The sequence below is a fragment of the Xyrauchen texanus genome, chromosome 34 (genome assembly GCF_025860055.1).
Source record: "Xyrauchen texanus isolate HMW12.3.18 chromosome 34, RBS_HiC_50CHRs, whole genome shotgun sequence".
In the NCBI taxonomy this organism is placed as follows: Eukaryota; Metazoa; Chordata; class Actinopteri; order Cypriniformes; family Catostomidae; genus Xyrauchen; species Xyrauchen texanus.
This window is the reverse complement of record NC_068309.1, coordinates 7725747-7869925: the sequence shown is the minus strand read 5'-3', so window position 1 is coordinate 7869925 and position 144179 is coordinate 7725747. Positions and strand designations below refer to the sequence as shown.

The following is a 144179-nucleotide window of genomic DNA, read 5'->3' as shown; positions in this document are numbered from 1 at the left end:
CTAATTAATACTACTTGTTTTGGCCAACAACAAAAAAAAATATTTTTCATGCATGTTTAAATTCATATTGTCCATAGAGCATTTCAGAGTCACTTAATAATATGAACCCAGTCCCAGTGTTATTTAGAAAAGCATTTTGAAAATGTGAAGACCAGATGGCGATATTTACTGGAAACATTACTTTTCTCTTTTTCTCTTTGTTATTTAGAGTAACTTTGTTTATGTGTACTCTGTACTGTCCAATACTGTTCTGGTAGGCTAACACTTTGTTATTTCTCTAATCCAGAGATTCCAGTTCCAACTCTTCCTTATTTCTCTACATCTGTATTTTGATTGCAGACAGTGAGGAGATGAACATCTCCAGTGAGATCTACCCTGCTGATAAATCAAATGGCACTGTGGTGAAAACTGATTTTGACATGTCTTCAATTGTACATATCATCAGCATTCTGTTGAGTTTTCATTCCAACTCCTATGTGATATGGCGTATTATAACAGGAACAGGGAATGGACTTGCAGCAGAGTTCTTCGGTCTCAACATCGCTGTCTGTGAGATCGTCTTATGTGTGAAAACTCTCCTGATTTTTCTTAGCTATAAAATTCAAAATCTCTGGAATACTGCTATGTTCATTGATGGACTAGGCGTCACTGGTCGTCCTCTGTTTCAGTGTCTGATCTGTGTTGAGCGTTATCTGGCAGTGGTTCATCCTGTAACATTTCTGAAGTTCAAACCCCTCAGATACAGATTGAAATGTTGTGTTGTTGTCTGGGTAGCAGGTTTTGTATCTGGTGGGGTCAATACACTGTTTATGTTTTTGACCCGTTATGAATTGTACTTTATTTTCTCGATTGCACAGTTCTTCCTCTTCTTCTCTATTCAGTTGTTCTGCTGTTTGGCTGTTCTAAGAGCTCTGAAGCAGTCAGGACCAGGAGAGAGAGGGAGAGAGAGAGAGGAAAACCACATGAAAAAAAGGGCATTTTATCTCATTCTAATAAGCTATGTGACCATGAATATCATGTATGCTCAATATATTGTTTTAATGTTTCTTTTTCAGATTTCAACACTAAATCCGAATTTGATCATGTGTTTTGGAACTTTATTTTTTACTTTGGCTGGTTTGGTGCAGCCTTTTCTCTTTCTCTACCGAGTGGAAAAACTGTCCTTTATCAAATGTCAATAATTCCTCTTCAATTATCAAAATCTCTAAAATCCATCTTCTATCATTCCGCTGCAAAATACAAATAGAAAGTTATAGAAAGAGTCACATGACTGCTGTATTTAGTGTAACTCTTATTATGTAATGAAAAAACATTTAAAAAATACATATTCTACAGTTCCTTTTATAATGTAGTATTTTACTGAGGTTTTTATGTTCCTTCACCAATAAAAACACTCTTACATCTGAAGAAATCAATGATCACTTTTTGCATTAAAAGTTGTTATTGTTGGGGTTTGGTCTAGATTTAAATGTAATGCATAAAATATTTCACAGTCCTTCAGTTTATGAATTTCTTTGCTTACAAAGTACAACCATTTTTTCTCTAATCTTGTCCAGAGGTTCGGCTGTGCAATAAAATGTTTGTTTTGCATGTGTTATAGAAGCTATCCTGCGAAATTACATAGAATTGAAGAGTAGTTAAACTATAAACTAGCCTAGAGCAATAACGAAGCATTATATGTATTTTTTGTTTATTTTAAATCAAAGCAGTGTACACTGATAAGCCAAAACATAATGACCACCTGCCTAATATGATGGTGGTCCTCCGCGTGCCGCCAAAACAGCGCCGACCCACTGAGGCATGGACTCTACAAGACCCCTGAAGGTGTCCTGTTGTATATGGCACCAAGACATTAGCAGCAGATCCTTCAAGTCCTGTAAGTTGCGAGGTGGAGCCGACTTGTTGGTCCATCACATCCCACATTTGGAGGCCAGGGCAAAACCTTGAACTCTTCCATCATGTTCCTCAAACCATTCCCGAACAATGTGTGCAGTGTGACAAGGCGCATTATCCTGCTGAAAGACGTCACTACCATCAGGGAATACCATTGCCATGAAGGGGTGTACCTGGTCTGCAACAATGTTAAGGTAGGTGGCATGTGTCAAATTGAAGTCCACATGAATGGCTGGACCCAGGGTTTCCCAGCAGAACATTTCCTAGAGCATAGTTTCCCTCCACTGGCTTGTCGTCTTCCCACAGTGCATCCTGGTGCCATCAGTTCTCCCGGTAAACGGCACACACATACACGGTCGTCCACATGATGTTAAAGAAAACAGGACTCATCCGACCAAGCCTTGTCCTTCCACTGCTCCAAGGTCAGTTCCGATGCTTGCGTGCCCATTGTAGGCACTTTTGACAGTGGACAGGGGTCATCATGGGCACTCTGACCGGTCTGCAGTGATGCTGCCCCATACACAGCTAGGTGTGATGCACTTTGTGTTGTGGCACATTCCTCCCGTTACCATCATTGAAATTTTCTGTGGCACAGACTGTCGGTTTGTACCAGATGGGATAGCCTTCGTTGCCCTCAGGCGTCGATGAACCTTAGGTGCCCAACACCCTGTCGCCGTTTAGTGGTTTGTCCCTCCTCAGACCACTGTCAATGGGTTCTCACCACTGCTGATCGGGAGTACCCCACAAGCGTTGCCGTTTCAGAGATCTTCTGACCCATTCGATCAGCCATAACAATTTGGCCCTTGTCAAAGTTGCCTATTTCTCCTGCATTCAACATGTTGACTATGAGAACTGATTGTTCGTTTAACATCTAATGTACCCAGACATGACATGTGGCCTTGTTAGGAGATGATCAATTTTATTCACTTCACCTGTCATGATGTTTTGTCTCATCAGTATATATTTGGCACATACAGTAAATAAAAATCTCCAATATCTCATTTGAACACATAAAAGTACATTGAATGCAACTAATGAAATGTTAAACAACCTTCTTTATGTTACTCAATCAAAAGCATGATAACTTTGTATAAAAATGAAAACACAAGTAATAAAATGTTACTTCCTGAAACTGTTCCTTTTTGATGTGTGTTTTAGATAATTATTTGCATTTAAATCCACAGTTGACAGCAACAAAAAAAAAGATTGTCTTAATGTGTGGAATGATTTGCATCTGTGGATTTGGTTTGATTTCATTGTCATTGATATTGTTTTTGCTTATTGACACTGGCTGGTGGTTATTATTTTGGGAGGGCGTGACTTTTTAGTGGCATAAATACAATCCAATAATTGATTTTATCAATACAAATTTGATAGCAGTTTTTATTTATTAATTTGTTATTTTATAAAATTCCACTTATTACAACAAACATCATGTTTCTTTTGTTAATGTCTGTTATCTTATATCTTATACCTTTTTTATTTTATTTAATAAAAAAAAATTTTGCCCATATACTGAGATTAACAAATTTGATTGATGCTTGAAGACATATTTTACACATCATCCACCTTGTGTTAACACTAGAGCAGTCTATGATGTCACTTAGTGTATTTGCATATCACAGTTCATGACCCATCCCAGAAAAAAGAAAATGCATGTTGCATCTCCTTACACATCAGCTTGGAAGGCGGACAGTCCAGAGAACACAAGGTGACAAAATTTCCATAAAAGTGAATGAATTGTAGACTACAGGACAGAGGTAATGAGCTTATTAAATAAGTATTTGCTTTATTTTTCATTCATTTAAACGCGTGTGAGTAGCTTTGTTAATATGTACTCTTTACAGTCCCAGAATGTTCTAGTTCAAACACTTCCTCTCATTCACAGATTCTAGTTTTGGATTCTGTACAGTGAATAGATGAACATCTCCAGTGAGATCTCCCCCGCTGATTATTCAAATTCTCCTGATTATTATTATTATTATTATTTATTTTTTGGACTGGTGGAAAAGGCAGAGAAGATAGAGATTAATTTGGAAAATAGGCATGTACTAATACTGTAACTCTAAAAGGCACTATTGATAAATATAGAAGATACAGTGTATATTCATTCAGTATACAGACCAACATACAGAACCATACAACTACATGCCTGCACATATGTACACACATACCTACACAGAATGGAAATTAATCAAACCAGTCATGATGACACATCCATTTTTAGGAAAACATGGAGGTAACTAAAGAATTTAAACTAATATGTTCTGAAAAAAGGTAAGAGAAGGATCCCAAGTCTCAAAAATATACCAGTGTTACCCTTTATAATATACCTAATCTTTTCCAAATGAATGAAACTCATAACATCTCGTCATCGAATGAGAGAGACATTCTGTTTCCATAGCAGGAGTATGCATCTCCAGCTAATAATATCAAGAAAGCAAACCTGTCTGTTATGCGACCAGGGAAGCCAATAACATTTGGGGGAAGTCTGATATGTGCAACCAGAGGGCAAGGTACAATCTGCTTTATTGTAACTAATGAGAAGCAATTAAAAAATTGATAGCCAAAAAGAAGCTCTGGATGGGCAAAATCAAAACATATGTATTAAGTCTGCAGGGGTCTGATGGTAATGATCACAGAGAAAATCAATGGCAAGTTTGATTTTTGCCAGTCTAACTTTCATCCAGTAAATACAATAAATATATTTGAATTGGATAAGACTGTGGATACGTGACAGGATCTGTTTCCAAGTCTCATCTTCAAATATGAGCTTGAGGTCTGACTGCCACTGTTGTCTGATAAAGGAGAGAGGGGGAGTGGAAATGGAGGAAATTAGCCTGTATAGAGTATATATTGTAACCCTACCTCAAGGATTTGATCTAGATGGAATTTTGTGGGACGGTTCGGAGAGTTAGGGAATGTGTTTTTGACAAGGTTCAGAAATTGCAAATACCCCCTTTAGAAAGGAAAAACTGGGGAAAGCATTGTCAATATAAATATCATTGACAGCTGATATCCCTGCTCTCTGCCAAGTACTAAATGCTTTTTCATTTAGTGAGGGAGGGAATTAAGGGTTTTGAGTTATGGGTGAAACCACTAGCAAATTTTGAAGGCTGAAATGGGTCCAGAATTGAGACCAGATTCATAACAATTGCCAGACAATGGGATTGATGCAAGATCAGTGAGAAACGGCAGTGAGAGGACCACGTAGTAACGCGGTAAGTGAGGCTTGAGTGCAGGAACTCTCTTCAATACTGACTCATGCCAGAACCCTGTCGCTAAGCCCAAAATGTATCTGGAACTATTATGAAGTGCAGTGTATATTTGCTGCCCAATAATAAAATAGGATATTAGAAAGCGCAAGTCCACCTGAAAGCTTTGGTTTCTGGAGTATTTCCCTGTGGATTCTAACTGGTTCTTTTATTCCAAATTAAAGAGGAGATGTGTTGATTCAGGGTCTTGAAGAAAGATTTGGGAATAAAAGTTGGGATACCTTGAAATAAATAAAAACATTTGGGTAAAAACATTAATTTTTTCCGAAATTACATGTCCAGCCAATGAAAGTGGGAAGGCCGACCAGCAAGCAAAATCTTTCAGGACCGTTGCAGAACTGGGGTGAAATTTTATTTGAAGAGATCTGAGCACCTATGTGTAATTGTTACTCCCAAATATTTAAAGCTTGGAGTCATGAGGTCGAATCCAGGGTGTGCTGACTCCAGCCAGGTTTCCTAAGCAACCAAATTGGTCTAGTTGCTAGGGAGGGTAGAGTCACATAGGGTAACCTCCTTGTGGTCACGATTAGTTGTTCTTGCTCTCAGTGGGGGCGTGGTAAGTTGTGCGTGGATCATGGAGAGTTTCACGAGCCCCCACATGCGGAGTCTCAGCGGTGTAATGCACAACGACCCGCGTGATAAGTTGCGCGGATTGAGACTGAGAACTGAGACTTGTCCTCTGCCACCCAGATTAAGTAGTACTAAGTAGTGGGTATTGGGCATTTCAAATTGGGAGAAAAGGGGAAAAAAAGAGCTGGACTTAATCCCGAAGTAGCCGCTGTCATGTTGCCGACCTCATCAGCTTCATCGGGAGCAGGAGAAGCACACTAGGATTTAGTCAAATAGCAATATTAAACAAACATCCAAATGGTGTTTAACATTTTAGATGGTGTAAGGAAGTGCTAAAAGTGCTAATTTTTTCAAATAAGTACGATAAAGTATGATTTTACAGAGCAGCATCCAGACGCTTCTTACTTCTTCACCTGCATACAGTAGTCCCAGTAGTCCCCGATAACTGATTTTTTAATGGCACTGTGGTGAAAAATTATGAGGACATGTCGTCAGTTATATGCATAATCAGCTTTCTGTTGAGTGTTCCCATCAACTCCTATGTGATATGGCTTTTTGTAACAGGAACAGGGAATGGACTTGCAGTAGAGTTCTTCAGTCTCAACATTTCCTCTTATGTCTGGAATATCTCTTCATTTTCCTCAACTATAAATTAAAAGTTTTTGACGTTGCTTGTTTTTTTCTGCATGGACCAGGCACCACCGGTCATCTTCTGTTTCAGTGATGGATGTGCATTGAGCATTATCTGGCAGTGGTTTGTCCTGTAACATTTCTGAAGTTCAAACCCCTTAGATACAGTCTGCTCTGGTGGGGTCAATACACTGTTTTTGTCCCTCTTTGAGCTGTATTTTAGTCTCTTATTTTGCACAGTTCTTTATCTACTTTGCCATTAAGTTCTTCTGCCGTTTGGCTGTTCTCTGAGCATTGAAGAAGTCAGAAACAGAGAGAGAGAGTGAGAGAAAGAGAGAGAGGGGAATCAAATGAAGAGAAAAGCATTTTATCTTATTCTAATAAGCAATGTTACCATGGTTATCATATATGCTCTCTATCTCTCGCTATATATTAATGTTTCTATATCAGATTTCAACAAAAAAACTGGATATACTCTTGTGTTTTAGTTCTATTTGTTTCATTTTGGCTAGTTTGGTGCAGCTGCTTCTCTTTCTCTAAACTGCTTCATGAAATGCCAGTGATTCTAATTTAATAGCTAAGTCTCTATAATTCTTCATCTCCCATCCAGCTGCAAGTTACAATATTGTTTCTTTTAAGTAAAGTAGTTTTTTTTTAACAAATTTATTTTGTGAATTGCAAATAAAAAAATCCAACATACAACAACAAAAAATTAAGTATAAATGCTGTGCAGAGACTTCTGTGAACGTTTTTGATAAATAACTCAAGTGAAACTTTGAGTAGGTTCCTCCCTGAAACTTTGTGAAGTCCATGATGTTTTAGAGATTTCTTTGAAACTGGCAGCAGACATACTGTAGGAAACATGCAACATTGCCTAAATGCCAGGAAAATCATTCACATCTGTTGTTTTGTTTTGAATTTTGAGTTAATTTTGTTCTTAATATAAACCCATGTGAATGGTATCCAGCTGGTAGGTAGCTGTGCAGTGTGTAAACCCCACTCCTCTGGCCTCAAGAGTTGCACTACCAACAAATACTACAAGCTGTTACTAGAGGCTGTAGCCTTTAGCCTCTTCGTTAGTGCGCCCGCCTCCCATACCAGAGGTGCTGGTTCGAATCCTGCTCAGAGCAAGTTAAGCCGGGCCACATGGATTATAGTATCTGTTTTCAGTATTTTGAATAAGTTAGTTTGTGCTCAGGTGGTTAAAGAAAGCAAGTGGTTAATATTTTGGCAAGTGGGGAGATTATTACAACACCCTGTCCTGTCGCTTTTATCTCAGTTTATACTGAATGACATTTGCCAACATAACTTTGTCTTTGTTGCTATGTTGAAGTTTTTGTTTGTTTGTCTTATATTCAAGGTTCTTCAAGTAGAAACTCTTTACCTAGATAACTCTCTCAACCAATGTCATTAGAATAATCGATTATCAAAATATGCGTTAGTTGCAGCCCTATTTACAATGTGTAGCTTTGATTAGGTTTACTCAGTAAATTTGATTAGTTTTCTCATAATGTTGTGGACTAACACTTGCTTTACCTCTTTTCCATAGATCACAGTTACATTTTTGGATTGCACACAGTGAAGACAAGAACATACTTCCCACTGATCAATCAAATTCTTCAGATTACTCATTTTTCGATGGTACTGAGGTGGCAAATAATTTTGGCGTGTCCTTAGCTGTATATATCATCAGCATTATGTTGGGTTTTCCTGCTAACGCATATGTGAAATGGCTTATTGTAACAGGAACAGGGAATTGACTTGCAGGAGTGATCTTCAGTCTCAACTTCTCTGCGAGATCCTCTTATATGTGGAATGTCTTTTGGCTATCCATGCTATAAATGTAAATTTCTCAAGAAAGTTTGTTATTTTCTGGATGGACTAGGTACTGGTCACCCTCTGTTGCAATGTCTGATCTGTATTTAGCATTATCTTGCAGTGGTTCTTCCTGTCAAATTTCTAAAGTACAAGCGTCTCAGATACAGTGTGATGTGTTGTGTTATTTTCAGAATAACAACTTTTGGCTCTGCTGGGGTCAATGAAATGGCTTTGTTTTTGTCCCACTATGAATTATACTTTAGTCTCTTGTTTGCACAGTTCTTCATCTTCCTCTCTATTCAGTTGTTCTGCTGTGTGGCTGTTCTCAGAGCTCTGAAGCAGTGAGGACAAGGAGAGAGAGGATGAGAGAGAGAGAGAGAGAGAGAGAGAGAGAGAGAGAGGAGGAAAACCACATGAAGAGAAGAGCATTTAATGTCATTCTAATAACTCACTCGCTGCTCCCAATAACGTAGATGATGAGAAGCGAAATAAACATATTTAGATATAACAGAAATATAATCCCTCAAAAGGCAATAATAACTTTTTGAAATATTTTATTTAAAATAGTAAAGGTAAATATGCTGTTTTGTGATCTATAAAGAACAAAGTGTCTGAAACGTTTTTGTTAGTAACGTCGCTACATGTAGTTAACTACTCCCCAACACTGGTTTTAGATGTAAACCCATGGATTAGATGAGTATCTGTTTTCTAAAAGATCAATGAGTTAGTTTGTATGCAGGTGTTTATTGAAAGAAGGTGGTTATTATTTTACATGGTGGGGAGATTAGTATGGCACCATGTCCTATTGCTTTCATCTCAGCTGATATTAAATGTCGCTTGTAAATATATAGATTTGTCTTCTCTCAAACTTTGTTTTTAAGGTCAAGTGGAACATTCATTCAGTTTGCCTGGTATTGCGCTTATTGTCCCTTTTTTTAAATGAAGCATCTGGAAACTCTCTAAGAAATCACTAGCTGTCTTCTTTAGAAAAATATGTCACTTTATGTATTTGCATAGCAGTGCTTCGTGACCCATCCTGGATAAATAGTGCATTGGAAAAGCTGACAGTCGAGCTATAAGACTTTATAGATATAATAACTCTATGAAATTGCATGACACGTGGCATCTTTGTAGACTTCAATACAGAGGTAATGGCCTAAATAAATGATTATTTGCTTTCTTTAATTTGTGTGTATTTAAAATAATAATGTTAAGATTTCAGTGGCATAGTATAGTGCTATTTAAAACCACATTTGAAAATGTGAAGTCTAGATGACTTTCTATTACCGCATGTGTTATTAAAAGTATCTTTTATTAAGTTTACTTTGCACAGTCCTAGAATGTTCTGTTCTGGTGGAGTAACACTTTATTGTTTCTCACATACATAGATCACAGTTCCATTTTATAATTTTTGTATTTATTTTAAATGTTCGTCCTGTAACCTTTCTGAAGTTCAAACCTCTCAGATACAGAGTGAAATGTTGTGTTACTCTCTGGGTGGCTGGTTTCAGCTCAGGTGGATTCAATGCTATGACTTTGTTGTTGAATCAGATTACTCATTTTTCGATGGTACTGAGGTGGCAAATAATTTTTGTGTCCTTAGCTGCAGAGAGAGAGTGTAGGAAAACCACATGAAGAGAAGAGCGTTTTATCTCATTCTAATATCTACTGTGACCATGAGAATCATATATGCTCCGTATATTATTTCAATTGTTCTTTTTAGGACCTCAAGGCAAAATCCAAAACTTCTCACATGTATTGGTTATGCATTTCTTACATTTGCTGGTTTGGTGCAGCCTCTTCTTTTTCTCTACCGGGTGGGAAAACTGTCCATCAAATGTCGACTGTAATTGAATTATTAAAGTCTTTATCATCTTCTGCCATCCAGTTGCAATATAATGTCATGGAAATGGTCACCAGACTGTTCAACTATACTGTATTCATTTATTGATGCAACTAAAATGAAAGATATATGTGATAACAAGATTTTGTTATGTAGTCTATTATTTTTCTATTTTGTAAAATGCAAATGTAAGTGTTCATATATTTTTTACATTACTATTAAAGATATTATATTTGGGGCGTGGTCTTGGTTAAGTATACTAAAATGGCATAATAAGCTTGCTCGCTTATATCACAAAATAAACTGTAACCTTACAAATGTTTGTCCATACATTAAATATTTTTTAAAAAGTACAACTTTGCACTAGGCAACAGATTGTTATGCAGTGTTGAAGCTAACTTTCCAAACTACTATGTACAAGCTGCTCTGAAGTTATAGTAGTAGGTAAACTGATTGATGTATTTATTTGCCATGAAAATTATTTCACTTATGGTGAACGCATCACACGAGAACACATTTATACTAAATACATTTAATAAAGTGTAATTATGGTAATTATGAAACTGTAGCTGAATGATTTATCCAAGCAGATCAAATTGCAAATAAGTCTTGCTGATGCTACTTTACAGCTTGCTTTCAAAGAAGCTTGTTAAATAAAAAAATAAACAGTTTAGTCTTTGTCACACTACTAAACAGCTCAGTTTTTGCCAACATGTTCTCACAGTTCACATACCTTTATCCAATATGATTTTTGCGTGCATCTTTGGATGTATTGCAGCAGTTTCATGGTGAAATGTACACTAGAGGCTCTATAACAAAGACTTTTTATCAGTTTAGAAACACTTACTTTTCCTCACACAATGCTATCATATGACTTCAAAGCTGTTTTACTATACTTCATTTTATTGTTTGCATTAAATAACCAACTACATTTACAAGCTTGTTTGAATGTGATCAAATTGCACTGTAGCTTAATGGAGCACACTGAAAAAATGATGTGCTGGATTTGCTTAAAATTATAGTGCATCATTTTTGCGTCCCACTTTTTAAGCAAATTCCACTGGGAATTTTAAGCAACGTTACCTAAAAAAAAAACGTTGCTGGCTATGGCCAGATTAATGAGCTTCCATTCAAAAAGGTTTACTTAAAATACTGTGCCATGCCAGCTACTACATTTTTTTTAACCCTAAGAGTCTCTGTGCATTTTAAGCTCATTTAGCTCAATTGTAAGTGCTATTAGCAGCTTCAAATTCTAGGTTCTGTTGATTTACTTTCAATAAACTTTAAAATAAAATTACCTGAAGAAATAACAGACAACGGGTGAATGTCAAAGGTTTTTATTGTTGTTTACAAATTTACAATCTAACATAGATATTCATGCTGTCGTAGAACCAAAATACATTTTCAAATACATAAATAGTAACAAAATCATGATGACGAACAAAAAACATAAAAACAATTGGGTTATGCAATGACTAAATAAATGCAATTAAAAATGCATTTTAACAGTCTGCACACTGCAGAAATATATGCAGGTAGGAGAAAACTCTCTGAACTAATACTGTAAAAAACACCAGAAACAGCTTGTGTTTACAAATGAAACTATTCATTCAAAAGATCTTTTCAACTTGGCCAGACATTGCCATAATCAAGATGCATCAACATTTACTATATGACATCAAAAAAAGAAAGAAAAACAATGGGTAGCTGATATGAAGGGCATAAAGAAGCCCAAAAAGTCAGTGTATTGACCCAACTCTTTTTCAAGTAATAATACATTCAGTGGGTTGAAAGGCAACTTTCGCTCTTCCTGCTCCAAAGCATTGATCGCACCTGCTCCTTTCTGTGCTTGGTCAAGCTCCTCTTCATAAATGCATAGAAATAATCTTTGTCAAAATGTATATTAACAGTTTCCATTGAATTTATTTGCACAATGAAATATCCTCAAAATCAATAATTACAGAGTAAAAATAAAAGTGATGCTTAAAGGGATAGTTCACCCAAAAATACAAATTATCTAATTTACTCACCCTCTTGCCATCCCAGATGTGTATGACTTTCTTCTGTTGAACACAAAGATATTTAGAAGAATATCTCAGCTCTGTTAATACATTCAATGCAAGTGTATGGTGGTCAAAAAGAAAATTAAGGTGGCATAAAGTAATCCATATGACTCCAGTGGTTGAATCCATGTCTTCAGAAGTGATATTGATAAGTATGATTGAGAAACAGATCAATATTTAAGCACTTTTTACTAGCAATCTCTACTTTCACTTTCATATTTGTTTTCTCTTGTTCTTGGGGATTCACATTCTTTGTGCATTTCACCACCTACTGGGCAGGGAGGAAAACACATATTTAAAATGACTTAAATATGGATCTGTTTCTCACCCACACTTATAATTTTGTTTCTGAAGACATGAATTGAACCACTGGAGTCATATTCATATATTTAATGCTACCTATATGTGCCTTTTTGTACTTAAGTTCTGGTCACCATTCACTTGCATTGTGAGTGAAATCTTAATTTGTGTTCAGCAGAAGAAAAAAGTTACACACATCTGGGATGGCATGAGGGTGAGTAAACGATGAGAGAATTTTAATTTGAAGCACAAAGCTAATCAACCACTGTACTAAATGCATACATTTATATGAATGTCAGCGGATATGTTAAAATTGTGCTTTATAGAGATGAATAATGTCATCCAAATGTGTTTCCTACCTTTTTTTTTTTCTTTTTTTGCATTAAAAACCTCTGATGACTCTTCATTCAGTTATAGTTGTAGACCTACCAGGACTACACTTTTAATGACCCTATCCAGTTAGATAAACAAATAAATAAAAAAAAACAAGATAAGCAACATGTATGGCTTGTTTGCATTTAAGATTCATGACGAGACCATTTTCAACCGCTGCAAACCCTGCTACATATTGCAACAGTATTATACTTATAATGCAACTATTTTTTACAAACCAATTTACACGTGTTGATATCAGGGCGTCTCCTTGAGGCAAACCAAAAATTTTGCAGTCTTATGCCATGTCAAACTCATTTGACTTTCTTCAGGGGAACACAAACAAATATTTTTGATGGTTATATGATGTGTTTTTGTCCATACAATGGAAGTCAGTGAGGTTGAAAACTTTCAAGATCCATACAGGAGGCCTCAGTGTAATCCAAGTTTGTGTTCCACAGAAGAGAGAAAGTCAAAGGAGTTTGAGAAGGCATAAGGGGTGAGAAGGCCAAATGACAAGAGAAATAGCATTTTTGGGTGAACTACTAAAATCATATGATTAAGCTGAAAAGTGAACATAAACCAACACTCAGCTAATGTAAGCTGGTTTCCCTTTAAAACCGATTTACTTGTTGGAATTACGTACCTGTTGCCTGCTGAGTTTCTGCCACGTGAGTGATGCCTGAGCAGCAGATGACTGTCTCTCTGGTGAAAAATCCACGGGAATTCTCCACCACTGTCCGACAATGAGAAAGCACAGTATTTTCCCATGAGAAAAGTATGGTGCAAGTACCACATACAAAATATTGCTTTTTGTCATTGACAACCTCAATGTCATTCATGGCAAGCGGCAACCACAACAGTGAAACTCAATACAGAGACCGAGTGCTTCACATGTTATTGATGTATGTATTTATCTATGTAATCTCAAACACTAACTGAGGCGCAACTTAAAAGCATAACCTGAAAGCTCAGACGGTTCATAATGCAGCTTTAGGGAGAGAGAACATTTAGCATTAAAACTCCAGATGCAATTGATGAAGCTGAATATAAACTAAAAGTCAGAAAATATTTGCATCTTTCAAGATGTACAATTTTAAGATTGCATTAAATATTTTAAATGGGTGTAGAAATGCGATTAACTTACTGAATTACCTGTTCTTTGCTGGGTTTGAGGAGTTGTAGGTGAAGGTCCTGAGCAGCGGTTTGAAGATGAAGAGTATCTGCCTGGTGAAAAAATGCGCTGGCTCCTTTGTGTTTGTTCGACTGAGAACATGTACACATCTAATTAGCCTCATGCAGACAAATTTTTAATATACTGTAGATTTGCAAACGAAGTGTAACGTAAGTTAACATAACGTCTTTAAGCGAATAGAAACTTGACTGCACAGAAAATTGATAGCAAAAAAAAAAACATTTAAAAATCTTATTTCACACTGTTTAAAGTAATTTACCTTTGAAGTTTTTGGCAAAGACTTTGTGTTGCCCATCATGAGCTTTCCTCATCCAAAATGGCAGCCAGCCCCAAATAAACTTGCTTAAACTTTAATCACATTCTGCATCGCATGGTTTCCCATGGCATCTTAAAAAATTAGGCTGGGTTTACTAAACGTCTAGGTTACTGTTGTAACCTCCGTTCCCTAAAGGAGGGAACGAGACGTTGTGTCGAATGAAGGACATTAGGGGTCTTTCTTGAAGGCCTCAGTTACCTCTGAACTTGATGTGCCAACCCAGCCGGGGCCCCGTCCACTAATGTCACTTCATTTGACACAACGTCGAGTGAGCGACAGACGGGGAACTTCAGATTATTGTCGCTTCACTCACAATTATTAGCAAAGTTTCTTTATTATTATGAGTACAGCATAATCTCAATATCTTGTGTCACACATATAGCATATAATTAAGGAAAGTTGACAGCATTATGTTTTCAGTTAAATCAGTTTATTTTAATGAGCAATATTTGCCGATGCAAGGAATCATTGTTTCAGTGCGCTTCGATGCACCAGGGTACAAGTCCAGGAGTCGACACATGAGCCGCAAGTGTCATAGAAGAACCACGAAATTGAAAATGCAGCATTACATATAACAAACTACATATTATGATTTTGCAAAACTGTCACTACATTGGCAGAGTCACACATTTTTCAGAATCAATTTTACAATTCATCTTAGTTTTTCACTAGTTAGTTACTGACCAAAGCTGGTGCTTTGCAAATTTCGATGATTGTATATTATATGATAACATAGCGGACACCACAATATAAGTCATTTATGAAGTCATACTGTACTTAACAGCAGGTATTGCATAGGTTTTTCAGACTTTTACAGGTTCTGCTAGCAGAGAAAAAAAAGTTACCTTAAGGCTATTGCATACGTATTTGGCCAAATGGTAGTCAAACCTCATCTGTCACGCTGCTTAATAACCCAAGAGCATACTATACTCACTCCTGTCATTCAAACAAAACCAATAATTAGCAGTGGCCTCAACAGTGCAGGTTTTGAATTATATTTATATTCAAAACTGTCAAGTCCTTGACTGCAACTATATACAGTGATAAAGCTGTGTTGTTTTTAGCCAATTTGCCTGTCTATGTAATCGAGAGGGGTCATATCTTGATTCATTGTATTTGCATGTTCAAAAAAAGGCTTAAAGATTAATTCCCATGACATCTAAATTATGAATCCATGCAAGGCATCTCAGCAAGTGCATGTCAACATTTTGCAACATTAAATATAATCTCCTTTGTGGTAGTGCGTGCTTAAAATCTAGTCTGTCTTGCTTAAGTCAATGTCATATGAAATTAGAAATGTGTCATATGAAATTTGAGTTAGAATTATATGATTCAGGAACAAACTCTATGATGAACAATGTTAAATTTCCCTCATTAAACAATAATTTGTCTTTGGGGCAACATCATTTACATATTGTGGTCTACAGGCTTTTGGCAAGTTATTTCTGGAATTTTATTTATTTATTTATTTTAATATAAAGCTGTAAAGAGTAGCTATGTTTACCATGTTTTCAGTATGTCTTTACCTGTGATGTTTTAATTCAGAAAATATCCATTTATTTGCAGATGCTGTTTAATGTTTTCTTCGTCATTTTGTCATTGTGACATTTCACAAGTTCATCCATGTCATAAAGTATACTGGAATATCACATTCTTCTTCTTTATTTATTTATTTATGTATTTGTTATTAATTTGTTTATTTATATTTATTACACATACAGATTTATGTCATAGCTTGCAGGTGTTTAATAATATCAACACTGTACAGTGTAAACCAAGCCACTACTTTTTTAACTGTATAATTAAAAATGATGAACACTTTGTTGTAGGTCTGTTTTTTGGTTCTGCTTTATTATGAATACTTGACATGTACTCAGTTGCAAATCTGTGAAGCAATAGCAAAGATAATTCACACTGTAATATGCAACAGACTGTACTTTTCCACATATAGATTATTCCATATATTACATTTTCAGTCAAAAGTTTGGACACATGATTGCCTAAATTTGTATCTCATGATTTTAAAAACATTTCATGCATAGGTGTATTCTTAAATGCATGAAAACATTTGTTTGCAAAAAGAAAAAATGATGTCTATGACATGATAGTGAAGGAAAAAAAGACAACATAAATGGAAAGCATTTCAGGATGCACCTCATGAAGTTAGTTGCTCCTAAATCTTCCGTCTGTTGCGTGATTACATAGACAAATGTAAATAGTTTAGAGGAAAGTAGGGCAGTAATAGGGTTTTGTTCAATTATATGAAACTTTCTGTTTTTTTAATTGTAATATGTAAATACTTTACTTGTCTGCTGCGAATGTTTGAATACTGAAATCTGTTTTGAATTATATTTATACGTGAGCAAAATTTTGGCCATAATGGCCATCGTTATGTTTGGAGGAAAACGGTTGAGGCTTGCAAGCCGAAGAACTCCATCCCAACTGTTAAGCATGAGGGTGGCTGCATCATGTTGTAGCAGTGCTTTGCTGCTGGTGGAACTGTTGCACTCCTCGTGGAGCGTTACCTGCTATGAGTGCATCCGCTGCATGGTTGAATACACCCAGAAGTGAGTGGCTCGCAGAGACTCAGGACTCGAGTCTATAGCCAGTTCTGTAGCGGTCTCATATGCATCATCCCGATGTGTTGTTTCACTGGCACTGCTACCTTCTGCCTGAAAGTCTTCGAGTTGCGAGTGCACTGGCCCAGGGAAGGAGGAAACTGCTCTTTTATTGACCATATGGGTGCCAAGGCCCAGAGGGCACTCATATACAGTATGTATACATATACAACATATTATTTAAAATGTTACCACTCTTCATACCCCTTGGGGAGGTGCACTCCACAATTTGAAAACCCCTGCAGTATGTCATAGCTGTCCAAATGTGATCTGCCAGGTCCAATATACCTCCACGGGTGTCGAAAAAACTAACGTTTACTGTGAAAGCAAAACACCTCACTAGCTTTTTCACAAAGTAAAAGGGTGGCGTAGACTCATACTATCAACTCTTGGTGAAAAATACTTTATATGCTGCCACACATAATTCATTTTGATTGACACTTCAGTCTCTTCAATACAAACAGGAAGTTAGATGACAAAATGCGGAAGAGCGGAGCGCACAAAAGGGGCGGGGCTGAATACGATTATATAGCTTTGGGTAAAAGTGTCTGCTAAATGGGTAAATGCAAATTAGATCCAAACTCACAATACCCATAAAGGTTGATGAAAATAGGAAAACTGTAGCCTTAATGATTGTTTATTTATTTATTTGTTTTTAAGTATTAATTCATTAAATGCTACAAAAACATTCTCTATTCTGAGGGAAATGCAATATGACCCAAAGGATACAGCTTGCCTGATATTCTTGGAACGTTATTAGGTTTCTAAACCGAAACAAAAACACTTGTCCACTGTATGCAACAGACTGTTAGCAAATAACAAATTAAAAATATTGTTTCTTGACTGGCATTTGAAGGTAAAAATCCTTGGTAAGTCTGGAGGCTAAACACGGCATTTGTTTCTTCCTATCTGTTTGTAGTTCTGTGGTGTATGACTGGAAGTTATTGGCCACACGGTGGTTTACTCTCGTCAGAATCTGAATAATCTCTAGATGACAGTCCATAAACATCTTGCAAAGCTCACGGATAAATACTGAACCCGTATCTGGATTTCTCCATGAGTAATACCCTACACAGGAAAAAAAATATCTGTTTTAATATATGTGGAGAACAAACTTGATCATGCCACTGCCGATGCAATGCAAACCTTCCACTGTGGAATAACAGCAGAGAAAATCCAGCTCAGGAACATCTGACATTCCTATAAATTCCTCCAGTTCTTCTGAAGCATCTGTCTCAACACCAGGGTCATATTTGCTCCCCCTGCAGGCCTGAATACAAGATGAGACCACAAAATAATAGGCTACAATTGAATGTGTAATCTATATCATGTAAAGCATCATTAAATGCATGTGTTCTCTCAGACCCCTATAAGTGAGAAGGTAGCATTTACTGTACCTGTAGGAAGAAGAGTTTCGGTTTGCCCTGCAGACAAGGGCAGAGGTCAGAGGTCATCGTAGAAGTCAGAGTTTTGATAGGGATCCAACGCTGATCAGATCCAAGAATTTGACCTTCCTCTCCATGGCTCATCAGTACACACACAAAGCAAGACATGTCTTCATGGTTATCCTTGGACACTGGAACAAACATTTACCATTTATATATTTACGCAGGCGAAAGAACACATGCTATGCAGAATACTGAAAATGACCAGACCTGATACCTTTCGTAAGTGCGGCAACCATTTGATTAGCTGTCAGGTTTTTTTCCAACTGTACATGAAAGCCCAATGATTGGAACGTTCTGGACAATAGATATTCATCTACTGAACAGCCCGCTCTACGCAAATCTTGGTGCTCCTGGAAAGGCAAGACACAATTAAACTGCATTGAATTTATATATATATATATATATATATATATATATATATATATATATATATATATATGTGTGTGTGTGTGTGTGTGTGTGTGTGTATATATGTATATAGAATCCCAATCAGGCCTGGTGTAATTTTTTTCCACTAGTTTCATGTATCTTGTACCACTTTGGGGTCTTTCTCTTGTCACATGAAATAATAATTTCAACTTGAAATCAATATTTCATGTGCATATCTGTATTTATAATGAAGCTGCTGCGTAATAAGCGGAATGACGTACAGTCCGCCGGTCATTATTGCAAAATAACGTTTTGTTAAGAAACTTGGTTCACATAAAGCTGACTTGAAAGCGATTTTTAGGGATATTTTTTAAGGAACAGATACTTTGTGAAACAAACCACAAGGGGGACTAGCATGCTGCAAATCACACAAGACTGTAAGCTGCTGTGCTTTTAGAATTCAAACCACAATACAGAAACGGAGTCAGCAAGAATCAAGATTATATATAGCAGGGTTCCCACTGTCATGGACCACCAGGAAATATCAGTTAATTTAAAAATTCCCACATTTAAAAATTGTGATTTCCAATTCTATGAATTGTGAGTCATAGAAAATTCATAATATCACAAAAGTCATGGAAACTTCAGTAACACTTTGCAATATAATAAGGTTCCATTTGATAACATTAGTTAACAACATCAGTTAACATGAACTAAAAATGAACAATACTTTTACATCATTTATTAATGTTTCTTAACCCTTAATTTCAACATACAGTATAGTGATACATTTTAAAAATCAAAAGTTGTAAATGTTAACATTACTAAACTAACATATACTAATAATGAACAATTGTATTATTATTAACAACATTAACAAAGAATAATAAATGCTGTAAAAAATATATTGTTCATTGTTAGTTCGTGAAACCTAATGTATTAACTAATGTTAATGAATGGAACCTTATTATTAAGTGTTACCGAAATGTATGGAGTATATTTTCTATACAGTATCTTTTCTTATTTTATACTGTATATTTTCTTATTTTTCTCTTCTCTGTAATATTAAATGAGCTAAATATTGCACTTGCATAGAGTAAAACTTGCTCGCAAGGCGTAGCCATGTCTAATTTGTCAGTAAACCATATTTTTTAGTCAGTTATTTTCAGATTCTTTTAGTTCTAGTTGAAATGGTTCACAAATTGGTCAGTAAAAAATTCAATACAATATGTATTTAATCAGTAAAGGGCATGGAGAAGCCATGGAAATCAGTTGGTCAAAAAGATTGGAAAGAAAGAATTAAAATAAACATTAGCATAAGGTTTAAAGTTAATTTAGTCCATTTTAACATGTGAGTCCTTTTTAAGGATTGATACTAACAAAGAACATTTCAACCATTCTACATAAGCAGCTCAGAGATTTGTATTTTACAATATGAAAACAAGCTCATGCTTTAGTGGTTATACGTATATCCAATATTCTGATACTCACCGGAAAAGTGCTCATTACTGATGATTAGACATTTGCCAATGTTTTTATGCTTCTTATAGGGCTCAAACACACATGGCTTCTTGACATCACTGTGAATGCAAGCATAATAGTCAAGACACCGTCACATTTCTCTTAAGAAAAAGTAATAAGACTTAGAACGAGAGTCTTACCTGTGATCTTCAGAAGGATGGGAGCTCATTTTAGCACTTGATTTATTACACCACTGTGCTCTGTGTTAGAATACTAAATAGAGTAGCTTCCTAAACTCTCACTTCTCCAATTCAAAAACGTCTCAAAGTCTCCTTTTGCTTTCATTTTACATCTAATGGCTTCAAAGTCCACAGTGCTGCCTTAAAATGATGACAGTTAATATTTTACAGACGGTTTTGCATGATCCTGATATCAAGCTACTTCCACAAACAGATATTCTGGACCATGGATTACAAATATTAAGGTACAACGTGACTAAAGGCACACCTTAAAGGATTATTCACCCAAAAAATTTAAATTCAGCCATTTCTTCTTCTGTTTTATAACCCTATATGATGTTCTTTCTTTATCTTAACACAAAGAGAAAAATTGTGAAAACAAATTTGTTCAATGATGTCATACAATGGCAGTTTATTTTGACCACCTCTTCAAGCTTCAAATATATAATTCAGAACTCTAATAAATTATTCCATGAGACTCAAACCAAAATTGAATGTATTATTTAGTGAAAATGTTCACTGACCGTTGATCTCCTGTGCACATTCATGAGTCTGTACGAGAGAAACAATTACGCATTTCCCTTGTGACATTTTCAAGGAAAACAAATTTTGTTTATCTAAAACAAAGCAATAGTGACAACAGGACACAACGCAGCTGCACACAAAACAGATAACAGAACTTACTAAACATGTCTGAAGACTTCGCTGTCGAACAAGTTATGTATTTATATGTCCAGCCTTATTTTTTTTAACAGAGTACTCGAAAATCAAACAGAAACGTAGAGGAGGCTACAGGCAGCCATAGTCACACTGTGTCCTAACCTGATGGCAAATGTCATTAACATATATTTTCTATGTTGATCAGAGTTTTTGTCCAATCCAGCAGTGATGAGCGACGGCACATTCTATGAATCACTTTTTTCTATTTTTGGCATCACAGGGGTAACTCCTTCCACTGTAAACTGGCACCGGTCCAAAAACTCTCAAAAAAATAAGGCTGGACATAGAAATGCATCAGTTGCAGTTACACTTGTTAGTAAATTCTGTTTTGCATTCAGCCGTGTTGTGTTCTGTTGCTGTTATCGCTGTATAGGACATGTTTTCAGATAACAATTTATAGAAAACAAGATTTACTTGAACGCCCTAATGTTGCGTGGTGGCTGCGTGAACTGTTGTTCTCGTGCCCTATCATGAACATGCACTGGAGATCAATGGTGTGAAAGTTTTCACTGAATAATACATTAGATTTTGGTTTGTTTCTCACCAAACCTTATCGTATGCTTTCATAACAATCATGAGTCTCATGGAATAATTTATTAGACTTCGTAATTATACTTTTGAATTCTTTTGAAGCTTGAAGAGGTAGTTACCATAAACTGCCATTTTATGACATCACTGAGCACAAGTGAGCTTTAGCCCCTACAACAGGAGGCTTTTTACCCCAAATACTATCCTTTCACTTATTGGACAGTTATTAAACAACTTTTATTTTAATTAACATGAACAAAATTGAAAAAGATAAATATTTTATAATCGTATAATTTATGGGATTCTCATTAGCTACATACATTTTCAACATTTAAAAAATTATTAAATATTAGATCAAATTACCTCAAAATCAAACTTCAGACATTGCACACAATGATCTCATGGATCTGGAAAATAATGCAGTGTATAGTGACAAACAGGCGTTAAGGAAAGTACTGTGGTATTTTTTGTTGCTATTTAGAGTTTTGGGAGAAAATAAAATCAAATGTGCCTTTTACCCCAGTCGCCTTTAGCCCCATTTTACCATATTTCCTCTGTTCTGCCCAATCTTTCTACAATGAGTATTGTGAATGGTTTTATGAGAAGAGATTATAATCTTTAACTATTTAAGGTCATTCTGGAGGAAAATTCTTATATATGTTATGTGCAAAACAGTGTCCACAAAACATTTCTTCTCATCTTATTAATGGTAAGATTTAAAAAATTTCAAAAGAGGCTTTATTATTTTAGGCAGTTTTTAAGTAATTAAAATATAGTTGTGCCCTCTGCTGGGAATTTGCAGTTACAGAAAATACTGTAATTCTCCAAATGGCCACATAGAGTAATTCAATTAAGAAGATGCTCATGAAAGAGAGAGAGAGAGAGAGAGAGAGAGAGAGAGAGAGAGAGACTGAAGGCCATTTTATACAAACAGATGGTATAGTGATCATATTATCCAGCACATATCTCTATATATTTGAATGTGCCACTAGAGCCATTTTACTTACTAATTCTGTATTGGAACATTTCTTCCATGCATTTTTATTTATCTTAAATACAACTTTAAATTAATTTGGAGCCATGCAAAACTGAATATGCAGTCAAAAAATACAGCAGAAACAGTCAACGTCCATCTATTAAGACTATCTCTTCTTATTATAACTATGAGCAGAGTTAATGTGTAAAGGGTTCTTTCAGGTCATATTTTTGACAGTGCAGTTAAGTGTATGTGTTGTCAGCCATTCTTCTGTGTTAAGCCTTGCAGTTACTGTATGTGTATGGAGTGCATATGTTGATGTTATGCAGACGGGTGCAGATTATTCTTTATTAGGGTACTTATGGCTACGTTTTGAGAGTCTGCCCACATCAATGAGGGTCGAGCCATCTGCACCCATTTCTGGTGACCCTTAGGATGTTTGCGTAGGTGGGTGGGTGGGGGAATGCATGTGTGTTAATTAGTTTTTAGCTGGTGAATGTAGGTCTGACTGGCATTGTCATTTCAGTGCATCTTAATCTTATTAAAGTTCCATATGGGGATGCAAAATACTGCATCTGAGCTCCTGAGAAACCCAAATTTAACAAACAAGAGAGGCATTCATTATGGAACCTACATCGTGTCTGTAGACTGGAGAGAAATTTGATTTTGTGATTTTCCAATATATTATGCAAATAGATAGAATGTATTAAAATGTTATTACATTTTAAAACTGATTTTTTTATTATTATTTTTATTGAGAAAAACACTGTCTACTTTGCAATATTCCACTTGTCTATCTTAACAGTATTGTTTTAAATTGTTTTTTGCTCATTTAGAAAGTAAACCTTAAAATGGCAAAATCTCAAAATCATTACACAGCCAGAGGCTCAGTGACAATGTATGACACGGCAAACTGCAATCCTGTTTTCTCAAACCTGCTGATATAATGATCCAATTTGCTATGCCACTTAAATCCCATTCATGTACATACCTATATAGCTGCTAACCAATCAGATACCTGCACCCTTTACCATTTCATCCACTTAAATGAATACGCATTAGTATGACATCATTCATTAGATCACACTTTGTATTTCAGGGACTAAAGATGATGCAAGCCGGACTTGAACTCAGGTCCGAGGTCGCCTACATCCACTGTCTGCATCTGTATTCTCTAGAACATTTTTAGAATATCTACATCTGCCAAACCACGTCTCCAGTGCTAATGCATTTTAAATAGAAAATTAACAAATGTATCAAACTACAGCTATGATGTGTTTTGCCAAAATTATCAAATTACAGTTGTGAGATGTTTTGCCAAATTTGAATAGACTCAGCAGTTTGAAACACCTGCAGTGCTGTAGACCTGATATAGTTTGCACTCTACAAAATACAGAAGAGAGAAACTGACTGTATTAGATTGAACAAAGAAACACACATACACACACACACAATCTGCTGAGTAGTACAGAACTGGACTGAGAACATAGAATGGCTTGAATATACAAAAGAGTTGCACAGTACTGCAAGAAACAAGAAAGAATATTTAGACTCAGAATATTGAGTTATAGGGATAGTTCACCCAAAAATGAAAATTCTCTCACCATTTACTCACCCTCATGCCATTCCAGATGTATATGACTTCATTTCGTCAGCAGAACACATTTGAAGAAAAATAGAAAAATATCTCAGCTCAGTAGGTCCTTATAATGGAGGTGGATGGTAACACGATTTTTGATGCTTCAAAAAGCACAGACAATCATCATTAATGTCATCTATACAACTCTAGTGGTTAAATGAATGTCATTATAAAGTGATACAATTGCTTTTGGTGTGAAAAATATAAATATTTAAGGACTTTTTAACTATAAATCATTGCATCTGGTAAGCAGCAGTATATGTGTTCATGAGAGGGCTGAGGTCACGTGGTCTTTCCAGCTGTGGCATGCTTTCCAGCAATGGCACACTCTCTACCTCTGTTGGCATTGCCTGGCATTGCCTACATGTGCACCACCCCGTCTCCTGAGCTCTCTCTAAGGCTTGTTGTTGTGTTGCTGTTTGTCTAGCCTCCTCCATCTCCCTGTGCTCCTGGTCAAATTAATATGGCTGTGCAAAACTTGTATCTCCTCTTCTCTTAAATCAAAAACTTCTGACATCTTTAAATTTGCTTCAATTTGTTTATGGTTATGTTCTGTACAGTGAACATGCCAACAGCAATGCGTCACATGAGAGACCGCATGACTTCAGCTCTATCATGAACACACGCTTCTTAACAGAAGTGATTATTTACAGTTAAAAAGTACTTTAATATTGATCTTTTCAACACCATAAGCGATTGTATCACTTTATAAGACATTAATTTAACCACTGGAGTCGCATGGGTGACATAAATACTGATTGTCTGTGCTTTTTGGAGCATCAAACATTGTGATACCATATACTTTCATTATAAGGACCTACTGAGCTGAGATATTTTTCAATTTTGTTCTTCAGATGTGTTCTACTGAAGAAAGGAAGTCATATACATCTGGGATGGCATGAGGGTGCTTAAATTATGGGAGAATTGTCATTTTTGGGTGAACTATCCCTTTAAGGATAGAGTAAATTTGGTTTTACCAGCTTAGGTGTAGGGGTCAGAATTGAGATAATAAATCATCATGAGGCTAAATATGTTTGCACTGACTAAGGATTTGTCATGACAATCATCTTGTATGGGATGATGATGTTCTAAGCTTATGATACTGTATTGAAACATTGTAAAGGACAAACAGCTTTTAGACAAAGAGAATGAGTCAGTTTATGTGATTCTGTGAGAAATCTCTATCTCAAGGCCAGTAGAGATAGAGATTGTCACATGTTCCTAAGCAAAAGTCAGCATTTTAAGAAATGTCTGCACACATAGTCACATAATAGGACAACTTATGCTTTTCCTGGGTCAGAGAACAAAAGAGTGTGAATATTGATTCCTCTTTTAGAAACAAAGAGGTTGATGAGTCATGGATACACAAAATGAATGCACGAGGAATGATGGGGGAGGGGGTGGGGGTTCTCTGATTAGGCATTTTTGGGTGTACTCAAAAAAAGTATTTTTTTCTGCTTGTTCAATTTACTTAATTAAACTAAAGCAAAACAATTCTAATTTTTTTATAAACTTGATTTCATTGCATTCTATCCATTTGAATTTGTACAATGGAAGTTTACCTAATCCATTTGAGTTGGGAGTATATAAATGTCAATGTGGATTTTAATTTTCCAGTATGCTATATATGGAACTCTATAGGGAGTAAATGTTAAAATTAGAGCTGTCAAAGTTAACATGTTAACGCATGCGATTAATCTAACAAGTTCAACTCATTCATTTTTCTTAATTGCGATTAGCGCATACCATTAATAAAAGCACAAACCAGCATATACACTGGCCGGAGTAGAGCGGAACTTTTGCGATGTGTCCACCCAGAATCATTACACTGACGTACACACCATAAAACAGGCATACAACAGCTGTGTCAATTCTCAAATTATGGGGAAAGGACCTCGCCCAGATAGTACTTGTGACAGAAATCAAGTCCTTTGTAGCCTGTGTAAGGCACAATTTAATTACCACAGAAGCACATCAAGTTTTATCTATCACAAAATTGCTGAATGACAAGTTTTTTGCAAGCGCTTTTCATGTGGAGTATAAAGCGGCACTTGACACTGACATTGATGCCCTGATACAAATCATGAATACAGCTTCACGATTGTTGTAGCAAAGCAGATAGCCACAGTCTGTGGAAGATGAGAATTTAAGAGATGTAATGTGTTTTGAAAAAAATATTTTCATTAGAATAGAATGAGAAATTATTCAGATGTCGATTGTATGATCGACAGCCAACATAGTTCATAAACAGGAAATTATTGTTTTTTAAGTTTAAAGAAATGCAACCTTGAATGACTAATGAAAATTGACTTAACCCAAGCTCAGCAGGATGGCGGATTTCACCAACTCATTTCAAAACAGCAGGGAATCACTTAGGAGAGTTTTTTTATTGTCTTGATTTGTGAAAATAAACATCCAGCTGGGCTTAGTGTTTTTTAACCAAACAAAGCCTGGATTACCAAAGTCACCTTACTGTAGTTAGTGTAGTGTGTTCACAAAACCTCATCTGACCCTTCAAAATCCATGGTCCACTTTCAACAGAATGTAAATTTAGACCGAATTTCCTAGGCGTAAAGGCAGTTAAACATTCATTCTTAAAACATTTTCATGTGAATGTGAATTGCAAAATACATTACAAGCACTTAACACCTCAGAGCACAGAAACATTGAAGGTGATTTTATTTTGTTGATTTTGATTTCTATATATATATATATATATATAGTGATGAATACATAGTGGATGTTTTGACAATGTTTTAGTCCTTCATATGTATGTAGTTTTATGCTGAGAAAGGCTGACTTAATGTTAATTGTACTTGGTAATCTCTGTCAAGAGTCGAGAGCAACGGGTTGAATTGTTGTGTTTGATTCTATTGTCTGTCTTTGGCATTTTTACAGTTCCAAGATGCTTTATGATGCACTTCCATACAAAATTGGACCCATTTTGCAGAATCTGTTTAAAAAAAATGTTTAAAAAATTAAAACAAATATATATATTTAGAGAGAGAGAGAGAGAGATAATTTTTTTATTATTATTTTATTATTATATATTTATTTTTTATATAGCCAAGTAAACCTACACTTACACACTAGTCCTGGTGCTGAAGTCCACTACAGGTTTTCCTGCCCCTCCTCTCTCTGGGTGATTAGTTTGTTAAGCTGCAGTGGGATTGGGTGAGTTAGTCTCATTACTGCATGTACAATGAGTCAGTGCCCTCAGCCTTTACCGTTCTGATGCTGGACCGAGGAACTTTATGAACTGCACAATCTGATACTTACAGGAATTAAGAGACCAACTGAACAGATTTTTAACCTTGGGGTCATAAGGAAACTCATGGTTGATGTTTTTCCAAAAAGGTTTAATCTAAAGTTTTTTCCACTATGAAGGACTCAAAAATACCTTAAGCTGAAAGGACATCTGTTTTGGTACATTTGGAGTGTCTCGCATCACCATGGAGATCAGGAAAGTCCATCTGAATTGCCAGAGGACAGTTTTACTGACAATGATGATGTTCAAATGGGGTGAGTTCTTTCTCTCTCTTCTCTCTCTAAATGTAGAGTTGATCAAAAAGACAACATCTATGAAAATCAATGCATACTCATAGAACACATGATGGATATCTATTAAACTGGATGTTTTGACAATGTTTCTGTCCTTGAGATGTGTGTAGCTTTATTCTGAGAAAGGCTGACTATTTTGGTCACTACTGCCTTTGCATTGTTTTGATGACAGAACTGTTATTGCATTTATTTGCTACATTGATCAAGCATTTTTTTTAAGTAAAGAGTTGTGTAATGTCTTAAAAGCCTTAAATACTTATTTGCAAGAAATCATATTTCCTTAAGATGACGTTTGGCAAAGTGTAATGTTTTGCCAAGCTATTTTACTTTTGTTCTTTCGGTTGTCTAGGACTCACAAAGATGCACTGGAGTGTACTTGTACCCAGGGACGTAGCTAGTGGGGTGAAAGGTGGTAAAGATTCTAGGGGCCCACAGGTCCAATGGGGTCCCACATCAAATTCTAAACTGAATTTTTTAATAGGAAAGGGACCCAGAGCAATATACAGTAAGGAGGCCTGGAATACTTTGCTACGGCCCTGCTTGTGCCCCTTCCAACCGTCTGATCTGTGGTGGATATGACTGGTGCATGGTACGGACAGAAGTGTGGGGGAGGTTATTCTTTTCTCCCTCTATTTTCCTTCCTTCCATCCATCCAGTCGGATTCTGCCCCACTCCCAGGTCACTGTCTGAAACATAAAAAGTTTGGGGGTGGGTGCCATTGTTTCCCATTGTCATGACAACGCCGATGAGTCATTTGGAAGCTGTGTGAGGGAGGAATTTGTGTTAAGCACTTCTAACGTGCTCTGTTTGCTTTGCGTCGCGTAGGCTTAGCGCCCTTTCATCTGTTTGCATGGTTAAGCTGTTTCAGAGATGGTCATATCCAGTGAAAATGTCATTAGAGATAAGCAAATCTAAATTCCATCATATTTGTGGTGTCAAAGAATAGATTCTAAGTGGAGTTTTAAAGGGTGGTTGTGTTCAAGGATGTGTAAAAGATAACAGTGCATGTAAATGTGTAAACATTATTGTTAGGGTTCTGCATGCGGCACGGTTACTGTACGTTGGGATGCTCTTTCTGTTGTGTAGCAGTATTGTTGTGGTTTATGTTTTATCTGCATTGCAATTAAGTTAGTGTTGTCGTTTAATTTTTAGTATAATGTTATTTGTTTTGAGGGTTCCATATGCGTTGTAATGATGCTATTGCTGCCATTCTTTCAGTAATGCATTAGAATTTATGTACAATTTTTGTATATTTTTTATGTTTGTAATATACATAAAAAAATATAACTTGGCCAACAGATTGGTTAGAGAGCAGCACAGCTTTTCAAAACATTATTTTACAAACAATCAAAATAGGAAGTACTTTCCAAATGCATTTAGGTTATTAATTTGAATCTGTATCACTGTGTATCATGCAAATATCACTATGCTTCATTGTGTCTCAAGGGTTGCCTATGGAGAGCTAAGTGTTTTGGAAAATGGAAACTTTGTTGGCACTTACATTGTAACTTATGTTATAACTTGCAGATGTTGGCGCCAAGGTCAGATAAAACATTGCATCTGTATTTGCACATAATAACAGCAGTAAATAGGGGAATTCAATGAGGGGAAGAGTAGGAGAAATTGTGGTGAGATGTCCTGACTGAGCTCAGTTCATATCAAATCACGCATACAAATGTGACATCAGGTGCTAAGGGAAATGGTAGTGGGGGGAATCCTGGAATTCACATGACTTTTTCAATGAAAATTACAATGCTCCCTGCCCCCACACCCTAATCTCAACCCACATACAGGGAGAGAAGAATACTGTCACACTCCAGGCAAGAATAAATTCACACAACAAAGTCCATTCCACTTCTAGTAATTAGTCTTCATAGCTCTACTAGCTAATAACAAAAGGATTGCCAAGTTTGAGATTGTATTGAAGCTAATATTTAAGGTCATTGAGTGGATATGCGCTTAAAACGTCACTTATATTTAGTCTAGAAGTTTATAAATAGTTTGTCTAGATTTTAGATTCAAGTGGTAATGTTTGACAAGTGTCTAATGACAAGAGACACTATGTCAGACTTCATGTTGATGCTAACATCATCATTGATGCTCAGAATCTGATGAAAGTGTAGATCAAATGCATCACCTATATTTAGTCTAGTATGCCAATTTAGTCTTAAATTAAGGTTAAATGTGGAGGATGATTGTTGGCATGGAAATACTTTTGGGAAGTTGACATGTCCTGCAGTTACTACGCAGTATATGCTATACTCCATCTAAAGCCACATTTGACTAATTGTTTTATAATAAGCATGCAGTTTTTAAAACTGCATTAATTAAGAGACTATTTGAAATATTGTACTTTAAAATTAGTCAAAGTGCAGGACCATTTAAAAATAATCTAATTACAGCACCTACAATATAAACCTTCCCTTATACATACATACAAATTCTGACCTACTATCTTGATTTGGGTATGAAATAAGTCCATATACATGTTATGCTTCAGTTGTGGAATAAAGCTCATTGTGTCAGACTCTGGAGCTAAGAAGAATTTCATTCATGAAGCTCTTAACAACAAATGCTCTTATGTTGAGATCTTTTACATTTAGTCCAAAAGGTTAAATTCATATTCTCAAGATGCGTTTTCATTTTAGATAGAAGTATTAAGCATGCACACACCTCCCCTGCGCCTGTGACAATAAACAGATCACAGGTTATCTCAAAGCCCTGTCACACATCACACACACCTCTCAGCTGTCCTCTTACTCACACTCTCCCATTCGTTCCCACACATATCTCTGGAAAGACACATAATGGTATCTCATAGGGCCAATCTCCCCATCTCTGACCCCCTTGCCCTGATTAAACAGAGCAAGATTTCACAGCTAATCAGAGTCAATGTGTATGGGCAACGAACCTCATTCTTTATAAGCATACTTATACAGAATGGACACACACATACATTCAAATAAAACCCTCAAATAGCAAAACTAGCATATCATACTTACAGCAGGAAGTAAGATACAAACAGGGATGACTGACAGTGTGAAGTACACAGGGGGTTGTGATTTGGTTGATTGTCAGTTATCAATGACAGCCAGAGACATTATAAGGAGGAGACGGACCACTTGTAAAAGGAAGGGGAAAAAAGGAACTCAATATGGCAGATATAGAAATAAAAGTGCCTTTCTGTTTTTATACTCTAAAACTTGCCAATTATGTTTAAGGGAATATTCAGGGTTCAATGCAAGTTAGCATTTGTGGCATAATGGTTACAGTGAGGCACTTACAATAATGAATGGGCCAATTTTGGAGGGTTGTATAAAGGCAAAAATGTGTTATAATTTTGTAGTTGTTTAAATCGTTTTTACGATCGTTGTTGTTGAATTCTTTCCGCTGTGTTGACATGTTGTTGGGCTCCATCCAATGAGGTTTGTTATCCGGTCTGTTCCACGCATGCACACTCTTCAAACACCCATCAGAACACCGTTTATTCATTTACATGGCCACATTAATCCACGTTATCCAGGAGAAACCTGGGTGTGTTAAACCGATTTCTCTTACTCGCTTAAACGGTATAAAGAAATATGCATTTTAGTTTAAGTGAAGTTTCAGATCGCTGCTTTCTGTAAAAACCCAGGAATAAGCAGTTTCCTTTATCAGGGCAAGGACATAAACAGTTTAAACAAAATGACACAGGTACATTTTTGCCCATTTCTGATGTTGTGTTGCATGTTAACGCCTTTACTGGCTTTCTTACCAGTTTAACCAATGTGCACAAATATTGTGCGCATGCCTGTTTATGTTTTTTCATGAAAAGCAGAGAATATTCTGGTCATTTCACATGTAAACGCTGTTTTCTTGCCTTGTCTGATTTTTTGAATAAGGCCATTTTTGGTAGTTATCAGCATATCGGTGTGCATGTAGATGTACTCATGATTGAAACATAATCTTGCCAAACAGATTGAGATTTTGGTCACAGAGTGAACAGATTTACATTAAAGGGGTTTTGGCAGCATGTTGGCATTTGAGGTAAGAGCAGCAGTTTCAGCTCTTAAAACAGAACCTGCATGGCTAACATTCTTTCAGCGGTCTCACACAGATAACATGAAACACACACAGAGTAAGACATAGTGCTCAAGACAGCCATGTCAGGAGAATGTCTCTGTCAGCTGTAGGATTCAATAAAGTCTGTGAAACTCCTGTTAAAACCTAGATAATCAGAACCCCTCCAGCTGAAATCTAAACACGTCAATCTAGACGCGTCATGTATCAGGGTGTTGTCCACATTCCAGATCGCATTTGAGAGTATGAATATGTAAAACGGTATGTACACAATATTTCTAAAGTTAAACGAACACTTATTTTATACAATATTTACTCAAATTTGCATTAAATTGAAAAGAAAAAACCTTCAAAACAGAAAGTGTTGACTATCCATTGACAAGTCTATTTGTAGAGTTTAGAACTGACAAGGGAATTTTAACATTTCTGATAGTCCTCCTATTATATTGAAAAATGTTACCTCCCTTTGGTATTCGTGGCCATTTTTGACCGGAAGGATTAGATGTGTAACCCTTTATTTATGATGATAATGATACCATTTGTTCTTCCCTGAAGTAAGAACAATACAATTATGCATTTCTTTTGGGATTTTATGCTATTTTTATCTTATTTACATTTCTACATTTTACCATTAATTTGCATATACATTTAAGTAATAAAAAAATCTGAAACTACACTTCTTTAAGTTTAAAAATGAAGAAAACATAAATTGTTGGCAGATTGGTGAACAAAATATAAATGACATGACTTGAAATCCATGTCATGCCAGTAACAGCCAGTAGATGGCTGTGGACGACTACTGTTTAGTCTGATGGCTTAACCTAATTTTATATTTTATAACAAGATATGCATTTGTATATATATTTAGACATTATAAAACTATTATTTACCAAATTTTTGCATTTTAGCATTGTTTTGAAGTGTCAGTGTTTGCAGTTACTGTCATTATGCTTGCAATCAAACCTGACCATGGTGTTACAAAGAAGACACAGAATAAGCATTTTTCTACCAATCATTTATTTAAAACTTAATAATGTTAAGACAATGAACATCAATGAACAGAAATTAAATGCAAAATTGTGAAAAATTCAATTAGAGTATAAAACAGAAGAATCAGAGTAAACATTTTGTAATTTAAAAGTTTCTATGCTAAACAGTTATTTTGCTAACGTGTGTGTGTGTGTGTGTGTGTGTGTGTGTATGTGTGTCTCACCCCTTTTTTTTTTTTTTTGACAAATGTAAATAAAAGCTGTGTTGTAGTCTCACCAGTTCATTTGTATGCAAGTGTGTTTCCGCGTATGCTAGTGGGTGAGTCTCACCTTGCAATTTCTGTCCATTTTTTTCTGCATTGTGGCTGATTTATTGATTGTATTTTATTTTCATTTTCTATTTGTTTTGTTTTGTTTTTTTACAATCATTTAGATTTGTTTTTTTTCAGATGGCAGATAGAGGAAATGTCGGCAAGTCTTGTAACGACAAAAAAAAAAAAAAATTCAGTTCAAAAATGACCGTACCATAGGTCTGTTAATCGACTAAGAAAACGTAGTTATCGGCCGATGCGATAATAACAAATATATCGGTCAATTAATTGGCCTGGCTGGTATATCGGTCTATCAATAGTTATGGCTTTGTTCTTTTAGCTTTCATATGCAATTCAAGATAAATGTGTCATTGCAGTTCATATCACAATATTTGTACAAATTACAGTAAAATGTTGGGCAAATCGCACAGCCCTATACTGCAGTAGTCAAGTCAAGTCGTTTTTATTTGTATAGTGCTTTTCACAACACACATTGTTTCAAAGAGGCTTTACAGGAAATAACCTTGGGAGAAACCAGACTCACTGTGGGGGACTAGTTCTCCTCTGGTTAAACAACATGAATATAATGCCAATATTGGTTATTTATTGTGCGGTGCAAGCCATGGTGTTAAATTTGTAAAAAGCCCATCCTGGATTAATTGCAGAAGTTCACATAGATGCGTTGTCCTTTGTTAGTTGGCTGATGAAGGCTTTTGTTGGCAATTAAATGAAAGTCTATGTATTCCATTTCAAGAGTGTAGTCCATCAATAGACAAAGTAGATGCAGGTAGAGGTCCATCGCAGTTCAACTTGCAGGTAATTTCAGTGGAGTACATCCTAAGTCCAAGGTTCAGGCAGTGGCATATGAAGTATCCTATGTCTTACAGTTGGAGTTATAGATTATGAGAAATGTTTCTGGTTCCGGCAGACCTAACTATAGCAGCCTAATTGTGAGTTTAAGGACCAATTAGGTGTATGTCAGGCTAAATGGATGAGTCTTTAATCTAGATTTAAACTGAGTGAGTGTGTCTACATCCCAAACAGTGTTAGGGAGACTAAGGGAGTACTTCTAATGTTACTGATTCATTAGGATTAATTACGGTTGTTGAAGCGTTTCTTCTCAGTCTGGATAAATTGTCAACTAAAATTAATAAAAAGTTACATTTGGATCAGGGGAAACCTCAAGGAGCAGTATGTGGATATGTATCAGCTTGTGTAAAGAAACCATGCTTTTGGCATTTGAACATGTGCTGCTCCTTTTGGCTTAAAAGACACTTTAATCCAGCAGGCACAGTAAAGGACAGGAACATCATGTGACTTGACATCCACAACTTGCTGAAATGTGCATCTTTATTGTGTGGAATGATGCTGAGGGTATCCATTATGCTTCCTGTTGTGCTAACACAATTGTTGACATTTTAAGCCAGGTAGAGGTCACCTCAGAACAAGATCATCAAAAACAGTACAGAAACAGATCTACTACCACTATATTCTACTATAGGGCACTTTGCCAATGTTGGGAACTAGCACTTAGCTAATGATTTGCTGTTTAAGTTGCTCTGTGCAAAGTGTTGACAAGCAGTTCATCGGTATCATGTGCATGTTCTTTAAACAACACAAATTGCAGATAAATAAGGAGGCAGATAACCGCAACCTGTCACAAATCTGTCTGGCTCCGTAGTGAGACTAAACCTAAAGCCGTCCTGTTTTACACCCCACTTTGAGAGGATTACATTCAGCTTAATATGTGAAGACAAAGGCCTACTCGTTCTGTCTTATGGTACTCACCATTAAATATTTCAATAAAGTCTAATATAGCACACTACTGTCTGTATATAGATAAAAGCAATCCTTTTTATTTTAGCTTTAGACAGTGTTAACATTATGTCAAATATCTACTGTAAAACGCTCAATATACTGTATGACTGCACTTTCTAGTAAGGCCTACTTCACAAGCCACTAGTAACTTTGAACTAGCAAACTAACATAAAGATTTAGTCTTTGAGAGTGTCTTAAGCATAAGTGTTTGTGAGAGAGTACAGACACTAAAATAAGGCAGAAAGAGTTTAATCCACTTTAATTTTCTGTAAATAGGCATCCTGATACACAAGTAAGCAGAGGCCTGAGAGAAAGCAGATAATCAAGCGTCCTGCAGTTACAGGAAGAGACAGCTTGAGAAACAGAGAGAACAAGAACTATGGAGTCAATCCATGTCACATTACATTTACACCTCTTGGAAACAGTATGTCATACATCAATATTGGGATAGTTTTCCATTGCATTTACAGTGACTAAATTAATGTAATGAACATTTTAGTGCAGTTTATTGGATTTATTCACCTGTTTTATCATCTATTTGGCAAACATTCTTAAATTGCGTAAGGAATATATGTATAGCACACCTCTCCTCAACAAGCCACATGATTTGAGTTAGCCTGCAGCAGAACAAACAGTGCAGGATGAGTTTCACAGCAAAGTTTAACTTCCTGAGACCCGAGTATGACCGTTGTGTGCATTTTCCATTCCCCTTTTTGATTTGTAACTAGCAGCCCATAAGAAACATGCAAAAAAAAAATAAAAAAAATGTTTTTTTAACCAAATAGTGTTCCTAAAAATGTATGTCCACATATGTGGACAGTGAGACTATATTGTGACATTTTAAATAATTAAAATGAAAATGTAAACATTTTTAATCCTCAAATTTTTTTTATTATGTTTCCAGGAGTGTTGGTTAGTCATATTTTTGAGACAATACAGTCATTACACCAGAAATTAGCATAAATAATTCTGATTCAAAGTATTGGCCAGCATCATCAAATCATGGCCAACTATGTTAAAATAAAATGATGCATTATTATTATGAATAAAGTTGGCTGAATGACGTTTCAAGAACTATCAGAACTATTTGTCCAATGCGGAGTTCACTTTCAGAAAACCAGCTTTTGAACATTTTAAAATGTTTAAATATTTAATAATAGGTATAAGTTTTTTCAGTAAAATGCCTTTCTTACTTTATTTATTTTTTTATTATTTTATATATCTTTAATTATTTTTTACCCTTGACAAGTATGGTTATAAGTACTCTTGTATGTAAATAATTTTTGTTCTTGTTAAAATGCAATAAAAAAATAATAAAATATATATATATATATATATATATATATATATATATATATATATATATATATTATTATTATTATTATTATTATTATTATTATTTTTTTTTTTTTTTTATTATTATTATTATTTGTGGTTGATAGATAAGCTGCTTGTCTGCTGGCACCAGATAAGACCCTTTTGGATATAACACATTTTTGTAATTGAGTGCAATTTGTTCCTCAAACCTTTTTCAGTAACTGTTTACAGTTTATAAATTTGATGTATCTTTGTGTAAATGTAATAGGCCACTCTTGTTTGGGTAAGGCACAAAGAGTCTGCAAAGCAACATACAAACAAGTATTTCTTGACTTATGGTAAAAATAAAAAATCTAAAAGGTGTGCATTAGCCCTATTACCGACACCGACATGCACACTTTGGAGTCGGTTGTATGACTTAAGTAATTTGCTTCAGATGTTATTAAAGTTGTATACTCCGTTATGGAAATTGTTTGTGTATGCTCCAATGTTGCCTGAATGTATCTTTAGAGATGGACCCTAAATGTGCGACTATTTATGAATAAAGAACATCCAACGTCAAGCCAACTTTATTGCATTATTTATTGAAGCTTGGTCAGTAGTTTCTGATTTCGCTGCAATATCGTGGAAAAATAAACTACATGTAGCCTAGCCGTACACATTGTTTCATGGAGCTGGCAGAAAATACTTAAAACAGACACAAGCAGTGTATCTATCAATTACAAATAATATAGTTCAATTCAAGTATCTGTGATTTGCCAAATAACGGTTATCCATCTTCATCTACCATCTTACGATTGAGCAGCAGCGTGTGAATGAGTCCATTGGAGTGACGTCACCAAACACTTCCGATGACTGGCTAGAGGAGGAGCTGTCGATCAAGAACTAGTGGACCAATGGGGACACAAAACGCCCCCTGATTTACATGAAACTCTACTCACAAGTTTTGGAAGCAAAGAAAAATACAGTGCAAGCGTAAATACAGTAAAAAAAAAAATAAAACGAGCAAAATAATATAATCAAGGAAAACATGAATTTGTTTGCAATTCTGATGACTTTCCTTGAAATTGTTTTTTTTTTTTTTTTTTTGCAGCATGTTTTAAATGCGTTTATACATTTTTGATTCATATAGTTATTTTTTTTATCTGCGCTAATTATATTTATCTGCGCTATTAATTTATTTTTGCGCATATTTTTTCATCTGCACTTGCGAGTACTTGATTCACGCTTATTTTGATATCCTTATTATTTTTGGATCTGAAAATACATTTTCACAATTGTTTTGTTGTTCTAGACAGTCACAAGAAAGGAAAACAAACGAGAAAACTAGAAATGTTCGTCAAGACAAACTCTGAATGTTGGCTTGATAAAGTCTTGCCTGAAAGTTAAAAACAGCATTGAAAGTCTTGACATTTGAAGGTCATTTAGGCCTTCAGGATTGTCTGCTACAGAAAAACTTATCAGTTAAATCCTTAAAAACACACTATACTGTAGACTATAGCACACAAGTCAGAACAGCCTGTAGTTATGTGCTAAATTTGCTGGTTGTAACCTTAAAGTCAGAATTTGTGGTCTCCGATTAAAAGGAAAAAAGAGTTTGTGCACAATTGCCGCTTTTCCACAATCAGCTCTGTACAAGGCAGGGCTATCAACTGGCCATTCAGGGCCAATAGCCTCAGAGATCAACCCGCGAGACCAAAATCTATCGGACCAATAGCCCTGCAGTGTTAGCATAAAACCCACATTTAACATGCCACCCATGTGTCAACGTCACACACCTCACCCATTTCACAAGCAAGATTTAATCTTAAGCTGAGGTATCTTTCCATCTAGTTATCAAGAATATTGAGTTTATTTCATTTGTAAATATATATATAGGTTAGTTTGCAAGATAATTTAGCATTGACAACTTACCGACTGTAACTGCCACAGTGTCCTGAGTGGTCTCTCCACTAACAGCGGGACAATGTATCAGCACACCATCCATGATCTCGAACCATGGACATTTCTTTCTTTGGGCACCACTTTATCCATTGTGCATTTTAACAGATTTGTACTGTTCCAGCATTTTTTTTTTTTTACTTTTCCCCGAACCTCTACCATTGTACGCTGGATACACAAACTGGCAATTTCGCCAAAATTCAGCCTTTGACATTGACCCTGCCTCACTTCTCAGTTGGCCTTGTTTAGCCCAAAAGTAATTGGCAGGCAAAAGGCCATAGGTCGTTGGTCCCAAGAAAGCCCAGAGAAAGGCATGTGCAGAGTGGACATACATTTGACATACATTTACTTCATTAACTTTTTTATTTAACATCAATATTTTAGTTTAAAATGTGTGTGTTTGCGTGCATGCATACGTGGCTTTTTTCATTCAATACTTCATCTTAAAGGGATAGTTTTAGTATGACAAATGATGCAATGAAAGTGAATAAGTGACTGAAATTCTGCCTGTGTGTGTGTGTGTGTTTAGATTCAGTGCTGTCCCATGGTCTTAAGTCTTGGGATCTTGCACATGTTTTCTGCTCAGAGTGTGTGTGTCTCTCTCTCAGGTAATCAGCTGTAAAAAGCTTAAACTAAAGCTATTTGAGGGACAGCAATTACATATTAAATCTGCTTTGGCAGTGTAAAGCTTCTTTTTTTTCTACCATGGCAATAAAGCTATTTGAATCTATTAACCTACTCTGATTGCTCTCTCTCTCTCTCTCTCTCTCTTTCTTTTTTACTCAATATTAAGCTTATTAATGTTGCTTGTTAAGACAAGCATCACTATTATTATTGCTAATACTGAGGTTTAGGGATTTGATCAAACCCCCTAACCCTAAACATAACACTTGGCATGTAGTTTGTCTGTTTGTGGTGCATACATGATTGATGCCTCAGATTGTGAGGCTTTATGAGGAGATGTGTGTTATTACTTTGACTGGACTTATGATTTAATACAGGCAAACAAATCCCATAGACTTACATTAAAGGAGGGACCTGAGCCATATCTAGGGACCAGAATATTATAGAGACATTGGGCAATTGAGACGTTAGTCTTTTTAATTTTGGCTATTAAACAGTTACACAGAACACCCTATTAACTGCATGGCAACAGCTTGGCAACCACCCACAACACTGCATCATGGCCTCGACGTTTAGATGGACAAGCACCATTCAACATTTCTTGAGAAAATATAAACATCTAGTTATAATAATGATAGACAAGCCCAACCCCTAAACTTTTGGCATTTAAGTTTTTTGTACATGCAAAAAAAATTGTGTTTAAGTAATTTAATGGTACTACTTGGAGAGCTAAGAGAAGTAGGCTGTGAACTATACACACCCCATCAATGCTTCACCAGTTGCTCTATCGCATTTTAACAAAACGCTCCTCCATATCTGCTACGTTGCCCTGCTACACTCGCACGCATCCCTGAACAACTGCATACACACGGACAGACACACTCGCACAGCACCTCATTCCTTATGCTCATTCATTAATATTTTCCGCCTGTATGAATATTTGGGATAAAGGCCTGATCAAAGGGGCCAGGGCAGCACAGTTGAGAAGAGAAGGTGGGGGTGTGTAGTTTAAGGGGACAAGGGGCCCCACAGGGGTTAAGGATGTGTGGGCCAATCTAATGGATCCAAGTTGGACATACAGTGGGGGTAGAGGTTTGAGGTCAGGCAGATAATAGGAATTTGAAATGACTCAAAGAGCTCTAATACGATTGGTCTGTTTGTACCAGAAAATCCCCATGACTATGCTGTGTCTCATTCAGTTCACAAAACGATACACACACCAAAATATGCAATTCACTCAAAACATATCAACAAACTCAAACATGCTAGGTTAAAACTTTCATGAACTGACTAGTCAATCAATGGTGTTGACTACTGACATTAATATTTTTACTGGTGGTGGTTTTAAAGGGAGATGCATTTTTCAAATTAATTAAGAGATGCAACTTCTTGGAGAGCATTTTTGCACAATGTTAGCTTGCTGTGCTTAACCGTGAATAACAGTCAGCATGGTAAAACACTCTGCAAGATGGTTAGTCTCTTTATTGCTTTAGGTTTAGTCATTTTATGTGCTGCTGTTAGAGCAATCAACTGACAAAGCTCAACGATATCAACAATACATTTCAAGCCAATCACTATCAGACGTTAATCCTTCTAATGCGAGTAATGTTATCATATGATGTGGAAAGATTAAAGTCTTTTGCTGATTCTGTCTGACACTGCTTGAATAAATAGTTGCAGTAAAAAAGTTTTAAACTGCTTGATGTTGTGAACTAAATGTGTGCCCGCAATATTGTCTTGCAGTTCTGCAATTTTGAATGAGCAGCGAGTATTGCCCTTAAGCACTCCAGGTATATTGAAGTGCGTCATTCTGCACATCCATTATCCATTCATTACCATGTTGAAGTGCAACTCTTAGCGTCTGTATATCCCTATGAAACACGTCTGATTGGGGTCATGTTAACATAGCAGAGCCTAATTATACTTTACACTCAACACAGACTAGGCATTCAAACAACTGACCGACTAGTTGATTATGAAAATTGGTAGTTTTGCACAACTTTTTTAGAGGCTCGTTATAATCACAGATGGGCCTGTTTTTCTAAGGCTGACTTTGGAGAGATTCTCTCTTTTCATTCCTCTGCATCAGTCTGTCTCTCCTAGGATTAAGGCTGAGGGTCAACAGTCTGTTATTAACCGATTTTAGTCTTACACTCATATACAGTAATGCATTTGTAGGCCTATGTTTGTGTGTGTGTTTATTGATGGGAAAGGATAAACACTACACTGAAATATGCCTTAACTTTTTCTGATCCTGTGCCCTCTTTCATTTTGTCAGTAAAGACAGTTTTAAAACTAATCTTATTACGAAAATGAGTTGTGCTTTCCTGTGCAAAACTTGCCGTCATGCTAATAGGGTGTTGTGGGTTGTTCCCAGAGCAATCCTAAAGTGTTCTGAGTCACATTGCTATGCGGTTGCTAGGGTATTCTGGGTGGTTGCTAAGGCATTGGTAAGGGGCTTCTTACCAAGCTAAATGAAAAATGCCAACTCCTAAATCTCTATGATATTCTAATCGAATGGCTCGGGTTCCTCCCTCAATGTAAATCTATGGTAATATTTATAGTATTATGGTAATTCTGATCACTTGGAAAGGTAATAGTGCACTTTTCTCAACAAGCTGCAGGATTTGAAGTAGTAGTCATGTACGTAGCATATATGGTGCAGGAAGAGTTAAGAACCAAATACTTAGGGTTAGGGATTTGTTAAAATCCCTAACATTAAGTATGAGCAATAGTAATAGGGATGCTTGTCTTAGTAAACAGCACTAATAATGAAATCATAATAATGACACTGAAAATGAAATTTTAGTCATTGTAATTAACATTGTGTGTCCTGTTAGAGAAAAGCATCACTAAGAGACACAATATTGAATCTAACCCATCTCTCTTTCTGCAGGGATATTCTGTTCAGGATCATCTGAATTGTGTGCATCATCTCCTTGCCAAAATGGGGCGACTTGTGTGGATACGATGGACGACTATGTGTGTCTGTGTTCAAGGGAGGGTGTTCGGTACAAGGGAAAGGACTGCGAAGAGCTATATGATGCATGTGTGTTTGTTAATTGTGAAGGGTGTGTGAGTGAACTGGGCACTGAGCACCACACCTGCCCAGGGGACATCAACGAGTGTGAAAATGGGCCATGTGAAGGTGCGCTCTCCGAGTGTGTGGATGAACTTGATGGCTACAGGTGCCTGTGCCCACCTGGTTTTGGAGGAGAGGACTGCAGTCATCAAATCACAGACTGCATCGATGATCCCTGCCTCAACAATGGCACCTGCAAGCGGGTAGTGGATGGATTTGAGTGTACTTGTTCAAGTGGTTTTAGTGGTGAGATCTGCGAAGAAGATCTGGATGAGTGTGCTTCACACCCCTGTCAGAATGGCGCCATCTGTCTGGACGGGGCCAACATGTATCACTGCTTCTGTGTACCGGGATACCAAGGACACAACTGTGAGATTGACATCAACGAGTGTGCATCCCGACCTTGCTGGAACAATGGGACCTGTATTAATGAGAAAGACCGGTACATTTGTGAATGTGTTCTGGGATATACAGGTAATCTTTTAATGTGTATTAATATTATCTTTAAGTGTTTAATTTCTGATGTGTAAATGTGTAAATCTTAAAAAAAAAAAAAAAAATGTTTTATGTGTATAAATTGCAGTGTCCAACTTTTTTAGAGGGTGGATCATGTGAGCTTCATGGTCTTCAATCTTATAGGTAGTCACTGCTCAATTGCATAATGTTGAAATCTGCTCAAAGTTGTCGCATCGTCAGCAGTCACTGTAACTCATTTCACCTATAATCGCCACGTCTTATTGAAAATATTTTACTTTGATTTCTTTGTTGCTGCAAAATAATGTCAGTGTGAACGCTCCTTGATAGTCCCTGATTGGTGTTTGTTTTGTTATGGTATAATCTGGGGAACTATTTTCTATTTTCGGTGATGTGGCTGAGTGGTTAAAGATCTGAATTGGTAACCCAAAGCTTGCAGGTTCAAACCCCAATGTGGTTCGGCCACTGCCTTTGTGCCCTTGAATGGAACTTGTTGCTGGGATTGCCCCTGTATTAAAGCTACTTAAAGTTGCTTTGGCAACTTAACAGTAAATAACAAAATGTTTCAGTGGCAGTGTGTTAATTAGCATGTGATATATGAGTCATGTATTGTGCTCTGAATTCCTGTAGGGGTGAACTGTGAGCTGGAGATTGATGAATGTGAGTCAAACCCCTGTCAAAATGGGGCCTCTTGCCACGACCTAGTGAGGCTGTACACCTGTGACTGTGTGCAAGGATTTGAAGGTCCCGAATGTGAGATCAATATTGATGATTGTGAGGGTGATCCATGTCAGAATGGAGGAGTCTGCCATGACCTCATCAACAGGTAAGGATACTCTCACTGCATAAATGAGTTCTTAAAGGGATAGGTGCCACAAAAATGGCCATTCTACCATTAACATGTTCACAGCCTGTGTGACTTGCTTCAGCGAAACATAAAAGCAGAATGTCACCCTCAGTCATCTTTCACTTTCATGGCAGGTATTTTTTATTTTGTCTTTCTGCACCAGCAGTTTTTTAAACTTGATTTTAGTATATAAGTGGAAAAACAAGTGAAGAAATCTGCTAGTTCATTACGACAAAATACACATTTTCTAAATATCTTATACAGTGTTGCTTCTCAGGTCATTTCATCTTGTTTTAAGGATTTTTAGATATTTTTATTAGAAAACAGGACTAAAATATTCATTAAGAATATGATTTTTGCAGTACAGATATTAAAGGAGTGCACTTGCATACTGTCCACTCTGATTCAGTATGTGTTTGTTTGTGTGCAGTTATGAGTGTCAATGTGAAGGCACTGGATTTATGGGAGACCACTGTGAGGAGGATATTCCTGAATGTGCATCAGATCCATGCCAACACGGAGCAACCTGTCTGGAGGGCATTAATCTCTACAACTGTACCTGTTGGCCAGGTAGCAATTGTTAAGGAGTATCCTTTGTCCAGATAATACATTCTTTATTTACATTTTTAATCTAACTTTGCATAAAATTACTTTGTGTAATACAGTGTTATTATCGTTAACAAGACTAAATAAAAAAAGTTGGTAAAACTATACAATAAGGTTCCATTTGGTAAAGTTAATTAATGCATAAGGTATCATGAATTAACAATGAACAATATTATACAGCATTTATTAATCTTTGTTAATGCTTGTTAACAAAAATACAATGGTTCATAGTTAGTTCATATAAGTTCATAGCGCATTAACTAATGTTAACATATACTACTTTTGATTTCAAAAATGTATTACTATATGAAGAAATGAGCATTAACCAGGATTGTATTGTTCATTGTTAGTTCATGTATACTAATGTTGTTAACAAATGGAAACTTATTGTAAAATGTTACAAAAATGTTCGTTACTGATATAACAATGCATTTGGAAAACAGAAGCTAAAAAAAAAACTACATTAAAATCTAAATTACCAAAATGTATGTCTAGCAAGAACACTAGACAGCCCTTGTCAGGGTTCAGAAAGAAGAGGATTCAATTTGCAGGGTAAACCGCGGTTTATTGGGAAACAAACAAGCACGAGCCGGACAGGATAAGGTCCACAGACAATAACGGTCTCAGAAAGTGTAAACTAGGTCCATGGAATGGTAACTCCCAGCCAAGAGCAGTTCGCACAAGAGGTCAAGGATGGTGGCGAATGAGATGGGGGGGAGCAACGGGCAGTGGTGGCAGGTGAGGTGCGGCGAAGGGGAAGAGGAAGGGAGATGACTGCTGGGAGGCCGGAGGTGGCTGGGGAATAAGCTCTGTCCAGCAGCTTGGGAGATGGGGGGACTGGAGAGAGGGACAAAAAACGAAAAAGGGAAAAAAGACTAAACTGCTCGGAATGCAAGCCACAGGATATTGGGAAAAAATAAAACAAACATATTAACTATGCTAAGTTAACGTATAGAAAAATAATAAATAAAGATGAAATTCAAAATCAAATCAAAGCTGATAACAAGCTGGGATCAAGACACAGCAAAAGATAGAAAAATAGAAGAAAAAAAAACTTGGAATCCAAATAAAATCAACCTGAAGAAACTAGATAACTAGACTACCAAAAACAGCAAGATGAAAAGCAAGACGTGAATAACAACATGCAAAAACCCGATCTGGCAGAGGACAAAAAAACACGAAGGGAATATAAAGAGAGGCTAATGAGGGGTAACACGTGAGTGTAATGTTGAACTAACAAGGTAACAAGAGGGCGGGGCAACAACTGACAGTTGAACACATGGTGAACGAACACAAACACCAAACGCCGAAGCACGCGGGCGGACAAACAAGACAGCCATGAGCTCCGGACAAACAACGACACAAACACAACTAGGCTGATCAAATCATCCTGACAGCCCTGAGAAATTAAACAGTGTTTAACATAATCCAGTTGTATTAGTTAATGCAGCACTGAAATAGATACTACAATTAAATACAAAAGAAATATAAGAAATACTAAAACTAAATTGAAAAAACTAAGAAATACTGAAAAAACTAAGACTAACAGTCATAAAGTGAAAACTAACGAAAACAAAACTAAATAGAAAGGACAAATTAAAAATGAATTCACAAATCAAATAAAATGACAATTAAATATACAAAACTATAATAACCCTGATGTGTGTTTGTAGGTTTTGAGGGCAACAACTGTGAAGTGGATATAGATGAATGTGCTGATGCTCCCTGTGAGAACGATGGCGAATGTTTTGAGAAGTCAAATCCAGATCAATGGGTAACAGACTGGGAGTTCACCTATGCAACAATCGCTGGTTTCATCTGCCAGTGCCAACCAGGATATACAGGTACCGCTAACATACACAAACAGAGATGTACACGTAAAAAATACAACACAACCATGCTACTCTGCAAAAAGTGGTACTTACACATTTTGTCACAGTTATGGCCTAAATTGAGTCTCTTAGCTATGATCTCACCTGTTTCAGATGAGGTTTGTCACAACTGTGTTTAGCAAAATGGATGCAAAATCTGAAAGTGAATAGGTTCTGGAGTGTGTTTTTGAATAGGGCTTTTTCATGCTGTTTGCTTATTTGTTTTCCCCAGGAGAGAACTGTTCAGTAGACATAAACGAGTGTGAGTCTAAGCCGTGTCACAACGGAGGAAGCTGTGAGGACATGGTAAATGGATACATGTGTGTGTGCGCGGAGGGGTTCTCAGGTTAGATTAATAAAATAATGCTTCTGTTTTATATTCAATTAAAAAATAGTATTTTTTAGTTGTAAGTTACTATTTAGTACATAGTCTTTGTATGTTATGTTCACTTTGGTTTTTCTTTCTCAGGTTTGGAGTGTGAGGTCAATGTAGACGAGTGTGAGAGCGACCCCTGCCTGAACGGAGGTGAATGTGAAGATGGAATTGCTAAATTCAAGTGCCACTGTGCAGAAGCCGAAGAAGGACTCCTGCCCTGGGGTGGACCCCAGTGCAGTGTGCAACTGCTTGGTTGCATTGAGCATGTGTGCCAAAATGGCGCCACCTGCCAGCCATGGTTTGACGGAGAGACACATGGACACACCTGTCTTTGCCCACCTGGTTTCTACAATGACGTCTGCTCTACACCCACCACATTCTCTTTCTCCTCACCAAGATTCTTCTTGTTTGAGGTGCCACCACTTCGCAGAAGGAGAGACACAGAACATTGGCGCACCCTGGAGGTCAGTCTGCGCTTTCGCACCACACTGCCTGATATGCTGCTGTTCTTTCGTGGAAGTACCGAACTCTTCATTTGCCTGGAGATTGTTGGGGGTGAGCTGCATACCAGGGCAGTGTTAGGGGTTGGGGAATTACTGGAGGAACAATTGCCAGGCCTTGTAAGTGACGGGGATTGGCATGAGGTTACTGTGAGCATTGATGAACAGGCTAAAAAGCTTGTGCTACAAGTTAAAGGTCCAGGATGTGACAATCAAGCATGCAGAGTTGAAGACAAGCTACCAGATGACCATGGAACATTCCTGCTCCATGAAGGCCTTACAAAGGTATATGTGGGTGGAGTACCAGAGGAGTATCTGGAGTTTACCTTGAGCGGCCATGGATTTTTGGGCTGTATGGAGGACCTACAGGTGGATGGTCATCATGTCCTGCCCCAAGATCTGGGTGATGATAAAGTGAGTGTAGAGGTGGGCTGTATGAAGACGGAATGGTGCCAGGTGGACCAACACCCCTGTTCTCAACGCGGGCACTGCATCGACCTCTGGACAAACTACCAATGTGACTGCTACAGACCACATCATGGACAAGACTGCAGCCAAGGTCTGCATGTACATGCTCATACACTTACACTAATGATTTTAGTTGTACTTTGCCAAATATAACTTGTTCCTAGATCAAAATCTTTTGTTGGTTCTGGAACAACATTCCTGTGAAAGAAACATAGTGCTAACTCTACCCCTACCAAGTGATTATCTTGTCAATGGAATTACTGATGAAAACTTTTAAATTGAGGCAAAATGTATGCATCAAGACATTAATTAACAATTGTACTGTTGACAAAAATATGACGAGAAAAAAACATTGCTATATTTTTTACAATGTTTTTAGAGGAAGGAAAATCTAAAATGAATATGGGTGATTCAAATAATCCAATCAGAGTAAATTGGGGATCGACCTGCTTGAGATAAAATAGTTGCATTGGTGCATTGTTAAACATTGGTAACTGATCATTAAAACCCCAGTCAAATGCATCCTGTATATCAGATTAATCAGCACTATTCACAACATAAATATAATGTTACAAAATACATTGCGCAGACTGTTAACCTAATTCAATAGTTCACTCTTACCAAATATTTAAACTTTTAGCTAAGCATTTGAATTGTATGACAAATTTACATCAAACTGAATTGAGTAATTTTTAAACAATCTAATTATTATAGTGGCAGACTCTGCCAGGAAGCGAGAACTGGAGTCAACAATCAACAGAACTTTAATTTGACATACAACGCTGAACTGAAACATAAAAACACACACACAGGCATGTGCGTCTTTCTCTCTCTCTCTCTCACTGGAGTCGCCGGCTCCTCTTACCTCTCCCGGCTAATTGGGCTGATTCAGCGCCGGGCGCAGCCACGCCCTCCTCCTCATCACACTCCTCCACCACCGATTTAGGCCGGGGAAACCTCCGGTACTCCACTATATTCCTGGAGGGGAGGTGTTGCTTTTCCGGCCTGCCTCTCTGGAGCCCTGGGAGAGATGAGGGAGGGAGAGGGGAGAGGGAAAGAGTGAGGGGAGAGATAGAGAGAAAGAGAGAGAGATAAAAAACACTTTGGTCCCCAACCATGCCGCCATTCAGTCCTCGGCCATCTGGGCAGTGTGTCCTCCGCGAGGCCGGGCAATGGCACTGGAACTTGCCTCCTGGCAGATGGCAGTGAGCTCTTCCACCTCCCCGCAGATGTCAGTGGCTGCTCCTCCACCCTCTGGCGACCAGCAGCGAGCTCCTCCACCCCCTGGCGGACGGCAGCGGCTCCTTCGTCTCCTCTAACCCCTAACCTTAGTCCAAAATGGACTATAAATTATAAACTATAAAGATATGACTAAGAAAAGGATGGGTTAATGTTAGGTTATCCCTAACCCTAGACCAAAATTGACTAAAAATGTATGAATATGACATGGTGAGATATGAACTAAATTAAAATTTTAGCAAAAGACAAAAGCTATGAGACAAAAAATATCTATAAAAGTTTGAATTGTGCCTACCCTTAACATAAACCTACCCCTCAAATTTGACAGCAATATTAGGTTTTTAAGAATAGACTCTTATTCTAAACACTAACCCTAAAACCTGATTGGTTGTTGTGAATGATATTCCAGTACCAACAATGTTGTTAATCCAGCAACATTTGCTACTTGCCAAAATCACAGTCACCAGTTGAGTTGCTCCTTTGATACTGTAATGAGTAAGCCCAACATAAATATATATGGCCCATTTTCTCGATACTAAATCAAATATGTAATGCCTTATTTCTCTTTCTCTTTTTCCTTTTCTCTCAGAGTACCCCTCTTATACATTCAGTCACAGGGACTCCTCAAGCTTTCTTGCATTTGAGCTGCTAACAGATCTCGGCAAGAACTTCACTGTGTCATTCTTCCTGCGATCACTCAAGACGAGTGGAATGTTACTTCAGTTACGTAGGGCAGGGCTTCAGGGCACAGAAAGGGAGGATCCTTACTTTACCATCTTCCTGAAAATGGGACGAGTGCAGGTGACCTCTGTGGCTGAGGCACCTGTTTTATCATCACCAGTTTTTGTCTGTAATGGAGAAAAACTACTGCTGCAGGTAGAAGTACAAGAAGGCCAGGTGTTCTTCAGTCACGGAGGGTTACGCTATGGACTTGGCTTGCTGCCTGAACTGGAAGTTTTGGGTGGAGACCTGGTGTATGTGGGTGGGGTCCCAGGTGAAGAGGATGTAACTGAGTTGGGGGGTCATTTTAAGGGCTGCTTGCAGGATCTGAGACTAGATGATGTGCATCTGGATGGGGAAACATGGAATGAAAACCTTAGAGAGACTGTTTATATCTCCAGTGATGCAGAAAATGTACAACCTGGATGTATCAGTGATGATACATGCAAGGTATGTAGACATACACAAATACATCCATTCCATTCAATCCATATAGTGGCCCAAAAATGTATTTTAACACTTAAAGGGGAAGTGCCCCCAAAAATGTACATTCTATCATCATATACTCACACTCATATTGTACCAAACTCAAATGACTTTCTTTCCTCCATTGAACACAAAAAGAGATGTCAGGTAGAATGTTAGGGACCTATATGTATATGAAGTTCATACATTTTAATGTGTGTCTTAAGTGTCGAATACATTTTGGGACTATTTTATATTAATAATTATAAGAAAAGGCTGTGTGGTTTCTGTAAATGTGTTTTATTTGTTTTCAGGTGCAGCCTTGCTTGAATGGTGGTAAATGTACAGTCACATGGAATGACTTTACATGTTCCTGTCCACGAGATTTCACTGGAAAAACATGTGAAACCAGAGTTTGGTGTGTGAGCGACCCATGTGTGAACGGCGGGCACTGCGTGGATCTATTCGATGGTTTTGAGTGTATGCTTATTTGAATTTTATCTCTGCTGGAAAAACATCTGAAACCATCCTAAGATGATTTGCTGAGCTCGGTTGCAAAAAATCTCGTAAGCTAAGAAAACACTTAGTGACAATAACCTCACAATTAAAACTAAGGGTATTCTTAATTGAAGGAGTTTCTTGCAACCTTCTTGGTCTTATCTGGTTAACACTGGTTTAATGTGGTCTCTCAACCTGGCTAAACTGTTGCTCAGCTAGTTTATGTGGGGCCAGATGGTCTCAGAAACCAAATCCCTCTAAAAACAGCAAATAGACCAACTAAGACCATCCAACTATTTTGGTCTGGTTTTTGCTGCTTTTTCAACAGGGATCCTACCAAACACCCGTCACATACACACATGCAGACCAATTTATAAAATGTATATGATTCATTGTTGCTTTCACACACATGCATACTCTTTAAAAACAAAGTCACTCCAGCAAAACACTGTGCTTTTGACAGTTTTTTCGTCACTTTTATACGACATTGTTTTAGTACAATATTTCGAGAATAAAGTCGTAATATTATGGCATTATAAAGTCGTAATGTTTTTAGAATAATACAAGAATAAAGTGAAAGTTGAGGTTAAAGTCGCAATGTAATGAGAATAAATTCCTAAAATTAGGAAATTGTTACGACCTTATTTTCGGAATGTTCGATATTAACTAGAAACTCCTGTAGGCAGATTATGAAATTTAGAATTATTAATAATGTATGAATGTTGACAATCCACTATTAAATGCATCAACTGCTAACCCTAGTTGCATAAATTGCAATAATGCTTTATTGTAAAATGTTGTATCTTTTTCTCTTTCCAGGTATTGCTAATGCAACTTTCGACAACACTCCACTTTACTACAGTGCAAAAGGATCTCTAGTTGCCCCAGTTGCCAATGTAACTATGGAACTGCGAACGAGGCAGGTAAACGGTGTTCTACTGCGCGCATGGAGAGGGGCGGATCTTCTCCTGATTGGCCTGTTGGATTCAAGCATTCTGGTGGAGCTTCATAACGAGAACATGGAACCAGTGATCTTCTCTGGGCAGACACACATTGCCGATGGCAACTGGCATCGCCTGCTGGTTGCCATGGCCCAGCCAGACAACGATACATCGGCGTGGGTCATTACGGTGGACGGCATCATTGATAGCAGCAGTGCCCCATTGCTAGCTGGAAGTCTGCATTTTCTTAAAGACAGATCAAGTGAGGTGGCATTGGCAGAGATGTATACAGGATGTCTAGGCACTGTGAGAGTGGGCGGGGTCAACATTCCATTTGTAGACAACGTCAAACCACCACAAACATCACAGTTTTGGCGCCGACAGGACGAGCATGTGCACATAGGGTGTTTTGGTGCTCCGGTATGCCGCTCTCATCAATGCAGGCATGGTGGCACCTGTGTAGACCTCTTCAATATTTTTGGATGCCAGTGCCCATCTGGCTGGGAAGGGGCCACCTGTGAGAAGGAAACAGATGAGTGTGCTTCAGAACCCTGTGTCCATGGCAAGTGCAAAGACAAGTTGAATGGGTTTGACTGCATGTGTCACGTAGGCTATGCTGGACCGACATGCTCAGAAAATGTAGACGACTGCAAAAGGTCACAATGTAAGAATGGAGGAACTTGCATGGACGGAGTTAATGACTACACGTGTTTCTGTCCACCAAATTACAGCGGAACACGTTGCCAGTGAGTGCTCACTGATTTTAATGACAAAACACTGAACCATTGAGATTCCATTCTAATCTGATTGGGACTGTCTTATTTCCAAGTGTTGGAGGTTTATGTATTTGTGTGTTTGTCTTCAGGTTTAACTACCCTCCTCTAAAGTGTGAGCTGGATGTACAGTGTGAAAATGATGGCGTTTGTCGTGACACTCAATGGGGAGCAAACTGCACCTGCTCTCCAGGATTCACAGGAGACAGGTATGATTAATACTAACGGACACATACACTACCGGTCAAACGTTTTTAAACACTTACTCATTCTTTATTATAATTTTTAACCATTTGCCTACAATTTGCAGACATGTACTCTTGACATTTTCTCAACCAACTTCTTGAGGTATCACCCTGGGATGCTTTTTAAACAGTATTGAAAGAGTTCCCATCTATGTTGGGCACTTAATGGCTGCTTTTCTTTATTATTTGGTCCAAGTCATCAATTTCAAAAACTTTTTTTGATATAAATTAATATGTTGGCACAGTTATGATTTTATCTACAAAACTAATTTCAAACATTTAAGCATATGCCTTCAGATCAAAATATTAAGATCATGAGAGTCAGTCAAGTGCTTCAAAACTTTTGACCGGTTCCATTTATTGTCAGTGAAGTTGCACCAGAATAGCTACTTGGCATCAAATGAATATTCCAGGTTCAATCCAAGTTAAACTCAATTGACAGCATTTGTGGCATAATGTTGATTTCCTCCATTTATTTGACTTGTCCCTCCTTTTCTTTAAGAACAGCAAAAATCAAGGTTACTGAGAGGCACTTACTATGAAAGTGAATGTGTCCAATATTTGCAAGGTTTAAAAGCAGAAATGTGAAGCTTATAATTTTATAAAAGCACTTACATTAATCCTTCAGTTAAAACTTGTGTATTATTTCAGCTATAGAGTTGTTTAAATCATCATTTTTGAGGGATAACAGTTTATGTTACGTCATCATGATTTATATTGAACCTGAAAAATTCCTTTAAATGTGAACATAAAAAGACTGTGCATGCATGTTTGGATGTTTTCATTCAGATGTGAGAGCAAAATTGACAAGTGTGCATCTAGTCCGTGTCTAAACGGTGGATCGTGTCTGGATCGGCTGAACCGGTTTCAGTGTTTGTGTCCAGCGGGATTCAGTGGCCAGTTCTGCGAAACAAATGTATGTAAAAATACAAATAATCACTTACAACAATGACAATTCTGGTTCAAGTTTGCTGTTGTGCACTCTTTTATACAGTACGGAATAATACTGAATTTGAATCTCTTTCTCTTTGCAGAAACAGGCTCAGAAAGATCGTATACCATGGCTGGTAATTGCAGTTCCGTTGGTGTGTGGCTGTGTGCTCTTGGCAGCGATCGGTCTAATATTTATGTTGATGACGGCACGCAGAAAGCGGCAGTCAGAAGGAGTGTATTCCCCAAGCCAACAGGAAGTTGCTGGTGCACGCCTGGAGATGGACAGTATGCTCAAAGTACCTCCTGAAGAGCGTCTAATCTAACAAGAACACACAAACAGATGCCTAGACCCTAGTATTATCTCTGTGTGACTTTGTGGAATGACATTGGAACTTTCCGAGACCATTAAGTATTATGGAGCCAAAGTGAGACACAAGTGCTACATCATATATACAAAAATACTACAGCAGCCTGAAGGTGCAAATATCATTGAAAGAAGAAATATTCAATGGTAAACTTGAAATCATTAAATAAGATGGATACTGCAAATTTACAAAGTTGATAAGGGCTTCCCATTTCTGTTTTACATCCTTAATGTAAATACAGTAGAACCCATATGCTCACACTTGGGAAAGAGTGAAGGATGTAGACCTATGTCTCTGGACTTGAACTGACAACTGTCTCAAGTCCAAACAGTTGAACTTGGGCTTGAAGTGATTCTTTACCTCATTGCTACAGAATGCATTAACTGCTTTGTCATGGCATTATCCGTAGGAAATTGGGGTAATCCTTACTTTAAAGTCGGCCTGGGGAATTATAAATCTTCACATATCTATGTTCTAGCATTTCCCTTTTTCAGAACACTGAACTTCAATACCTAGATTACAGTAACTCCAAACATTCAGCTCTCACTCTCAGCTCTTATGCTGTATTCCGTTCAACTTGGAAACTCAGAGCAATAACATCCCTCCTGAACTTGGACTTCCAACTTGGAAACTCATGTAGAAATCTATAACTCAGATTCCTCCAAGATGTGGATGTATGACATCACTTGAATATGGAGGTACAAGATACACCGATCAGCCACAACATTAAAACCACATCGCTAATATTGTGTAGCTCTCCTTCGTGCCGCCAAAACAGCGCCAATCCACATCTCTGAATAGCATTCTGAGAAGCTATTCTTCTCACCACAATTGTACAGAGTGGTTATCTGAGTTACCGTAGACTTCATCAACAAGGTATTTCGAACCAGTCTGGCCATTCTATAATTGAGATCACAATTTTTGCCCATTCTGATGGTTGATGTGAACACTAACTGAAGCTCCTGACCCGTATCTGGATTATTTTTTTTGCTCTGCACTGCTGCCACACGATTGACTGAATAGATAATCGCATGGATGATTGTTGGTGCCAGATGGGCTGGTTTGAGTATTTCTGTAACTGCTGATCTCCTGGGATTTTCACACACAACAGTCTCTAAAATGTATTCCAAATGGTGCCAAAAACCAAAAAACATCCAGTCAGGGGCAGTTCTGCAGATGGAAACGCCTAGTTGATGAGAGAGGTCAACAGAGACTAGTCAGACTGGTTCAAACTGACAAAGTCTACGGAAACTCAGGTACAAGGTACAATTGTGGTGAGAAGTTCATCATCTCAGAATGCTATTCTGAGGTGCATTGTTGGTGCTGTTTTGGATGCATGAAGGGACCTACACAATATTAGGCATATGGTTTTAATGTTGTGGCTGATCTGGGTATATGCAGTTAATGATAGACATTAAAGGGATTAAAATTGAAGAGTCAAAACAAACCAGATTTGTTTGAAGACATATGTATGTAAAACACTGTAAATGAGCGTTTCTTTTGATAATTTTACACCTGCAAAAAAATGCAAGCACTGCTAACACTAGCATTGTTATCCTCTGCAGTGTGGTTGGCGGAGCAAATCACAATTTGTCGCTTTATACACAATTTTCAGTGTGTCTGGGAAATTTATTATTTTCTGGTCAGAAGTATAAGATATGAAGTAGGAATATCTCACATCAGACTTTGGATGGAACATAGCATAAGACAAGCTCTAAAGAAGCACTAAAAAATGAGATGTGCTTAAAAAATAGCGCTAATGAAAAATAGCCGTAGCATTCTTACTAGTCTGTCTTTCACTAGTTTTTCATTGTAAAAAAATATCTTTGAATATCCATGTCCATAGGTTTTCATGATAGGTAACATCACACTAAAATATCATTGAATGATAAACAGGCAACTAAAAGGTGTCTAAAACAGGTGCTAATATTGAGATGAGTTCAGATCCAAAAACCTGCTCATAACAGGGATTCTGTAAAGATTCAAAGACAAGCACGTACTACTTCCACTGTTGCTCATCATTTCAAAAGTACTTTTCACAGCATTTGAATGTATGATAATACACTATCTGTAGCAAGACTGATGAACTAGCTAGCTACTTGCTATATAGGCTACACTGGATCTGATCATCAAAACTAATGCTGCATTCACATCATGTTGGAATTGCCGTAATTGGGTTGTAGTTACAAGTTGAAATCTCAGGGGCCAGATTCATTCAACGTTTTTTAAGAATAAAATTATTCTTAAATACAATTTTCCTCATATTTTCTGTTAAGAAAAAAAAAAAGCAAAGAACATTTTTAATTCCCAAAAAGACTTATTATAGAATGTTCTAATCTTTGTTTAAACGGACCCTTTGTGTAGATTCAGTAGTGGGGCAGTGTCACCAGTAAATAGCTATTCAGGAATCACTGTCAAAGTATTTAAAGGAATATTCCAGGTTCAATACAAGTTAAGCTTAATCAACAGCATGTGTGGAGTAATGTTGATTATCACAATACTTTATTTCAAATTGTCCCTCCTTTTCTTTAACAAAAAAGCAAAAAGCTTATTTACAATGAGGCACTTACAATAAAAATGGGGCCAATCCATAAAGGTAGGCTACTACTTTATCCACAAGCCGTAAACAATATGCATGTTAATGTGATTTTAGTGTGATAAAATCGCTTACCTTTTCTGTGTAATGTTATATCCAGTTTTTCAACTTCATTGCCATGACAGAAGAATGAATGTAAGTTATATAAAATTGTAAGCTTTTCTTTTCTGCCTTTACACCCTACATAAATTGGCCACATTCACATGCATTGTAAGTGCTTCACTGTAACCTTGATTTTTGCAGGGGTAAGTATTCAACATTATGCCACAAAAACATGTAAAATCTGCAAAAGTATATCGAGCAAAAGCTATTCATTATTTTGCAGTCACCAACAAATCTGCACATTAATCTATTTTGGTGCTACAAGTTTGTCCATAGAAATGAATACGTTCCGAGTCAGTTCGGAGTAAAATCTTACGGTATTTCCAACCAGATGTGAAGACTGCATGAAAGAAACATGAACATTTGCAATTATTAAAAAGTATTATGGGTAGAGAACCACTGAAACTGTAGTCAGTCTTTTAGAGTAACTACAGTAATGTATTTTATTTTCATACAAAAGTATTTTTTTTAAAAAAAGCTTGAAAAAAAAAAACCCCATTTAGACTAAGAAAAGAAATGGTTTTAGGCATTTTCTTGTCTTTGCCTACAGTAATTGCGGAGTCTGTCCGAGACCGTTATTGGTAAAGCTGTGAATATATTGTTTGACAATCACTGCACATTACCTTGTCTTTTCAGGCATGTGTGTTTACACTTACCAGCCTAAAGTTGCCAAGGAAAAGCAATAAACCGCATTACTGTTAACAGTCACGAGCAAACAGCTGTGCAGCTGTGCACCTCTACACACACACACACGCACACACAATTGTGAACAGCAAAGCAGTGAAACATTAAAAATTAAAAGTAAAAATTTAAATTTTTACTAAAAGCTAATTTTTAAATTTTAACTAAAAATTAAAAGTGCTTTTCTGTTTAAATATGGGACGTCCCAGTAATGGATCCGGAACACTTGGCAACCCTAGGAATGCACGTTTACGAAAATTAAAATAGGGATGAGAGATAAAGCAATAAAATGTGTGTGTATAAGGATGTTGTAGATGGCAGCTGTGCGTGTGTGTCTGTTTTCCTTCTTGAAAAGGTCACTAATAAACATAGGAATGTGATGTACCGGCAATATATTAAACAAAACAGTGTATTGTGTGAACACTTCTGCAACATCTTGGTTATATATTTTCGAATTTGTAAATGTGTAAAAACTGTTTGATAAATGTTTCTTTTTTTTGTGATGTTGAAAGCTTTTTTTCTTGTTAAAATAAATGCTTCTAACAAGGGATATTACACATTTTATGTGGTAAAATGTCACGTCTTTGTGGTCAAGGTGTTTCAGCTAAATTAATGTTAACGCAAGAATCATTTTTCAAGCACACCACTTTCTCAGGAATATACTGTGTTCTCTTTAATTATAACATACACAAAATCATAACATCCAAATCATACAAAATAAAAGTGCAGGATGATTAAAAAGAACAAACAAATTATAATTTAAAAAAAACAGGATACGTTCACATTAGGAAACATTCCAAGAGTGATATGTTACACATCAGAAATGTATTGATGCTTTGATAATTTCACTATGTCGAGAGCCATCACAGCATGCATTCTCCACCATCTTATTCCGAGACAAGTTTAGGTTTGTGTTATTCAAACCCCAAACAGGACACTGTCAATAGAGGTTCACTGTTCAACTCTTTCACCCATACAGAATACAATGAAATTAAAGTTTGACATTCTCAGACTTCCAAAGATTCACCCAGTCCAGAATTCACCACTAAATACGGTGTTCTAGTTTTGCAAATTAAACTCATTCAGAAAAAAATGTCACAGCTTGAGTTCATCCGACTATTTTGTTTAAGGAGAATATTACTAAGAATACTTCCAATAAAAAAGCAAGGTTGCTTTTTGCTTAGTTTCAACCATTTAATTTACACCGAGTATGCCCATTAAATTCTCCTATCACTGCATCAAGGGAGGTGGAGTATTCTGGTGTTTCCTGAAGTTTCCTTCAGTTTAAGGCATTATAAACGAAATAATATACAACCTTTAATCATCCAAGCAGCCATAGAGTACTCTGCAAAATCATTTAAGTAAAATAACTATTTGGCATCACCAGAAATACACTGTTCATAGCCAGAAATGACAATATTTGACATTTTGTTAACACTGCCATCATTTCTATGGTCAATCAAATGGATGCCACAATTGCTGGTGCCCAAAGTCAGTAAATACATTGCTGAAAACTCATTGCTCATATGCATTTCTTGAATAACTTTTCATAAGAATGGCATGGCTCTCAAATATCTGAGCACTCAGTACACTAGAACTCCATCAGAGTTCTCAAGTAATATGATGTAAATAATTGTATGTTTTGTATTAAAACTTTATCAAAGTCTTACTACTAGAAGCTCATGGCAATCCAATGCAGTGCCACTCAGTGTATTCTACATAACCTCATAAGTCACATACCTCGCCAATCTGTATTAGCTTCAATTTCCACTGAGCTTCTTTTGAAATATCGGTATGATTTATCAAAGACAGTGGTACAATGTTTGCTGTACCCCTAAATGTACAAACCTGAAATCCCATGTTAAACGTGGAAATTCTCTTTCAACATTTTTAAGAAACAAAATGCAAACATTAACCAGAATGTCTCAAAATCAAAACACTGTAAGACCAGAAATGCAAAACAAACATCTCACCATAAACAGCTCTCAGCTTTCATACTCCCAAACACAAAAACTCCAATTTAAGGCCAAATTAGACATGAGAACTAAACAGATAAACTAACAGAACATGTCTAACAGCTCTACAGGGTTGATACATATGTTGAAGAACACTTTTAATAATAATAATAATAATAACACAAATAACATTATTTCATATCTTTAAATACAACAATAAAACCAGAGAAGAAAAGACACCAATTCACTCCCTGATATTCCCTGACATGGACAAAAATAATGTGTTTCTTTTGGGTTTGAGCATTTGGTTGGACACACAGTTCAAAAAAATCCACCATGTCAAGTTTTGCACAAACAGTGTTCTCCTACTTGCAACGTATAGAAAGAAATTGCATGAAACAAGGTCTACTGACAAATTGTGTCTAGTGCTAAACTAAAACAAAGAAACAGGCACAGTCTTTGACAAGAAAAACAACTGTTAGAGAACGGATCAATTTTAACACTGTTTAGCCATATGCATATTTAAAAAAAAAAGAAGAAAAAAAAAGAAACAGCTCTATTAGAATAAATACCTATAATGCAGTGTGCATGGCAGTAGCAGATCACTGATTGGAAGGGGTAGCACTACAACGAATGAGGGATGATTGATCGCTTTATGAAAGCTATAATTCTAGAATATTGTTATGTTCAGAATAATAGAAACAGATTTCAAACTTTAACATCAAATCAAAGCAGGTAGCATTTAAATGTATGAAACTCAACAGAACTCTGATCAAGGAGACCTATTTTAAAACTTTCAGAACGACACACAGGCAAGCAGAACCAGAGGTAAAGCCGGTAACAGTTAGGGTATTCACCAAATATTTAATCTAAAAACGTCCAAATACATTTTATCTAGCTTGATGACACATTTGTAACAATTTCAATTTGTCAAGTGCTAATGCATCAAATACATGCAGCATTTTGACTTCTAAAAGTTGTATCCAGACCACTAGGGGCAGTGTTAAGCTCTACAGGGCTGTTAAAAGAATGTTTCTGGTTCGATACAAGTTAAGCACAATCGACAGCATTTGTTCCATAATGTTGATCAACACAAAAACATTTCGACTCATCCCTCGTTAATTATTATAATTTCTTTATTTAAAGGCAGAAATCTCAGTTTCTGTAAGGAATTTACAATGGAAGTGAATAGAGCCAGTTCGTTAGCATTAAAAAACACACTGTTTCAAAAGCATAGCCACAAGACATGAACATTATAAATGTTTGTTAACATGATTTTAGTTTGACAAAATCAGGGGTTTACCGGCAATTTACGGCATTTACCAGATTACAGGGTTTCGTGACGTCGTCCTGACAATGAAGTCTTAATATTGGATATAACTTTACACAGATAAATGATAGTATGCGATTTTATCACAATAAAATCTTGTTAGCACAAATACATTTTACGTCTTGTGGCTATTCTTTTGAAACAGTATGTATTTTAACATTGATGGACTGGCCTCATGGTCCATTGTAAGTGTCTGAGTTTAATCGGGATTCTTGCTTTTAATATTTATTTAAACGAGGGATGAGTCAAATATTTTTTGTGGAAATCAAAATTTATCAAAAAACGCTATTGATTGAGCTTAACTTGTACTGAACACAGAATATTACTACAACTCTGACATCTTTACTATGGCCAAGTTCGGAATAGCATACTACCGCACTACTATTTCTGCCATATCTATCTATATACAACAGAAAAGTAAAAGTAGTGTGGTAGCACGCTATTCAGAACACAGCATATATCACACACTATGCTCTACGCAGCAAGCAGTATATACTGTAGCATGTAATGTAGTGTGCAGTATGTATTTTAGTATGAGGTATGTAATGTAGAGCAAAATATGAAGTACACATATAAAGGAACTACAGTCAGACTTTGATGTATTCAATGTGAACTTTGTAGAGGAGAATGTAGTATGCTCTAGCAGGTAGTGTGCAATGTCCAGTATATCATCAATTAAGCAGGAATAACCAATATTTGTCATCAAGTATGTTAAGTAATGCCAATTGAATAATCTTTTTTGTCTTATTGTAGTGTTTAAGCACAAGTCTGCACACGACTGAAGGCCAGGTGTGTGTAGGGCTAAAAAAATAAGCTTCTAATTACTACAGTGCTGATTGTTAAGGAGATTGGCAGTTAATGCCATAACAGCAACAATGTCAGTGTAACTGAAATGGTCACAAGGATGTGGGTCAGTATTGTCTGGTGTATGTAGTGCTGTATCTGTAGTCTGGTCCCTATGGGTACTAAACTGCTAGCAAATACAGAAAATACAGTGTCATCCTGGTAACTATAGTATTTTCAGTGTTAAACTTGGTGCTATTTGCGCAACATGGTTCATTCTGTTACGACGGGAAATGCATTGTTAGCAACAGTGTGCACAAGGCTAAGAGTGCCAGCTACGTGCGAACGAAGCACAACACACTCTGGGAAGAAATGTCCGACAGTGCTTTCAGGCCACTAGGGGGCGCAATTTTAAATACCCACTGGATCTACATTTTTCCTTATTTACAGTCCCTAGCTGGTTGGTAGCAGCAGTCAACGAAAGATATGGGTGGCGCTAGTCAAAAGTCTCCCACCTCCTGCGCAAATCCTCCACCTTCTTTTTGGGTGGCGTGGCCATTACAGTTGGTGTGGTTGCCATGGTAAGAAGGTCACTGAATGGATCAGAGGGTGTGTCTACGAGGACTTTCGCAGGTTGGGCGGGAGTGGACGGCGCAGGTGAGTCTAAGAGGCTTGAAAGAGAGCCACTACTACTGGAGGATGGAAGGACATGTCCCATTGGCCATGCCCCGCCCATTGGGGCCACACCCAAAGCAGATGATTGACAAAATACTGAAAAGGGGCGAGGAGGTGTGGGGAAATAAGTGGGACCCTTGGGAGATATGTAGGCTGGAACAAAAGGATTGCTCGGGACAACGGGACTATAGTGCCTTTGAGGTGGGAATTGGGGTGGTTGGGTGAAGGGGTTGAGTGACCCTTGATGCGGGAAGGGGGGCAAAGTTGGTGGGTGGGGACGAGGAGGTAAGGGAGGTTTAGATGTGGGCGGGGTGGTCTCATTTTCGGTTGCTCCACACAGAGGGTCCAACAAGCTGAGCAAGTCAAGACCTTGCTCCTCGTTAAGCTCGCTAGGCTTCAGTAAGTCAGCCTGCGATTGTGAGAGTGGAGAAATGTTAAGAGCCTGCCGGAACTCTTGCCCACCGGTGGTAACTCCTCCCTCCTTTTCACTGGCCCGCAGCAGGGTCACAGCTGGTGCCAACACTGCACCAGGTTCGGGTGTTTTCCGACCTTGAGGGCGAGGGATTGTGATACAGGTTCCATCCGCCTTCTCTGTGGGATTTGAACTCTCTCTGCTAGGTGGACGTTGTTCCACAGGTTCCAGTGGTGGCACAGAGAGAGGCCTCTCCCAGGACATGGACTCACTGCCAAGCAGCGTTGATGGATCCTCCCTTTGGGACCATAGCTTGCTGTATGGATTGGTGGTTTTAAGACCAGGAAGAGTCCGTGTGCGCTCGCCAGAACTAAGATCCATCCGCTAGAGAACACACAACCAGAAAAGAGAAGCTAAAGGTCAAAGTATACTTCGGATTTCAGCAGGTTGGCATGTTTTGCATACAGTGCTGATGACTACATTTGCATTAAGCACACTAAGCAGCACAGTCTACGTATTTGTGCGTCATCTTCGCACGTATTTGTGCGTCACCTGCCATTGACTGAATTAAGAGAGTATCAAATAGCTGTCGTCGTGTGTATGGGTAAAACGCATCCATATTGGCTTGCGGTCAAAAGAGTATACTTCGAAAGGCTAAAGACTTAGTACATGTATACCCTAGCCTTAAGTACACATTAAAGGTAAATACAGTTGCTACTCCTCACATTCTGTACGAACAGAATTCACACCTTAAATATTCTGGTAGTGAAAACAGAATTTTTGTTCAATCCACGTAGTGTGATTAGTGTGAGCAAAGTTGTACTTATTTGAAAACTGTATACCAAACTTTGTCTCTCCACCATAATTCTCACTAGCCTTGTGGTATAGACGAACAGGCAATGGTAAAATTAGTTTTTCTGCATTTCTAAGTTCATGCTATGGTCATGCTTTGGCTACTGTCAACCATAGAACGTTTTTCTATATTCTGTACACACACCAAACATCAATTTAATTTAGGGGATTTTCCCACACATAAATGCAGTTGTTAAACCAAAAATCTTGTGTGCTTTCCTATACACAGAGCAAACACAGCCATCACTGTAGTAGTGTTCTCTAACCTGGTAGTTAAAGTTGACGTGTTGTGGGTCAGCTCGAAGCTCCTCCAAACTACGTGCAGAACTGAGGGTAGTGTGTGTGCTGTGACAGAAGTTTGTGGTATTTGTGTTGTTTGTACTCTCCGGCTTCCCCTTCTGACTATGGATGGCATCCTCCAACAGGCTCAGGTCAGAGAACTTGTCTAGCACAGGGCTGGAAGGAGCTGTGTTACCCTGGAAGCGCTCCCCTACCTCTTCGCCTTCTTCCACAAGCTCAGCCTCTTTAAGAGACCTATATGGCTGGGGCCTAAGTCACATGCACACACAGACCAACAAAACACATATGCACAAGTACACAACATCCATGCCACAAATACACACAAACAAGCACAACACATGCACAAACAAGCACAGACACATTATAATTTTCATGTTAGATGAGGAGCTATTGAAATCGTCAGCCATGATCAACATAATAATTGCAAAGATATAAGTTTGAGAATAAAATCTAGCGATGCAAAAAAATTTAAAAATCTTCTAGACAAATCTAGAAGTCCGGGACATCAAATAACAACATTGCGTGCAGTGGCCCCCAAAAGGGGGCTTAAAAATGTATGAGTGTCAGTACATCAGATAACAAAAAAATTAAACCAAGTAGTATCTGCAAACAACTTATTCTAGACGTTTTCTCATAATTAACTTTATGTTTCTGAGACATTTTTGCAATTAATTTTTACCAAGGTAATTTTTTATGATGTATGAAGTTTACCTAAAGTTCACACAGGTGTCCTAGAAGAGTAATCACAAGTGTAGTTCATTATACTAACTACATATCCATTTATCCATTTTGCAGATGCTTTAATTCTAAACTAATTACAAATTAGGAATACCAAAACTGAAGAAATTTATCAAGGATACAAATGCTTCCACATTCTGCATCATTTGCAGAGGTTAATACGTACATACAGGAAGGCAGATTAGAAAAGCACTGCAGTAGTCCGGTCTTGAGATGACAACAGCCTAGACAAGGAGTTGTACAACATGCTCAGACAGGAAGGGTCGGATCTTGATCTGATCTTACTTGCCCATGTTGTACAGGGCAAATGTGTTTATTGAGAACAGAAGGGGGGCCAATTACTGAACCCTGGGTTGCCCCATTGATAGCTGATACAGGACTACAGAAATGTTCCACTGAGTTTAACCAATACAAAAAGAGTTCAAATTATGTTTGCCTTTATTAAAAAAAAATACATAGTTTCATAATTTAAATACTAAAAAACAATTTTGTGGGATTAAGTGTGTCTTTCTTTAGAATAAATGACACTTTGTTTGATATTGTGTTATCTAATGCAATGACATTCATACATTAAGTGTGGTCATCATATTTTAAATACTAATGGACATTAGAGGCAAATAAGAGAACAGAGACCATTCAAAAGGAGCAGAGAGCAAGAAGTGTTCGGGAAAAGCAGCAATAGAATCGTCGTCATGAGACAGCTCATCACCCGAAGAGTCCTCGCACAGAAACACTGTATAGTGACGGGTTGGACGCACGTAACTGCAGTATTAACATGCCGTGATAGAGATACACAGAAGCAGAACAGCAACAAAAATAGCATAAACACAAATTTACAGAGACACAAAGCCAAGTACCAGGTGAAACCACACACACACAGACACACATAACAAAAATGACCACATCCCAGTTTGAGAGAGAGAGAACAGAGGTGAAGGAGAGAAGGAAAGAGTAAGTGAAACATGCAATCACACAATCAAGTGCTACAATACAAATGCTTATTTGTATTTGATTAAGATATAGGCTGATTTTATTTGACTGATTTTAACATTCTAAGTTATTGGACATTGAAACAAAACATTCTTTAAAAATATAATAATAATTATTTAAAAAAAACTATCAGTACATCTCTAATTGGATTGATTGAGGAATGCAAAGATCAGTGCCTAGAATGTGTTATAATGATGTCGTGTTTGCATTCGTGTATTTACAAGAGCTTGTGTGATAGAGGTTGAATCTTTAAGTCTTACTGTTCAGGACTTCCCTCGACGGCAATGTTACTGCGCGGTCTCTTCGCCACCAGAGGTCGAGGAGGTCGGGCCTAGACACACAAATGCATTCTAATGTCTTAAACTGTTAAGAGTTTTGGGTTTGTTAAATCCGTTTAAGGGTCACTGTATTCATTGTTAGTTCAGAGGTTAACCACTCCTCTTAGACAACAGGGATCAGGGGTCGAGGTTCTGTAGACTGTAAGCAAGAATGCAGTATCCAATAAGAGCTGAACAGTGGTCTGAGCACAAACCTGTTAGCATGTGTTACAATGTCTTTTATAATGCGTTTGCATCCTTTAAACCATCCTAAAGCCTCTGAGGTTTCTGCATTGATTGAGCTCATGGTTTCTATGTGGTATTGCAAAGTGTCAGTATGATCCACAACACATTTGCGGTAAAAATGACAAGCTTTAAACCTTCCATTCTACAATTTAGCATTTCCAATCTATCTTTCTAAGCTAAAATTGTTCATAATGTTTTCATTTTGAAAAGATTTTCACAGAGGTTTACTAACTAATTAGATCCACAACAGACTTAAAAGTGTAAATGGAAAAATCAAAGAAGCTTTAAGAAAGTAGCTTGCATGATTTCAGTGTGTTATTACAATTCTGAGTTAGCTTTGACTGAGTTAGACAAAATATATATTGAGGAAAACAATCAATTGACATTCTCCAAACTCTCTCTCTCTCTCTCTCTCTCCCCCCTCCCCCCCCATGTGGCATGCCCCTTCTCTTTCTTTGTTTTTCATTCTTCATCTAGATCTTTAGATCCAGAAGAACTTAAAATCAGAAGAAAAAAAAGTTTGTGCAGTAGGAAGGTAAGTGCATACAAACACACACATGCGTGTGAATGAGTGTTTCTCTGTACAGTAAGAAAAAAGTTAGATTCATACACACACACACACACACACACTTGTTCGGAGTGTCAGAATCAATGGCATACAAACTGTAGTGCAGCAACCAGGGCAGAGAAAAACATTTGAGTTTAGGGTGGGGTGAAAGGTCAAAGGGGAGAACGATGCACTGTACTCACTGGTCGTTTGTTGCGATGTAGTTTTGTGGGATGGGGGGGAGGGGGACGTTGTGGCCGAGGGGGCCGTGGGGGGGGCTCAGTCTGCTCCAAACACACACATGTACGCACACACACACAGTCAGTGAAAACATGGTTTGATGGGACACTCTCTCTCTCTCACTTCCACACTTTATAAAAAATCCTTGACATTCCAACATACACTAACTAGAATGAACCCTAATTCAAAGCTCCACAACTGAACACACATCCTAAAGCAACACGAATAAACTATATTTTCATTATATTTATGTTCTTAGCAGAAACTTTTATATGAACAACAAAGTGGGGCAAAGACCAGAACAGTTATAATCTCCCAAACCCACCTGTCCAAAGTGGACTGTGATTGGCCGTCTCTGGTCCCAGGTAAGGGAGTCCTTGCTGTGCGTGGAGGGAAAGTGGGTGGAGCCAGGCTCTTCTGAATAGCCGTTCTCAGTAAGTTCCTGCAAGTTTAAGAATGTGAATGGAACTCCATGTGCACTTGTTCCAAAAACAAAGACTAATAATTGTAATTTTGAGTTTGAGTGCGCTAGGCACCTTTTGTTTAAGTCGACTTTTAACTTCTTTGATGCCCATCTTGGCATGGTCTTTGGCCTGATGAGGAAACACAGAGCTACTGCACCATCAAGAACATCTACACAGAAGAATCTGAATGATATATTGATTAAAGTAGGGATGCACAGATGTATCGGTTGTCGATATTTATCAGCAAATTAATGAGCAATTTTTTTATTTATAATTCATTAGTAACACACTTTGTAAAAACTCTGTGAATTCAAATGCAGTCCAGAAACAATAATATCCAAAATATGTAGAAGGGTTGGCACTACTAAGAACATTTCTCGTTCTCATGTTAATGCGAAAAAAACACCATTAAATGGACGTGACAGCTGTGAATGAGGCACTTACCTATAGGCTACATGATGAGGGAAACTATCTAAAATGCTTTGAAACCAGCAGACATTGACTTCATTGAAATCTGTATGACATCCATTAATACTGCATGATTGGCTTTTGTACCTCTTTGTTCATTTTTTTTAAGCATTCCTAAGTAACATACAGTAGGTAGCCTAAGTTGCAAAATATTATTTTATGGTATCAGTTGATAGTTTTTGGTTAAAATTGGGATTGGACAAAAATATTCATTCTGGTGCATCCCTAGATTAAATTCTTAATGAGTAACAAGTATTTGCACAGGAGTATACATACAAATTTGTAAACAGTCTTCATTGCAGGATTTGCCTTTGTCTTGACTGTGTTTAAGATAGCCCCACTTCCTTTCTGTAAGAGAAAAGTTGAGTTAGCCGTTCACAGAGTGAAGAAAATCTCTTTTCAAATACATTGAATACCATTTTCACACATAAAAAGATCAGGAACATTCTTTCCCCACAAACAACAGGCAACCAGTACAGTATGTAGTACCAGTGCTAGACACTGAATGTTACTGTGTTCTGAGGTAACTGAAAACTAGGAATGACACAATAAAGCTTACAGAGATCATCACGTCTTCTCCATAATAATCAGAGATTTTGTCTTATCCAACCATGTGACCATCAACAACACTGTGTAAAGACGCTTGGTAGATATTTTATACATAATTTTTTAAAACATGTCAATGTCAGTATTTTGCTTACAGCAAGCACTAAAAAAGTACTTGAAATATGAACTGTTGTGCTTAGAAAAGACAGCCTGAAGCCTGACGCATTAGCCTTGTTTCCACTATCGGGCCAAATGGGGCGTCACAGGGCCAATAGCATTCCTGCTATCACTTATGAGGTTTCATCGTGCCTCCACGGGGCTTCCTCAGGGCCAATGGCCAAGCGCATTTACCCTTCGGCCCAAAAATGCCAAATGGGGATTGAGGTGGGGTCAATGTCAAAGGTGGGGTTTCGCTGAGTCAGGGCTCGCTTTCCACCACAATAAGCAAACAATTGGCAGATTCAGACTCAACCATGTTCATTTCAAGTGCTAGCTAGTCTCCAGAGTCTGATAGCTCAGTTTGAGCTTCCCTATTGCTTGTGAAATGGGCAAGGTGTGTGACGTTGGCACCAGAGTGGCATATTAAGGGCAGTACTGTGGGGCTATTTACCTGGTGGTGGGAATGCAGATAAATTTTGGTCTCGTGGCTCAAGGTCAGGGCTATTGGCCCAGACTGACCAGCTGATAGCCCTGGCTCGCATTGGCCTAATAGTGGAAATGTAGCTATTGATAACCTGTTTACAAGTTAATTTCTGTTTTGCTTTTTAAACATTGGCATAGCAAATATCCCCCCCCCCACAACATACACACACACAAAAAGAAAAATATAAAAGTTCACCTTTACTGTGAAAAGCCACTGATGATATGTCTTATCACTTCCTGAAACACCAATTTTAAAGAAACAACTAAATAAATTGAATGTAAAAACAATAAAACTCAACACTGAATTGATTAGCTTTACAGTAAACATACAAGCAAAATCGTACAGCTGTCACAGAGTAGTAATATTGCATGTACATCTTTTTTCACCTGCATATTCTCCGATATCGATCTCCTCCTCAAACTGATCACTAAACCCTTCACCAGCGTTCAACAACTCCAACCGGCCATCTATAAACTACAAACACAAATGCAATTCATTCCCTTCCAATCAAGTATTATTCAGATCAGAGAATGAGTTTGTTTGGGTTGTTTATTTACAGTCAAAATGCTTTACAAATCAGTTTGACCAAATCATTAAACAGAACTGACTTTGATGTTTACGAATCATACATCATTAACAAATGTAAACATACTCAAAAGCAGTGATCTGTTTGCAGGCCATAAAGATGTCACATGTATTGTCATTTCGCCTTTAAAAACATAAAATCTACATGTTCACTTTAAAAACAAGCAAAGGATGAACCTCAACTAATAGTAATAATTGTTATTTATAAGATTGAGAATATGCTTAGTATTTAGATATGTATTACATAGATATATGCATATTATACCTGTTTAAAGAACTGTAGTTGAATGGCGTTTTGTAGAAACTGTCTCATAGTGCTGGATCTGTGCGTGATGAACGCTTCCTCACTGAAGGTGATCGGCTCCTCCTGAACATAATATGTAAACATACACTTATATATTCAGAGAGACACAGTGTGCTAAACTCCACTAGAGGGTGCTAACTCACAGCTGGAAACAAAAAGCTCAGGGAGCCAAAATTAAAAACCTTTTTAATGAAAAAAAAAACCTCTCTCTCACCGGTTCAATTTGTAGTGCATTTCTATAACTGCCAAACAGAGCTGCCTGTGCTTTCAGAAAAGCTCTGGCCACCCCGTCCCCTGTTGTCGAGGAAACTTTCCGTAAACGGTTCTTTAAAGACGAAACCTGCGACACACAAACATCATTTACTTGACTACAATCATAATAAATACCTTCCTATATCAGAACAACTTGTCAATATTAAAATTAACAACATAAGTGATGTGTATCTCAAGAATGAAGTCTTTGTGGAGATCTGAGTAGGACTCATATGCTACTCATATGGTGTGTGTGTGTGTGTGTGTGTGTGTGTGTGTGTGTGTGTGTGTGTGTGTGTGTGTGTGTGTGCTTACCACATCATTGGGAAGGCTTTGCAGGTCATCAAATGGCGTTTCAAGAGTGTTTGTGTCCACATTGAGAAGTACCAGATCATCTAAAGCCATACCTCGCACCTTCTGTTAAAGCAACACACACACAACATAAGTGTGTTGTATACAAACTGTAACATGAGCTAGTACTACAACCAATTACTTGATTGTACAACAACAATGTGATTGAAATATTAACATATAACCCATCAAATAATATGTAGGAAAGGTGAAATGAAAGAAAGCATATATCACCTCCATAAGGCTGGCATGCACTCCAATGAGGAATGGCATTGGAGCACTAACAAACAGAGAAACATATTACATTATCAGTCGATTCAATCAGGTGCTGTGAGTTTATATCATAAATACCACACTATAGCTCTCATGTGCAATGTGTGTACTCACCAGCAGTAGTCTATTAAGTGCTGTGGCAGCACTGGAATGTACACATGCTGCCAGAACATGGGATACAACATGGCTGCAGCTCCATGAACACATGCAGTTAACTTGAGACAGAGAGAAATTAGCAAAACAGGTAGAGAACATGAAGACTAATTATTAAAAATTATTAATTATTAAAAAAATAATTCATAAATATTCTCTTTACTAGAATGGTGAATAGAGAATTTCAGTGGATACAAAAAAGCATACATAATTGCATATATGTGTCTGTGCTTATTATGTTTTCAAGTGTTTTATTTTCTCAAGGCAATTCTAAGATAATGGAATCTACTTCTTAAATATGATCAGACAAAAGGGATAATGATCACCCACAGGAAGTAGGAGACAGAAAAGGGTGGGAGAGATAGAGGTGCTGCTCACAGTGCTGAGCTTGCTGCAGCTGATGAGGATTCGTCTTTCGTACAGCATGCTTGCATAAAGATGAAGCATGTTATTTACGTCCACTGCTACAAAATACTCTGTCAAATTTCTCTGCAAACAACACAAAAATCAACAATCAGAGTGTTTTAAGGGGTCTGCATATGCGTAACATTTTCCCATGGCATGATTGCAACTTTTCTGGTGCATTTCCTAACTGAATTAAGTTCTAGTCATAATTAACATCCAAATGTTCTACATGACACATTTACACGTGGTTGAATATTTAGATATGTAATTTGCACTTTGGTACACTTTAAAGGAATATTCTGTGTTCAAAACAAGTTAAGCTCAATTGACAGCATTTGTGGTATAATACTGATTACCACATACATTAATTTTGTCTTGCCCCTTCTTTTCTTTAAAAAACAAAAACTGGGTTGCAGTGAGGCACTTACAATCGAAGTCAATGGGGCCAATCCATAAACATTAAAATACTCAACGTTTCAAAAGTATAGCCACAAGACATAAACAATACGCTTCAAATTTCTGCCATTAAACCCTCCAAAATTTGGCCCCATTCACTTCAATTGTAGGTGCCAGTGGCGTAACTACCGGCAGTGAAGGCGGGGCAGCTGCACTGAGGCCCATGGTCTAACTGTGATGACTGTGCCCCACCTTAAAATGTTAAATTGTCTGCACAGTTTAACTGAATATACCTTCATCAGCATACAACGCATGTAATTACCACAAGAATTCAGATGGAACTGCTTTGTATTTATAGTTATTTACACACTATGCATCTCATCCATGGTGATTTTATTATTTTTTTTTAAAAAAGAACTTCAAAATTCTAGTTTATTATTAACATAAAATCTTACTCCAACATTAATTTGAATATTTAAAAAGAAATTACAAATTTTAAGTGATACATTGAATGATTCTCTGAATTTTTGGTTCGACATCGTACGGATTCTTGGGAAATCTTACTGAGCCAGTGTGGGGCGTCATTACTCAGAGTGAACTGAGTGTGAGAACAACAAACCCCCACCCCAACCTTTGGGTGGAGGGGGGCCCTTGCAGATAATTGGCCCCAGGGCCTTTGCAAGTCATAATCCATCCCTGTATGTCTGTGATGTCAGGTAAACTTGAAGTGCCCTGTCGTTTTGTTCAGGAGAAAGCTGATAACATTGTCATAACGAAACTGATAGTATATTAATTTAGTCCCAAAAACATGGCTATGCTCAGCTGGATTACTGGTATAATTATTTTTATTTTTTTTTAGTAAAGTAAAATTCAGCCTTTCAGAATAAATAGCACAACTCATTTGTGGAATTCCATTTTTATAATTTAAGAAAGTAATTTTAAGATAAATAAGACATTTCTCTTTATTTCTAAACAGGTGCCTTGAGAGGATCAAATCTATTGAGATATTTAGAGACAATATAGCGTGAACCAAAAAATAACATTATAATGTCATATATTTTAAGTTAATACCAGTTGGCTATGAGTGGGTGGGGTGGCAAGGGACCCCATCAAGTATTTTTGCACTGGGGCCCACAAGATCCAAGTTACGCCATTGGTAATGTCTCACTTTAACTTCGATTTTTGCTTTTTTCAAAGAAAAGGAGGAACAAGTCGAAATTAATTTTAGTTGTAATCATCATTATGCCACAAATGCTGTTGATTGAGCTTAACTTGTATTGAACCCCAAATATTGCTTTAACTACCAGGGTCAAAGATAAAAGGTCAAACCTACATTTTCAGGTATACTAGGTAACTCTCTAGGATCAGGCACGGTGAAAAACAAATGCTAGAAACAGAGAGAGACAACTATGTAAATTACTTTTTTTTTTTTTTTTTTTTTTAAATAAAGATAAATGCCATGCACTGTATGTGAAGTGTCTGTATTCCATTACCACACTCAAATGCACAGGCACTCCAGGATCAGGGATGTTCAACACATGTAGACACTCTAATAACTCTCTCCACTGACTGTCCTGTAACACACAGGCATTAACATACATATACGCATGCAAGCCATATTAAAACAGCAGGCCCCTTACTGTATTTGATTAAATATAACTTGTGCATATGTGTGCATTTGTGTGTTTTGCTGTCATATGTCCACTCCTAACCTGTCCTTTGGTTGTGTAGTCTGACAAGATATTCAGTAACTTGTAAAAGACCTCAAACCAGGGAAGATAGCTGAACAAAGACAGATATACTATCATAAGGAAAGTAGAACACAAAATGATTCATCTGAGACAATCAACATTTTTAACTAAAACAAAAGGTTTTAACCTGGGAAACTTTCAACCTGTAGTCAATCAGAAGAAATACATTTTGGACACAGTATTTTACCTGAGGATACAGTGGCAGCTGTGAGCTCCCGATGAGAGCCGACAGAAACCAAAGCGCTGTTTACTCTCGATATCTGTTAATACAAATGTGAAGTTCTGCCCCACCTGACCCACTGCCATACTGAAAGACAGGACAGGGTTAGAGTCAGTGAAACACAGTGGATAGTGTAGCAGTACAGTGACTTTATGTGGTAGGCTCTTCATGGGAGGGTGTAAACATGGCGTTCCTCGATAATGATTGACAGATTTAAGAGCCAATGTGAATCACATCACAAACTGACATGGAGCAAAACAATATTTGAAAATTAGACAAAAAGAAAAGGTTCAAGACTGTGTACTTTACGTCTCTAATAAGGGCAAAAACTACAATCTCATGAAGTATTGCAAATGACGTAATCAAATTAAAATGATGAAAAAATATACAATTATTGATTTGACGTTTTAGATTAAATATATTTTATGTGTATTCCATCAGATTCAGATATACACAGATGAGCCAAAACATTATGACCATTCAAAGGTGAAGCGAATAACGATGATAATCTAACAAGGCCACTTGTTAAGGTCTGGGAACATTAGATGGTACAGTATGCAAACAATCAGTTCTCGTAGTCAATGTATTGAATGCAGGAGAAATGGGCAGGAGTAAAGACACGAGCGATTTTGACAAGGGTCATACCTACGTAAACAGCGAGGCAGCTCACTAGGGTTTAGAGAACAGAGCCATCATGTGTATCTCTTACCTGTCCACACTGAAGGGGAAACAAAACTTTGGGATAGTCTGTAACGTTTCCTGAAAACAGATTGAAAGAGGGTGAATTCAGAATATGAAAGATTTATTGACATTGTTCACACAAAAGACCACCATGTACAGATGAAGCTACATCTGTGTGCGTGTTAGGTATAACTGTCGCTCTGGTGCCCTTCCAAATGGACTACAGCCCCATGGGTGAGTACAGGTGAGTGTGTTTGTGTGTTTGTGTGTGTGTGTGTGTGTGTGTGTGTGTGTCCTCCCCTGATCTGTGTCAGGAGTTGGGGATTAACTCTAGAACAATAACATGACAGAGCAGAGGGAGGGGACAAGGCCCAGATTACAGAGATTCACCGCTGGGTAACGACACCCAGATCGCCCACTGGGAACACTGGGCCATACAATCAGGGCGAGAGGGGAGTTAAGATGAGTCTGTGCATGTGCCATCACTGAGAGATTGTGTGAAACTGAAAAGAACAGGTGTGTGAGGTTAATAGAGATGCACATCTGCTCCTAAATCACACACACTCTCTATGGGTTTAACTCCATCTGTCAGAACAGGTGCTCATTGCATTATCACACACGAACAACAATTATAAGATCTTCCTCCCCAACATCCTGAGAAACAGAGGAGCAAAAGAGAGTGCAAATAATGAACTGCAAACCTGGTCAGTGTATGTGTCAGGGAAACTCCTTCGCACCTCTGGTCCTGAAAATAACCCATAAATCATATTATTAAGATTAAACAGAAAACACACAGACAGATACAACAGCTTCAGTTATTTCAAAGAGCTGTACAGGCTACCACAGCAAGATAACCAACTAAAACAAAGGCATTGTCTGAGTGCATCAGAAAAGAATGACAAACAATTTTTAGAATATCCTAAAGAAATAAGAAAGTATAGTTTAACACAAAAGAGCATTTTAGGAATGCAAACCAGAAAATGTCTTAAGGTGTGGTAACAATGAATGGTATAAACTAAATAATTGACTCTGGCCAGATGAATTATTGAAAAATAATGCACACCGAAGGTGTCAACTATAAAAAGCTTAATTTGGTAAATAGCCTACTTAACTAGAGCATTGTAATTGTGCCAAGTCTCTGTCATTTCAAAATAAGCGTCCTCGGGGTGTTTCTGGGCTTGCACCAGATGTAATTTTTTTTGCAAACTATACGAATCGCTCAATATTTAACATGTATTACCGGCACTTCCTCAGCTGACATCCTTCCCTCAAATATTAAGTTATGCACTGTGTCATGTATACTTATACAGACAGAAGACTGTAGCTCAATGCAAAGGGATCAATGGAAAGGAGGCGGCGAGAACCGGCTTTTCAATATAAATAACAGTTTTAATGATAAACTTAAAAGACAGCATAAACACACACGACGGACATGTCCGCTAACGATCTCTCTCTCCCGCACGGTCCCCTGCAGTCAGCCTTTAACACTCACGGAGGCATAATTAGCCTAATACGGGACCGGGTGCGTAGGATCACGACCCGGCCCCGCCCTCCGCCCTGCCACACTCAACTATGCAAAAAAAACTGTAGTAGCACAATTAGAACCGTGCCTTTAAAACACAATGACTATTAGGGCTGGGTGTTGATACAGATTTTCCTATTTGATTTGACTCGTATTCACAAGCTCTTGCTTCGATTTTAATTCGATTCATTATCTTCATTTATCATTAAATACATTCTCTCCCATCTAATGTTGTTATTTATACAAGGGACCTTTTTACTAGGTAAATTATGAAAACATACATTTTACTAATATTTTGTAAGTATTTTGGTCACATTTTGGCATTATAAAAATGAACAAATCCATGTATTCAATCAATAAATTTGATATTAAATTTCATATATAATTTTTCATTACATGTTTAGTTTGCATCATTTTTAAGTTTTTAAGCATAATTTTACACTGAATTGTTGTCTCTTTAAAGGAATAGTTCACCTAAAAAAAAAAATCCTCTCATTATTTACTTACCCGGATACCATCCCAGATGTGTATGACTGTCTTTCTTCAGCAGAACACAAATGTAGATTTTTAGAAGAAGATAGAGCTCTGTCAGGTCCTTATAATGGAAGCCAGCAATTTGACTGTCCAAAAGTCATATTTAAGCAGCATAAAAGTAATTCACACAACTCCAGTCGATCACTGAATGTCTTCTGAACCAAATCAATACATTTGTGTAAAAAAAAGTTAATCATTATAAACTTTTAAAAAGCGCTTACTGCTGGTAGCTGACGCGAAGTGTGACGCGAGTGTGTCTGCGAGTTCACGTGAGAATTTGAAGCGCCGCTTATTTACAACAGAAGAACGAACGTCACGTGAGAGTTCGACCATATCAAACTGCATCTCAGCCCTGGATGGAAGCACCAATTTAAAGTTAAAAACTTTTTAATTATCTACTTGTTTCTTACATAAGCCTAGTGATTTGCTTCAGAAGACATTCAGTGATCGACAGGAGTAGCATGGATTACTTTATTGCTGCTTAAATATGACTTTTGGACCATCAAAGTGCTGGCACCTGTGTACTTCCATTATAAGGACCTGACAGAGCTCTATCTTCTTCTAAAAATCTACATTTCTGTTCTGCTGAAGAAAGACAGTCATACACATCTGGGATGTCATCAGGGTAAATGAATGATGAGAGAATTTTTATTTTTGGTGAACAAAAACCAGCATTACTGTAAATATTTAAGGTAGATGAATACAAGTTAACACGAGAGGACTCAAATAGCTTTAGCTCATCTGTGCCATGAATGATTAAAACTAAATGTTTATTTTTTGTTATGTTTTTGAGCAACAACTGATTGTAGGGAACAGAAAGTATTAAAAGAGTCATTATTCAATGACAAATGGATCGCATGAATCTCGTTTTTGGACACGCATTACACAGAACAACTTTTACTCAACACGCAGTGAAGGATGCTGATACTCCACCACTATCATATACAAATACTGTTGAGTGAAATGTAAACATTTACTAGCCAGTTGCCATATATACATTTTAGTTGCATAGTGTGAAATTTGGCAGCATATGCAAGTGATTTCCTCTCATTGTGGAGGGTTGCGCATAGAGTAAAAGATCGATCTTGGGATTTAAGAATCGATATAGAGATTGTTCAAATGAAGATCACAATGCATCGGAAAATCTATATTTTAACCCACCCCTCCTGGCTATGATCAAACTTTCAATACAAATTCTGAGTAGAAAAAGCTATTTCACATTGTTAATGGTCAAACATCATCAATCTCTGGCAGCATCACCCAATGGACAAACTGTACTGAGGGTTCAGATTATGGCTACTGACGCAACAGTCTGTGCACATGAAACCCGGTCGGGTCTGAAAGGGTTTCCTCTGATTTCAGTAGGATTTGAGACAGTGTGGATGTGAGCATGCATACTTTATGTCATGAGGGAACTCGTCTCTGGAGATGAAACCCAAGATGCTTTGCACCTGATGCCCTCATCAAACCATACAATCACTAGGCAACATTCGCCTAGTGCCAAGACTGCATTAGGAGAAGTCTCAGCTGTGTTTTTTCCTAAAGCTTGTACAAGCCTATATACCATTAATAGGACTGGGCAATTAAATCACGATATCAGTATGTGCAGTTTCTAAATCCCAGTAAGCTGCAATTTTATTTTTTTCTTTACTCTTACTGTTCTATAGTGTTAAATTTGTCCTTCTGATGGGTGCATATCTTGTGCACACTGAAAGATATTGCGAGATCAAAATGCAGTGCACAAAAAACGTATAAGTGAAATAACAGAACAGAAATTGGGAATGTCATTAAGCAATAAATAAAAAAACAAAAAAGCCCAAAAAATAACCAATTCTTATCTTTATTTTTGGTGTCAATATGCAATTAAAATCACATTGGCAACATCTAACATTTTCAAAATTATTTAGTTGTCCATTTTTGCACAGTCCTACTATATAATACATTACACAAAACTTAACTAACATCTAAAAGTTTTAGTTTAGCCTACTTACCTTCATTGCTTTCCAAACCCCTATTACTTTCCTTCTTCTGTGGTACATAAAAGATGTTAGGAAAAATGTCAAATAGAATGTTAGCCTCAGTTACCATTTACTTTCATTGTATGGAAAAAAGACTCAATGAAAATGAGGCTAACATTCTGTCTAACATATCCTTTTGTGTACCACGGAACAAAGAAATATCTTGTTGACTTGCTACTAGGGCAGTTGATTTAATGTTTTAAATCAGTGCAATTAATTACATAAATTATCTGTAAATAAGTAATATATGTGATTGTGATAATTGTAATAATTAAAAATGTTATCTTTTGATAGCCTTACTTGCTACAAAATGTCCTTGCAACTTTAGCTATTTCTTCCATGGAGGCACTCATTGTAGCAGCCCGATATCTCCTGGCAAACTGATAAAAGCATTTTCACCATGGCCCTGGAATTTGTGTAGAAGCCAGCCAATCAGATTGCAGCTTGTGATTTTGAGAAAACTCTTAACATTGCTGTCTGTAATATGCATCAGGTGTCCGTGGGTGGTCTGTCTGAGACTAAGGCCCTATGATTTCCACGATGTGGAAAACACGAACAGAATCGAAGAATACAGAAATTCCGCGGAAAGTGGATTGTCACGGAATTTGACAAAATTGTGATCAAATTTATGTATAAATGCACCATTAATCAAATTAAAATCGTGATATGTCCTAGTGTGATGATTAAACCACAAAAAGCTCAGATTTATTTAGATAAATATTAGGGATGTGCGAGACTAGTCGACTAAACGTCTCTGATGCTCCTAGTCGACATTAGAATTACTAGTCGTCAATATTTTCCTCATTAAACTTTTTTGCATTTTTACATAATTACGTTTGGCTTTATATTATTACAAAGGCTACGCATAAATTACTGTCATGTTAATGTTACACAATTTAAATATAATTAATAACACAAATATCATTAAAAAAGAGAATATCTGGAGCAGATATACAAAGTTTAATTTCACCACATGCTGCCCATGCTTCTTCCCTCTCTCACCCGCTGCGTGCACAGGAAAATGTCCTCTCGCCAGACCAGCAAAGTAGCTATGGAAATCAATTTGGTGATGGTCCGGGAAGCAAATTTCCGAAACACTGGCTTCCAAGTTGCTATGGATGTTTTCACATTTGAGTCGTTAAATCTGTGTGTGCTTGCAAGTTATTTTCCCGCCGAGCAGGCTTTTTCAAGTGCAGGATAATCGCCTCAGGTGCTTCAGGCCCAGTCTTTCACAGGATCATGTTGACATGTTAATTTTGTTAATCAAAAATGTACGATTTTGAGTAAGTAGCCTAGGTATGCAAATTATTTTGACACTGCTGATCAAGAAGGCTGTTTTCAACAATGTGCCGACTGCTTAGAAGTTTTATTGTACCTTTCTAACAGGCCTATTTTTTCAATCCTACGACTCTCTCGTAGATTCTTTAATTATTTAATAATTTAATATGTTAAGTAAATTTTACTTGGTGATCTCCATTTAGAACAGGCTATTAGGGTTGCTCTATTGGTCCAGCACTATTCATTCAATTGTTTTCAATAAATCTGCCTGTTATCGCTAACATTGATTCATTAAATGCATGTCATGTTCTATATTAAATGTGATGTTACAGTGATGATAATGCAAGACAAGCACATCACAGATACATGCTTTAACTGAATTTAGTGTAGGATTTGGCTACTGGAAGTATTTTAAATGGGTTGCATAAATACAATGTTTTTTGAGGGTTTCTTTTTTTTTTTTTTATTGACTAATCGACTCCAAAATTTTTGTTTAACTCTTTCCCCGCCAAACACGGAATTTTCCGGGTTTTATGAAAAAACGCTTCCCCGCCAAACACGGAATTTTCCGGGTATCCGTGTTTTAGGTGGTATCACGGTAAGGAAGACCATGGCGTGTTTTGAAAGAGTACGCAACTCTTTGATCAAAGAAACAGACTGCGATCGTCTCAAACGTGAAGAAGTGGAACACCATACTAATACTAAAGCACTTGTTTGATAAAAATGCCTTTTTCTCAGCTTTTTGTCCGAAATGTTGTTTTTGACAAAACCTACCTCTGTTCAAGTGGCAATAAAAAAAGTACAAATGAAGATAAAATAAAATCGTTTGTTTGCCTAAAAGCACAGATCTTTATTTTGATATATAGCATCTTCATATATTCATGGAAGAAAATATTCTGCGGGCCATTAAAATGTAGCGAAAATCATCAAAAACCCTGGCGGTGGCTGGCAACTTTTTTTAAAAACGCTGGCAGGGAAAGAGTTAATCGTCAGTGAAATTAGTCGTTACGCACATCCCTAATAAATATATAGTCTGAATGTGATGCATGCTCAGAGTGAATGTGTGAAGCCAGCTGTTCATACACTAAAAATTCCTCAACATCACGTGACCTCTGTGTGTGTGTGAGACCTTAAAAAGAGTGCAGCACATGCAGACTATAGATTTATATAATTAAATTGCAGCCTTTTGCGGGTTTAATAAGCACATTAAGCCATATAGTGAACTGCTTATCCGGAGATGAGAAAACACAAACTGAAAGTGCTTCATCCAGTTTTCCGCCAAAATAAAAGCTCAATATAACTAGATGCGTGAAATTGAAGAATATTGTGACATAAATATAGTACTACTGTATAGTAAATTGCAATTTTCAATGTAGTAATAACAATAAAATTAATAATAATAATTACTTTATATTTAAGCTATACTAAGCAAGACTGCTGTTGCACAAAATAAAAATGTTCATCAATGCATTCATTAATATTGTGATGTTGCTTCTTCGACACAACGTCTCGTTCCCTCCATCAGGGAACGGAGATTACATCCCTATATATATATTCAGATAATTAAAATGCATTACATTCTTGTGGCAGAAGAGTTAATAATTGATAAGACAACACAAAAAAGCAGCTTTAGAATAGATTGTATTGTTTACTACCATATTATTGATCATAAGTCAATCATTGGCATACAGTTCACAGCAATCCATTTCACAAGTGAATTTGTCAATCAGTTGGAGATTTATTATGAGGGCTTCTTTAAGGACCCGTCAATTTCAACAAGCGTCAGACATGCTTGTGTAGCGTCTTGGGTGCGTTGCGTCATAAACATTACATTTTTAGGTCACTGTGTCAAGATAGTTTAATACACAATCTATAAACACATCTTGAGATCCCTCAGTTCGAATTTGCGCTCCATCAAATGTTTTGAATGCAAGAACGTAAGGCATATCTGTTTTGTGCAGTCTGGTTGTTTTCTTCACTGTATAAACTGCACGTTGCCACACAGCTGAAATTTAAATTACTGCCCTCTGGAGTAAACAGGTGGTACTACAAGCTTGCATTCCTCAGGGATCTTCCTTATTATGGTCTGGGGGCATTGCGATTAATTGCGTAAATTTTTTAACGCGTTATTTTTAATAAAATTAATCGCACTGAATTAACGTGTTAAATCGACAGCCCTAATATATATGAATAAATAACGCCAATGATGTATTTTGGATTGTTCTGTGAGGATCTGTATAGCAGCACTTTACAATAATGTAATGGCATGTTGAAAAGTAATTGTTCTGTTTTCATTTGATTAAAGTTCTATGAATTCATTTGAGGTTTTTTTATAATAAAATTGCATTCAACTTTAAAACATGGAATACAGGGGGAAAAAAAACTGGGAAATAATAAATAAGGATTTCATGGGGCCCTATGAGACTGAGCCTAGATGAGAACAGATTAGGACCTGTTCAAGGATCTGACTTGCTTCAGGTCCACTTTAGTAGCATAGGTATGATAATTTAAGTGCTTGAACTCACACACTTACACCCAGCACCCTGAATCACTCAACAGTTAACAGCCTTTGACAGCATTCTTCTAGCTAGCACAAGTCAGATAATATCAGACAAACCAGGAAATTATCCAGCATACACGCACGCTTAAATAATTTTTTAGTCTTGAAGATCCACTAATTTTAAGGATTATAACTGAAATCACATTAGGCTAATGCCCCCTTATAGATAAAACATAAACATTCTCTATGTGACAACAATAAGTCATTTATAGCTACATTGACAAACCTGCTCCATCCCGACTAAATACTGGAAAAATTCAAACAGATATTCACTTTAAAAGGACGTCAGGCATGCGGCAGTCAATAAGTGGATTACTGCTTTCTGAGAAAGTGTGCGTGGGTGGGCAGCATGCATGAGTATTAATAGAAGTATATTCATTGTATTACTGATACATTAGCCTATTGTGAAAATGAGAGCACTCACCAGAGCCAGCCGTCCCAGAATGCGCCACTTCCATGTACACCTCAAAGGTTGACCCAGGGCTCTCCCTGAAATATAAATAACAGAGGGTCAGAGGTCAAATATGAGAGTACACTCTAAGGGACCCTTCACACATGGCACATTCTTGCATTACGTCACTCATCATACTGACATCTGTGGTCTTCATGTCATGTGTCTCTGGTTTAATTAGCATCTCGTGCTATTAACGCTGTTTTTCAGACAGTGTGTCAGGTTATATGTAGTTAAAATAAAAAATGCATCAAGGGACCCCGGAGTTCTGTTCCATTGCACTCCATATAACAGTTTTTGAATGCAGGAGTCTAAAACACAACATAAGATACAATAAAAGGACAACATTATCAACAGAGAATCAAAAATAAATAGTTTAATTTAGCCCTTACAAAGATTGTCTTGTGTATTACAACAATAAGCACATTTAGGGTACATGCACTTTCTTACACAGATTATGCTTCATTAATAAGCTGACAACGTGTGGTCATGTAAACACATTAAAATGCTTTCCTGTCACTGTATGATCACAAACCCCTTTAGTATAAACCGATCAACACGGGTAGATTTTTGCACATTACCCCAAATTTGCATTGCATGTAAACACCTTTTTCCAATGAACATTAGTGGTGTGCACATGCAGCCTTCAGGAGTGGTTTTAAAAGCGGAGAATAACTCGATTATTTCAAATCTCGTGTTGTCAGAGTCTCGGTGAGCGGTCAGAAATGGGTATTTCCTAAAATGTTATCAATTTAGGCCACCTAAAAGAGAAGCATGGCTGACCTTAAAAAGGGTTGGGTTTGTTTCTTGGCCCTTTGAGGTTGTTGCCTGACATCAAATTCAAAAAATCAGTACTACAAATTCATGAAATAACACAAACAAATATTTGTTCTTAATATAGTATAAATAGAACAGACTAAATAAAATGTATAAAAATACAAAACAACTTAAAAATATACCCTATGCGGGGCCTGGGTAGCTCAGCGAGTATTGACGCTGACTACCACCCTTGGAGTCATGAGTTTGAATCCAGGGTGTGCTGAGCGACTCCAGCCAGGTCTCCTGAGCAACCAAATTGGCCTGGTTGCTAGGGAGGGTAGAGTTACATGGGTTAACCTACTCATAGTCGCTATTAGTGGTTCTTGCTCTAAATGGGGTGCATGGTAGGTTGTGCGTGGATCGCAGAGAGCAGCATGGGCCTCCATGTGCTGTGAGTCTCCGCGGTGTCATGCACAACAATCCACATGATAAGATGAGTGGACTGACAGTTTCAGAAGTGGATTGAGGTGAGTAACCATTCCACCATGAGGACCTAGTAAGTAATAGGAATTGTCTAAATAATGAGATTGCTTAATTGACCAAAAAAAAAATTTTTTTGTTTCCAGAGCTGTCGAACTGCCAAATCTGATCCAGGTACAGTACTTTGTTGTTTAATAACTACAGACAGATGTGTCTACTGTTGATGGTTAGTTAACTTAGTGGTCAAACTAGATGTTTGACAGGTTTAACCAAACTTTGTAATGAAGGAATGTTTTCACCAAACAGTTGAGCTGCTACCCTTCATGCAAAACAGTTTCATCATGGCCTAATTTTAAACCCTGAGAAACACTGTAACCACAGCAAAGCGCTTGCTTGAACTGCACCATGTCTTATTCATCAACTGCATTATATTACCAATGCAAGTAATGAGCATTGAGCTGGACACATCGTAGCAGACTCAAATACTTGCATTTACATTTGTATAGTAAATATATATAGGGCATGAAATGATCATTGTTTACATGTGTCTACACTTTACATTAGACAGTAGCCTACTAGGAGAACATAAACAACCCTCTAGACAACATAATACAAGCAAATATAATTAAAACACTCAATACTTATGTAAATGACTAAATAAACACCAACATAACCAACAAACTCAATTTAGTCTCTGTATGTCGCAACAAGTCCAAACAGGCCTTTCAGGGAGGTCAAAAATCGCATTAATAACAACACTGTGTGTAACACAGGAAAAGAGAGAGAGATTGACGCTTACTTGATACGAGAGCCCATTTTCTCCCTTATTTAAATCCAATCCGTTCCTCGCATTAATGTGACAATAACCCGCGGTCCGAGTTATATTTCCCTGTTATCCCCGTCACATAGGCTACTGCACAGGAACGCCATGGTCTCCACGCGCGTATCACGGTACTACGGCATTGAGGGATTTTGGGAGTTGTAGTTTTCTGGGTGCATCTGTGGCTGTCAGTCGATGGATCTGTGGACTACATTTCCATATGCAGCGAAAACGTAGTGGCCTGACACAGAAGGGAGTGTAATATTATGCCTGGGCATTGCAACAGTGAATTACACTAACAACTGCAACAACTGGAAGACAGATGGGCAGTGTGGATTGTATTGTTGTTGTTGTTGTTGTTGGGAGTACATGTAGGCCTATGAGTGTAAACTTAGTGTGTTATTCTTTCTCAAAGGGTAAAATACTGCAGTATTTTGCATATAGAGCCTGTTAATGTTTAAAAAATGCTGGATTGGGATGTCTTTCTTTCGTTCTTTCTTCCTTTTTTTTTCCATATGTATTTATATATATATATATATATATATATATATACGTTCTGATTATTACCTGACGTAATTCCATTTACTGATAATAAATCACAGATAAATAAAGACGTAGAGTAATAATACACTTAATATGATTACTGCCAGACTGTTATATGGCCAATCGTGTAAACATCAAATACAATTAAAAAAAATTTTTTATTTTTTTACTATGATTAATGAACAAAATATACGCATCTAGAATAAACTGAATAATGCAATTTTTTCTGAATGTGAAAAATATTACAGATACAAAATACATGTGTTTCGGACTCTTGCATAAATTTAAGATGGCACGAAACCAAACAGACAAAATACCCAATTTCTATTGATTTGAGACTTAAAAATATATTTATGTAACCCAGTAGTCGGGCTGACTCATTTATAATAATAAAAATAATAATACACAGTTCAGGTTAGCACTTAACTCTTCAGGACATCAGTAAGTTGGCACGCGGGCCAACAGCCAATACAAAAGCTCCTGATGTTGCCAAGCGCGCGCCGGAGTCTGACGCTTGACGATTCTGATTCAAAAGGCTTGTTACATTCACGCATCTGCATCTGTGTGCATGCAACTCCCGCCCACTGCACTCCCTTTAGAAGAGAAATTGGCAATTTAAGGCAAACACGATTATAGGTTCAGAGAAAAGACTTCAAGTGTAGGGGCAATTTGGATGCAGAGGGGCTCACTTGCGCACACCGTGTCAACCCGTTCGCAGGTCTATCTAGGATACACGCAACAACATCCTCTGATTTGCCTCATTGGATCCGGGATTATTTTTGATTGCAGTTTATTTAAACTTTTTTTATTTAGCGTTGGATAAAAAACTAAAATAACTGCTCAAAATGGAAGAGAATAAATTGGTAAGTGCATTTATAATGATCATGGATCAAAGAAAAGGGTTAAGGATATAGGGAAAAAAATCTATTTTAATCATTTACCGTTAGCTGTCAGAATAGGTTACACGTGATTTGACTTAAAAACATATCTATATATTTTTTTTGTTACTATTTGGTTACACTTTAAAAAAGGTTCCATTTGTTAACATTAGTAAACAATATTAGTTAACATTATTTAAAATGAACTAACAATGAACAATACTTTTACAGCATGTATTAATCTTTGTTAAAGTTTATTTATGTATACTAATACATTTATAAAATAAACAATCTAATTAACTACAATTATGTTTATTGTGCAAATTATTTTCCTTTAATGTTTTTATTATTATTATTTTAGGTAGGCTAACAAGTTGTACTGTGCATATAACTTGATAAGTACATGTTTATCGAGTTAGGTTGATAAACAAACAGTTAAAGGTCTGCTTAAAAAGTTTACTAGGCCTATTCATTATTGTAAATAAATAAAATATTGATAATTCGCCGATAATTCGGCTACTTCATGCCTTGTGCAAATTTTTGTATATGGATCATTTTGGGTAACGATGAAAATGTTTACCTGTCGTGTTTCAGAGCATGGCTTCACCTGTATGCGCTGGCTGTGACGGGCAGATCTCAGATCGGTTCTACCTGCTCGCGGCGGACAGACAGTGGCACGAGCGCTGTCTGAAATGCTGCGCGTGTCACGCTGACCTGGAGTCAGAGCTCACGTGCTTCTGTAAACACGGAGACATTTACTGCAAAGAGGACTATTACAGGTAAAAGAAAAATGCTGTAGCTAATGTAATGTTTAAAACTACAATATATAAAACACATATAGCAATTTGCCTCAATAGCATATGCATTTCACCACAAATTGACGAGATTTTAGCTATTTGAAACAAAATAGAAAACCACTAGAGAACACAAACATTGGATTTGCGATCAAAACATTTTAGTTTCTGAGATACAGCCCTTGAGATAACTTTCCCATGTGACAACTATAGCCCCCTTCTCCCCTAAATCAGTGCGAAATACCTTAATCTTAATACCTTAATACCTTATTAATACCTTAATAATTAATGGTCTATTTTTTTAACTGCCATCCACAAAGTAAAAATAGGCTAATAAAAAAAAAGGTGGTAAAAATTGAACATAACAGAAGTACATGCAAGTATTATTGATTATAGAAATGCAAATAATAATGAGTTCCTGCTACACAAAATAATTGAATATTAGGGTAGTTTACTTCGTAGTAGTTTAGTTCATCAATATAAATCAACAATTACGTATTTGATTAAACTACTGCACCTCTCTGTCCTGGGTGTCATTGTATCCACTCATTTTATATTTCCAGAAGGTTAGTATATTAACTTTATAATTTAATAATATAACTGTAACTGAGTGATATATACAGGCATCAAAATAACATCCCGTGAAGCCTGAAAAATGGCCACCTTATTTCTTACAGTAAATATCTGGAAACCACAGCTGCCGATATTTTACCATAAATTTTGCATAGTTATTTTTATGTATTATTTTAGAGTGTATATATACACATCGATATTCTAAATATAATAGAGTGCAATTCAAAAGATCTCTAAAATTGATGTGTTTTAAATGTTATCATTATAAAGATAACTTTTATTGCCCCCTGTCATCTCAGAAGAATATTTCTGGTTTTCATAGTCTTAATTCTTTTATTTTATTTCACTTTTTATCTTTAAAGTAGGAGTTTTCCTTTGCAAAGATGTGCACGGTGCCACCTTGGGATCTCAGCGGCAGATATTGTGATGCATGCCAGGGATCTTGTGTACCACCTGAACTGTTTCTCCTGCGCCACTTGTGACAAAGTTCTGTTCACTGGAGATCACTTCGGGATGAGAGATACCTCAGTGTACTGTCGGCTTCATTTTGAGATGATGCTACGGAGGGAATGTCACACAGATTTCTATTATTCAGACATGTCTCCAACAGAGCCGAACTCAGAAACGTACATACACATTAAAGGGACTCCTGTGAAAAGAGGACGACCCAGAAGGAGGAAAAACTTAGATGCAGCAGACCATGTTGATTATAATTCAGGTAATGTTTTCTGGATGATACTGAAAAACTCTAAAAGCCCATTATGCATGGCTTCACAATGCCCTGAACTGTGTAGTGTTTAGCCTTTAGTGTGTGTCAAATCAGGGTTGATTAACTGTGTGTTGCATGTACTCTAGATGTGAGCTATAGGGGTGTGGATCTGTTGGAGAAAGTGAGGCAGTTTAGTTGTCAGAAATCCAAACGCATGAGAACGTCTTTCATGCATCACCAACTGCTCAGCATGCAGGCCTTCTTCACCCACAACCACAATCCAGATGCCAAAGACCTCAAAGAGCTTGCGCAGAAAACAGGCCTCACCAAACGTGTGCTCCAGGTCAGACAATTCTGGATCTATTTTAATTCTATGTCTGTATATATATATGGATTCCCAATGTCATGGAAAATGTGTGTACATATGTATATATATATATACACGTTTCTAACCCCTTGGAGCAGAAGTGACAAAAACTAATTAAATTACATCCTGTACATTCATATACATCGTTGTATGTATATGTGTAATAAGTAAGACAACTAAAGAAATAGAGAGAGGAAGAAGGTAAAAGTTAACAATTGAAAAGAAAACATCTAGTTAGGAGGCAAGATTTTAAGAGGCTTCAAGTAAATTATAAAAGAAAAAACAGATGTTCTGAAGAATGTTCATGACACTCTCCTCCATACAATGAAAGAATAAAGGACAGAAAAGCATCAGAAAAGTAATCCATATGTCTTGTGTTCTATATCCCATGTATCGAGTGACAGACTGAAATTTAAGGAGCTATTCTCAGAAAATCTTGCCCCATGCCATGGCTATGTAATCTCATTTATGCTTGCCCATTACATATCATGTCAAACATCACTGGTTCCCACATGTACCATGACCACGTCTGAATTCACCAGGTTGAAATGTGCATATGCATAAATGAGATTTGAGAGCTACAGCGGAGGACAACATTTTCAGTGTCTGCTAAATGAACATATTTACTTGAAGGCATCTTTATTTTCTGCAGGTTTGGTTCCAGAATGCCCGTGCAAAGTACAGGAGAAAATGTCTGTATCAGGAGAGCATGGGATCAGACAATTATTTGGAATCTGACAATTTCACCATCACGTCACCATCTGTGCCATCACCCGAGCTTTCTCTAACATCCATGAGCCCATCCAGCCCCAACAGCATCTCTCCATCACAACACGGACACACAAACCACAACACCATGAGCCCATCACTGCTTTCTCCCCATTTTTTTCTGAGATCCTCTACCATTTGATATTTTTACTAAGCTGTTTTCCTCATGGGGACAGTTGCCTGGTCCCACAATGTCAGAAATATAGTTTTTACTCATTGTGGGGACATATGGGAAAACAAGCATCCACATTATGAAAAAATATGTGCTTGTTTATTCAGCACTGGTGTGTGTGGTTATATGCAAGTCTTATGTGCATAAAGTTTGTTTAGCTGTTCTATAATTACCCTTATCCCTACCGAGGTGATTGTGGTTTGCATTACGCAGTTACGAGCTGAGAGTGAGCTCTGCCAGCACTGGCGAGATTGTCGTACAGTCACAGCATGAAGCAGAGATTAGAGAGAGAAGAAGAGAGAGAAAGGGAGAGAAAGATATTTTGAACAGTGTTTGTTCCATGACCGCTCTGTTTTATTAGCTGCTAATGGAGTCAAAGTTTTGATGTATGGAATTTCTCTTCGTTATGGTGTATGTAAATTAACGCACTCTCATAACATAATTCTTTTCACTCAGAGAGAAAAAGGAAAAGGATCATGGAAATGATAAAATGATTTGTTTTTGCATGTATACTTGTGGTTGTGGTTACACCAAATGTTTACTTTACAATGAAAGTCTATGGGATTTTTTCACCAGTTTTATCATCCATCTGCAAAACTGTGAGTTTTATCACTTAGAAAAGAGATAGCACACTTTTGAAGCTGCAGAGCTCGAGGTATCAATTCATGTGCTTGCACAAATGGTGTTAGAGGAGTTCGTATACCAAAGATTAATTTTTAAGGTTTGTTCAAATCCCTAACTCTTTAAGTTTGAGAAATAGTAATAGTGATTCTTGCCTTAGCAAACACTACTAATCATACACTTTTTGGCTGCATTACTGAAGGAGTATGGGTTGGATCATTAACATTAATACCAAAACATTCCTGACCGGATTTATTAATAGGTAGAGTCGTATTTAACGTCGGATTATCTGTGAAATCCAGGGGGCGCTACTGACCTTCAAAAGACTGAAATGTCAGATGACTGCTTAACAAAGAATCTTAAAAATCCACAAACCATACCAGCATGATATCACACACACATACACACACACACACACACACACACACACACACACACACACACACACACACACACACACATATGGTAAAACCATAGCTTCTCTACATGCACACACACACACACACACACACACACACATATGGTACAAAGATAGCTTCTCTACATGCACACACACACACACACACACACACATGGTACCAACATAGCTTCTCTACATGCACACACACACACACACATATGGTACCAACATAGCTTCTCTACATGCACACACACACACACACACACACACACACGTACCAACATATCTTCTCTACATGCACACACAATAGTAATGAAAAAAGAGAAATTCTTCACATGCTCTTTATAATTTTATGGCATTTCTTTTTTTCATTTGCTACTAAATAGGGAACCTTGCAACTTCCCCTATTCTTGAAGTACTGTAGTGTCTGCAACAATAAAAACTTTGACATGGGGTTTGTGAGCGTGTATTTATCACTTTGTGGGGACCAAATGTCCCCATAAGGATAGTAAAACCTGAAATTTTTGACCTTGTGGGGACATTTTGTCGGTCCCCATGAGGAAAACAGCTTATAAATCAAACTAAATTATGTTTTTTGAAAATGTAAAAATGCAGAATGTTTTCTGTGAGGGTTAGGTTTAGGGGTAGGGTTAGGTTTAGGGGATAGAATATAAAGTTTGTACAGTATAAAAACCATTATGTCTATGGAAAGTCCCCATAAAACATGGAAACACAACGTGTGTGTGTGTGTGTGTGTGTGTGTGTGTGTGTGTGTGTGTGTGTGTGTGTGTGTGTGTGTGTGTGTGTTTTAAGGCACTTGTCCAAAAGGCATTCTTTCATAATTTCCCCTATGAATGACAACTATGCAGGCTGAAAATCTGTGTGCGTGCGAGATGGCAAAAACTACGGCGAACTCAAGAAAGATGTGGGTTCGCTTCACATAAACCAAAGCGGGCCACATGAAAGTTTGGGGGTGTTGCTATTGTTATTACACATGGGGTTATACCAAAACAATGTCGTCATTTGAGTGTCATGAAGTATCACTTTGTCTACTTGTGAATACCCATCTTAAAGCTCAGGTTTGGGACACTTTAAGCTTTATTAAACATGTAAAATCACATAAAATGACATGATCTGTGCTGTTTATACCAGAAATATGAATCCTAGACATTCAATACCCAGCATGAATACTGTACACTACAGTATGTGGAATCTTCCTGGGATCCAGCAATTAATTTTTGTCCAGAAAACCTACTTTTATTCATATATTCAAGACAACATCCTTTGCTTTCTGTGATACCATATGTTTGGAGTCACAAGGATAGTAACAATATAAGATAATACAGGTGCAGTATGTAAGATTCAGAAACCTTTGTTATTAATGACACCTGTGGCTGTTAAGTGAACTGCAGCCAGCTACTTGTTGCTCGTGCTCGCGCTGGTGCACACTCTCCATAGGGATGCGAGCATCGGACAAAACAATGACGTAACATTCAAAGAGACAATGTGATTCACCGGCATCATGATGACAGATGAGGTAGCATAATTAAAATTACACAGTTATGATTGTTTAACTACAAACTTTGAGACTGTGGGCCATTTACACGAACGGAAAATTAAACGGAAAACTTTTTATGTGTTTTGTGTTTGTTTACACTACAATGGCGTTTTGGGACCTGAAAATGAAAAACTTTTGAAAATGGGTTTCAAAGTGCAAGTTTTTGAAAATGATGCCATTATCATCTCTGTGTAATCATACAACAATACAAATTGTGAAAACGATGACATGCGTATTAGGGGTTCAGTTGAGAGCTTCGTCCTTACCTCCAGGGCGAACAGACCAACATGAGATCACAGTTGGAGTCCTTAAAAAGGTGGTGCGCTTTATAGACCATGGTCACTTGTAGTAATAAAGCAACCCCATCGTGTTAGGAATGCAGACGAGGGCAGACGAGCAGTGGGGATCTAATTGCGGGTTCTTTATTATTAATTCGAGTGAACACAAAACAAACAGGAACAAATGAAACATCCACGGTGGGAAAACAAAACCAAAACACGAAAAACATCAAAAGAATAAACAGGCTGGGGAAACGCGATGGGCAATGGTAACATAGAAACATCTACATTCATCAACATACAAAACATCTGAAACATTCACATTCAGTGAAACATACAACGATCGACCAGGAGTGGAGAAACAGTGGCGGGGCCCTGGAGGGCTCTGGAGGCATAGCCGTAGGAGGCTCTGGAGGCGGAGCCGAGGGAGGTGGTGCCGTAGGAGGCTCTAGAGGCGGAGCCCTGGAAGGCTCTGGAGGCGGAGCCGTAGGAGGCATGGGAGGTGGAGCCGTAGGAGGCTCGAGAGGCGGAGCCCTGGGAGGCACGGGTGGCTCAAGAGGCGGAGCCCTGGGAGGCTGGAGAGGCGGAGCCCTGGTTGGCTCGAGAGGCGGAGCCCTGGGTGGCTCAAGAGGTGGAGCTCTGGGAGGCTCGAGAGGCGGAGCCCTGGGAGGCTCGAGAGGCGGAGCCCTGGGAGGCTCGAGATGCGCTGGCTCTTGGACGGTCGAGGCTACAGGTGCTGGCTCTGGGACGGTCGAGGCTACAGGCGCTGGCTCTGGGACGGTCGAGGCTACAGGCGCTGGCTCTGGGACGGTCGAGGCTACTGGCGCTGGCTCTGGACCGGTCGAGGCTACTGGCGCTGGCTCACTAACGTTCGGGGCTGCAGGCATTGGCTGGTTGGCCTTGGTAGGCGGAGGCTGGAGAACAGGGGCCTTTCCTTTTCTCCTCCTCCTCTGGGCGGACAAGACCGGCAACACTGGATCGCTGACCGTGGCTGGCGTGGGCTCAGGCTCGCTGACCGTGGCTGGCGTGGGCTCAGGCTCACAGACCGTGGCTGGCGTGGGCTCTGGCTCGCAGACCGTGGCTGGTGTGGGCTCTGGCTCACAGACCGTGGCTGGCATGGGCTCTGGCTTGCAGACCGTGGCTGGCGTGGGCTCTGGCTCGCAGACCGTGGCAGGCGTGGGCTCTGGCTCTCAGACCGTGGCAGGCGTGAGCTGGGGAGTGGAAACCTTTCTTATCCTCCTCCTCCGGGCGGACGAAGTTGGCAGCGCTGGCTCGTTGACCAAGGCAGGTGTGGGGGTTGGCTTGCTGGCAGGTGAGGCAGGCGTGAAAGGACGAGCCATGGACGACTGGAGGGTCACCACTGTGGGAGGAGAGGCAGGATCCTCCTCAACAACGCCCACAGTGAACGGTCAGCCGCATGCTAGCAGAGTCTCCTCCACGAAATCACAGAGCGTCCAGCTGCGCGTCGCCGGAGTCAACCGCTCCTTGAGCGAACTGTTCAGGTTGCCCGGAAAAGACCACCAGGGAGGAGTCCGGGAAGTCCGCGACACTCGCCAGCTCGAGGAAATCGCGGATGTGGTCTTCCACCGGATGGTCCTCTTGTTTGAGGCAGAGGAGTTTGTAGTTCGCCTGTTGAACCGCTAGATCCATTTTTGGTCGATCGTTCTGTTAGGAATGCAGACGAGGACAGACGAGGAGTGGGGATCTAATTGCGGGTTCTTTATTATTAATTTGAGTGAACACAAAACAAACAGGAACAAATTAAACATCCACGGTGGGAAGGCACTGGAGGCGGAGCCGTAGGAGGCCTGGGAGGTGGAGCCGCAGGAGGCTCGAGAGGTGGAGCCCTGGGAGGCACGGGTGGCTCAAGAGGCGGAGCCCTGGGAGGCTCGAGAGGCAGAGCCCTGGTTGGCTCGAGAGGCAGAGCCCTGGGTGGCTCAAGAGGTGGAGCTCTGGGAGGCTCGAGAGGCGGAGCCCTGGGAGGCTCGAGAGGCGGAGCCCTGGGTGGCTCGAGAGGCGGAGCCCTGGGAGGCTCGAGATGCGCTGGCTCTTGGACGGTCGAGGCTACAGGTGCTGGCTCTGGGACGGTCGAGGCTACAGGCGCTGGCTCTGGGACGGTCGAGGCTACAGGCGCTGGCTCTGGGACGGTCAAGGCTACTGGCGCTGGCTCTGGGACGGTCGAGGGTACTGGCGCTGGCTCACTAATGCTCGGGGCTGCAGGCATTGGCTGGTTGGCCTTGGTAGGCGGAGGCTGGAGAGCAGGGGCCTTTCCTTTTCTCCTCCTCCTCTGGGCGGACGAGACCGGCAACGCTGGATCGCTGACCGTGGCTGGCGTGGGCTCAGGCTCGCTGACCGTGGCTGGCGTGGGCTCAGGCTCGCAGACCGTGGCTGGCGTGGGCTCTGGCTCGCAGACTGTGGCTGGCGTGGGCTCTGGCTCGCAGACCGTGGCAGGCGTGGGCTCTGGCTCTCAGACCATGGCAGGCGTGAGCTGGGGAGTGGAAACCTTTCTTATCCTCCTCCTCCGGGCGGACGAAGTTGGCAGCGCTGGCTCGTTGACCAAGGCAGGTGTGGGGGTTGGCTTGCTGGCAGGTGAGGCAGGCGTGAAAGGACGAGCCATGGACGACTGGAGGGTCACCACTGTGGGAGGAGAGGCAGGATCCTCCTCAACAACGCCCACAGTGAACGGCGAGCCGCATGCCAGCAGAGTCTCCTCCACGAAATCACGGAGCATCCAGCTGCGCGTCGCCGGAGTCAACCGCTCCTTGAGCGAACTGTTCAGGTTGCCCCGGAAAAAGACCACCAGGGAGGAGTCCGGGAAGGCCGCGACACTCGCCAGCTCGAGGAAATCGCGGATGTGGTCTTCCACCGGATGGTCCTCTTGTTTGAGGCAGAGGAGTTTGTAGTTCGCCTGTTGAACTGCTAGATCCATTTGTGGTCGATCGTTCTGTTAGGAATGCAGACGAGGGCAGACGAGGAGTAGGGATCTAATTGCGGGTTCTTTATTATTAATTTGAGTGAACACAAAACAAACAGGAACAAATGAAACATCCACGGTGGGAAAACAAAACCAAAACACGAAAAACATCAAAAGAATAAACAGGCTGGGGAAACGCGACAGGCAAAGGTAACATATAAACATCTACATTCATCAACATACAAAACATCTGAAATATTCACATTCAGTGAAACATACAACGATCGACCAGGAGAGGAGAAACAGCAGGGTTTAAATACACAGGAGACATGATGATAACAAACAACAATCAGGTGAGAACAATGACACGGGGCTGGCAGTGATGAGGGCCGGGAATTGTGGGAAGTGTAGTTTTTGACATAGACTAGTGAAACACAGGGCAGACAACAAGGGAATCGTGACACATCGTCCGTCCAGACAAAATTGCTCAATGCTTTTGCTATCTTCATTGTTTGTATTCACCGCTCTGTGGAAGAATGCTTATGTGTGCAGGAACGTAGTGTTTCTTTAAAAAGTGACATCGCCAACTACTGGCCTGGCATGCATAATACAGCGTTTTTAGTCATTTTCGAGGATCCGTGTAAACGGGCATATACTTTTCAAAAAAGCAAAGGAAAAACTTTTCCGCTTTTAGTACAGCGTTGTCGTGTAAACGTACCCTGCATATTATATTTGACTCTCCAGTGCTGGAACAGGGCTGACTATGCAAGACTGTAGTTTGAAGTAATACTTTTCTTTGTATGATACATTGACTGCATTTATACAATAGCCTATGTCGGCGTTGGCTAGCTAGCCAGCTTTATCAATAGCTGTTAGCTAACTTTGGTGGATGATGACAGTAGCTGTTTTTTAAAATAGACTGTGCATTATAAATATGTTGAAACAAATCAGTATTGATGCACTGTTGTTTTATAATAACAGAATGTATATATTTTCTGTATAACCAAGTTATGTTACACTAATGAATGGAGCTTTTTGCATTATCTTGAACATTGTCTAGCATTAATTTCATGTATTATTGCAGTTTACTTTGCTGAGTAATTACAGATTAACATTGACATTAACCTGACTTTTAGTATAAAGAGAAGATCGTTGAAAATATTTGAATTTTACGAAGCAAGGTAGCTTGCAATTCGTCTGCGTTAGAAGGCAAGATCAAGTGCACAGATCAGTCCTTATGGAACTATATTTCATATACTTTGCAGATATGTAAGGTTACCTGTCCTGTAAGAAGAACGCCAATTCAGGGCCGGTTTTGATCCCCAAAACCGAACAAAGGTCCCTCCAGGAATCAAATGCCCTGCCGATGTTCACTCTAGTCTTCACTCGACCAGGATCACGTTCCCGCTAAGCCAGGTGGGATTCAGTAGATACAAGTTTTTTGTTTGTTAGTTTGTTTGTTTGTTTTTTGTTGCTTACCCTGAGTTTTTATAGGAGTCGGTGTTGTAAGGGGAGCCGGACGTTTGCTGGATTCCATCTCTAAGATAACGTTACCTAGTGTTGCAGACTGTCTGTTGATGCTGTTGAATAGGAGAAGAGAAGCTACTGTCTGAAGCAAGGCGCATCCTTTGGATTTTCTCAGCAAAAGCGACCTGCTCCCTTTGCATGAAAATCAGTCTACAGGCTTTAATAGGAACATAGGAAGTCCGGGAAGGGCTCATTTTTTTAAGCTGTGTTACAAGCTGTTCACACATTGGGAAAAAAAGGCAAATATTACATGAAAGATTTTACATATTACACCTTTAAATAGTACTGATATTTATATTAATTAGTAATAATATTACTGTAAATATAAACTTAATAATAGTAATAATATGAATATATTAATATAATATTAATATATTAATATTTTTAAGAGAACATCCTTTACTTTTCTGTGATACCAAATGCGTGGAGTAATACAATAGCAACAACCCAATATATTATATAATATAAACACATTTAAATATTCAAATTATTGACATCATACTTTAAGTATAAAATTACGATTTTATGATTATTATTATTGTTGTTGTTACTGTATTTAAATAATGTATTATCATATATATGACTTATTATTATAGTTATCGTTATTAAAAATAATACACAATAATATTTAAAATTATAAATATATTCATAATTTAAAAAGTAACATGTAATATCATAGTAATATATTATTAATTTGTATTGTATTCCTTATGCACCAAAGCATGATCTCTAAATGCCAAAAACTTTTTTTGTTGAGTCTCATAACTAAAGGAAACACAAAATAAGATGCTTTGCTCTGGCCAGAGAGCACAGCCATGTGATGCAAGGGGTGTGACTCAAACTTGCGTGGACGGGACACGAGTGAATCGGGTGTCTGGATGATGATCGAAGGGGCTTCTCAAAAAAATTCTGCCCTGTAAATGTCTCAAGCACCGTGCTGGAGAGGTAAGTGGAACTACTGCGTGACTTTTAACCCAATTTGTTTAAAACTCGATGCTCGTGACATTTTGCGCACCCCTCGCGATACGGCGTATTAGTTGCAAAATGTTTGCACGAGGAAGATCGTGCCAAATTACGCGTGGGGTTGACTTGGCTTATGTGCAAATAATATTAGTGTAGCGCTCTAAAGAGAAAAGGAAAGAGTGAGAGGATCTAAATGAAGACATTGCGGGAAAACAACCATTCTTATGTAGTTATAGAAGATATGCTACGAAAAGTATTGCACATGGATTACGTCACGTCTTATGCTCATTGCAATGTATATTTGATCGTGTGTTTCAAATATGGAGCAGAGGAAAGTGTATTGAAAGTTCGTGCAACTGAACGTGTTTTCTTAACTCAAATACAGATAGGGCCTAATTATGCTTCATACGTCTATCCATATGCGCATTACAAAGCCTAAACAATCATATTGCATTTAAAAAATGCTACTACAAAGAGACAATAAGAAATATAAAGGAAACTTTAAAGCTTAGAAATGCTATTCGATACTCAGCACAACGGGAACACCCACATTCAGCCTGTGCAATGCGACAGTAACGCTTCGATAATATATGCAAATATACGACACAACTTTAAATAATCATTAGCATATGATAATGACTCATCTATGATATCAACTGATGTTATATCATAGTAACTTTTATTATAAAAATGATGTGTATGATAGTATTGTAGAGTGGTTGGGGGTTCATTTTATAAGGGGAACTGCTGCATTTTGACTCCGCCCACAGTGAGTGTTTGTTTGTATCTATTCACGTGTTTTGGTGCACAAAGTGTCTCTTTTGCCCGTGATAGCTACTCGTCTGTGACGTAGCCGCTCTAAATACAATTGCACCATGACGTATTAAGGTAAAGGGCCCCAAAAGAAATGGGCTAGTGTTCTTTTTTCTTAACAATAATATTTTAGGTGAAAATATATATGGAAGTACACTTAAAAAAATTGTTACATGAGGTTACATCAACAAAAGTAATTTTAAGGGTTCCCATACATACATCTAATTTAAATATACACTGCCTGATCAATATCCATCCATCCATCCATCGTCAACCGCTTATCCTGTGTACAGGGTCGCGGGCCTGATCAATATATAAATAAATAAATAAAAGCTTTAAATAAGCAGATACTTAAGAGCCTATGATTGGATCATTATTGCAGTGATTATTGTATTTCATCTGACAACAATTAATTTAACCCTAACTGTTGCCGTTAGTTAATAGTGAAAGTAAGAGCATTTCCACACGCACAATGCGACGAGAACTGTGGAGCAATGGAAAAAGTTAATGTGGTCCGACGAGTCCAGATTTACCCTATACCAAAGCGATGGGCGCGTCAGGATAAGAAGGGAAGCGCACTCATCATGCATAGTGTCCACTGTACAAGCCTTTGGATGTAGTGTGGTTGCTTCAGTTGGTCAGGTCTAGTCTCAGCAACTTTATGCGGCAAAAAAAAGAAGTCACCTGAATGTACTGAATGACCAGGTTATACCATCAATGCATTTTTTCTTCCCTGAAGGCATGGGCATATTCCAGGACAACAATGCCAAGATTCATTGGGCTCAAATTGTGAAAGAGTGGTTCAGGGAGCATGAGAAATAATTTTCACACATAAATTGGACACCACAGAGTCCTGACCTTAACCCCATTGAAAGTCTTTGGGATGTGCTGGAGAAGACTTTACGGAGTAGTTCGACTCTCCCATCTTCGATATAAGATCTCGGCCAAAACCTAATGCAACTCTTAAACGTAATGCGTGCCGTAATCAAAGCTAAAGGCAGTCCAATGAAATATTAGAGTATGCTAGTATGCCAGGCAGTGTATGTAGGCATATACGTACATGTATTTGGGAAGAATATATGAAATATATTGAAATATATGAAAACTACTATTTTTGTAGTATTTTGAAATATACGTCGCTTATATTTATGAGCATGTGACTTTTTATATTATATAAATGAAAACCAAATATGAACATATATTTTGTATGTGTGTTCTGCATATGTTGTCACATATAAGATTTCTGTATGGTGTAGACCAGGTAGAAATACCGCCTTATGTTAAAAATGTTTTAAAAGTTAAACGTTTTTTTTTGTTGTATTTTTGTATTTTTTTTTTTTTACGACATTTTAGCTTTTTTAAGTTCACTTGAATAGTCCTGCAGCATGAAAAAAAAAATAATAATAATAATTTAAGTACAAATATTTAATGCAGTCTTTCAATTAATAAGAAATCATAAATCCGCAACTATTATAGTTTAATTATCTAAAAGTTGTTTAAAAAGGTTTAGATGAAGTATGGCAAGTCACACCACATGACTCTGTTGTCAATTACCCAATTATCATATTTATATTTATCATATTTAGTTATAAATGAACTGTATGACTTATGTTGTTCATGGAGGGCAGAGGTGATCAGTGCCAAACAAATCTACGCATAGTCTTGAAGTCAAAATTTCTATGATAAAACATGATGCAGTTGTAATGTGGGCTTCTATCACCGAATCAAATGCAATCTCTATGCATGCGTGTGTGTGTGTGTGTGTGTGTGTGTGTGTGTTTCCGTGCGCACTTAGGGGGTTTTGGTGTAGAGATTGTGAAAAAGTGATGGGGGTTTTTGGTGTTCTGATTGTGGTTGGATCGGTAGTGTTTTATCGGGCGGAAACAAGCACATAAAACAGAAGTTAGAGGAACATAAAGAACTCAAATCTCTTGCAGGACACTTCCTCAAGACCACTGCTATTGTTTTCCTTAATCATAAATCACTTTTTTTATTGAATTGCAAAAGATGCACATGCGTTTCCAGATGAGAAGAATAATTCGTGCTTATGAAGCAATAACCCAAGATGTATATAATTTAACCTGCTTCGGGGACACGAAAGGGAAAAAACCCTGAAAATGTCAGCCGCCAAATTGGCTAGTAAGAGTGACGGATTTACCCGCCACTGATGATTTTTACCCGCATCTGGCAGGTGGGCGAGTGTTAATGTCAAGCCCTAATAACATAATATGCCCTTATTATGTCACTTTATTAATTCAGTGAGTAGTGCCCAGTTATCATTACAGTAATAAAAATACTTATATCGCATTTTAATAAATTTTCTTAACTGAGATGTGAAAAATCCTGACTTATATTTCCAGTTCACTCATCACAGTGGAAATGAATGAACACATTAGTGCAATTTTGGAAAACTGTGTGTGCACAGCATCCATACTGTATAAACTTCAAATGTAGTAAGTTGTAGACTAGCATGCTATGACTAACCTAACTAGCCATTTTGATGGAACTTCTGTGTAGATTATAATTAGAAATGCTAGAATTAGCTTTCGAAGTATTGGTGACATTCACACCTTCAAACCATTTACAGTTTAAGTTTTCACACTAAATGATGTAGTACATAATATACAGTTTTGTACATAATATACAGTTTTTTGTTCTTTATATAACTGATTGTATTAGATTTGCACTACGTGTGTGTATGTGGGTATGTATGAAGGTGAGTGTATGTACGTATATGTATAATTATTTATTTTGTGTTCTTTTTTGTTTTTAATTACCTATGTCTTGCTGCTGTTTTTGGTATTGTTTGTATTGTTGTTGACTTGTAGCTCCTGTCACCTAGACAACTTCCTTGTATGTGTAAGCATACTTGGCAATAAAGCTGATTCTGATTCTGATAGTGTGTCTAAGTGTGTTTGGTTTATGAAATGAATGCAGTGGTGTGTATTTGAATCATGTGTTGCATGTCTACATGCGTGTTTGTCAGAGTCTAATTTCTACGCCACTAGCATAACCAAATAGAATTGCAAAAAAGAGATTCTTCCATTAATTGTACAAACGGATAGTCCGGCCCCAAACTCACATGACTGGCTGAGCCAGTGTTGCTGTGTCGGGATATACAATTTGCTCAGCCAGACAGAAGATTTTTTTCATAGCGCCACACAGCCACAGTGTTAAACCTTTAGGTGAAATCAACCTACATATGGCTAACTTACAGTTACAGTTACAGTACTGCATATCAAGGTGGGATGCGAGAAATAATTTTTTACATATAAAAAATGACAGACATCAGCTTTAAAGTGGGACAGTGTTGCAGACAGTAGGATAGAATTCTTTCTCTGCATTTTTCTTCACATGAATGGAAGGAAACTGGTACAGAACCGCCCTCTCCTTCCCCTCCTCCTTTTTTTTCTGCAAACCTGACTTGTTTGTTTTTATATCATTTTACAGGAAAGATATGAGATATATGTGTCTGTTAGAGAGAGACAGAGTGAAATTGCATTTTCTGTTTATGGGGAATTCAGTTATGATTCCTGTAGTGTGATACATTTCAATATAATACTGTAGTATTCAGCAATACTACTCACATTTACTCATAACTTTATTTATGTTTCTCCTTTACTTCACATACATACACCACTCAATAATTTACTGTGTATAATGTATAGCTTGTAGAATACAGCTGTTTGCTGTGTTGTTGCATTTTTGAAAAAAAAAAGACAATGCAAATAAATGTACATAATAACCACCCAAAAATGGAAATGCTTCCATCATTTACTCAACCTCATGTTGTTCCCAGCCTGATCTCACATAAAATTCGGCAAGTGTGTGCCGATTTTTGTTTAGCCGAAATCGGTAAATGTTGACCGCTATATTACACTACCTATTTATATGCTCTGAAACACTTCTGAAGTGTTTCAGAGCATATAAACAAGTGTGAGATCCTTTTATATCCAGGAGAGGCCACCAGAAGCCAGTTATAAAAATAATTGTTTTCAGCTGAACAGGGTGTAAAATAATGAAGATAAATGCTTAATTTATTTAATCTACCCTCCAACCAAAACCTAAATCTAACCATAACCATTAGTAGAGACAAACGTGGCATCCCTAACGTGGCAGTTTTATCCCCTGCCACGTTAGGGATAAAAATGCAGCCTCCTTGTCAAGCTCGTGATTGTTTAAACAAACGTGACTACTTCCTTTTTGAATGGGGATTGAACTGTGCTGACTCAATGCACTAACAGTCATGCCATAAGGGAAATCTGTTGTTGTTGAGCCATTCCAAATATGTCCAATGGGAGATAGGGCATGCCAAAGGGCAAGCCCCCAAATGTCAAACATTCATTTTTTGTGTTCAGTAGAAGAAAGTCATATTGATTTGGAATGAAATGAGGGTGAGTAAATGATTACAGCGTTTTCATTTTTCGGTGCACTATCCCTTTAAGACCGAATTAGATTTGCACACTTAAAAACTTGCTCACTCTTTCGCTAACATAATCATTCCATTCGCTAATTACATTTTACTATGCCTTGAAGACATGGATTGTGACAGGAACAGGGCTGTGTACAGTCATTTGTGTTTGTGTGTGTACGAATGTGGGTCAATAGGTTTGTCTGGAGTTTTAAAAAAAAATAAAACAGGAGTTGTTCGTAGCCTACAGCGCGGAAGAGTACACATGATTTGAAGACAGCGCACATATGTAAACACTGACTCATGTTGGTTATTCTATCACGATAGAGACTTTCTATTGATTTAATTTTTTTTATACCGAGCTTATGATATTTTATATCACCTAACCCTTAGATAAACATTTAGCATTCTTTTTTTTAATTATTACAATATTATTTAGTATGTTTAAAAGGCCATTTTCCTCGTACTCCAGGTGATTTTTAGATTTTGCTATCCTTGTGGAGACATTTGGTCCCCATATTGTTGGCAAAACCTGACCCACACACGCACACACATAAATGTATTTTTTAAGAATTTCACAATTCACTTTTGTGTGCATAGAGCATGTTTGCAATGTTCTCTAGAAGTAACATGATGGACACATCAACCCACAAAGGTTTTATCTTTTGATCTGTGATGTGATTCGTTTTTGTCTTGAATAGTTCCTAAGAATTTCCCTCATTATTTTGAGTGTAGGTATTAAGGAAAAACATTACAGTAGATACAAGTGGGTGATAAGAGACAGAGATGTTGTGTAAGTGTGTGTGTGTGTGTGTGTGTGTTGCACAACTTGCACAACTGAAAGTGTCAGTTACGGGGGGGGTTTACCGAGATAAAGTGAGTAGTATTCGGATGTCATCTGTTCCCTTATGCAGAACAGCTTTTAGTTGGCAACTGTGACTATGACTGGAGTCTTCATCTAATGTGAGTGTACATCGTTTTAAATGTATTGGCTGTAAAATCTCTTTACAGTGAAGTTATTTATTTAGTGCACCTACATTTATCTTTGTAAGAGTTTTTGTTGTTTAATTGCATATATAGTGAGTCTTAATCAAATGACATGCAATTATTTGTAATTTTTTCTCTGCTACTTTATATTAAAATGCCTGTTTTCAGACTAAAATGGCTCACTTTTTAACCTATTTAAAAAAATAATTTTCAAATTTTTAATGATAAGGAAAATAAAAGGTAGTGTTGCAGTTAACCATGTTTTTACATTTTCGGAGTGGTGCTTGGCTGTACAAAGGTTGCAGTGTTCAAAGTGGTTGTAGTGTGTTGCTATGCAGTTGCTATGTTAATCTGGCTAACTGCTAGTTGGGATGGGCATTTAGAGTAAGTTTGTAGTCGAGTATTTTACAACATAAAAAAAACGAGTAATAGATTACTTTAAATATACTGATATTATACTTATAATCAATGACTTTAAATCAATAGTTTTTTATAATATAATAGTTTTAAATTTTTCCATAGTTTTTTAATTTGATAACGTCTTTTGCCTCTGCTTCATGGGACTGAAGTTTATTCCCTCATTTAAGTACAGTCATGCATCTTTGTCTTTTTATCTGATTTTCAAATAGTCTTTTTCTTCAAATCAAATTATTATTGTGATTCACCTGGTTGGTTTGGTTCATAGATTTGAACTTTAGAAACTTGATTTTATGAAATCCCTATGGAAAATATAATGGGTAAAATACTTCTGAAAGAGTGGGCGGGCACTGTTGACCTCTATAGTAATAGAGATGCTTGTCTTCACAAACACGACTAGTTAATGGTTCTGTTCTAATTCACAGCTGTTTTGATGCACTGACAGCTGTTTGTTTGACACCAGGCTTTGTTCAGTGGTTATTTCAGGAAAACTACAGTTATATCAAACAAAGACGCCATCTGGAAATCCAACAGTGCTTTTAATAAAGCACAAAAAAACAGAGTACACTGGTCATTTGCATGATTGACTCCATGTTCTTTGTGTCTGTCTGTAGGTCTGGAACGCCATTATGGAACATAACAGCTTTCAGAATCAGAATAAAAATTACACAGTGCCGGTACAGAGCGACCAGGTATGAACACACACACACACATACTGCCCACACATGCAGACATGCAGCTGTTGGCACAGGGTTGAGCTCACGTGGGCAAACATTGGAATTACACTTGTCAACTGCACAAAGAGTCTTTTATGAATCATCCTCTGTAATGCTGACAAAGCCGCACATTAGTAATGACTCTCACTCACTGTCTCTTTCTGTTCCCCTTTCTCTGTCTGTCTCAGAGGAACATGATGGGCACATATGGATACTTCTCTATGCTGTCCAACTTCCGCATCGAGAAAAAGATTGGATGTGGGCAGTTCAGTGAGGTTTTTAAAGCCACATGTCTACTGGACAATCAACAGCTGGCACTGAAGAAAGTACAGGTGATCCGAATCATATATTTAAGCACACATTTTAATAAACATGAGCTTCATTTGTATTATTTTTGCAGAAAGTACACCGTGCACAGTGTGAATTTACTGTTTGCATGGAATCCCCATGTGACCTTCAGTACCACCAGAGTTCCAATTATGATTGAAAACCTGGAAATATCAGGGAATTAAAAAATTTAAGGATCGAGTGTGACATGAGCCGGCGCGTTATGCAGAACGGACCACAAAATGGTGCCGCGATATGCAGAAAAGGACGGCGAACACAAATTTTGGGCCAGTTGCCATGTAAAATCCCAGGCCGATTAATCTTCCCATTCCAGCCCTGTCTAGAACCATAACACACTGCATGATGTATCATTTTCCTAATGCAAAGTGTTTGATTAGACCTTCCGTTTTCAGTGGATTGAATGAACCAGCAATAATATCAACCAGTGATTTATAACATTTCTTTTTTTGTGCATTATTTGATCGGATTTGCAAAAGTAATGTTTACACATATACTCTTTGGATAAAACTGCTTAAAAACCATTTTAATATCCAAGAACTCGATGCCATTCGGTGAATTACACATGCAACATGGTGAGGTCATGTGACAACAGTATAGCATACTGCTAATTAAATACTGCAGACTGTTTCACATGCTATTTAAAAAATTATTGTATGCAGTTTATACTCTGAATAAGCAATACGCTAGTATTCCAAGCATTGAGCCTAGAAACTCCAAATCATTGATGGCTGTGTTCAGTCTATCAGCATCTTAAATCACAGTTCTTTGAGTTGTTTTGAAACAGATTCCATTCTTTGGAAAGCAACTCAAGTGTGAAAATGGTTTTAATCTCACTTGCACACATGTATTCAACATTTCCAGAGTTAGAATTCCAGGTAGAGATGTTGTGCTTTCATATGAGGGTGTGTGTTTGTTGTAATATTGTGTTGTTTTTGCAGATCTTTGAAATGATGGATGCTAAATCCCGACAAGACTGCATAAAAGAGATCGACTTGCTAAAGGTTAGCAGCACTTGCTTTTAAAATTGTCAAACGTGTGTGTCTATGAGTGAATTTTTGTGATTTTTCTTTTCCATTCTATTCCTGCAGCAACTGAACCATCCAAACGTTATAAAGTATCTGGACTCATTTATTGAAGATCACGAGTTGAATATTGTTCTGGAGTTAGCTGATGCTGGTGACCTCTCTCAGATGATCAAGGTCAGTCTCATGTGACTCATTACTTTGCCCCACCCCTTATCTGACCCCTCCTCTCACCTGGCCTTACCCCTCTTTTGGCCATTCCTAGTTCTGTCCCAGTGTCTGTTTGTCTGTGTATTTTTATGTATTTATTTATCTTTATTTAGGCAACTCGCTTAAACAGATAGTTCACCCATTTACAAACCCTTATGAGGGTGAGTATATGATAACAGAATGTTTGGGTGAACTATACCTTTAAGGACAAGATTGTTATTCACAATGACAGTCTGGTAACAGTTATTATCGTCTAGAACAGAGGTTCTCAACCTTTTGGAACTAAAGCCACCCCATGCCTCCCCTATCATGTGGCTCCCCCAGGTATAATGGAGACCAGATATAATGATTATCTAGAAGAATGGAAGGGGGAAAATTAGGAATTCTTAAAAGATAAACAAGAAATGACATGAGAAATTCATAATTTTTTAGAACACAGAGAACACAATTAGGCTTTTAAGTACACTCAAAGGGGCCGGGCCGTTCACACTAAATGTTATTTTCCTTCCATCTGTGCTGTTTTTCAATGTTTTTTCTATGCAAGCATGTGCTAGTTGGACGTGTATGACTGTTGCGTCACATCTTGATTATACTTCAGAGTCTTGTGCAAGAGCGCCATGTTTTTAAGACAAACTTTTGAGACAGCTGTATTCCATCGACATTTTTAAAATGCAAGAACACATTCGGTCTGAACAGCCCCTTAGCTTAATAAAAAGATCCCAGAACAGAGTAGTGCTCCCCAGATGCTTTGTTGGATAGCGAAATCGTTCTGTTTAGGGGTATATCTGTTGAGGCTTAACGTGATTTACACAAGTAAGACGTGTTCCTGGATCAACATCCTTTGTTGATCTTGGAAAGGGTTGAGTTGGTGTAGTTGTTAAGGCCTGGAACAACATTCCTATCAAAGGATTATTGCTCTGATTTTAGGGTTAGGATTATGGCTGTGAATAGGATTGTTGTCCTAGGAACAACAATATATGTTGATCCAGGAAAATGCCCTGCTTGAGGAAATCAACCTGAGAGTCTGCCAAATGTTATCAGATTGGCATATGCACTATGTGTATTAAGATAAAGCTGATTGAGTAAAAAGTAATTCACAATGTGTGTGTTTGTGTTTGTGAAGTATTTTAAGAAGAAACAAAGACTGATTCCAGAGAGAACAATATGGAAGTATTTCGTGCAGCTCTGCAGTGCACTGGAACACATGCACTCCCGTAGAGTCATGCATCGAGGTATACACACAATCGAAATGTCTTTGTTTTGTACTCACTTCACCCTTTATTAGTGTGCTCTGATTTGTAAGAATTTAGCAACAGTGTGTGTCTAAACAGATATTGGGTTTCTTTCCAAATGTGTGTGTGTTTCAGATATAAAACCAGCCAACGTATTCATCACAGCTACTGGAGAGGTGAAACTGGGTGACCTTGGACTGGGTCGATTCTTTAGCTCCAAAACCACTGCAGCACATTCTCTTGGTACTATCCATCAACCACATACACATGTACTTGGAAACACTCAGATATGGGTAGCTGACAAATATTGACCAAAGACTACTAACAAACAGTTGACAAAAACATGTATTGGTGGTTCTTTAACTTAGGGCACTTCAACACATCACACTTTCACTAATTTCTCTAACAATATCCAGTAGGGCTGGGTATTGATACAGATTTCCCGATTCTATTTGAAGATTCACAAGCTCTCGATTCAATTGGATTCCGATCTTGATTTGATTCGTATTTCAATTCATATGGGTACATTTCTGTTACAATATAAAATAATTTTTTAATATATGATAATTTTCCAAACTGTCTCTGACCATCTTTCTGAAAAGCTTGATTTTTGCCTCAGCTCCTCCTTTAAACTTCAATGAATATGCCCTTTGTATGATTGGCTAACAGCGTGCAGGCCCTCAAATTCAGCCATTTTTTTAAACTCAATCGGAAGAAAATAAACAACCACCAAAACATTAGAAATGTACATTTCACGGTTTACACATAATGCACATCCAACACATTGCATCCAAATATATTACACTATTTATCTCAAGCACAACTGTTAACACTCACACCCTGTCTACACCGGACACTATAATCAATGTTTATGTTGTGGCGTCTCACTCCAACAGTAAACAAACAGTTGTCCCGATCCATTTGGCGCTACTATTGCCAACAACACAGAAAGTTTGCGTCGATGTACCCGGTGTAGACAGCCTCAAGCCTTTGCGCCACGTCACATCAACGGATGCGCCCAGTGTAGACAGCGTGTCAGCATCATAAACAGTCATTACATTTGAAATATTAATGAATGGAATTGTTCACTTACATTTTTGACTGGGTCCTATAGTGTTTTTAACTGCCCCATATACTTTAACTGTGACAATTCCTTAGTTTTATGACTGCTTCATAAGATGCACACATCCAGTTTATCTTCCCTCACTGAGGTGCACATTGCCAGAAACAAACCTAATGGTCAAAGACGTCCGTCTAGTGTGTGTTTACTTATACCAACAATTAAAATAGCACTGTTAGGCGAACAAACAGTTTGTTTGATCGTCTTCCATATTGTGACTTATTTCGGAGTGAAACAGCTTATCGAACAAGAAAGAAAATATAGGGTGGGGATTTGAGTTTATCCATTGGTTGTTGATTGGCGATTAGCATAACGGTGGCAGATCTGAATGCGAGTTTGCAGTGGACACAAACACACCCATACCACCGTGCTACTCTTTTTAGAGCCAACTAAACTCCAGGAATGTCTGTCGTGGGTAGGGTGAGATATATATACAGTGAGGAAAATAAGTATTTGAACACCCTGCTATTTTGCAAGTTCTCCCACTTAGAAATCATGGAGGGGTCTGAAATTGTCATCGTAGGTGCATGTCCACTGTGAGAGACATAATCTAAAAAAACAAATCCAGAAATCACAATGTATGATTTTTTAACTATTTATTTGTATGATACAGCTGCAAATAAGTATTTGAACACCTGAGAAAATCAATGTTAATATTTGGTACAGTAGCCTTTGTTTGCAATTACAGAGGTCAAACGTTTCCTGTAGTTTTTCACCAGGTTTGCACACACTGCAGGAGGGATTTTGGCCCACTCCTCCACACAGATCTTCTCTAGATCAGTCAGGTTTCTGGGCTGTCGCTGAGAAACACGGAGTTTGAGCTCCTTCCAAAGATTCTCTATTGGGTTTAGGTCTGGAGACTGGCTAGGCCACGCCAGAACCTTGATATGCTTCTTACAGAGCCACCCCTTGGTTATCCTGGCTGTGTGCTTCGGGTCATTGTCATGTTGGAAGACCCAGCCTCGACCCATCTTCAATGCTCTAACTGAGGGAAGGATGTTGTTCCCCAAAATCTCGCCATACATGGCCCCGGTCATCCTCTCCTTAATACAGTGCAGTCGCCCTGTCCCATGTGCAGAAAAACGCCCCCAAAGCATGATGCTACCGCCCCCATGCGTCACAGTAGGGATGGTGTTCTTGGGATGGTACTCATTATTCTTCTTCCTCCAAACACGGTTAGTGGAATTATGACCAAAAAGTTCTATTTTGGTCTCATCTGACCACATGACTTTCTCCCATGGCTCCTCTGGATCATCCAAATGGTCATTGGCAAACTTGAGACGGGCCTTGACATGTGCTGGTTTAAGCAGGGGAACCTTCCGTGCCATGCATGATTTCAAACCATGACGTCTTAGTGTATTACCAACAGTAACCCTGGAAACGGTGGTCCCAGCTCTTTTCAGGTCATTGACCAGCTCCTCCCGTGTAGTTCTGGGCTGATTTCTCACCTTTCTTAGGATCATTGAGACCCCACGAGGTGAGATCTTGCACGGAGCCCCAGTCCGAGGGAGATTGACAGTCATGTTTAGCTTCTTCCATTTTCTAATGATTGCTCCAACAGTGGACCTTTTTTCACCAAGCTGCTTGGCAATTTCCCCGTAGCCCTTTCCAGCCTTGTGGAGGTGTACAATTTTGTCTCTAGTGTCTTTGGACAGCTCTTTGGTCTTGGCCATGTTAGTAGTTGGATTCTTACTGATTGTATGGGGTGGACAGGTGTCTTTATGCAGCTAACGACCTCAAACAGGTGCATCTAATTTAGGATAATAAATGGAGTGGAGGTGGACATTTTAAAGGCAGACTAACAGGTCTTTGAGGGTCAGAATTCTAGCTGATAGACAGGTGTTCAAATACTTATTTGAAGCTGTATCATACAAATAAATAGTTAAAAAATCATACATTGTGATTTCTGGATTTTTTTTTTTAGATTATGTCTCTCACAGTGGACATGCACCTACGATGACAATTTCAGACCCCTCCATGATTTCTAAGTGGGAGAACTTGCAAAATAGCAGGGTGTTCAAATACTTATTTTCCTCACTGTACATATACATATTTATATGTGTGTAGCTTATGGTACCGCAGGAGCTAACCTAGCTTACACCGATTAGGCTAATTTTTCCATTTTGTTTCTAACTTAACTAAATTAAACTATACTATGGTCACATATATTGTTACACTTGATACGTCTTGGTCTTAAGGCGGAATTTTGAAGTGAAGACCACCTCAGGCCACACACATTTGTTTAAGCACCATCTGAGGAGTCATGTTAAGTCACTGAAATAACAAAGTAACGGGAGGCTTTAATTGTGAAGAGTTTATAGGAGTTGTTATCTGTGAAATTGATCTCAACACATTTATTAACAAACTAACAACATAAACGCACAAGAACATCGCTGTTTTTGCTTACGAAGAGGCTTTAGCCATTGAAAACGAGTGAGTAAATGATAACCATGTTTTAACATTTTGAATCACTTTACACTAAATATAAAGGAAAAAACACTTACAGGTGCTGTGCATCCCAAGATAACTGCATTAAAAAATATAAATAAACTCCAGAGGCATCCAAAGCGGTGTATTCATTAGTGATCACCTCAGCAATTCAGATGTGAAATGTCTCGAATACATCTTCTCATTCACATGTAAATTCAATCCAGCTTACCTGTATCCGAGGAAGTTTGGTTTACAAACCTAATGGTCAAAGACCATTAGGTTTGTAAAGATGCACATGTGTGCATCTGATGAAGCAGTCATAAAACTAAGGAATTGTCACAGTTAATGAGTTTTGAAGGAAAACAGATGAAAATACATCTTGCCATCTTCACCAACATGCGATTGATGCTTTGTTCAACTCTATGCAAGGTTGTGGTATTTATAAGAAAGTGGCAGGGTTTAAGCTGACTAAATAATGGAGAAGTCCTGTATACGTCACCAGAGAGAAGTCTGTTGTTTAACTGAAAATCGAGTTATAACATTGTGATTAAAGATTACGAGGTAAAAAAAAAACATATTCATGGATGCATCTTTCACAATAAGATCAATAACATGCATTTAGAAAATAGATAGGGTGAATATTCATTTCATGGCAACTTTAAGCAACAAAGCAATAGGAGCCACAGCAGCTGATGAAACGCATCTTCTCTTCAGAGATGAAACATGACACCGTGTATTTTAAAAGCATGCCAGAGAGATGACAACAGTCAAAGACGCCTGTGTAGTACATGTGGTCCAGATGGGTCCCCTTTCGTGTTGAGGAGTAGTTAGCCCAAAACAGTAGGCCTTTTGTCCTTCTGCCTCTGTTTACAAACCAAGTGAGCACCAGTAGGCGGGGCCATGGGTGAGATGATTTTAAAATAGCCATTGATGCTGTTGCTCTAGAGGCCATCTTGAAATGATGAGTACCCCAAGTGACGTAGGGATGTTGCGGAAGTAGAGAATGGGGCATTTTGGCAGCTTGGTTCCAATAAAGGCTTTTATTGCATTGGGGATTATGACATGTTGCCTTGTTAGGAGATGATCAATGTTATTCACTTCACCTGTGAGTGGTCATAATGTTTTGGCTCATCTGTGTGTATTTTTGTTACATTTCAATTGTTTACTTGCATATTTTGTACTATTTACAGGTATTTGCATTGATATGTAGAACACATGCTAAATCTGTACTGTATCTTTAAGACTAGCGGCATCAGCCTGTATATATAACGAGAAAAATATTCTGCTCTCAATTGATGTTTACCTTGATTTTCTTCAAAAAATCACTTGCTTTTTACTGACAATTTTGTTGACTTGGTTAACAAGTACACTAACTTTTGGGGGAAATTATGGGGAAAATTGTTTGGTGTGGTGGAAAAGACACCACAATTGTGGGACAGTCATAAATTTTTTGAACAATTGACAGAAATAATTTCTACATAGTCAGCTTATAAATAGTTTATGTTTATTTCACTCTTTGTACAGATAATCACAGTTTTAACCATGTAATATTATGCGTTTTTATAATGGATTTGAAAAGATATAGATATTCTAGGTCTGGGACAAGTCTAAAAATGTCAAATCTGTACATAAAAGGCATTTTAAATATACCAACAATTAATGATGGTAAAAAGTTTTAAAGTCAGTTTTAATGTGACCTTTATATCACAAAAATAAAAACTTTTAAAATCTGTTTGTTTTAATAAAAATCAACCTCTGGCCCATGAAAGTGCCTTTAGTTGAAGAAACACTGATATACAGTATGAATGTATAAGGGTTAAGTGTAATTATATATTTTATATGCTATAACTATATGTATAGAAATTATTTTAGAATTAGAAGACTGCTATTTAAAATCATTTTAGATGAAGTAGTGCATGCCACATTGTGCAGGACATTGTCAACTACACATATACACACCATCACATTACACATAATTAGTACTCTACATACAGACACACCTACTGTACATTCAAGCATGCCAATACTCAGATATACTCACAAATCATGCATGTACATACTGTAGAATGTAGTAACAAAACTGAGCTTGTCCCTCAATTATAGTCCAGTAGGTGTTGATTGGCTACCTGCACTTACCTCTATTCCTCTTTTGCAGTTGGAACTCCGTATTACATGTCTCCCGAGAGGATTCATGAAAACGGCTACAACTTCAAATCAGACATCTGGTCTCTGGGCTGCCTGCTGTATGAGGTGCACACATATATTCAGTAGATCTCATTGTGATTGGATGAGCCAGTCTTGTTGTGTCTGATTATTACTAATACATGTTATTGATTAAACATTGGTTTATATATGATATTTATGTCTCCACACTTTCAGATGGCAGCTCTGCACAGCCCCTTCTACAGTGATAAGATGAACCTGCTCTCATTGTGTCGTAAGATCGAACAGTGTGACTACCCACCTCTCCCATCAGAGCACTATTCACAGAAGGTACAAACATACACAAACACACACTATACTGTCTACATGGGCAGCTATCTTCTAAGGGACTGTTCACTCCAAATCATTTTTGTGTCTGTCTGCACTGTTTTATTTTCTTCTATGTAAACATATGCTAGGTTTCAGACTCCTGAGCAGGAACACTGCATTTTTATATGCTGAATTAAGTTAAAAGACTGTAAGGAGGGTTAAAGGAAAGGAGGAGGTGAGAACCGGCTTGACAATATAAATAATAGTTAAATACAAAACTCAACCAAAAAGACAAACACACACAGGTGTCAGACAGCTGTCCGGTTGGCCTTTTTCCCTCTCGAGGGCTAATTAGCCTGATTAGGGGCCAGGTGTGCGGAATCATGACCTGGTCCCGCCTTCCGCCCTGCCACATTCCTCCCTCGTTCTCTCAGGCCGGGGAGCCCCCAGCATGACGTTACACCCCCTCACACTCTTTCCCTGGGAAGGGGCGTGCCTTCCGTCCCATCTGCCGGCAGGTCAACCCCATCTACCTGGATTAGGGAAGCGACAAGGGGAGGGAAACAAAAAAAAGTGTGGCACCTACACGCCTTAATGGTGATCGTGCCAAAGTAACAAAACATTTTTAAAAAGAGAGGGAAAGGTCAACACGGAGCGGCAGTGTGAGAGAGAGAGAGAGAGAGAGACACTTACTCGCCAGTTCTCTGATACGCCGTAGCTTGGTCCTTGGCCACTCCTCCACCCTCTAATGGACGACAGCCGTGCCTCCCAGGCATATCGGAGGCAGTCTTCTGGCCCCTAATGGACGGAATGCCCAGCCATGTTCTCAGGAAACAGAAGGGTCTCCCCGCCTCTGGCAGCGGTTCTCCCGCTCCAGGCGGTCGGCCGGGAGCCCCTCCCCGCTCGCAGTCGGTGGTCGTCGATGGCCACGGCTGCTCCGTTGGGGTGGATGGTAGTGGCGAGGACTCTATTACGGCACATCCCTCCTCCTTCCCGGGTTTTGGCACCAGTGTAAAGGGATTAATGAAAAAGAGTGGGCGAGAACTGGCTTGACAATATAAATAATAGTTAAATACAAAACTCAACCAAAAAGACAAACACACACACAGGTGTCAGACAGCTGTCCGTAAATATCTCTCTCTCTTGCTCTGCCATCTTCGGTAGGCCTTTATCACTCTCTAGGTCTAATTAGCCTGATTAGGGGCCGGGTGTGCAGAATCATGACCTGGCCCCGCCTTCTGCCCTACCACAAAGACCTTAAACTTTTAAAAACACTTGTCAAGACACTCGTTGTGCTGCGTCTATCTTTTTTAATGCAAGAACGCGTTTAGTCTGAATCGCCCTTCAAGGCCAAAATCAGGGAATTTTTCAATTGTGTTTTTCAGGCCTGGAAATAAATGTCATGGAAATTTATAGAATCTTAAACGTCATGGAAAAATAATGTACATTTCTATAGTGAATATGCATTATTCTGTTTTTCCTCTAGACAAAATTAATGTGCTAAAAATGACTCTTTTGTATAGGAAAAGTTGCATGCAAGCCAGTGAGATTTCTGAATTACTAAATCATTAAATAAATATTTAAATCTTTAAATAAATTTCAAATCATTAAATCAACCATTTAATTTTAGCACTAGTTTGCATTTTAGTATTATCTTTGGGTTGATTGTTTAGGTAAGCACAAACTTTGTGTATTTTCATTTTCAGGGTTACTTTATAGGCGCATCTCTTAACAATTAATTTCAGTTGTTGAAAAAAAATCATTATTCATAAGATTTATTTACATTTTCAAATATTTATTTACTGATTTAATTTTGAGTAACTGGCCCTCCATACTAAACCAAAGCAAGCTACAATTGTATTTTTTATTAAGAATCCTGTAATGTTTAATTTGATATTTTGAATGGTATTTTGCACACCGATGAGATCAGAATGCATTGTGCAGAATCCCCAGAAATCGGGAAGGTGAATTAAAAGTAAAGAAAAACAAAAAGGCATTAAGAAATAATTGACACTATCATCTATCACTTATGCAATGACAGTATTTTCCCTCCTGAAATGTGTTTCTGAACACTGAAATGTTTGAATGCAAAATGTATAAATAAGTAAAAAACATGATTTTTTTTCCTCCATATAATAAAATAAATTGATCAATTGTCACACATTATACATACATTTCTGCATATACATGGTGAAATTATTTATTTTTCACATATCCCAGCTAAGCTGGGGTCAGAGTGCAGGGTCAGCCATGATACGGCACCCCTGGAGCAGATAGGTTCAAGGGCCTTGCTCAAGGGCCCATCAGTGGTGTCTTGGTGGTGTTGGGGCTTGAACCCCTGACCTTCTGGTCAGTAACCCAGAGCCTTAATCGCTGAGCCACCACTGCCCATATTGCACTGCCTTAATGCAAACTGACTCTGGCTAATGCTCACAGCTGATTCCAGTAGAGTCTGTTGTTAGCATGTTGCTAAGCTAATGACTTGACACTGAAAAAAGAACAAACAGTTTATAAAATACACAAAACTTTGGTGAACTAGTTTTTAATTGGTTTGAGCTGTTTATATATCTTTGGATCTTGTGTGAAACCCAAAACAAAATTAGCATAATTGTGTTGCCTGTTTGGAATGGACTTATAGCAAAACTGTGATGCCTAAAAATGCTGTTTAGGCAGTCAACTCACTACATTTTGCATGTGTTGCAGCTCAGAGATCTGGTCAGTATGTGTATCAACCCAGAACCTGATCAGCGGCCCGACATCGTCTTCGTACTGCAGTTCGCCACACAGATGCACCTGTGGACGGCCAGCACCTGATACAAATGCACACACACACAGACAGCGAGGAGAACCGTTGTGGAAACCTGTGATCTCTCCCTTCTCTCAATCCAATACATCAAGTTATAAGAGAGACAAATAGCTAGAAATGATTGAAGAGATAAAGCAAGCAGAAGGACATTTGTATTAGATTTGTATTGAAAGGAATGTCGATATACTCTTTCGAATGATGTATCACAGTGCTGTGATTGGTTTAGAGACTGTGGAAGGGATGTTTCTTTGGTCAGGTCACATGACACAGTGCCTTATGTTGATGATATCACAGCAAGGTGGTTCTATTTTTATGTACTTCCTTTGTTAGGCTTATATAACAACTTTTACAAGAGCCTTACAGTTGAGTTACTTATCTCTCTTTTATGTTTCTGAAACGCACACACAGTTGTTGAAGTTGATACTGTCATTGGTGAGACTTTGGACAGTGCTATGAATGGTCTTGTTGTCTGGTCAAATGCTTACAATTTCAAAGTATTCGTAATATCCGTTTTTTTCCAACTGGGTGTTACTTTTTAAGATTTTTTTAAACATGTGTAAATGTTGTGTAATTAACAATAAAATGTAACTGTAAACATTGGTTTTGAAGGACATCTGGAGCATTTTTACAGTATTAGCATTATTAATAGCATAGTGAGTTTTTTTTGTTGTTTTTTTGTCATAATTTGCCAAGGAAAACATCACCCAGATTGTGATAAATTGACGTGACATGAATTCATGATATCATGGGTTCTTTTAGCACCACTTGGTGGTAAGCATATGCATTGCTTACATTTTTTAATCTGAAACACGATGTTAAATGAAACGCATAGATTGAACTTCATCAGTTTTAATGAATCAATGTAATCAACTTTTTCTCTAGCAAAACAAAACATAACTCCCAACAATTCTTGGCCGGCTCAATTTTTATTCCGGTTTCAATACATGTTAAGCTCAATCGACAGCATTTGTGGCTTAATATTGATTACCACAAAAAAAAAAAAAAAAAAATCATTTAGACTCGGCACTCATTTAAAATAAACCAAAGGCTACAGTGAGGCACTTAAAATGGAAGTGAATAGGGCCAATTTTTTGGAGGGTTGTATAATTTTACCAAAAGCACTCACATTCATTCTTCTGTTAAATTTTATTTTTTTTTTTTTTAAGCTGTAACGTTGTTTAAATAGTTTTTACTATCGTTAAGTACGGAAGCTCAAAGAGGCCCTGCGTTATTATTATTTTTCCGTCTCGTGTTCTCGTCATAACTAAGGTTGTTTTCTCGTGATCTCGACATAACAAAAAGTCGTTTTCTCGTGATCATAAGGTAAAGATATTATCGCGAGAAAAATCTTTCGACTTGAGAACGGAATTGGTGCTTCAAGCAAGTGGCATCCTCTGCCTCCATCATAATTAATATAATTGCGCGCTATTCTAATGGAATCGTTTGTAAACTAATAAATGCACATAACTTTCCTGACTGACTTGACGAACAAGTATAACACAAGTAGAAATGTCTGATTCGTGGACTTTTCTTTTCAACCATCAAAATAATTACTCTTGAAAGTATGTAAGTATCTCCAAGTATGATTGAAACAACTGATGAATCATTCTAACTTTCACGAGTTGTCGATGTGAATCACTTTCAATCGATCAGTCAGAGTTCAGAGATCTGCACGCATTTGGAACGTATTGCTCATCATTACATCTATACCTTTAAAACTATCGATATTAATAACGATGTGTTAGTCTGTTATAAGAGGCATATTCAGTTTATTTAATATAAAGTAGTCTCGAAATTTCAAAAACTGCCCAAAACTAAAATACACATTATTTATGTATTTCACCAGTGAATACATCCTATAGTACTACTATCTTGTAACCTGGAGAGATTATTCAGAGAATATTCTATATTTGCATTAACATGCCTCTTTGATGAATAAGGGACGAATAAAACCACCATATCATGCCTTAATAAAAAATATAAAGCAAGATGTGAATGAGTCTGAGTCAAAAAGTCAAATTTGTAAATTTACTCACAGTGATGTCTGTAATACCCTGTGCTAAATAAATCACACTAAAATAATTGTATATAACTGACATTTCTTTAATCTGCATAACACAAACACAAAACGTGTAGAGCATTATTTACAAGGGTGTAATTATACATTTTAATAGTGATTTGTAGTCATTTTTGCACCTGCCTCATTGCTTAATTTATGTAAAAAAAAAAAAAAAAAATCCATAAATCAATATATATATATATATAATATGACAAAAATAAAGTGTGATTATTGTGGCTTAGATAACTTTTAACTTTGTGGCTTAGTCTTACTTAAACAAAACACAAAAACCTAAACGCATAATAATAGAGTATAATGTTTGTGTTTCAGATTGATCCTCATGTTACCAGACTACTTAATGAAGAGGAACTGTCAAAGTATATACCTCGATTATGGTGATAGGGTCTTTGCAAAGAACTGGGAACAGGTAAATGAAGGCAAGAAACAGAAATTGATTAACCGATTGAGGGAAAAATGAAACTACCAGCAAATACAAATCAGAAAAAAAATATGGGCATGGCAATAAGAATGCTGAAAGCAAGAAACAGAAAATTGAACTACCAAGATTGTAGCTACAAACAAGTTAGAAGACCCAAAGGAGGCGGAACACGAGATATTGTTGTTAAAAAAGATGACACAGTGTCAAATGTTCTGAATATCGGGAGAAAACTTTTTTTTCCCTGATGGAGAATCAACAAAAGGTAAAGCTGACGATTTAAACTTTATGCTCAGTGTCATTGGCTCAGAAGAACCACTCAATTGTCCCCAGACAATCGGCAGCATGTATGAGGCAACGCATCACAAAATCCTTAGACTGTACGTTTGCACAAGACTGAAAGATCAGGATTCTGATGAGAGTGACGAAACTGACAGGCATCAATCTTCAAAGAGACCCCAGCTGGCTTCCACCCCAGAAACAACTCCAAGTACATCAAGATGTCACAGTCAGAACAGAAGTCAAACTCTGCACCCCCCTCCTTCTACCTCTATGAACTCAAATTATGACATACTCCAGTCTTCTGATGATGAAGTGGTGTTCCTGTGTAATGATGTTAACACATCCTTTGACATGGTCTCTGATACACTTGTATACTCACCTGTACAGGATTGTGTGATGACTGAAACCAAGTCCAATCTGATCTTCATTTCAGAAAGCACATTCTGTGAAAACAGCTGTTGAAGTAACTGAGGCAGCAGTGCCAGTTACAGAAGATTCACCTCAGTCAACTAACTCTCTGGAGCCAACAGACACTGAATCGTTTTTTGAAAACCCCAGAAATGTGACTGAAAGTGAAACAATTGTAGTCCGCAGAGTTCACTGTGTAAACGACATGATTCATGCTTTCTCAGACAAAAACATACTACATGCCAATGTAACATTTAAACGTCTACTTGAAAATGGTGAGGAAGAAGCTGCAATTGGAGATGGAGTGTTCCGAGACTGTCTTAGTGAATTTTGGGACACGTTTTTTGCAACAAGAACTTGTGGAACAACTTACAAGATACCTACCCTACATCACACTTACCAAGAAAGAGAGTGGGAAGCTGTCGCACGCATTTTGGCCATCGGATGGCTGCACTTTGGATACTTGCCAATCCAGCTGGCACCTCCTTTTTTAAAAGAAGCACTGTGCCTTCCTTCACCAGAGACCAGTCTTATGGAGGTGTTTTTCAATGACATTAGCCCAACAGAGAAGGATGTTTTAAGTGAAGCACTCCAAGACTTTCAAAGTGTACTTAGCAGTCACAACTGCTCGGTGCTTCCAAATGAAAACAATATCCAGAAAAAATTGGAAGAATTGCACATAAAGAGATGGTGCAACAACCAGCCTACATAATAAAGTGCTGGCAACCTATTCTGAGATCTGTTGGGGAGTCCATGATGGACAAAAGGCTGGCCGAGATAACAAAAAATCTCCAACCAAAGGCGAGAAGTGTGGCAAAGTTCCCAAAAACAATGTCCCCATCTGAAATCACTGTATCCAATCATCTCCTACGATTCATCAGAGAAAGAGACCAGAAGGAGCTTGGTCTTTTTCTCATATATTGCACAGGCTCTGATTTATTCCTATCCAAGACAATTAACGTTACATTTACAGAAATGAATGAGTTTTCAAGAAGGCCCATTGCTCACACGTGTACATATCACCTGGAACTGGCGCTTGACTACAGCACCTATGCAGAATTTAGGGCAGAGTTTTGCTCTGTCTTAATGGAGTGTGGGTAATGGATATCTCATAGATATATGAGTGTTACTGTAAAAGTGCCTGCATCAAACAATAAAGTTGATTGACGTTGTGGTTGGATTTAATGTAAAAATTGTAAACATTGCTGTGAATGGAATAGGATGGTTGACTCCTGGTTATAGATATGGTGTGTTTTATAGATACATTACTTACAGATGTGCTAAATTGGTGGACTGATTTCAATGGGAATGGTGTTTTTTTTTTTATAAATTCAACGGGTATTAGATCAAGTCATTGATATATGAGTTAATGTAAAAGTGTCTGCACCAAACCAAAAAGATGCTTAAGAGTTCGGCTAAATTATTGTTATGTTTTGAAAGTAATGTATTCCTGTTTAAACACTATATCCTGTTTCTTAAGTTGTAGTTGGATTTAATTTGAAAAACAGTTGTGAATGGAACAGGATGGTTGTCTATGGGTTTTCCAATTTTATAGACATGGTACGTTTTATAGACACGTTTTTAACAGATATTGTATTTTAGTGGACTTATTTCAGTGGGTCTGTTCAGGGTCTGTTCATGTTTTCTCATCAGGTGTTTTTTTTCTGTTTATGAATTCAACAGGTATTATCAATTATACCATCATCCATTTATTAAAGCATTACACTTGAGTGTTACTTTTTGCCTTTATTTACATTTGCAACTGATTCATATATATTTGTACACAAGTGTATGGACCTTACAGTTGTCATTTTAATAGTCTTTTAATTCACCTGTCCATGTAATTACTTTTGCTACTATGTTTCCAATAAATGTCAAAATGTAACATTTGATAAAACTTAGCTATGTATCACATTAATACAATTTTTGTAAAGTTGTCTTTAAAACGATACTCCGTATAGTGTGTGAATGAGACATATGAATTGACATGACAGAAAACAAGGCATTAGTTAGGCCTATTTTGAGAGGTAACTTATTGCAGTAGAGATGTAACTGGCTATATACTACTATATTATAATGATAGTCATTCCATAAGATTTTTAGTTTTTTTAATGAATAAACAAATATTGTATTTAAAATCTTGTGCTTTTATAAAATAAAGAAAATAAAAAGGGTGAGCTTTCAACAGTCTCGGTGTTCACATTTGCTGATTGTGGAAATCTCAATGCGTTCCTCTCTCCTCAAGTATGAAACCGTTGTCTAGTTTGATAGCCAGCTGAAATTTGACAAACATATTAGTGCTGTCATTGGTTCCAATTTCTTTCAGCTACGTCTACTCTCTAAAGTTAAACCCTTTTTGTCAGAGAAAACGTTGGAGATAGCAGTTCATGCTTTCATCACTTCTCGTCTGGATTACTGTAATTCTCTCTATTGTGGAATTTCCAAATCACTCATTGCTCGACTTCAATTAGTTCAAAATGCAGCAGCAATATTTCTAAAAGGATGTCGGAAGTAACATCATGTTACCCCCATTTTAAAATCACTTCACTGGCTGCCGGTTCAAGCTAGAATTGATTCTAAAATAGTTTATTTACAAAAAATCCGGTGATCAATATCTCCTCGATGTCCCATGCTTGAGGCTAAAGCATAGAGGGAGAGCCTTTTCGATTGTGGGTCCTATTTTATGGAATAGTTTCCTATTAGTATCAGATTGTCACCTTCATTATCTGTTTTTAAATCTTCTCTTTTCACTGGCTTTTAATAGCATGTAAAGTCCTGGTCTTAAACTGTTGTGTGTTCTTATCATTTTGTATTGTACAGCACTTTGGTCAGCCTTGATGCTGTTTTTAAATGTGCTACATAAATAAAATAACTTGAACATATTTTAGATATTTTCACAATCACATACTTTAACATACTAGTAGGTAACATACAGTGTACAGCATAGTATGCAGTAGTATACTAATATACCAGAAAGTCACTCAATCAAAACACAAGAATACAAACTTTGAAACAACTTTTTTTTATTGGAAATACTGAAAAACAACTATACCACCACAAAGGAGAGGGAAAATGGTTATTGGGAAAATAATACATCAATTCATGGTCGGTCGTGTCTTTTCATTAAGAGGGTTGTGTCTTCTCATGAGATGTCCATGGTCTGCACAGTCTCCTCTACCACCTCCAGGTTCAGAGGAGTCACGACTTTCGCCAGAACCCCGGTGGTTCCAGGCTTGTACTTGTAGCTTCCGGTTCTGTGAGGAGATCAGACACAGAACATTAAGCCAATTAAACGAGAGAAAATTCCTGTAGAGAAACTAAAGCCTACAGTAAACACACACAGTTCCAAACAGAAATTCAACACTGCATGATTTTCAAACGAGAAAAAAATGCATTTGGGTTAGTTTAGAAAAGTATCACTCACTCTTATTCAAAATAACTGTGTTTCTGGTTCCCACACTCTTTTAACCATGTTTTTTTTTTTTTTACTTTTTACAAATTGTTTATAGATTCTGTTCACAAAGAGCATTTCTAGACAAATGAAATAGAATCAAATAGAGTAAAACTAGGAACATGTATATTCACTATAAATTTACATGATTTTCCATCATTTTTAAAGATTTTATTAATGGGTTTTCCTGGCCTTTAAATCACAATTTCAAAATTCCCAGGTTTTCCATGACCGTGGGAACCCTGATCATAAGAGATCTATTATAATCATGTAAGCCAAAAAGTTAGAGGGTAAAATGCACCAAGACAGCAACTGGCAACTTGGATGTGCACATACCAACTACACTAAACTCACAACTGGTTACTTTGACACATGCAAGTTACTTTTAAGTCTAGACGTGGATAATAGTTATAACACACACACACACACACACACTGGGTTACTCACGCAGGGCGCCCATCAATCTTATCCTCTCTTAAAGGGGAACAGGCAAATATGAATCATGGGTCAGCATTCAGCCTCACAGTGACCATAGTAGTATCTCAAATTAATACCATGCGCACATGTAGCAGCATGCATCAACATACTGTTAGAAACACTGGCTGTCATGTTTGTTAGACATGATGTTTTTTTTTTTACTTTTGCACTAATTTACAGTTTATTTCCTTCAGAGCATTTTTGCCTGTTCAAATGTGCACTCAGTATTTTTTTCCCTCATTGCGAACCCTTTAAATAAAAGTAACAATAACCGCAGATTAGTATTTTTTTAAAAATGTACGATTTGTGATCACCGCCATGTGGAGAGCATATGACTGGACGAATATTACTCGCTTTATCTCAATAATCAACAGTAATTGGATGCTTTCACTCAAGAATAAATTAATAACGGCTGACTTTTACAATGACATTGTTAGTCCAGAACTGTTTTTGGACGATGCTACATCTACGCAACAAAATGACAGTCATTATTCAAACGTGAATTTTAAAACCGCATTGAATTACATAATTAAAATCAAAACAAAAAAAAAACACGCCGGCTTCAAAATTCAAGTTTGAGGTATGACACATAGGAAAATCCTGAGGGAATCCATGGCGAATTCTCTTCTGGGTTTTTGGACTACAAGTTGTCTTGGGGGCAGTTTCCACCGAATGCGTTTAGTGTGTGCACTCATTACATTTTTCAATTGTTCTCCTAGGTAAACTTGACGGATGATGCGCCACATCTTGATGTTTGTATGGTGTCTCGTGCAGGAGCACTGCCTTTTTAGACACTTTTAGAGGTTGTACTACAAATAATAATTCTGTCATTTTAACGAAGGGGGAAGATTAAATAAATAAAATCTTACTAGCACGAGTTCTGAGGAACAGAAAAGATCTATTCATAAATTTGGTCAAGAAATGCAATATGAAAAGTCAAAGGTTTAAATCATCTATAATAAAAACTTCACTTTTATTGTTCAGTACATTTTTAGTCTAATTGTATCTCTTTGTAATGGACCAATTTTTAAAGCACTTTTTTTTTTTGTCTCATGTTGCCTGTATTTTTTTTCTGAATTTCCTGCTAGGTGGAAATATTTCTCATGATAAAAATCTAAAAAACATTAAAGCTATAAATATAGATGTTTCATTTATATAGTAAACAAATATTATAGGCCTACATTATCACATTATCTGTAGATAGAAGCTTTTCGATAACAAAAAATCCAGGCTTGGCCCATTTGCGATTTTTTGCATCTGGCCCATTTGTCGATGAAGTTGAACAGCCCTGTTTTATAAGGTAATCTAGATAATCTAAACAATAACACAAGATTGGATGACCAGACAGATTAGAATCAATATGCAGATTTCATTGTTGCTTCCATGCTTGTAATTTGCATGCTGTGCAGCAAGTGTACATGCCAAATTTAGACTTCCTGTGCTCAGATTGTGTGTCTGAAGCATTATCCACATTTTAATGAGAGCAAGTAAAGGTGTATATGGGCTTTATGGCAGAATACACAACTCACCTGACGCCTTTCTTATTAGCTATGTCGTGGGGTCTCAGGTAGTCCACCTTCCCCTTAGTGATCACACACAGGTCAATGTTGCTGCCAGAGCCAAGATCATTAAAAATACCAGCCGCAATTGCATCTCGCACCAGACGCTTGGCCTCTTCCTCCTATTCATCACAATCATCACCATAGTAATCATCATCATCATTTGTATACACCTCATTATAGGTAAGGAAATTACAGGGAGAACGAACCTCCATGTTTGGCCTGAAGCGATCTTCAAAGACTGCCATTGCTGCCAGAGAGCCGGAACCTGAAGAGAAAAAACACATGCTGCCGTTAAATATATAATAAAAGACAGAATAAAGATGTTTATGCCATGTACGGTGAAAAAAAACAGATCCTCAATAAAACATCATCATGTGCAGTTCATTGCATGATAAATAGGTGAACGCAGAGGACTACAGATAAACAGAATGAGGGACATTCAGTCCAAATGCAAACTCGATGGAATACCTGACCCCAAAATTAAAATGTATGTTAGTCACAGTCATGATTCATTATGATTGCATCTTCTTTTCCATACAATGAAAGTGAATGGTGACTGAGGCGGTCATTCTGTCTAACATCACCTTTTGTGTTCAACAGAGGAAAGAAAGTCATACTGGTTTGGAAAGATACAATATCTCCTCTTTTGAGTGTAACGGGAGGTTAACTGTTAGTGTAACTCACCCATAGTGACATAGGGCAGTTTGTCTGTTGAACCATGGGGGTAAATGCTGTATAAGTGAGGGCCGGCGCAATCCACCCCTCCAAGAACTAAAGCAGCACCAATATAACCTTGATACCTACATATATAAAAACACATTGACTCAGTCAATAATACAAATAGCCTTTAGCATACAAACACTGGTGTATACACATAATTACATATTTTATATACAAGTATTAGTTGATAAACACACACATCATCAAGCCAAGTATCTATGCAAGACATGAATAAGAGGGACAGGAGGGCTGAAAAACAGAAGAATAATGAGAATGAGAAGCAAGCACAGTCATAATTTGTAACCTGAAGAGCATCTGTTTGAGCATGCGGTTGGCGGTGGCAACACGTGGGAGACGGCCGGTGGACAGAGAATGGAGTTCCAGGTTAGAGGAGATTATCTGTGTGGTCATCTCAGTGTCTGCGGCTGTACCGGCTCCACAACAACTACAGAAAGATAGTCATGTTACTAGGTGAAGGTGTTTATTTATTAAGCACATTTGAGCTAAGATGCAATATGAAAGTGAGAAACAGTGTCATTTCATGTACGTTACAAAGCAGAGGGTGGTGAAAAGGTATATTATGTGTTTGCACTCACTAGATATTAGGAGAGATGTAGTGAATTTTAGAGCAGTTTTTATCAGCGACAATCATTCCTTCAGTCGCACGTGTGTCTGCACCTAAAATAACACCATCCTGAAAGAGAGAGTGAGAAAGTGATGCTTGTGAGCCCTTGTTCTAATACAGCTTTTTTTCATTTGGGTGACTGATATGCAAGGTTGAGAAGTAAATCCATTCATCTCTGCTCTTTCTCCTACCTTGTAAACGATTCCACAGATGGTGGTGCCGGTTTTGCGAGCAGCTGGGACATTAAATCCGAGCTTGCTGACATCTGCCTCCAGAAGAGCATTTCTACAACAAAGCAACAAATATTTAAGTTATTAAAATTGTATTTTTCAAAACTGTCATATACATAACCGTTCCATTACACATCTAGTCAAATCTTTATATCTTAAAGGAATATTCTGTGTTTATATCAAGTTAAGCTCAATCGACAGCATTTGTGGAATAATGTTGATTAACACAATTTATTTTGACCCATCTCTGCTTTTTTTTTTCTTTTAAAAGGAAAAATCTGGGTTACAGTGAGGCTCTTACAATGGAAGTCAATGGGGCCAATCTGTAAACATTAAAATACTGACTGTTTCAAAGGTATAGCCACAAGGCGTAAACAATATGCATGTAAACATGACACTAGTGTGATAAAATTGCTTATTAACCTTTTCTGTGTAAAGTTATGTACACTTTTACAATTTTATTGCCATTACAACATAATGCCATAACCCTGTAATCCCACGAAAGTGACAATTTGTGACAACATTTAACTTTACAGCTCAACACTTCACTAGTTTTAAAAGACTAGTGTAGTGTTTTTATAAAATAATAAGCTTCACATTTCTGCCTTTAAATTCTCCAAAAATTGTCCCCATTGACTTCCATTGTAAGTGCCTCACCGGAACTTTGATTTTTGCTTTTTTAACAACAAGGACGGACGAGTCGAAATTATATATATATATATATATATATATATTTTATTGCTAATTATTATTAGCAATACACATTGCATTTATTTAACTATTTGTTTGGTAAATTATAGACCAGAATATGTTTAGATGAATAACATGACATCAGCTAAAATGCGAAATTATTGGTAATGTTTTCTTACCCGGTGATAGACAAATCCACAACACATAAAAACTATTTTTGAATAACGTTTATGCTTTATAATTAGGTTATGCGCATGTTTAACTGGAAAGCCGTCATTACGTTAAGTTTGAGTGAAATCCTCCTGAGTCATTCGCCCAGGCCGTGACTAACCGTCTGTTAAAACCTCCTTTAAACCCTTAAAACGTAACATTATTTTCCACAAACTAACACATTTAAGATAACATAGAACAACGCACACATCCCCTTAAATAAATCTGGATAAATCGTGGCGCTTCTCACCTCTTACAGTTTTCGAAACTGAAACCGCTTGGTTGATACTGACACACTGACACGGTCGCCATGATTCTGCGGTTCAGCTTCCGGGAAGTGAGAGACTAGTTTCCCATCTGTGTAACAGGCTTTAGATTCCAGTTTCTATAGAATACGCGCGGGAGGAACTAGGAACCTGTAAAGAAGGAATATATAGAATGTAACACACGTGTTTAGCTGTATTATTATGGTCCCGCTACATCACTCAGAGTATTAATATCCCCATAGTATTAATAAACACATGGTTATACTCTTATATAGGCTAATCTTGTAAACATACAGGCTAATATTTTTACAAATTTATCTGAAATAAAATAATAATAATTAAATGGGGAAGGGTTAGCACTGTGTACACAAATGTTTCTGAGTGTTAACTGGTCACACACAAGGATATCCTGCTAAATATTAGATATGTAACTGAAATAAACAACACGGGGAAAAAAGATTATAGTTGATATACTGTATGATGAATGTACTATATGTTGGAGACAAAACGATTTAGGAGCAAATAAAATAAGAGAATGGTTCTGGACAACCTGGATTTGAAAGTTTTTAGAGCAGAATTTGTGATGAATAATACCCTGATTGTGTGTATAGTAAACAGTGGCCTCAAAAAGCACTCTTAGGATAACAAAATATCAAAACAAGTGGGATTTATTTGAAAGAAAAACAGCATTGGTTCGGGTTTAAATGATAAAACAATAGATAGATGCTACTGTTAGAAATGTAAGACAGGCCAACCCTTTCCAAAACGTATCGCTTGTTAATTTACATGTAAATGAGCTTTTGATTAGCCACAGATGTTTGCAACTCTTAGCCGGTAGTGGTGACCCTCCAGCAAACCCTTTGCAACAATTTGCTGCCGCAAAGCTCATTTGATGGTGAAAACTATCCATGGCGAATTTGCAGCAAGTTTGTGGCAAATTTGCCATGAACTCTTGATTTGACATATTTGAACATTTTCTGGTAAAATCTCATATATGACCCCACTGGCCTGGTCGGTAATTCGTCCCTGGCTACATTACTTGCGCTAAAGTACTATGTACACACATAAAATATGAATTCATATTTCCATTTATGTATTTGGCAGACGCTTTTATCCAAAGTGACTTACAGAGCCCTTATTACAGGGACAATCCCCCCAGAGCAACCTGCCTTACTCAAGGACACAATGGTGGTGGCTGTGGGGATCGAACCAGCATCCTTCTGATTACCAGATTACCAGTTATGTGCTTTAGACCACTACACCACCACCACTCATATGTACATCTGTTTGCGTTTCTGTGACAGCTGAAGGTGTGCGGTAATATATGAGGAAGAAATATGGGCAATTTGAATTTGAGCAGAAAACCATAACATTTTCTAGGAAAAGTGAAAGAGAGTAGGCTAACTTAAAAGTAAAATACTAGTAGTGTGATTACTTAGTCAATTGTTCGGGATTACTTATTTTGTGTAACCTACCCAACACTGATATATTTACATATTAAAATTCCACTAGTATTTGAGAAAATGTGTTACAGCTATGAAAACGGCCATTTAATATTTAGAAAAATACACAGTAGGTTGCATACATTTACAAGTTTTTTTTACTTTTTAAAAATGTACTTTTTTAAATCAGTGAAAGCCATATATAAACTGAATATGTTTTGCATTGCCATATATCAGATTTCTTTACAGGCAACAAATGTTAGTGAAACACGTCCATAGTGATAAACTACACCTGTGATTACTTCACTAGGAAACCTGTGTGAACTTGAAGGAAACTAACTTTGTCCATTCACCAAAATAGCCTTGGGACCAGTTGGTTAAAAGTGATTTCAAAAAACAGGCTAAGAAAAGTCATGTTTCTTCTGAGAAAAAGTACCGTTCATGCCACTTGGTTTGATGCTTTGTTATCTGTGCAACTGTCAGTTTCCATGAAGCTCAGAGTGTGGCCACATTCAGTAGTTCTGCATGTGGCCACTAGAAAGCAGTATGTACTCAAACCTTAACACATTAATGGGGAACAGGGCTAGGAAGGACCTCAAGGACCTTAAATCTTGTGTTGGAGAATTGTGGTATCAGTGCTAAAGGCTTCATCCTAGCCAACCACCTTATAGATATCACACTCTTTTGTCAATACAAAATGCATTAATTACTGTTTTTACTAAAATACTTTCATTACTAAATGTAAACGTCAATCTCTCTAAAGTCATTTCACCAGCCATTAGATGGGCCTTCACCAAATCGTTGGAACAGCACACGCAGAAATACTTCCCCTTGAAAAAGAATTGAATGGTCTTGCATTAGAGAGAATTAAGCACAAAAGACTCCATCAATCTAATGCTCCCTTCTCATCCACTCAAAGCTAAACAAAGGTGAGCTCAACACAAATCGTCCTGCAAACTGCGGTGTGTGTGTGTGTGTGTGACAAAGTAGGATGACAGCTTTCTTTTCAAGTTTTTCTCGCTTCGCAAAGTTGTACTGCACATTCTATTCATTTCCAATCCGATTGAAAGGATACTTTGAATCATAATCATGTTTCACATTTTTAGTCATTTGAAAGAATGTGTGTATGAATGAATGTGTTTGTATGTGTGCGTTTAATAACCGGTCAGTAAGGACATACTTTTGCAGGGTTGTCATGGTGACAGTATTCAGTGGGAGTATTTAGACTTGCCACTCTTGGCTCACACGCACACACACAGGTGTAAGGTGTGCTATCTCTCACTCTGCTTCCTCCCCATTATACAGACCACTATAAAATTGTGTATGTATGTGTGTGTGTAAATGAACCTGTAGGAGTATCAAGGTTTATCTGCTCTTTGCCTGAGCTGATGAAGCCAATAGGAGAGCACATTGTTCCTAACACTGATTTCATTGTGTGAAGACACTACAATCACTATCTAGTGTGTTTGTGTGTGTGTGTACCAAACATCCTGTTGCTGCTCGAGGGAGAGCGGCTCATCATATCCGTGAAGAAGAGGAGTCTTCCTCTTGTGTATGTGTGTGTACAGTGTATTGCACATTGAGGCTATCATGTTTGTGCTTAACTGTAGATATTTTAAGTATTTTTATGTATCATAAATGTTCTTTTAAACTAAAAATCTTTATGCTAGGTGTTTATAACAGTCAAATATTCTATGTGTAATTGTGAGTCTTTTTTGTTCTGTGTATATGTGAATGTTTCTTGTTGTGCTGGGAGGATGGGTCAGAAGGAGGTTAGACCCTGTTTACCCATCAGCCCTTTCTATAAATCTCCCATTCAGACATATTCATTCATACCATGCAAGTGTTTTCTCATGAGGAGCAATTTCCTCTGTTGTTTAATTAGCGATCTGACTCTGATGTCAGTACGATCTGCTTAGAGCTGCTCATTAATTCTGATTTATAACAGAGAAAGAGAGATAGAAAAAAGAAAGAGAGAAAAATGTTAGCATGATGCCAGAAAAATACTCTATGCAAGTACAAAAACAGAGATGCGAATGCTTGGCCAATGGTTTGACACATTTCGGAACATAAACAGAGACTATTAAGCCAGAAACAATTCACTTGTTGGGAGAAATTGGAGCACACAAAATGGGAGGTGGAGAAAAGGAAGTTCCGTTTTACAGCTTAAAGAGCCAATCACCTTTTAGATGCAGACTTTCCTGTCAGTCAACAAGAGAACGTGCATGCACATTAGCTGGACCAGCCTGAATTATTATAATTTTTTTTTTTTTAGCTTAATCTGAGCTAAAGAAGCACAATTTATTATACAGTTGTTGTCAGATTTTACTGCTGATTTGAAATATGCTCTTTCATCATAATCTTGACCAATTGTTTGTTAGATAGGAGCTGTACTTTTATGCTGCTTAAATTCATAGAAAAAAAGCTGCCTGGTAGCATTCCCAAGATAGCCACAGATTGGACTGACTTGCCTTGAAAGTAACTTTGACATTTACATTTATGCATTTGGCAGACGCTTTTTTATCCAAAGCGACTTAAAGTACACTTATTACAGGGACAATCCCCCCGGAGCAACCTGGAGTAGAGTGCCTTGCTCAAGGACACAATGGTGGTGGCTGTGGGGATCAAACCAGTGACCTTCTGATTAACAGTTATGTGCTTTAGCCCACTACCCCACCACCACTCCGTATGGACATGGAACTTTGTATGGTTAGAAGCATTTGCGTTCAAGAAGAGCCGGATATCTCATGTTCCAGCTGGAGAAACTAACTACGCTGTTCAGCTCAGTCCAATAACACTCACACAGTTCAGGACAGCATTGCTGCAGTCTAGATGGATGTTTATCTGTTATCCATTTGATGAAGTAATTTACCTGCTATAATGCTTGGCATGTGTTCTGGTAGTGTTGTTGAAGATTAGTTTGCTTGTCATGCTTTTATGAATTGAACATTACTCGTGTGTTAACCGATCGTGATGTATCTACAGTTCGTTGTCCGGTGAAGTTGCTTTGACATGTTTTATGTATGACTTCTGAAATTTACTTCTTGTAATTGTTATAATGCATATAACAATCATAACAACCTTGAGCTGAACATGCTCAAAACGGTGGAGATGATTGTGGACTTTATGTGGAACACCCAACACTGACCCCTCTCACCATTCTAAACAGCACCGTGGCAGCAGTGGAGTCATTCAGGTTCCTGGGCACTACCATCTCAAAGGACCTGAAGTGGGAGACACACATTGACTCAATTGTGAAAAAGGCCCAGCAGAGGTTGTACTTCCTTCGCCAGCTGAGGAAGTACAACCTTAGCAGTCTTTGAGTCTGTCCTCTGCACTTCAGTAACTGTCTGGTTTAGTTCAGCTATGAAATCAGACATCAGAAGACTACAAAGGACAGTTAGGACTCCTGAGAGGATTATTGGACTTCCAGAGTGAGGAAAAAGGCTGGAAAAATCACTCTGGACCCCACTCACCCAGCCCACTACCTTTTTGGACTTTTGTCTTCTGGCCGGCGCTACAGAGCACTGAGCACCAGAATCGTCAGGCACAGGAACAGTTTTTGCCCTCAGGCTATCCATCTCATGAACAGTTAAAATTGCCCCATTGCGCAACAGTTATGTGCAATACACAGCTTAGTCTAGTTATATGTATCCAACATACCATACCTCTTCTGACATTTCTGCCATATCATTCCTCAGGAAAATAATAAATTGCACTGAACATAACAGATAACATATTTGTATTAGAACTGCACTATGTATGCTTATCTTTGTATGTGTGTGTCTGTATGTGTATGTACGTATGTGTATAATAATTTTTTATAATTGTTATTATTATCTATGTCTTGCTGCTGTTTTTGTATTGCTGTGCACTGGAAGCTCCTATCATCGAGTCCCATTCCTTGTATGTGTAAGCATACTTGGCAATAAAGCTGATTCTGATATTTAAGCATATCATTTTTACATTTAATACAGAATATTTTATCCCCATCATTATTGAATCCTCATTTTATTTAGTTGATTATGTGTTATTGTGTGCATTGCATAGAGATGCTTGTGTAGTAACTGAGGCTGGACAATATTGTATAAAAATAATGTCTTCTATTGAACTCTTAAATTGAAAATTGTATTACAATTCAAACTCTTGAATAATCATATTAAGATCCACTGGTGGTGCCTGAAGAGAGCCCCCTGTTCTCTACTTAAAAGTGCTTGGAGTGTAGAATCAGAAAAGCGATTAAGTGTAAAATGAATTCAAATTTGTAAATAAGAGTTTTGTTTATCATCATCAAAGCAAGTAATATTTCAGTTTCAAATGTTTAATCGTAGAACATAATATCAACATGAAAATAGCATGATGTTATGTCTCTGGCTCCAGTCATGATAACAAACAGGCGATGTCCAGGTAGGCTCAAATTGGGAGATTCATCTGCCAGAAGAGCAGTGCCAGAACACAACTGACCTAATGTATTCTTCTGCAAATTGCTTGCAGTTTTAAGTTTCAACCACAAATGTCGCTAGAGAGCACAAAGTTACGTTGTGCAGTTTTAAATTACTCTGGCAATGACAAACCTCAATATTCAAGGGGACAATAGAGTTATCTGTAAAGGCAGCAATTAGGGTTGCCACTTTTGGTTTGGCAGACGGTCCCTTACCACACCCTCCTCAGTTCTAGCACATTTTAGCAGAATGTGTGGACTTTTTAAACAGTGAAAATTAAGCCTGAGACAGATAATTTTATTAAAATGAAATCAAGCTTCCGTAGAGTTAGAAGTGTTTGCGTTTGCACACATGCATAGAATATGTTTCAAATGTTTGTACTTGAGCACAATGACAAGCCTCAATAGCCTACTAAAGGGGGCAGTAGAGTTACCTTTAAAGGTGGCAAGTAGAACGCAACTGCCTGGTTCCGGAAGTAAAAATCCCATTAATTTATCCCATAGACGAATTGATTTTCAACAATAACTTATAAAACTTTAAAGACAGACCTACAGTGAGCTACACGGTTGTTCATCGATGGTATAGCTTCCACTGAAGCATCCATCTGCGTTATCTCGTCTTCACTGTTTAAAAATCATGTTTGATTGCGGAATTCATGGTAAACAACTATATTACCCATGGTACATCAGAGAAGGATCCACCAATCAAAGAACCGTGGGCAACGAAACCCGCGAAATGTGCCTCGGTGCGACCACGTGCTCCCATGACGCACTGTGAATTACGAAACGTTATTGTTATTACGTCATATAATCGCATCACGGGCACAAACATTTGAAAATATTTAATTTAAAATATATTTTTAAATGACTACAATAGATATTTTAAGTTTTATTAATTAAAATTCAATTTGATGGAAAATGTTATATGAAATTGAAATGCGTATATCTACATTTAACCTCAACTTTAAAATGTCAAACCTTCACCCCTACTTCTAACCTGAACCCCAACGTCCAACAACAATAAATAATAACCTTACATTAGAATTCCAAATCCTAATCAGGAGCCAGTCCAAACACATTCTCAAACCTAAAAGTGATTAGAGACCAGAAATACACAAGTTTTTTTGCGGGGGATCCTGGAGGTGTGTGTGTGTGTTAAAAAAGAAGGAACTAGAGGGAAAGCTCAAATGATCCAGTATCAAACAGTCTGATCAGACGCACATGTTTGTCATGGTAACCTGTGCCAGGCAGGTGGCATGAGGCGTACAAGGTCATTAAGTTTTCGCTGTAACTTGGGACAACCGCAGGTGGGCACTCTAGGATCAGATAGTGAAAAGCTCACAAGGTTAACAATGATACATACGACACACACATATATGACACATTTAACCACATTAAAGTGTCTTTGTTGTTTGTCTGACTTTGAGCAAAATCTGTCTGTCATGACAGACGTGCACAGACAATCACGGCATTGTTTACTGACAATTTTCTGCCAAAGTTACATATAATTACATAAATAATTTTTCACAAAACACTGCAGTTGTCTCTTAATTTGTATCTTATTTGTATTATCTCACCATCCATTAAGGGTTAGTTCACAACAACACCATAGAAGTGTATACTCTACCTCTCAGGCATCATACTCTAGGTCTTCTAAATCCACATGAACAGACAAAAGTGTAAATAGTTATTTACTGAAAATTCACCCCTCTGCTGCAATTCTGAAATCTCATTTGAGGGGGAGAAAAAAAAAATGATGACAGCATTTTCATTTTTGGGTGAACTATTCCTTTAACACAAACTAACAGGAACGAGCTCAGCAGAGATATTGAGCTGTTTGTTTGACCGTGTGTGTGTGTGTGTGTGTGAAGGTTTTTGGGTTTTTTGGAGCAAACCATTTGAAAAAGGTGGCATGCGGTCTTTCATGTCAAATGACCAATTAATAGAGCTGAAGAGGCCCTTAAGTGTGTCATGTTTACACACACACACATACACATACACACACTCACACACACTCACACACGCACACACACACTGGCTGAAAAGACCCATTTTAGTGCTCTCTAACACATCAGCCACTCACACACCTGTTCCCATGTACACTTACTCACACACACACACACACACACACACACACACACACACACACACACACACACACACACACACACACACACACACACACACGCGCGCACACACACGCGCACACACACACACGCACACACACAAACACACACACACACGCTGCCCCTGGCACTAAACCAGAAGCTCTCACGTTAATTGTGTCCTGACTTTCACTCTGGCTCTCTCAGGTGCAGTATTGAACCCTAACACACACACACATACACACACATGTACACAACCATGCACACACACCTCTTTGAAGATCGGTGAAAAGCAAAATGATTTTTTCCCATTTTAATGTTGCTCTTTCAAAAGGACCCAGCTGTGCTCTCCCGATCTCCCCCTTTTTTCTTGATTTACTTTCCTCTCCCAGCAAAGAGTCTGTTTTGCCTGGGTTTAGGATTTAGTGAATTATATTTTCTAAATGATAGATCTTAAAGTTGTATTTTTTATGGGCATGTTTATGAGCATATTTAGTCAAACAAGATATTTTTTACATTTATGTACTGTAAAATAAATGCAGTTTCAATTTTTTGAATCTGAAAATAAAATTTGTAATCTGCTTAAATAGGTAAAAGTTGCTTCAGAAAATACTTCAAAGAATTTTAAGTTTGTACTAAAAACTTCATTACAAGTTAGAAGCTCAATCAAAAACATTTGTGGCATAATCAATCTGAATCTGATGTTGATTACCCCTTGTTGTCCCTTCTTTTCTTAAAAAAAAAAAAAAAAGCAGAAATCTGTATTACAGTGAGGCACTTACAATGGAAGTGAATGGGGGCACTCTGTAAACATTAAACTACTCTCTGTTTCAAAAGTATAGCTACAAGCACTGGCGGATTTAGGCATGGGGGACATGGGCAACAACTGGAAGCGGGTTTTGTCCAGGGCGCTAAACAAGCTAGAACTTCTACTGGACACAAGACATAAACAATATATGTGTGTTAACATGATTTTAGTATGAAATAATCGCTTACTAACCTTTTCAGTGTATAATTACATCCAATTTGACAACTTTGCCATAATGACATAATGGCGTAAACCCTAAAACGACCATACAAACAACTTTACAGCTCAAATAATAGATACGTTTTATTAGAAAAATTCATGCAAGTGCTTTTATAAAATTATAAGCCTCAAATGTATGCCTCTAAACCCCGTAAATGTATCCCCATTCACTTCCATTGTAAGTGCTGTAACCTATCTGTAGCTATTGGCTATTTTTTTAAAGAAGTTGTAGGGACGGCTCAAAATATTTTTTTTCTTGGTTACATCAACATTATGCCACAAATGCTGTAGAATGTATATATAGATCAGTGATTTATACCCAGAATGTTCCTTTAAAAAAGGCAAACATGTTGGTTACATTAAGGCACTTACAATAAATGTTAAAATACACATCACTTCAAAAGCATAGCTACAGTAAACATTATACATGTTAACATAATTTTAGTGAGATAAAATCGCTTACTAACTTTATCTGTGTAAAGTAATATCCAAGATTACAAGGTTTCGGGGTCCTGACAACGATGTAGTAAAATAGGATATAACTTTACACAGATAAGATCATGTTAACATGCATATTGTGGCTATACTTTTCAAACAATTTTCTTTTTAGCATTTAAGCAATGGCCCCATTCACTTCCACTGCATGAGCTTTACTGTAACCACAATTTTTGCTTATTTCTTTCTTTCTTTTTTTAATAAAGGAGGCACAAGTTGAAATGACTTTTAATTGTAAATCAACATTATGCTATAAATGCTTATAATTGAGCTTAACTTGTACTCAACTCAGAACATTACTATAAATGTCATTTCATTAGATAACAAAATATCAAACCAAGTTTTATCTGCAAGCAAATGATCCTAAAACTCACTGCTTTTCTCAAAACTACCTTTTTTTCCCTTTTTTTCGAGCAATGACATTAATTGATTTTTAAATGTGCCATAAATGTTTTAAATAATTTTGGGCCACTGTATCTCTATTTCTTCATATCTGTTCATAACCTGTATTGCATGGCATTTTTAACTTGTAAAGCACCATTATGCATGTGTTTGCATATTACAGGTCAACAAACCATGGGCGTAGCCATCATTTTATAAGTGAGGGGAACAAATTGTTTAGCACAATACAAACATACTATAAGTATATCAGATATATATTTATAAATTATTCAAGTCCAGATTCAACTTAATATATTAATGTAATCAGGTGGATTCAAATCATATTAAATTATGTTTTTTAATTAAAAAAGCAGTACATTTAGATGTTACCAAATGAAGCACATTTTTACCTAGCACAAGCTAATTTATATATATATATATATATATATATATATATATATATATATATATATATATATTATGCAGTATACAGTATATCAAAGGCAAAACACGGTAACAGCACATTTTGTCCAAACTGAGTCATGACTGGAATTGGGTCTCTTTCAGTGAGTCTGAGTCTATTTCAGTGTTTGACTCTTTAGACTAAAAATGTGCTTCATGTCCTAACATCTAAATTACTGGTAATGGGTTTGAAGTCCATAATATTATTGAACTTAACTGGATTAACTTGACTACTTTAGGTTACAATACAAAAAGATAGCTTTGATGTTTAGATCATGTAGAAATATCTCCTTAAAGTAAAATTGCAGGTTAAGACTTTTTACCATGATCTGTCCTGTGGCAGAGGACTTTGGCACAACTAACCAAAGATTCAGAGATATCGAAGAGTGAAAATTTTATAATGAAAATGTGGCAAAAAAACCAAAAACAACTTTGATGCTATTTTTCAAATTTTTGGGGGGTATAACTTCAGATTTTATAAGCCATTTCAAACCAAGCAATGATACATAATTATGTGGCTAATTTTAATTTACATACAGCAAGAGACTTGGAAGCATTGAGAATATATATATATATATATATATTTTAACGCCTCTTTCCTTTATTCATTTTAGTTACCATTATTGCTGTGAGCAACTCACACAATCGACAAAATGGGCAAATAAACTAGTATGAACTGGCAATGTTTTGTCACCCACTATGGTGCAGCGTTGGATGAAAATGCGTATTAAATCGCCTGTTAGTACAAATGCCGATTAATTAAGGTTCTTCCGCTATCTGATGCAAACTATAATACCATAATAATATCATGGATCATAATCAAAAACATCCAACATATGCCATATGACAACTTACATTGTTTGATGTCACAGTAAAAACATGAGTGGAGAGTATTTTGCCACATTGAGTTCGTGACCAGAGACCGGTGGCTGAGATCCAGCTGGGGTGATTGACATGGTCACAATGGAAACGACGCTACATGACGAGCTTATAAGTGGTTGAGCAGCTATTGTCTCTTACGTGATTGACCAGATCATTTAAATGTTGGGATTTACACATATACTCATTTATTGTATGAAACACAATGGGGGACGAAGTTTGGTCTTATTGAAAGTGAGGGGGACACATCTCCCACGTCCCCAGCATATTCTATGCCCTTGAAACAAACTACCCAGAAATTGTGTGAGACTGGTCTCTGTTGGTTTAAATAATTTGTTTTTATTCATTTCAAACAATACATTTAAGCATATTACTAACAAATGTTATTAACACAAACATGTTACATAAATGAGAACTTGACCAATCAGACACTCCACTGTTAAAAAAAACAAACCAATCAGAAATGTGCTGAGATATCATAATCAGCTTGGCCTAAAATTGAGAGGGGTTTATATTGAGATGCGTTCTTGCTCTCTCTCTCTCTCTCTGTCTCTCTCTCTCTCCTACACACACTCACACAAGAACACATTTGAGACACAACCACACGTCTGATAGTTGTGTATACCAGTTTATTCTCTCAGCTTCACAGGATTAACAGTGTTAGTGTTAAGGCAGAATTTCAAATCCTAATTTACCTCTCATTTCCTCAGCATTTGCACATAATTACACACACACACACACACACACACACACACACACACACACACACACACACACACATGCACATGCACACTCACACTCACACTCACACTCACACACACACACACACACACACACACACTTCTTTTTAAATGTGTATGCATTTGAGAGTGTCAAGCTATTTTACAGAGAGTTTACAGAGTTTAGCAATAAAGAGGCAGACTAGAGGACTTCAGTTCTGTTCCAAAACCAAGGAAAATGTCTAGCTTTCTACTAACGTAGGCAGTTGCCTTTTAAGGCTGCATTGTAAAGGAGTTTACACTGCCCCAACAAACACCAACAAACTAACCACCACTAATTAATCATTTTGTTTTCATTATTTAGGAAGGAACAGAATAATGCTTTAACAAGTTCACTACAAAAATGTGATTAATCATGATTTAATGCATATCTCCTGCTCTACCAGTGCGTCTGAGCGTGTTCATTTTCTGTAAGTCAGGCTTAGGCCTACGTCATTGTCATGGAAAACTTTGCGAAGTCAGATTACGTCAGAGTTTGTTGTAAAAGCAATCAGACTGCTCAAACATTCCAAGACCCGACAAACGCTGACAGAACATGTTCAATCGGTCAAAACAGACACCAACAAACAGCAGCAAATGTCAACAGGGTGAAGACACTGCTAAAATCCAACAACATTTGGATGTTGGAGTTTACTGGTGTCTGTTGTTGTTTGATGGGGCAGTGTGAACTGGCATTAACAGCCATGGAACCTCAAAAGAGGTTATAAATGTGGTGCCAACTCACAATTGACATTAGCATGTTGCTAATGCTAATGAGTTAATTTCACAGTTGCTAAACTCCTGACACTATATTGCACTAGCATTCTTACGTATTAGGCAAAATAGTGTGTTTACAATTAGATTCTGACCTAAAAAAGTCTTTCAAAACAACCTTTGTGGTGTGTGTTACTATGATGCCCTAAAAAGGCAGGTCGGTAGCGTTGTAGGTTTTGGAACAGAGCTAGTCTGTAGGAAATGGTTTGTGTTGGAAGGGGGGACTAGGACAATTTCCCATCAGAGAGATGCAGACCCTGCCTTCTCTCTTTCTCGCTTGCTGTTTAGCTTAAAATATAATTTTAATGAAGGTGATTTTTAGCTAGTTTACTGGCCATAGAGCCCCTCTTGATAAAATCATTGCATTAGTGTTTAAGTGTGTTTTGTTTATATTGAAATAATAACGAGAGTTTATACTATTTCCAACATTCAGCCATTTCCAGTCATGAATGTGCTGCTCCTATCTGCTTGAATGAGTCAAGATTACAAACATCTGACAATGATTGGCTCTTTTACCTGTAAGGCGGGACATTTGGGCGTTCCAATTTCTCCCATTCATTTTAATAGAAGTGGCCACTTTCTGCTTAATAGTCACTGGTGTAAATTTAGCAAACTTTTTGATATATTCACATTTTTCTTAATTTAATGTAATTTTTTTACATAATCTTTTGTGATATATTACACATGCATTTATTTAAAAAAAACTACAAAAATAAACTCTCTAGTACTGCTGCAATGGTGCATTTTCTCTATTCTAATCCAGCTTGTGAGAGGGCCCAAACGTTTCAGTGTGTGTACTGTATGTGTGCATGTATGTGAGTGTGTAACGAGAGGAAAGGCACATTCAAATCTTTTACTCCATAAAATCTTTAAATAATACACACAGTCATTTACACATCTTCTCCTCTCTTTTCTCTGTCTCTCTTGGAAACACAGTGGCATGGTTGATGAGGTTTTCTGCATGTGAGAGGTGAAATCGACCCCTCACACACTGCTGCAAAACATATAATCACTAATATAACCGATAACAGTGTCGTCTGTGAAAGAATCAGGCCTTTTCTGTATGTTTATATGTGTATCAGATGAAGGTTCTCTTGGCATGCAGCATTTCTATTAGCAGGTTGTTGCATGGCACCTCTCCGCTCAGGTGTTTGTAGCACAGGTAATCTTCGGCTTGCGCGCTCAAAGCTCTGAGCTCGGGAAGGCGCAACAGAACCTGGCTGAACCTGTCCGGGAAATGCGGATACACACACAGTGTGTATTCCAACAATGCTGCATTTACCTGCTCATACACACTCTCAACATAAGGCTGGTTCTCCAACAGTTTTACATCTGTAGAGAAAGAGAGTGAGCGAGAGCGAGAGCGAGAGAGAGAGAGAGAGAGAGAGAGAGAGAGAGAGAGAAGAGATGTTAGTAAATTCACTAAACATTTGCACGACTTTAGTGTGTGCTGTTTCAGCACAAACCCTTGTGTCTTAAGGCTGCTGTGATGATGTGTTTGGTGCATGCGCACTACAACTGTTTTATTATAAGCAGGCATAATATGTTTTGAAATAGCACTATGCCATATTTAAAGGGATAGTTCACCCAAACTGAAAATTCTCTCATCATTTACTCACCCTCATGCCATCACAGACGTGTATGACTTTCTGTTTTCTGCAGAACACAAACAAAGATTTTTATAAGAATATCTCAGCTCTGTAGGTACAATGCAAGCGAATGGTGGCCAGAACTTTGAAGGTTCAAAAAGCACATAAAGGCAGCATAAAAGTAATCCACATGACTAATTTGTTTAAATCCATATCTTCAAAAATGACACGATTGGTGTGGGTGAGAAACAGTTAAATATTAAAGTCCTAATTTACTATAAATTCTCCTCCCTACCCAGTAGGTTGCGATTTGCTCAAAGAATGCGAATCGGCAAATTGAAAGTGGAGATTTATAGTAAAAACTTTAAATATTGACCTTTTTCTCACCCACTCCTATTATATTGCTTCTCAAGATATGGAGTTTACCACTGGAGTCTTAAGATTTACTTTAATGCTCCTTTATGTGCTTTTTGGACCTTCAAAGTTTTGGCCACCATTCACTTGCAGTGAAAGGACCTACAGGGCAGAAATATTCTTCTGAAAAAAGAATTTTAATCTTTGGGTAAACTGTCCCTTTAAATTAAGTCATTGTCATTCTTCTCAGTGCAAAAACACCTACTATGTACTATATGTATATTATAGATTGCACCTTATTCACAAAATGGGCTTTTTGGCTATTAATATTACAAAAGTGCTATTTTCCTAGCACCATTTACATCCACACTTAAATATCTAAACATCATTAAAACAAGATACATTTACTTGATAAGCAAAATGACATAAGCTATTGATTATTGTTTTCTGATACATCAATGTACATTTTTTACTTATTTCATAGTCGGGTTGTAAGCTTACTTTTTAAGTGTTGATGTTAATGTACAAAAAACCACCACCACCACAAAATAGTAGTTAAAAATAATAATAATGTTTACAATTAAACAAATAATCATTTTAACATTTAAATTGATTGGTTTAAGAATTCAACACTGAAAAATACATGCTGTGTCCACCGACCACTAATCTGAATAGCCTATTATAGGAAAGCATTCCAATATGGTTTTCTCTGAATCTCAGAAACATGCTGAATCCAGTATTTTTGAGTTAAAAATGTCACTGTTTTAGCTCGTCCTCCGCTCACAGAGGGCAAACAGAACAATATCTCACATATCGCATACATTTTGATTGCAAATGACTGTACAGCCCAGCATATTTTTTCTTATTACATGTTTGTGACAATACTAGATTTGTGTAATTCCTTTAGTGAATGAGGTGCTAAAAACAATGCAGAGAGCGCGTGGAAATAAACCATGCTATCAGTGGACGCAATTTATTCCCATTGAGTTTTATTAAAGACGGCATAAGTGGAAAATGGATTCTCAAGCACCTCTGAAGATACACAAACACACACACACACACACACACACACACACACACACGCACCCATGAATGCACACACACACACCCACAAACACACACACACACACACACAGAACTGCTGAGGCCCTCAGGCACTCTTATTATGAAAAGCTGCTTTTGTTGGCAGCCGCTGGCTCTAAATTGCTTTCACTTAAGGGAATGTGAACAATAAAAGAACATTTTCTCCTCAAGCTGAGAAAGAGACACAGCAGCACGGACAAATATAGGGTCAATCCATTAAACTTCTATTCAGCCGGAGTGTCGCTGCAGACCGCATGTGTGTGGATACGGGGTCCAGCTCCCAGCCTTTGTAAACAGGAGTGATTCAGAAGGCTTTCATTTTAATTAAGCCCATTACCCAGTTACCACACGCCAGTGTCGCACAAAACACGATGCCACTCAGAGCAAAGCAGTGACAAATAACCAATACAACTGCGTCCTCGTTAGCGTGGCTCGAAATCAATGCAATATTCATCTTTTGAGAAGTTAATTAGCCTCGGTCAAATCCCAGCAGGGGAAATATAAATATGTTCAATAAGATGGGGTGACGGGCGTCATCACAGAAGCTATGAAAATATATTTTATATTAAACTAATAAAACATCATCAACATTGTTGATGGCAGATAGATAGAGAGAGTCAGACAGAAGCCAATTAAAATGTTCACCTCTTCCTCATTAATAGGAAATTGTTTGGCCTCTGGAATAAGTTAACAACTGTAACTTATTAAAGCACTTCTGTATAAGAGAAACATTTACAAAACAAAACATTTTATTGTAGAGATGTTCAATAAGGTTGTTATTCCATCAACCAATTGTAGGGTCTGAAATTTGTTTATTAAATAAAAATAGGATAAAAAGTGTAAGCACTAAACTTAAAATATGAACAAGCTTTCTACGATGCAATCTCAGTGGACATGACATTTAAGGTCTTTAAAGCTGCTGTAAGTGATAGTTTTGGAATACGACACAA

At 37.7% G+C, this 144179-nt stretch overlaps 7 protein-coding genes across 13 annotated transcripts in view; 3 read left to right on the top strand and 4 right to left on the bottom strand.

The window, feature by feature from the left end:
* Positions 1 to 17534: 17534 nt before the first annotated feature.
* On the bottom strand, positions 17535 to 18664 carry casp21 (caspase 21, apoptosis-related cysteine peptidase). The gene is made up of 4 exons (XM_052104612.1): positions 18556 to 18664; positions 18291 to 18469; positions 18040 to 18163; positions 17535 to 17961 (listed from the first exon to the last, which is right to left on the bottom strand). Exons 1-4 carry the CDS (start codon positions 18575 to 18577, stop codon positions 17717 to 17719), a joined length of 570 nt encoding a protein of 189 aa, XP_051960572.1. The 5' UTR covers positions 18578 to 18664; the 3' UTR covers positions 17535 to 17716.
* Positions 18665 to 41461: 22797 nt separating this feature from the next.
* Positions 41462 to 57174, top strand: crb2a (crumbs cell polarity complex component 2a). The gene is made up of 13 exons (XM_052103696.1): positions 41462 to 41486; positions 41790 to 42449; positions 43080 to 43275; positions 43727 to 43866; positions 45576 to 45746; positions 46006 to 46119; positions 46243 to 47208; positions 48946 to 49526; positions 49856 to 50021; positions 50859 to 51726; positions 51846 to 51962; positions 52788 to 52914; positions 53033 to 57174. The coding sequence occupies exons 1-13, from the start codon at positions 41462 to 41464 to the stop codon at positions 53252 to 53254; spliced, it is 4353 nt and encodes a 1450-aa protein (XP_051959656.1). The 3' UTR covers positions 53255 to 57174.
* Positions 57175 to 57330: 156 nt separating this feature from the next.
* On the bottom strand, positions 57331 to 84098 carry dennd1a (DENN/MADD domain containing 1A). Of its 5 annotated transcripts, XM_052103960.1 has the most exons (24): positions 83954 to 84098; positions 81889 to 81953; positions 74254 to 74297; positions 73581 to 73630; positions 72839 to 72958; positions 72613 to 72682; positions 72394 to 72474; positions 72234 to 72287; positions 70478 to 70588; positions 70061 to 70161; positions 69908 to 69953; positions 69638 to 69739; positions 69285 to 69410; positions 69032 to 69133; positions 68568 to 68655; positions 68377 to 68417; positions 67269 to 67340; positions 66597 to 66653; positions 66386 to 66502; positions 66024 to 66104; positions 64971 to 65041; positions 64354 to 64482; positions 62949 to 63231; positions 57331 to 62214 (listed from the first exon to the last, which is right to left on the bottom strand). In XM_052103960.1, exons 1-24 carry the CDS (start codon positions 83968 to 83970, stop codon positions 61240 to 61242), a joined length of 3003 nt encoding a protein of 1000 aa, XP_051959920.1. In that variant the 5' UTR covers positions 83971 to 84098; the 3' UTR covers positions 57331 to 61239. The 5 variants fall into 5 exon arrangements, with proteins under 5 accessions (XP_051959920.1, XP_051959922.1, XP_051959921.1 ...); XM_052103962.1 differs by lacking the exon at positions 64354 to 64482; XM_052103961.1 differs by lacking the exon at positions 66024 to 66104.
* lhx2a (LIM homeobox 2a) lies at positions 83124 to 90763 on the top strand. 2 transcript variants are annotated; one of them, XM_052103966.1, is made up of 6 exons: positions 83124 to 83201; positions 83301 to 83328; positions 85990 to 86174; positions 87128 to 87480; positions 87618 to 87814; positions 88491 to 90763. In XM_052103966.1, exons 3-6 carry the CDS (start codon positions 85993 to 85995, stop codon positions 88746 to 88748), a joined length of 990 nt encoding a protein of 329 aa, XP_051959926.1. In that variant the 5' UTR covers positions 83124 to 83201; positions 83301 to 83328; positions 85990 to 85992; the 3' UTR covers positions 88749 to 90763. The 2 variants fall into 2 exon arrangements, with proteins under 2 accessions (XP_051959926.1, XP_051959925.1); XM_052103965.1 differs by having other exon boundaries at positions 87125 to 87480.
* A 6148-nt stretch (positions 90764 to 96911) lies between these two features.
* Positions 96912 to 116628, top strand: nek6 (NIMA-related kinase 6). 2 transcript variants are annotated; one of them, XM_052104114.1, is made up of 10 exons: positions 96912 to 97021; positions 104282 to 104359; positions 104572 to 104715; positions 105670 to 105732; positions 105820 to 105930; positions 107087 to 107195; positions 107331 to 107438; positions 112901 to 112995; positions 113125 to 113238; positions 115921 to 116628. In XM_052104114.1, exons 2-10 carry the CDS (start codon positions 104297 to 104299, stop codon positions 116029 to 116031), a joined length of 918 nt encoding a protein of 305 aa, XP_051960074.1. In that variant the 5' UTR covers positions 96912 to 97021; positions 104282 to 104296; the 3' UTR covers positions 116032 to 116628. The 2 variants fall into 2 exon arrangements, with proteins under 2 accessions (XP_051960074.1, XP_051960075.1); XM_052104115.1 differs by lacking the exon at positions 96912 to 97021 and adding an exon at positions 103149 to 103226.
* Positions 116629 to 122220: 5592 nt separating this feature from the next.
* On the bottom strand, positions 122221 to 127559 carry LOC127627651 (proteasome subunit beta type-7-like). Its single transcript, XM_052104121.1, has 8 exons — positions 127424 to 127559; positions 126235 to 126328; positions 126015 to 126112; positions 125723 to 125863; positions 125383 to 125498; positions 124905 to 124963; positions 124666 to 124817; positions 122221 to 122462 (listed from the first exon to the last, which is right to left on the bottom strand). Exons 1-8 carry the CDS (start codon positions 127483 to 127485, stop codon positions 122351 to 122353), a joined length of 834 nt encoding a protein of 277 aa, XP_051960081.1. The 5' UTR covers positions 127486 to 127559; the 3' UTR covers positions 122221 to 122350.
* A 13722-nt stretch (positions 127560 to 141281) lies between these two features.
* Positions 141282 to 144179, bottom strand: part of nr5a1b (nuclear receptor subfamily 5, group A, member 1b) — an 18413-nt gene continuing 15515 nt past the window's right edge. The window contains exon 7 of the mRNA XM_052104097.1: positions 141282 to 141535. Coding sequence (XP_051960057.1) covers positions 141282 to 141535 — 254 coding nt within the window. The remainder of the gene's footprint in view (positions 141536 to 144179) is intronic.

Coding starts and splice junctions, on each gene's coding strand:
- dennd1a (XM_052103960.1), bottom strand. Junction 70,589..72,233: donor TACCTAGTATACCTGAAAAT/GTAGGTTTGACC, acceptor TGTTGTTTGCAG/AGAAATTTGACAGAGTATTT. Junction 70,162..70,477: donor GCTGCAGCAAGCTCAGCACT/GTGAGCAGCACC, acceptor CTCTGTCTCAAG/TTAACTGCATGTGTTCATGG.
- LOC127627651 (XM_052104121.1), bottom strand. CDS start 127,485: ATGGCGACCGTGTCAGTGTGTCAGTATCAACCAAGCGGTTTCAGTTTC. Junction 126,329..127,423: donor AGTTTCGAAAACTGTAAGAG/GTGAGAAGCGCC, acceptor GCTTTGTTGTAG/AAATGCTCTTCTGGAGGCAG. Junction 126,113..126,234: donor TCTGTGGAATCGTTTACAAG/GTAGGAGAAAGA, acceptor TCTCTCTTTCAG/GATGGTGTTATTTTAGGTGC.
- nek6 (XM_052104114.1), top strand. CDS start 104,297: ATGGAACATAACAGCTTTCAGAATCAGAATAAAAATTACACAGTGCCG. Junction 104,360..104,571: donor TGCCGGTACAGAGCGACCAG/GTATGAACACAC, acceptor TGTCTGTCTCAG/AGGAACATGATGGGCACATA. Junction 105,931..107,086: donor ACCTCTCTCAGATGATCAAG/GTCAGTCTCATG, acceptor GTGTTTGTGAAG/TATTTTAAGAAGAAACAAAG.
- casp21 (XM_052104612.1), bottom strand. CDS start 18,577: ATGGTTGCCGCACTTACGAAAG. Junction 18,470..18,555: donor GGTTGCCGCACTTACGAAAG/GTATCAGGTCTG, acceptor TGTTTGTTCCAG/TGTCCAAGGATAACCATGAA. Junction 17,962..18,039: donor CTGTTATTCCACAGTGGAAG/GTTTGCATTGCA, acceptor TTTCCTGTGTAG/GGTATTACTCATGGAGAAAT.
- lhx2a (XM_052103965.1), top strand. CDS start 85,993: ATGGCTTCACCTGTATGCGCTGGCTGTGACGGGCAGATCTCAGATCGG. Junction 86,175..87,124: donor TGCAAAGAGGACTATTACAG/GTAAAAGAAAAA, acceptor TTATCTTTAAAG/TAGGAGTTTTCCTTTGCAAA. Junction 87,815..88,490: donor TCACCAAACGTGTGCTCCAG/GTCAGACAATTC, acceptor TATTTTCTGCAG/GTTTGGTTCCAGAATGCCCG.
- crb2a (XM_052103696.1), top strand. CDS start 41,462: ATGGTAATTCTGATCACTTGGAAAG. Junction 41,487..41,789: donor AATTCTGATCACTTGGAAAG/GTAATAGTGCAC, acceptor CTCTTTCTGCAG/GGATATTCTGTTCAGGATCA. Junction 52,915..53,032: donor GCCAGTTCTGCGAAACAAAT/GTATGTAAAAAT, acceptor TTCTCTTTGCAG/AAACAGGCTCAGAAAGATCG.